Source organism: Uloborus diversus, chromosome 5 (genome assembly GCF_026930045.1).
Source record: "Uloborus diversus isolate 005 chromosome 5, Udiv.v.3.1, whole genome shotgun sequence".
NCBI classification, from domain to species: domain Eukaryota; kingdom Metazoa; phylum Arthropoda; class Arachnida; order Araneae; family Uloboridae; genus Uloborus; species Uloborus diversus.
The window spans coordinates 57247197-57359346 of record NC_072735.1 but is presented as its reverse complement, the minus strand read 5'-3'; the positions used below and the strand labels follow the sequence as shown (position 1 = coordinate 57359346).

Here is a 112150-nt window from a genome sequence, read left to right as displayed (position 1 = left end):
GCCTCAGTCCTAAGTATAGTTCCTATTTCCGAGGTTCCACTGTAATTGCATAAATACATTTTTAGAGAAAGGATTTTTGTGCTTGGCTCCAGAGACATGAGAATAAATAAATTTAAGGAGTCATGGAAAAGTTTTATTATTATTATTATTAAACCTTTACGTAAAAAAAATCTCACAAGTTAAAAACATATGTTCATGAAAGTTCATTTAGAAGTTCTGAGTCATGGTTATCATTACTATTATTTCTACTTTACACAGAATCTTATGAAAATCTTACGGCTCCATACGAAGAAATAATTTAGGTAACTGCACTGTAAAGGTTTTGTAAACTTTTTTATAGCATAACTATATCTAAAATTAGTGAGTTTCTAGTTTGTGATGAAAACAAGTTTCATTTTCTTTTCACTTTTAAGCACCAGTAAATAATCAAGCATTTTCAATTAATTCTAAAATTCAAGGTGATGTCAGTTTAATCCACAAACTCTGTGTGCAATACACGACGTGATGCCAAAGAAAACACTTCTTTTTTTTTTCTTGAAAATTTATGTATATGGATTGTATTTTGGTTAAAAATTGAATTTCGTGAAAATATGCATTGTGTAATGCAACAAGATTATCTCATTGAATATTCTCATTACTGAAGAACAGAACTGTTGAAAAGTAATTGTGAGATCTGAATTGTAATTGTATATATTTGTGAATATGAATAAACAGAACAAATTTGATTTTTGTAAATTTTTACTCGTCTATGCAGAAAGAAGTTGCAGTAAACTAAAATATAATGAATAATTTGCTAATCATTACAGGTTTTTCTTTTTTTAAATTAAAAAATGTTCCCAACTGCCAAATACTTTTGAAATTACAAGCGCTCTCTTGCTGTCTCGATATATTTGAAACTCTTCTAGAAAAACAGTAGCTAGAGCCATAACTATACCTTGATTGCTGATAAAAATTCTGGGGGATGTTTTAACTCACTATTTGTTTTGCGAAATACTCTTTAAGATTTTCTTTGAAAGGTTAATCGTAGTTAGTAAATCCAACCATGAAGTAAGATTAAATGAATCAATTATCCAACGATTTGATGCACAAAAGTAGCAAATTACTGCAGATACGTGTTTCGGTGTTAAAAGGAACACCTTTTTCAATGCTAAGAAGTGTGAGCTTTTGGATGAAAAGTCATCGAGGAAAGCAACGCGGTGGAACAAGAGACAGTATAAATACGATTTTTTCCCATATTTTGGTATTTATACTTTAATGTAAACACGTGTCTGCAGTAATTTGCAATTTTTGTGCATCAAAATGTCGGATAATAGATTCATTTAGTCTTTAAGCACAAAGATATTTATGTTACCATGAAATAGGATATTTTGAGTAAAATCACTCTCAACCATAGACTAATAATAAGAGTAGACCGAGCTATGACAACCCTTTGGTGCCCATAAACCAAACCATGTGACTAGTGGATATCCTAGCAACAGCGGCCGTTGATCGTCGCAGACGATCAACGCCTGCGAGAAATAAAATAAATAGAATTGATGGAACACGGAAGAATGATCTTTTAAGGAGTCCAATTTGTAAATTTGTTATTCTAAGTTGTAAATATTTTGTTAATATAGTGAGTTTTTCGTTTAGATAGTACTGTGCATTTTCTTTAGTCAATTTCAATAACTCTCTTAGCAATTAAAGATGCAAGCACCGAAAAGAATCGGCAAACGGTAAGATTTTTGCCTACAATTTCAATTTAAGATACCGATTAGTACATTTTTGCGTTAACGCAAAACGTTTACGCCATTCTGTTCACGCCAACGCTGACGTAGCAGTTCCAAATGAAATAAAAGTTACTGAAAACTGAGATCAAAAACTAATTACTAATGTCAAAATACTGCATAACTAAAAGAAAAACAGTTCAATCTCTGCACCTGGAAAAAAATCATAATGAAAACACATTACGTATTAAAATACATGTCGAGTGCAAACTATATATAATGTTGCCATCTAGCAACCATGCTGCCAAAGTTTTCGCCAAGCTTTCCACCAGTCACATGATGTATCCATGAACCAATTTTTTTCATCAGCAAGTCTGGGAAAGCTCGGTCTACTCTTATTATTAGTCTATGCTCTCAACTTATGGTTTTACCTTACAATGAGCTAAATTTCAGATCAAAACGATACGAACTAGTTTTTGAAAACTTCAAACTTTTTTCTAGGCTCTGCTACAAAAGGGCTGATTGATGGTACTATAAAAATCAAATTCTGCTACTCTATTTAACCAACTAATTGATTTCCACAGTTCTGTTGAATACATTAGCACTGAGCTCTGCAGGACTAGTGATATTAAAATTTAAAACCATAATACATAAAATGCGTACCACTCAAATTAGACAAATTTAAATTGAAAACTCGATTAGATGCAATCAGTGGTGTTCCCATAGGGTATACTCCATATACGCCGTATACTCTCAAACATTTTTTAGACATGCAGCGTCCACCCTCAAACTTCATAAATTTTCATATTATGACATACTATGTATACGATCACATATACAAATTGTACGTAATGGATGCAATTAAAAAGATGCATGTATGTTTATAAATTAATAAGTTAAATTGTATAAAACAAGGCCACAAAATCTACATCCCCATAAGTTGTTCACACGTAATAAGCCTACTTTTTTCTAATAATCCACGTCGTTTTAATTCTCTGGCCACCCTGTATTTCCCCCATCAAACAACAGGAAAGTCAAACGAAGCAGAAAAACTCCCCCACATCATAATGACCCCCCGGGGTAGTGTATAAACCCACCCAATTAAATGGATCCCCTACTCTTTTGTATTCCTCTAGGGGTTAAAAGCAGTCGCGTGGGCCCTTTTAATGGCGGACGGGCAACGTCAAAAGATGCGGAGGAGCGAGAGGGCTGGCGGATGCAACAGGTATTTTTCGGACATGGATGCACTTCGCTTCAAATGACATTAATTCTTTGTAAAATTTTCTGGTACCTACTAGAGCAGAAAGGGAAGTTAATGAATTATGAGTAGGGAATAACCATCTGCTTTTTCAATGCACGGTGTAGTGTGTAGTTCAGTTGCGGTAATGGAAATTGTAAGGTAAAAAGGGTTCGTGATCATCAGCATATGCCATTGTTTGTCACATCAGATTTTTTCTTTGAGCTAGAGTTTTAGAGCCAAAAATATTTCATGAATTGCAAAAACCAAAATGTGCTCAAATTTAAAAGGAATTTTTCATACATGCATTTCGCCGTTCAGCAAGCTCTTTTTTCACTGAATAAACTTAAAATAAACATAGCTCAAAATTTTGCTGCAATATTTCCTGATGAGATTATTATTTCTAATTTTCAATACATACTGCCGATGACTGAATTTATGAACTCTATACAGTTAGCTGTAGAGCGTTACGTTTTCCCAAAAAAATAGATACTACATTTATTTAGAATTCAACTAAAATTTTCAAAAATCATGCTGTATATCTACCTACTAGGACTATTAGTACTCAAACCTGACAAGAAGTCATGTCAGCCTAGTCGGAAACTAGGGGTCCTGGCCGTGAAGAGGGGGGGGGGGGACGACACTGACAAAAAGAAAAAAAGAAAGAAAGAAAAGAGAGGAGGGGAAGGGACTCCGAATAAGAAGAAACGTAAAGATAAAGTAAAATTTACTCTTTTGGTATTTATTCTTGTGGCACTTTTATAGAGTTAATTATTTTCTTGTTTGCAGTTTTGATTTCCCCCCCCTCCCTTTTTCTTCCTTTCTTCTTCTTCCTTTTTTTTTTTGCGGGGCGTTAGCCGGCGACAGAACTGACTAGGGGCCCGCATTGGCTCTCTACGACACTGCTAGTACTACCTCTTGCCTCAAAGCAGAGGAGATTTTCCCCTATCATTTGTACTGGTTATGTCCAAATTTTAATTTTAGCACCCCTTTGCTTCTCACTGCCTCGTATTACCTTCATTGTCTTGCAATGAAGTAGGAGAGTTTCACCTTAAAACTTCGCCACACGTACACAAAATTCGATTAAAAGTTGGCAGTTTTAAGAGCACTAAATTAAAGAAAAAAAGTCCTACATTTGCGAATACCAAAAAAGAAATCTAATTTTGTTTGTCACCTTCAGAATGGTGCATAAGTTTAAAATTGATTAAATAGAGTATATCAGAGTAATCTTCAGAGAGTATTTTTTCTTGGATATTTTCAACTACTTCAACTTGTTCTTATAGCATTTTAAAAGAGTAAATTTGGTATGTTGCCAAATGGTAACGCTACGCATTTAAGGGTTAAATGGCAGGATAACTTTAAACCTGGTTAATTGTTCATTTTCAATGGTTTTTATAATTCTTATTTTATCAGTTTGGGTAAATATACAACATTTTGGGAATTTTTCTTCACTTCCATCCCAATAGATTCGCTAACCTCTAAAAAATAAGTGGACAGTAAAAGCCACCGAAATTAAAACACCGAACCAAGTTACATCGGTTAACTGGATCAAATTTGTAGAATTTAATATATATATATATATATATATATATATATATATATTCACTGAAATAATAATTTTAAATTGTGATTCCAAGATCGAACAATAAATACTCCAAATATTCGCTTTTATTTTGATTAAATATAGAGCTCCTGCCCTGCATAGGTACTACAATAAATTGTAGTATATGCAACATGTCGTACTTGGAGCGTCAGTCCGACACCATTGCAGCTGAGCTACAGGGCCTCCGAGAGCCAAGGCAGGCCCCTTGTCAGTTTGACCTCCAGGCTCCCCTCCCTCATGAATCTTGAAAAATTTATGCTACTTCTATTCTAAGTCGGGTCCCCGCAAGGATCGGCCCTTAGTTTCCGACTAGGCTGACATGTCCTCTCGTTGGCTCTGAGCTAAAAGCGATAAAGTGTTTGCGAAAAACGATCCCATGCAGTTTTCTTATAAAGCATTGATTTTTTGCTCAAATAAAAGATAATTGCTTATTTAAGAATGTGTTTCGCTTATTATCCGGATTTTCGATTATCCGTATTGCCTATGGTCCGAATAGGTTGTACCGTACTTATTTCATACTTTCTTTTTATAATCAACTCGACTATCGGCATATGGAGAAGTGGGAATTTATTTGACTAATGACCCGCTCTCGAATCGGGAGGGAGGGGGTGAGTGCTTCCACGATGTGTCTAACGAGGTCAAATTTATGGAAAACCAACAAATCACACAATCCATCAAAGTGGTGCCAACTTTTCAATACACTATCAGGGTTTATAATCTCTATGAATTGCGGCTCCATCTGCTCTCTTCAAAGAATCCGCGGTATCCCTCAACGATTTTTTTTTCTCTTTTTTAATATGGGATCATATTATATCCCCATCCTTTTTCGGAACCGATTCAATTTATCATTGAATCATTAAGTAATCAGATTTTGGAAAAGAAAAACGCTTTGTTTCTTCACTATTTCAATGATTTTTCTTCTTATCGTTAGGAATTTTGTTTTCTGCTTCTCACATTACAGCAAATAAAATTCAAGCATTAATTTCCTTTCGAAACATTCACAATTAAATCAGTTATATATTTTAATTCCGTATTTTCGTCTCCTCTCATGCCAAAGTTCAAATTTGCAAAAGAATCAAGATATTAAAAAGAAAAAAAACATTTAAAAAAATAAATAAATAAATAAAATAAAAAATACAAAAAAAAAAAATACACACACAATAATTACAAAAACGACTTTTTTGTAAGAAGATCGGTAATGAATTAATAATTGTAGTGATTATATACAGGATGTATGAAAAATGCCGAGTTTATTTAGAGAAAATGTGGAATAAAATGATCGAATTCAATAAATCTGACGAACAATAATAAACTTTCAATCGTTAAGTAAAAATAATTTATTTGGGTGAATTGAGACCTATTTTTAACAAGAGATATATTTAAATCGTTACTTATAATTAGTATTTACAAACATTATGTTTTAAATTATTATTTTCTGATCAAAACATTCTCAGTTATGAGAGACTCTTCGATCTACTGCTTGTAAAACACAGCTAGTCACCTACGACAGGAAAAACACTGTTGTACGTGCTGAAGTATTTCTCCAAAAACAAAAGAAGAAAAAAAAACGGACAGTTATGGAAGAAATTTAATAAGAGTATAACAAAGGTTATCATCAATTATCTTTACTCAAGCATTAGTTATTGTTTGGTAACTAATTAGCTTGAAAATTAATTTACCTAAAACTATTTTCTATTCATTTTTTCTTTCTCTTTAACTTTTCATCTTGTTACTGTTTGGAAAAATAAAATTTGCTGAAAACATTAGTGCTGCATCTTAGGTGGAATATAATTTTGATGATGGAGATGTCATCACGAATTGTAAGCTTTCTTGTCTTAAAAGAAAAGAAATCCATTCTGGAACTTATGTTCGGGTATAAAGTTGAGGAATATTTGGCAGGAAAGTTTTTTTTTTTTTTTTTTTGAGGAGGGAGGGAGGAGCAACATGCTTGGGGTTAGTGAAAAAAGAAAGCGCCTACTAAATCGCCTATAAGATGTACAAGGACACTACTGCCGTGTGCAGGTAATGGGCAGTAACTGCAAATTTTTCTTTTTTTTTTTTTTTTTTTTTGTTTTTTGCATTTTTGTCATCTATTGTACGTTATCTTGATTGTACAATCTTGCTTATTTGGTTTCCGCTGGAAAAAAAGGCGCGAAAAAGAACCGTCTGATTCCAACATTTTCCTATTGTTAGTATTGAATCCACAATATATTTCTTCAAATATCTCGAAAACACATTTCTGCAGCTACTGCCGTTTACCTGCACACGGCAGACTACACTTCAGGATCCCCCATACCTACCATAACGGTTTAGTTCGATGGATGTGAAACTGAAAACATCTGATTTTTGACCCAGACTAGGGGCTAAGCAACCCGTGATCCAGCACCCTAGAGGTTTTGATTTGGAATGGGAACTTGGAGGACTTTGTGGTTACGGCAGGTTTATGATAGACAGGACGTGCATCAGTCACCATTAGCGTACACGGAGGATTTCTGACCGGCAGGCATCAAACCCGTGCCTCTACAATTAAGAGTCCAACGCCTTGCCGATCAAGCCACCATGGTCTCAATCTGTAAGTACAACTCTGCAGAGTTCACAAATTCATAAAATTTCAAAAAATAAACTTTTTAACGGAAAAAAAAAATGTTAAATTTCAGTTAATAGTGACTTGTACCAAATTTTCTGGGATATAATCCACAGGTAACATGCACATGTACTTTTTAAGTTAAGCTTACTTTTTGAAGTATTTCTCGGAGATGATATAAATTTTATGATAAAATTAATGTCGGCACATCTTGAAGACTGTTTTTGAATCTTTTAATCTACGTCGCAGACTACTAAAAAAATTCTACTGCTGTGCTCAATATAATTGATTTGTTCCATATTTTCTGGGATATAATCCACAGGTAACACGCACATGTACTTTTTTTATGTTTAGAATACTTTTTTTAAGTTTTTCTCGGAATCGAAATAAATTTTACGATAAAACTAATGTCGCCACATCTTGGAGACTGTTCTTGATTTTTTTAATTTACGTCGCAGAGTACTGAAAAAACTCTACTGATGGGCTCAATATAATTTGAATAAGTTCAAAAGAGGATTCAAAATGCTTAATTTCGGAAAGGAAATTTCAAATGCTGAATGAGGTAAAATAACCTCTTACTTCGGAGAACGCTTTTTATGTCTCATTAAAAAAAATATTCTCAATAAATAAATTTATGAAATTAAGCTATTTTTAGAAATAACGGTTGTCTTCAAAAAATAAACGTAAGAAAGAAGGGAGAACGGAAGTAATTTGAGAATCATCATAGGTAACGAAATAATTCGACGCTATTTCCTTCGCGATAAAATCAAGGGGTCAAGCAAAATTTCCCAATGTCATAAACAGGGCTGTGGAATCGGACTAATTTTGTTGTTAGCTAGTCGGAGTTAGAAGACTTTGAAATTCTGAGCCTAAATACACTACTAGGGCTGGGGAGTCGGATTGATTTTGGGGTAAAGGAGTCGGAGTCGAAGGTTCTAAAATTCCAGAGTCGGTTATTTTCTTTCCGACTCCGCAGCACCGGGTCATGAATTCCCTTCATTTACGTAATGGCCATTTCCGATTCGAACTTTGAAGACGGCCCCCCGTCTCATATTGCTATTGAGATAATGAAGAGGTAGGGGTGGTCGCCGGACCCCTTTGGGATGCGCTGGACCAGCGCTGGACGGAAGCTAACGAACCAATTTGAAGCTCTAAATTACTACATCGGGAGATCAAATCCTTCCGGCTCATTCCTCGGACCAAAAACATTGATCGGGATCACAATGATTAGCTTCATTCACGGAAGTTGCTGGAATTGTTGAAGCTTTTAATAAAAGCTTTTATTGCTGGCATTTGCTGGAGAGGGTTGAAATGATAATTTTATTGTGTTCGTTTGATTTATTTTTCAGTTTTATTTTACCGTACTGCAGTCGCAACATATTTAATCCTTAAGCTTCCTGAGCTTATATAAGCTTACTAGTGGTACCCGCACGGCTTTGCTCGTAATAGAAAAAATAAAAGGTCTTTTGGTTCGCCTGTATATTTACAAATAATGTATGGTGAATTTTCTCGCCAATTGGCTTGTACCCATGTTACGGTTCCACGTTATGATAATTTCGTAATTTACTCGTCCATCTTATGATATTTTTGTTCTTAAAATTGGAATAGAAAAAGAACCCCATAGAATTTTCAAAAAATCGCTTCGAGGTGCACACCCCCATGCTACAAACTAACTTTATGCCACATTTCATGAAAATCGGTCGAACAGTCTAGGCGCTCCAGAGATCCTCCGGACAGAGAGATTTTCAGCTTTATTATTAGTAAAGATAAAGATAAAGATTAAACAAAAACTAATTAGTAACATCTCTCAATAATATCAGTTTTGTAATAATGTTACCTGAAACCGCAGACGATATTTTTAAAATGAAGATAAGCCTCGTTTTAAAACATGAAATCAACTTAAAATGAAGAATTAGGGGGTGTTCTAATAATCTCACGAACATGCAGCTTTTTAAGGGTTTTAAAATGCTACAAAAATCGAACAAATATGACTTTATACTCGTAAATTTATGATTTTCCTTAAAATTTGAATAAAAATCTTGGAATACTTTTCTCTGAATGCAAGATACCCTATGATCTATTCTGCACCCCTGATAACGTGTATACAAAATTTCATGATGATTAGTTGAGTTGCTTAAAGTGTGAAAACGTTGCAAACAAAAACAAATAAACAAACTCACTTCACTTACGCATTTATAATATTAGTAAGGATATCATAATTGTTTTTTTACAGACACTATATAGAAGTATATTGGATCTAGTGAGAAGTATATTGGATCTAGTGAAGTGAAACTGGTATGTGGGGTGAAATGTATAGTTCCAGCAACTGAATACCAAGTCAAGAAAAAACACTTTCAGAAAATGTTAAAAGATTCTCCAATTAGTGTGAGAAAATGTTGCATGAGAGCACTTTTCTAGTCAACTAAATTGTATTATTTAATTCAGATGCATTGAACGTTTGAGCACACTTCAGAAGCATCAATAGGTATTGATGCACTGTCATTTTTCTTAGTGATAGAGGAGTCGAGGTGTGGGGAAAAAAAGATCAAGGAACATGATCATTTTTAAGAATTTCGAAAGAAATAAGAAACCAATTGTTTTGTAACTGTCCATTGTAATTGTTTTGTCCCATAAAAGGTATGCTTCAGTTGACATTTTTCAATAAGAATTAAATCACCCATGCATTTAGGGAACCAGCGACAAGTTGAAGAAACCAGAAAAGATTTTTGATTATCCTTCAGCACAAATCGTTGGGAATAAGCTGTAAATTTCAGAAGTTAGTTTACTTACACTACTATGCACAGTTACTTTATTGATTTTCGTAAAAGTGTCACTTATATTCACGAACATAGAGGAATTTCTTTCAAAATATCGATTTGGTTCGCACGTATTTGGCTCGTAACACGCAGAGTTTTCCATCAAACCTTAAGTAACTTTCAGAGAATTTGACATCATACAAACGAATAATTACAATTAAAACTTAAATTAAAAATATTAAAAATTTGATAAAATATTTAAGGCAGTTAGATATTCACTGCGCATGTGCGGAAGATAGCAATTTATAGCTTTTAAAATGTTTTAGCCAAATAGATTTGGCAACTTATAAAAAAAAATGTCTAGTAGAATATCCTAAAAATTTAGAAAGATATCGGCAATCGAATCAGATGTATTTTAATGATTTTCGGAAACGCAATGAATCCCCCATGAGGGAATGTTCATATACAATCCTTTTTTTTTTTTTTTTTTGAAATCACGATTCAACGATTACAGCGAAGAATGGCAATTTGCGAACGATCCCTGAAGATTCGTCGCATATCAGAGAATAATTAAAATACACTGCTCATTCGGTCGCCGATAACTTTTTACGTTTTTTTGATATTCAACTAGAATGTATAATAAATTATCAAATCTATTTGGTTATGAAATTTTTAACATTATAAATTTTTATATTTCGCTCAAGCGCTGTGAGAAATTACATCTTAAATTGTTCATATTTCTTCCAATTTTCAATATTTTATTAAAAAAAATAGTAAAATTATTCTTTTGTATGCTACCAAGGTTTTTAATCGTTTAGTAAGGTTTGACGACGGAAAGCTCTGCGTGTTATGAGCCAAAAACATGCGAACAAAAATGCATGGAATGGAACAAAGTTTTGGCAAATTAGTTTTCTGAGGCAATTGCTCCAGCGAAATGGAGTGGAGCAATCGTTTTTTTCTCGTAAAGCGTGACTCTTATATGTCACCAAATGTGCTAAGATTCACATAAAAATTGTGATGCGAGCTCTCAGTGGGAACAGCTGCTACTTAGTTTTTGGAGACGATCACTCCAGCGGATGTAGTGCAAACTTTTTTTTTTTCGTCGCATGTGGCCGCTGTCTCAAAAAGTAATGCGAGGATCGACACAAAAATTAGTACACACTAGTGCAGGTAGAACTCAAAGGGAGCAGTTGCTAATAAGATTTTGAGTCCAACTGTCCCTAAACTCTTTCGTTCACAGCATTCAATCATGATTAAATAAAAATATAAAAATAATCCTCTTCATTGGCGTTTAAATGAAATTAGCAAACGAAAACTTACACCTTACACTTAGGAGCGTAAAATATGTACCTCAGAGTTAGGACTTAAGTCACATCATGATAATTTTACTGTAGAGAGAGAAAAAAAAACTTTTTACTGGTTCATGCAAAGGATGGGATGCGCGCTCTTTTAACCCTGGTAAAAAATTGAGAAAGATTTCTTTTTCAAGAATTACGTTCAGATGGTTCTATGCGGAAAAAGGCTTCTACATACGATGCACTAATTAACGGAAAATCGCAATTACTTACAGTGCTGGCCAAAAAAAAAACGACGAAAAAGTTTTTTTTTGTACACTATTTGTACTAAAATACTATTTATTTTACTGTTAAAGTACATGGAATCTTATCTTCCCGAAGGCAAAACATATCGTGAATAAAATGCTCCTCGGTGCAAGGAGTCTTAAAATTTCTTTGAAAAGTAAGAAAAGGGAAAAAGATGTTCCCTTGAAAAGAAAAGGTGACAAGCCCTAGAAAAGAATAATGCAGGGATTTTCGTTCTGTAGCGTGAATTGCACGTTGTTCTCTTCGCAGTTTCAGCAGGGTTTCCATAACTTTTGGCGAGCTTTTTCATCGCCAGCGGTGTAGAATGTCAAACGACGTTCTCCAGTTACCAATCCCTGTTCGATTAGGACAAATTGCTCTAAAGGGGGATTACTGTATCCGCCCACGCTCGCAAATGAAGAGGAAGTTGTTGGTGGGGTATATTAGAGCGGATGAAGTTGTTTGTAGAGTGCTTTAAGCCCGCTTGGCCAGTTTAACAAAATAAATTTGCCTGAGGGTAATCAATTATTGACTTATAAGTTCAGAGAGAGAGAGAAAAGACATAAGTGAAAAGAAAAACAATGCGACATCGAAGATTGGTTTTTCAATGCGTATCAAAACTACTGGTTGCCTATCAGGAAGAGAAAGACAAAGTAATAGTATTTTAAAGAAAAGTCTGACTACACTATTTAAATAAACACGAAAATCAGCGGCATCCCGAGCTTAAATATGGGGGGGGGGGCGAATACTTAATATGCTGAATGGAACTCCAAATTTCATCAAATGATGATAATTTTGCAGAATGGAACTCCAAATTGCGCTGAATGATGAGAATTTTACCAAATGGAACTTCAAATTTTGCGAATTGTCAGACATTTTCCAAATAATACGGGAATTTTTCGGAGGTCACAATGACCTCTCGAAAACTCCCATTGGAGTGCCCCTGGTTATGGATACCAATACACAATCCCTGAGAAGAGCACGACTAGAATTATGGAGAAATAGGTGCATGGTGAAAAGATTTTTAGAAAAATTTCCTCTCTCCTTGTGAAACTTAAGAGTTTTTTTTTTTTGTCATTATTTAAACTCTACAATTAGGAAGAAAAAACATTCTCAGCACTATCCTGGAAAAGAAACATTTTAAATAGATACTGGAGAAGAATAACCGTTAATAATGCAGTACATATTAGATTATGCCTTTAAGAATGACTAGTTTAAGTTTGGACGCTAGTTAGGAAGTTACAGCAAATAATTCAAACATTTTTCTGCCATTATTTGTCAATTAAAGAAACTCCGGAATTTGAGGATTCGTCAGTTGGAAAAAACCCAGAATTACCGGGAAAATGTTCTCGTGAAAATTTTCACTCCTATACAGTGTTTGATCAAAATCGTTTATGTTAAGAGATCCCAATATCTCTCTCAGAACATTAACTTAAGGAATGAAATTAAATAAAACAAGGATTCCTTACAAGTTTAATACGTTTTAAACATGAGTCAAAGAAAACACCCAAACTGAGCAACGAGCACCAGAAAAAGACAATATTCCTTTTTTTATATTAACACAAGCAAAACATTTCCATATTTGGAGAAATTATCATTGAAATGGGCTTATATTGTACAGTTAGGGTGTGGTTCCCAAAAACACTCGGATTGCGTACATTAAAGCCAACTTTCGACCAGTATGGCGCAGCCAAAAACAAAATTCTAGAAGAGGTTTTCAGAATCAAAAATCATTCCTTTCTTTCGCATTTATTTATATGCAAAATTATTATATACATTTTTTTTCTTTTAGTTTCCATGGAATTTTCCATTCCTATTCATTTATAACACTCGCTTAAAAATAGTTAACAACTCGTATTGATATCACTACGACTGTAAACGAAGAAAGTACAGAAAAGCACAGTATATTTATCTTACACTTTTACTTTAATCTTATATTCATTTTTTGTTGTATTTTTTTTTTTTTTTTTTAAAGCGAGATCATCCCTCCTTAAATTCATTTATGTTTCTTTTGTTTTTTTTTAATGTCAAATATTAGTTAATAACGGTTTCAATCTTGCAATAAGAAGCGGGAGGGAGAATCAGGAAAAAGCGGTATGGTAGACTTCCTCTCTCCAGGCTTTCTTAAAAAGGATTTATGCAGTGCTAAAAGTGCTGAGTGACCATAATACCCTGCGCTTTATTGAGATCATTTTAGCTCTCTTATATACGTAGAGGTGCTCATCATGAAGTATTACTTGCAAATTAAGAACTGGAAAGTAATTTTTGACTGCTTCCCGATCACAAAAAGCAGTAAAACCTATCCCGTATGGAAAAGTTTTAATACTATTTTTTTCCTTGATTTGTACTGGGGTATGAATGTGTTCGAGTTCTGGGAGGAGTTTTAACCAGGGCTGCGGAGTCGGAAGAAAAATGGCTGACTCCGACTCCTGAATTTTGAAACGTCCGACTCCGTCTTATTTATTTATTTATTTTTTCGAATCCCCCTCCCACATGGGATGGGGGAAAACCCCTAAAACAGAGACTGAAATATTAACTCCTTTTTATGAAATTTTCATGTTGTACTTTATTGTAAACCTAAGATGTATACGACGTTAGAAGTTCAATTTGAAAACCAAATTATCCAGTAGTTGCTATTTCTAAAGTGAGATTACTTAATTTTTTAAAGAATTAAAAGGATTAATTTGCTTCCCTTTAATATTTAACAAATAGATGTTGATCAGAGATTTGTACGAATAGCTTTAACTATACCTACATTTCTTGGGTTCAATTTTAATTTTACTGGCAACTTTAGGATTAACTACAACTATTGAGTATTGTATCCAATAAATCATGTACAGTAGAACCTCAATTAACCGATGTTTCTGTTAACCGAGCCGATAATGAAGTCTAATTTTAAAAATAATTTTAATTTAACATTAAGTGAAGAGTTTTCAATATGAAAACAAGAATATTTTCTAGAAGTTTGCTTCTTTAAATGCATTTTTCAATATTTCACTTGGCATTGTAAAAAATAAAAAACTTTTATTTTTAAACTTACTGCAAGTTATTTTTCTATTTTAGTTTTTCAATTGTAAAATATAGCTTGTTACATGGTCATTTTTATTTTTTAAAAATATTCGATTGTATTTCAGTTAATACTTTTTAAAAATTTAAGATCCTTACAGATTTTTTATACGAATTCGCTTCTTGATTATCATAATGTGGAAACGCGGTGCAAAGACGCGCCAAAAAGCATCATTTGTGACGTCATCTAGACCACGCCTTGTTTGAAAAATCGAACATTTAAAAAAATTAATTAAAAAATAACTGTTGGGAAAAATGAAAGTATTTTCCGGGACCATGTCATTTTTTTTGCTTATTCTATCAATTTCAGTGACTAAAAGTACTACTTTTTACTGAAGGAAACAACCCCATTAGCTCGGATAATCGAGGTTCTACTGTACTGATTTTATACTGTACTTTTTAGTGATAACCAAGCTTTCTTAGATAAAGCTTAAATTAAAAAAAAAAAAAACATTTATATTTTATCGGATCTTTTGTTTTTGCGCTTTCGTACGAACACTTACTTGAATTTACCAAGTACCATCAGAAGTTTCCCGACTTGCTCAAGCGATATTCCTTTTACTATTTTATAACTTAGATCGAGGTAAGAAATATATTATTATTTTTACATGAAAGTGATCACTTAGAAAATGTTAGGCAACAAAAATGTTTGCTGACAGTTGCTATCAGTTAAATAAAGTTACAAAAATAAGCAAACTAGGAGACTGCGGCGTAGGTATAGCTGTTACAGAAAGTTCGATAATCAATCAAGCCAGCTGGTTGCCACAGTGACAGTTATTTTCTTATTAGTAGGCCTTTATACATGGAATTAAATTAAATGGTAGTCAGTTTTTTTTTTTTTTTTTAAATTGCAAGGAGAGACACTGAAAGTTAAAGAAAAAAAAAAAAGGAAACCTGGATTAGGAGTGGGCATATTTTGGACTATTTTACTTTAGACATCGGCATATTCTATTCATAGACTCCGACTCCTTGACCCCAAAATCAGTCCGACTCCGACTCCACAGTCCTGATTTTAATCCAAAAGTCCTTCCCGTGGCTGCGCCACTGCTTTCAACGGATAACACAGATTAAGGTTCTACCATTCACGGTTCAACTTATGGTGGTGAGGGGAAGGAAAAATTCTATAACACTTACATTATAACTAGACACATATAAATTGCCCAAAGATGAGATTTGCTCTTTTTTTTTAGAGAAAACTAACTACTAAAGCTTAAAATTCCCAAATGCACCCTTGCAATTTTTTTTATTAGTTATTATTCTTTATCCCCTTTTCTGGATAAGCGAACAGGGGAGCCCCGATGGAAGGTCACCGTGACCTTCCAAAAATTTCCTAATTCAGCAAAATTTGGGGTTTTATTTTGTAAAATTGTGATCATTTAGCGAAATTTGGAGTCTTATTAGGCTAAGTGAGAATTTCCACTTCCCCAAAAATTTAAGTTCTTGGCGCCCTGTACACTCAAACTCAAACCTGTTTTTGTGCAATTTAGCAATAATTTTTGTTGCGAAAACTAATTTTACAGCTACTCGTGGAGTTTTGAACGATTTGTTTTTAATGCGCTCCCTATCCATCGCACAAAAACAGGTTTGATTGTAGGGGAGACCGGGACAAGAGGTGACGAATGTCTTATTTTTTTCCGTTTTCTAACATCAGCAACTGGATACTACCGGCTCTCCTATCGGATGTTCTTTTCGCAATAGTATAGAAACACTGAAATCGCAATATTTGTAATAGTTCTGAAGCTCTGATTGTTTATGGCTGCCACGTTATAACTTTTATGCATGTGTAAATAAGCTCTGCTCCAGATAAGATATATCGTGTCTCTTTAGTATTTATGAGAAACTTAGTTTAAATACTACCTATTACCAAAAATGAATTTCAATTAATCGCCTTCATCAATGTCAATGAAGATGAATCATTTCAAACAGGCAACCCGGGGCACGATGACGGATAAAAACACGGGGCAAGATGACGAGCTCGTCAACAATCGTAAAACAATCCAGTTGCATCAACTTCAAAGGATGGTGTTATAAGCTGTCCTGCTGGTAAAGAGGAATATTGTGACCCTCCAACAGAAGAATGGATACAGTGCTGCAAATGCCAAGATTGGTGGCAAGAGGAATGTTCCAATTACGAAAATGACATTTTTATTTTTACATTACGTTAGCTGCACACTTCAATATTACGCTTAAATTTTTACATTACGCTTAATTTTGATACTTAGTAAGATGTAAAAACACAGTTATCATTTGGTAAACTGCGTAACATTTTCAAAAGATAAAATATGTTCAACTTTTTCAGAGTCCGTCATCTTGCCCCAGTACTAGGGCAAGATGACGATTTATTAAAGTTATGAAAAAATAAAAATTCCTTCATTTTTTTTTCACTTGAAAAATTAAATGGTAATATATTCAATGCTACAAAGAACTACTCCAACAGCTCATGCAAAGTTAATTTTACCATCCTTAAAAATAAATTAATAAACAACAAAAACTATTAACATTGTCATCTTGTCCCGGTCTCCCCTATACGAAATTCCAATACGATTTTTAAGTAAGCTACTACGGTTACGGTCAGTTCCAATTCTAACATTACAAAAAATAATTAGTTTTTAATTCTTAAAAATTATTTTTTAGTTTAAAGAAAAACTTTTTTAATGAAACTACAATTTGAAATTTCTCCTACTTGAAGATGAATTTGCAGTACTTTTAGATCATCTGTTTACGCAGAAAGATTGCTTTAACTTCAAGTGAAAATAATAACCAAGATACGTATTTTATAATTTCAATCGATGGGTGAGATAATCTTCAAAATAGTTTTCATTCAGTAACCGCGATAAACCGCCAAATAAAAACCCGAAGCAAATCCGTCAGCGAATTGAACAGCCAGAGAAAGGGAGCAGTACTTTCACGATCGCTTAAAAAAGGAAAATAATAATAACGAAAAAAAAAGGGAAAAAAAAATACTCCGAGTGAGAGAGGAGCGCTGGGCGCTAGCCGGCAGTGTTTCGGATTGTGTCTGGGAATCCGGGAACGTACAAAGCGAGGGTCCCGGACTGTTATTAAATCGTTCGTTCTCCGGTTTCGTAGGACCTGCAGTCATTATGAGATCGGGTTTCCCGGCCTAATCATTCCTGTTGCTCGAGCAGAGCTCAAGTTACATTCGACGGGGATTTGTTTTCAGCGGGGGCCGTATGCCAAGTTACTCAACACTTTTGAAAGGGATGCATACTTTGGTTTGTAACTGGTGAGGGGGGAAAAGGGTTGTGGAAAAGCCAGGAAGAGAAGTTTTATTATTCTTTAATGCTGTACTTATGAAAGAATTTGATAGCTGATATTTCTTAAGATTAGTAAAGCTACAGTATGTATTATTGTATTTTAAAACACGGTTTTAATTACTTTACTATTTTTTGTACTCAGGATTTTTTTACAAGTTTTGCACCACCCTAGAGTAATTATGATAAAACTAGAAAAAATATACCTGAGAGGTGCATCTAAACCCTGGATTAAAATTGCACTGAAAAGTAATGTTGTACAATGTAAGCAATAAAAAGTGATGCAAAGTTTTATTATTAATAATTTTTCCAATTTGATAAATACCGTAAAACCACGATTATCCAAAGTTCTTATATCCCAAACACTCTGTTAACCAAAATTCTTTTTTTTTTTAAATACAACTGACATATAAGAGACATTTAAAACTGCATTACTTTAAAGGGTAACAGGTGTAATCAGTGCTGGATCTTCGATTTTTCTGAGCGGGGCAAAAACTTAAGACTGCCACCCTTAACCATTTTTTCTCCAAGTCTTAATCTTGAGTATCAACGAAAAGCACAGAAATAAGATAAATTTGCTGCTCAAAGCAAGGGGCCCAGCCTGTTCCCATAACCAGCTTTCCTTGGCACTAGGTGTACATTATTAAAAGTGTGTGTGGGGGGAGGGCTTTAAACAAAATGTTTTGCAGAAGTAACGAAAGATGTAAAACTAAAATCAGTTCTCAAACATTTTTTTCAATTTTTATTCATTTAAGAATTTTTTATCACTTTCTTCAAATTTCAAATGATCATTCGAATTTTGATTTTTTTTTGCAACAAAAGGTGTTATTATTATTATTTATGGGAACATATTTGGATCAACTATAATATCATCCCTTCATAAAACTAAACCAGAAGTAATTACATTTTGCTTAAAATTTAAACTATTTCAATAAGTTAAATTAATTTGAAGTAAGGTAGAAAGCCTTTTAAAATTTGATGTGATTCAAGATCAAAGATGAAACAACAAGAAAAAGAGCACAACTTGGAAATTTGCGAAAAACAAATAAAAATTTATAACTTTATTTGACATCCATTTTGATGATACATAACAAGCTAAATTTATAAGTAAAGAAAAACTTAAAACTTTCAAAGAGACATAGGGAAGTCAAATGGTTCACAACTCTATTATTTACACAATGTGCGACCATAAACAGTATTGCACAGATGAAGCATCACATTGCAGAATAAATATACCAAATTTAAGTTATTACAATTGAAACATTGGAGAAAGAAGGGGACGGCTTTATTTTTGTGTTTTACAGTGAAATATATGAAAATTAATATAAACTTTCATTATGTACAAGAGCAAGACATCTTCAACTAAATTATAATTTTTTTTTTTAAAGGAGTGGTAACAGGATACATTTTAGGAGAAAGTGAAGAAAAAACTTGCCTATTTTTTTGTATTATTTTGAAACGTGTTTTTTAAATGACTCATATTGGGTTCTATTAAGATCAAAAATTATTTGTATTATAAAAAAAAAAATGTATTTGTGTTATTATATGTATTTGGAGCAAGAAAGGAACAGCTCCAATACATAATGAATAACTACACATAGGTATAAAATGTCATTAATATCAGATTCATAGGGGGAAATTCAAACATAGTAGTATAATGGCACCAGTCACAGACATGCTTAAGACATCGCTCTCAGGTTAACTCAATTTTCTGAGCTTTTTAATGTATTTAGACTCTTTAAACTATTTTTCTCTAATGCAACTACATATCATCTAACACTTGGCTGTTCTGGATCCTCTGAATTAGTTAATTTTATTTTTATATGCTCAATTTTGGAAAAAGGTCCGACCCCCAGAAACAGACACTGAAAAATCAGATGGAGATCAGACACCAATCTGATGATATACAGTAAAAGACAGGATGAGGAAACAGGGTTGGCAAAAACCCGGGTTTTTTTAAAAAAGCCCATGGACCCAGGGTTTTTTGGGTTTTTTTAAATAAAACCCAAAAAAACCCAACTAAAAGTGGGTTTTTTAAAAGAAATGTGGGGTTTTTTTGTATTTTTTAGTGAAAATGTAGGGTACTTGTAGCATATTGTAGCGTAAGTATATGGACAAAGCGCAAAAATTGTCTTCGGGTAAAAAAAGCTGGAAAACTAGTTAAAATTCAACGTTTTTTGAAGAAAAGTATGAAAGACGACGAAACCCAAGAATGGTGAAGTTTCAGATTTTTTAGTTTCCATGATTACCAACAGTTAAGGCAAAGCTACTTCTTGAGTAATAAAATCTATTGTTCGTTTTTAATTACATTTTTTTTTTTTTTGCAGTTTACTTTATTATATTTCATTTTGTTATGCAAAACTTCTGTAGAACCTCAAGTAGTTTAAATCCCTATTTACTGAATTCCAGCTTAATCAAGACATTTCTTTGAATTTTACGTTGCCTGTTTTTCTATTTCTGTATACAGAGTAACAAATATTAAACTTTTTTCGTAAGATAATGAAAATACTGTACATCCTATTCTGTTTTCCGTCCGTCCATTTGTAAAACCTGTTAATTTCTAAAAAATATACCTTGTTTAATCGAGATTTGTGACGTGTTGGTTTCCAGAAAATATTTCACACGAAAGCTTTTTGACTAGAGTAGTTTCCTATGTACAATCTACAAATATTGATAAAATCAGAGGTGACAGGACATAGTCAAGATAATTTGGGTTATTTATTTAACAAGTTAAAGAAAAAAGTTAAGTATATTTATTTAAAATGTACATTGTCTGTGGCGAAGAACAAATAAAATAGAAGTTTGAATTGTAAAAGTATTCAAATTAATTATTTTTTTTTAAAACTTCTTAGAACATTAAAAAAAACCCAAAAGTGGGTTAAATAATGGGTTTTTTTAAATGGGTTTTTTCAAAAAAACCCATTGGGTCCAATCCGGCCAACCCTGTGAGGAAAGGATGAGTACTAGACAAATTGATTTTTTCTCTTCAAAATGAGCAAAAGTTCTTTATTTTAACAACTAAAGACTTATTAAACTTAAATGAACATTGAACACCAGTAGACCTTGTGGTGGCTGTTCATAACCTTCCACCACTGACTTGTAAATAACAACTGGCTCATAAAATTTACTCTGATAATACTAGATGGTTGCACCCTTTTCATTGGCCACAGAAACATTTGTTTTAGATGCGCAAAAGGCTTATTATTTAAATCCAAACTTATGACTGTCTGTTATTGAACCCCAGCCTGTTACTGGTGACCTTACCTTAATTAATGTAAAGAGAAAATTCTCAAAAATGTTTGTAAAAACATCTTTTGTGATTCCTGAAAGTTTTCAAAAAGTTAAACTGTTCTACTGCTCCCCTTTTGCACCAAGGTCTTCAATTAAATCCAAACACACACTCATATATTTGTATAAATGTTTTCTTCAAAATGTGAACAAGAGATGGTAGGAGTGGTACTGAACAATACAAAATAATAACGATAAAAAAATGTACATGCTGCTTAAAACAGTACAGCAATATAACCATTAGTCAGATCAGCTTTGCTTAAAGAAGAAAATAATATGCAATGACATGTTTAGGGTAATGGTTTATGATATAATATGATACCATGCTCTTCTTTTTCCATTTTAAGAAATATTCTCACAGCATTCTTAGGAATTTTTTATATATTTTTAAAATAAAATTATTCATTATACTATGAAAAATTAGGTTGTAATTTTTTTTTCTGCGAGAAAAATGGAAAGATGGAAAATGAATAGTATACTTTAATAATAAAAAAATCACGGAAATGATTTGTTCATTACAAAGATGCTCTCTTTCCAATAAAAAACTTATACGGAAAGCAATACAATAGTGAAAAGTTAATTTGGATATTTTCAAATTTAAAATATTTTTTTCGTTTGTAATAAGATTGTAGACAAAACATTCTACATTAAATGATATGAACATTTTACTTTTTACCAAAAAATGTCTTTGAAAAAACACTAATTGATGTAACAGAACGTTATTCTTTTTCACTTGATGCATGAAAAGCAATCTGCTTTTGAAAGATGGAAATCCAGAATTTTTAAAGTAAAAAAAAAGTACCACTCCACATCCAAAAATATAGCAACACATATTTAACGAAAAAAAGGAAAAAATATAAATTAGCAGCTGTACTATTGAATGATAATACAAGTTACTTTCACAGCAAATTTAATGAATGAATAAATTAATATTGATAATATAAGCATGGATTGTACTAATTGCCACAAGAAGCATATTGGGAAGAAAAATAATTTCTTGCATGGTATGGATAAAAGATTTTAAAATTCATGACTAAAGTTTAAGTAGTAATTTGAAAAACCTAATCTTCATTATAACTACAGCTATCAAGCAAAATTTTAAAAATCATGGTTTCTCTTGTATACTGAAAATGTAGCAATTAGCAATATCATTAAGTACTGTCTCATATTCAAAATATAGGATTCCATATTAAAAATAGCAGCTATGACATTGAATGATAATACCAATGAGTTGCACAGTAAATTCCATAAATAAATAAATAAAAATAATAAAAGCATTGATCATACTAGTTGCTACAAGATGCCAAAAAACATTTCTAACATGCAACATATAAAATATTTTTGAGCTCCTAGTTAAAGTTTAAGTAATAATTTGATAAATCTTCGTTAGCACTACATTCACAAAGGAAATTTAAAAATAAATATGGTTTCTTTCAATATACTGAAAATGTAGCTATTGCAATGATATTATTAAGAACTGGTAGAAGATCATTTATTAATTAATAAATTAGGTTTAATTTTAATTGCAAAAAACAACACACATATTCCCAAAATAAAGGTTTCAAGATCATTCCTCACCTTCAGAACAAATCTATACTTCACTCATTCTCTTTGAACCATGGAGTCTTAACTTTACTTGTAAAGCTTAAAAGCATGTACATTTTTTTGACTTTGAAAAGAGGATGCCAATTTTTATGTATGTTATACAAGACACATCCAATTTTTAACATGTATTATAAAAATAAGAAATCATATCTTTTATGTACAGGGACAAACTGTAGGGAAAATTCGGCCATGGCATATTTTTTTTACAAAACAGGGGGGGGGGGGGAGGCTATATTTATAAAGTTATTTATCATTATTATATCACTTAAATATTTAAAAAAAAAAAGCAGTCCTCATTTTATTTAAGCGGAATGGGAAAGTACTCTACTTAATTATCCTTTAACAAAATTACATTTTGTTTTACAACGAATGCATTCCAGGCTATATAGAAAGATAAACACTTTTATTTTCATAACTTCTTCACTCGATTTTCCATAAATTAGTTATTTGTCTCCCTTAAAATGGTTATTTCTTTTTCTGCTCTTGATTCAATTGCTGCATCCAGTCACTTCAAAATTGTAGCTTATTTTCTTCGAGAGTCAAAATCAAAACAAAATATAAATAACGTTCTCATCACAGTAAGACCATATTGCACATCTTTCAATGAAAATATATTGAATAAAACTTAACGACATTACATCAGTACAAAAACATTCAAATGAAAGTGAAATATAATAAATAAATAAAAATTGAGCATTCAGATCCAACACAATTGTAAACACCTGATAAAATCACAAAGAATGAAATGTAAAAATATGACTTGAAAACACAAGTTCAGTTTTTCATAAAATTGATGTCTTCATTCCCCTATATTTATTTTTTTTATTTTAAAGAGAAGAAGAGTTTCATTACAGGAATTTCAAACTTTTTTTTTAAAGCAATTGTTTAAAAAATGAGAATTTTAATAATTGTTACTTTATGTAAAGATGAAAATAATTTTTTGTCTAGTGCAATGTCATGCCCGATAGTTGCATTTGTAACATGCTTAACTGCATATTTCAATATATCTCTAGTTTTTCATAACACATGGGCTGAAAATGTATATAATCTTCAAAAATGACATTAAAATTAAGCATTTAATATCCCACAAATTTAAAATTAGTGCCAAAAAGGTGCAAAACTCTTCCATTAAAAGAAAATTTTTCATGTCTAGAATAGCATACTAGAAGCTTTAAGAAATGGAAGAGCAATGCAAACAAAAATATACTGAATAAAGTGAATAAAATATGACAACGTATATAAAGTACAAATTGAGAATGAAAAAAGGTTAAAAAACAGGCATACTGTTTTGTACTTTTTGGAAAACTTGCAATAAATAAGTTAATTCCTCAAATAATTGTTACATTCTTTGTTTCGAAAATGAAAGACTTTTGGGGAAAAAAGAATAATAATTTACGCTTGTGGAATATCATCAAATACTTCATACCATACGTAATTCATAATTGAACCTCTTTTTTACAGAAGAAATTATGACACAAAATGTTTCAGGAATGGAAAGAAGTACAGCAGAACTGAGTTACAAAACATTTCTTTACATTTTACAAAGGAACTCACATTGAAGTAAATGCAAAAGCATAAACTTCACTTATTTCACATGCAAATCAACATTATTTGTTTTATAATAACTTACTAGCTGCATAAGGGTCAACAAAAAACGAAAATTAATTTTTGTTAAGCATACTCAGATAAATTCAAAAGCAAGTATCATCGTTGACGAGGTACTATTAATGCTAAATTTCTTAATTTTACTTTTCAACCCTTCTTGGGGAATTGTGCCTTGTTCGGGAGCTACATTGTATTTTCTGAAGTTCTACCATCAATAGTTCCATTTGGCGAGCATCTATTCAAGTATAAATAACTCTTTAGAAAACAGAAGTGAATAATAGCATATAATTTAAATAAGAGCACATAAAATGAATGAAATGGCTAAAAATTTGAGCAAGTAAGGTTGAGAATAATGAAAAGGAAGTAACAATAATGCATTATACATTTCAAACTGCTAACATTAAAAAAAAGAGTAGACTACCAATTAACAAGTTCAAATGGAACCAGGAGTAATCTGGTTAAGTACAAATTCAGTGAAAGCAGAGAATGACTTTTTTTAAAAATTCATCTGTTTGATAAAGATGCACTAATTACTATTGTATAAGGCAATTAAACAGCATGGTGGTTTCTATGGTTGAACTGGATACTAGTCAATCCAAATCTTCACTCACATTCTGAAACCTTTTTTTTAAATTGTGAAGAGAATATGATACCACAAAAAAGTATTTTCCCTCTTTTAGGTTCATTTTTTATTTTATAATTAAAATAAATTTTTTGAAAATTTTATTTTTCACTAACTTTATTTGTGGTTTTAGCACTCAAGTAAATTAGGGTCGGTTAAACTGGAGATCTGGTAAAACACAGCAGGGGTGATTGTAACTCCATGAAAAAATACCTGAACTTTTTTTTCCCCCAAGAAGAAAAAGTGTTTTGATGGGCATATAGATACACATTACGTGTATGTACACATCATATTATGTATATAAATAATTTAGATACATAGTTATTTGTTGGGACTAAAACTCGAAGTTTAGGACTTGATACGTCCATGTGCAGGATGGGAATTAAATTGCTTTAATTTTTCTCAGTTCTTAAAATTTTTCAAAGAATATTTTATTTTCCTCCTTTGTATCTGAATCCTTAACCATTAATTACATTCATTTACTAATTCACTAAAGCCTAATACACCAGCATTTTTTATTGATTTCCGGTTTCTTTTATGAGTATTTGTAGGAGAATGTTGCATTGCAATAATGCCTTCACACCATCATTAGCATATGTAAAGGGTTTGTTGCAAGAAACACAATTTTTTTACACTATATTTCCATCTTTTCATTGTAGGAAATCACTCTGTTTAACCATTCCCAATTAAACTTGTTCTTCTTTCCTGCATCGATGGAGTCAATATCTTCAGATTTATCCAGATACCTCATTTTTTAAATGAGAACATGCAAAGTTCAAATGAATAAATTTATAAAACAAAAAAAGTAGCGAAATGAAAAGTAAGAGTTAACTAGTAAAATTTAATTAAACGAACTAATTTATATTTATGAGGAGCATATTAATAACGATAAAGTATAATTAGAATTGGTTCAATAACAACAGAACGCACGCAGATCAAGATCATAAACCAGAATATAAAATAAGGAAAATATTTGCATACGTTCAATTCCTCCAACTGCCATAAAGAACAAAGACAGGAGTCGATGCTCTTATCACTTTTCTCTTCCTACCTTCCCCCAGTTTACAAAACATGACCGTAGCTTACGCTTTATATTTATACCAAATGTCTTCAATTTGAATTTTTTCGTTTCATTAAACATTGCCCTAAATTTTACTAAAGTGGGTTTTTCTGAAAATATAGAAGTTCCGGTATTTTCGAAGATGAAGATACCGGAATTCACGATGAAAATACCGGAAATCCGGTAAAATACCGGAACACAATCATCCCTGAACACAGGCTGATGAAGTGGGAGTTTACTGTATAAACATTTCATAAAAAAACATTCTAAAAACATCTAATTCAGTTTTAATCCCAACTAAAGCTGAATAAAATTACTCATTTTGTATCAGCTCATACTATTTTTTTTCGACTCAACTAATTTTTCTTTTTCTCTGCAAACATATTGATCAAAATTGATTATTCATGCAAATTTTATTATTAAAAAAAAATTGTTTTGTCTCAATTTGTTTTATACTTTTTACTATTTAGAAATTATGAGAAATTTGCAAAACCAAAAGCATATGAAAAAAATGTTATATAATCACCGACAAAGCATTTCTTTTTTTCCATGTGCAACATGATTTTTTTTTCACCAGGTGAATGTTATTGGGAAAAGTCATACACTTAATACTATACTCGTAAATTCAATGAACAATAACCTTAATAAATTTTATTTCCAGATGTATTATGGCTCAATATACTTCGTACACTTTAATTTTCAGAAAATAATTAATATGCATACCATTGCTGTCTGTTTCATTTGCTTGAGTGCCCTTACTGTAATCAAATCAGACCTTGACATTAATGCAACTTTTAGATTGAGAAATATACCTATTTTGGTGCAAACTGTAGCAATTTTAGCTGAAACAACTTCTTTTGGGAGCAGTATGATGCAAGGTTTTACAAAATGGCCCGATTTGGTAGGGCGCTTGCACCATTGTAATAATTTCACATTATCATATTATCTGTCTATAAAATTGAAGTGTTTTGCTCATATCATCATCGCTGACAAACAGTCACTTTAATCATTGGATAGTTTATTATTTCACATTAATGTATAAATGATCATTTTTTGTAGGATATCATTTTATTTGTTACACATGTGCAGTATATGCACTCAACTACCTATATACGTACCGTGTTCTCTTACTGCATCTTGATTGTGCCACAGTGAACCACCAGGTTTCCATATTTGCTTAACATCTGGTATACTACAAGTAGAGCATTTTCTATAGAACATATCCAAATTGAAAATAATAATAATAATAATAATAATAAAATAAAGCTTACACAGAAAGTATTATACACTCAAAAAAATTCAAAACAAAGTTATAACATGCATCAGTTTTTGAAATTGTCTAATTTGAAAAAGAGGTTGAATTTAATCAGAAAAGAAACAAGGCTTATTTTTCATACAGTAGAGGTTTATTATTATTTGTAAACATTTATTGCAGCAAAATAAAAGGCGGGCATAGAATTGGCATCGAGTTTTAATGATTCCCAATCCATATCACTATACACAACATAGCTACATTAAATTTTGATTCAAATAAATCACAAGACAAGCAAAATTAGAACTTGGGGGGGGGGGGGATAAGTCTTCACACACACACACATATACACACTCATGTTTGTGAAAATTGCGACACCAAGAAGGAACTATGCAAATGAACTAAAATTCACACGAAATGTATAGTAAGATGAGATATGCAAATCATTAGAATTACAGAGACGTCGCCGATGAGTAGACCAAGTTATGCTTCCTGAACTGCAGCGTAGACTCTGTATATGAAGGGCTGTAAAGATTTTTTGGAATCATTGTATGATTATCTGCTGATGGTACATGTTTCTCTAGCACTCAATATGCCTCGTCCAAAATGTAGAGCACCGTATGAACGTGTAACGAAGTTCGAATGGGGCCCTATGATCTGCATGCGTGAGGATGAACTTACGTATAGAGTAATCAGTGCTCGCACGTGACCTAATGCCTCAACTGTGATTCGAATAGGTAAAAGATAAACAGAGGACGATGAAATTCGCCAAAGGGCTCGCACCAGCCCATGCAACCGAACAACACCACAGGATTTCAGACACCTCACCCACCTAGCTGTGATGGATTTTATAGCGTCCTCTTGTATGCTAGCACAACATTGGAGTATGGCTACAGGTGTCACACTTGCTGCATCCATAGTTTGTCTATGTCTGCTGCTCCAGGGCCTGCATGCAAGGATTACCCTATACAGGATTCCCTTTACTCTCAACCATTGCCACTTCCGGCTTCAATGGGCCCACCAATACACCTAATGGCAAGCGAACTAGCAGCAGGTCATCTTCTGGGATGAGTTCAGATTTAATCTGCGCTATAACGATGGACGTGTATGCGTCAGACATTACACATGAGAACGTCACCTCCCAGGGTGTGTAATCCGACGCCATGCCGGCATAACGCCAGCCGTCATGGTCTGAAATGCCATTGAATATCAAGGACAGTCCCATCTAGTTCGAATTACGAGTAACCTCAATAACGAGCGTTACTTCAGGGACACTGTGACCCTGGAGGTATTACCGTTTCTTCAGAGCATTCCTGGTGCAATGTTTCAGCAGGACAATGCACGTCCACATGTTGCAAGTAACACGCAAGTGTTCTTCAGTGCACAACAGGTTACGCTACTTCCTTGACCTGCCCATTCTCTGGAAATGACGCCCATCAAGCATGTCTCGGATCACGTTGGTCGGAGACTCGCCCATGTGCCTTGTCCGGCAGTTGGTATGGATGAACTTTGACTTCAGATTGAAGCTATATGGGACACTATTCCCAATGGGGACCTTCAGCACCTCTATGATTCGATGCCAAAACGTGTACAGGCTGGTAGAGCTGCACGGGGTAACTACATTTGATAGTAATTTACGCGAGTTATTTTCACTTCATTGATCTGTAATTTTGATCGTTTGTTTGTAGCACTATGAATAATAGGTGCAGTAAATTTTATTCATTTCTAATGAGTCCTTCATGTTGTTGCAATTTTTACAAACATGAGTGTATATATATATATATATATATATATCACCACTAAAGGATTATTGTTGTGGTTGTTGTCTTGTACCAGCTAGGCTGGCAATTTAGGGTACACTACTTCACTTTTTTAACTGTACCATAATTTGGTGGGAAGTAAGATATATAATAATTAAGGTTATCAGGGGTTTTAGCATATAAACAGTTATCTTTATTTGGATCCAGCTCTAACTTGAATTTCACACTTAAAATTTGTTCAGCCATAATCATGTAAGAATTATTTTCACATACTGCTAAGCACAAATAATAGCCCTGACAATGCACAGTCTACTTATATATTCTTACATGATACTACTGCCATCAGGATATTTTAGAGGGTTGCGCTGTTTTCTCACAGCTTTTGTTAGCACTTAAGAAATATAAAAAAGTGTATTTACCCATCTGCTTGACCTAATGTTGATAAAATTGGAACAAATACTGCTGGTTGCCTTTCCTCTTTACGAGTTATGCCAACTAAAAAAGAAAACAAGCAAAAGTTGTAAAGAATATAGATCAATATAGGAAAAAAATTTGTTGGGAGAATTAAAAACTAAAACCGAATTACAGATACTGTAGAGACTTGAAAAGAAAAAATCTAACAATTCAAGAAGTTTTAACTATTTTTAAGGAAGCAGCTACTCACATAGCATGTCTAATAACATTTTGATCGTTAATAAGTTACTTTTTTTGTAAGTACATAAATTTAAAATAAATTTAGCTCAAAATAAATTGATGCAAATGATGAAAAACATTGACAACTTTTAAGTAACGTAAAACAATTTTTCTATCATTCTTAAAATCATAAATAAAATTCTGCCACTTATGCCATACCCCTTTGTTACATATACAACTACATTTTAAAAATCTATTAAAGGAAAAAATAGGAAAACATTTCACATAAAGACATTATTCCATCAATGATGAAATAATAACATAAATTAATTAACAGTTTCATATAAATTTATACACAAAATACATAACGTATGAGTTTAGGGAGTCATGTGCAAAAAGGCTGTTAAATTTCTGAATACAAAATAATTAAAGTATCTTGTGTGAGGTTCACCACAAATTTAACTAAACATTGTGGTGCACATATGACTGTAGACAGATACCACAAGAGATTACTATGCAGGAATGAAAATTTTAAAAGGAGGCAAAACCTGTCCAACTTTTCACTATTCTAGTTTGATGATATTATTTTCTTTCAATATTGTTTTCTTCCAAAAATTAAAAACTTAAAAAGAAAATTCAGGATACATTCGGTTTCAGAAAGGAATATCAGTGGATAAAGGCTTGCAAAAGAAAGTTGAATATTAAGATAAGACATATAACCATAGTAAAGGACCTGAAAGTTAAACTTAAAAATGTGGTAAATTTACCAGATTTTCAGCAAAGCACCATCCGCAATAGTGAGATCTTTGAAAATTCAGGTACACACTTACCCCAACTTATCTTAGTTTTCAAGAAATAAATAGATTTGAGCAGTTCTTAGCAATTTAAACACACACACACACACAAATCTGTTTATCAATAAAGAGTTTCTAAGGAGTTCATACGGACCTCAAACTCATGTTACACAAATGTATAGAAAAGGCAAATAATTCAGGCAACATTTATTGTTCTCAATCATTCTTTTTGTTTCATGTATCTTTTTACATTTATTGTATTTTTGGGTAATTCAATGAATCATAATTGGGGGTTCTATATGTTAAAATGCATATATTTTCCTTAAATTTCTGTTGTGAAATTTTTTTTATTCAAGTTTTATTAAATACTTTACCCTGAAATCAACCCCGACTTTTATCTAAAAATGTCTGCCATTTTCAAAATTTTTTAACAAAGCATTTTTGTTCCCGATTGGTCTACATTTCTTTTCACTGAAATGTTTCTGGTTGAGGAGTAATTTACTTTTGGTTTAGTTTGAATAATTTTGTTTTTTTCGTATTAGAGGCTAGGCGAAATCCTGTTAAAAAAGCAGAAGTAGATTGTTTTGTGTAAGCTGGATATTATTTTACAGTAGAACCTCTCTTAAGGGACACCTCTATTTAAGGGACATTTTTAATGGTCCCAGTCCCTTTGAATAGGGACCTCCATGTATTTGCTTCTAATTAAGGGACACTCTATTTAAGGGACAGTCACAGAGAAAAATTTACAAAAAATTATGTACAAGTGCATAAGAATGAATTTACTGGAATTCAAGTTTCACTTTTCCTCTAAAAATTAATGGTTTAACATGAACCTAATTAAAAAAAACAAGTATATATTGTAAAAGTCTTGCTGAAAGTTACATGAACGATTTGTCCATCAAGATATTTATTCAAGTAGGCTCAGTGCCAAAGGAGAGGGCGCAACTGCCTAGCTTTTTATATAATAAAACTAACTGTAATTCTCAATGTCTTGCATTGTAAATTACGTGACATGAAGCAAATTCATGCAATGAAATACTTCATAATAATTACTTTATGCTGCAAAATTTTGGAATTACCAAATTTTGACTTAATTATAATTAAAAAAAAAAAAACTTAAAAAAAAAAAAAATTAAGTGTGAATTTTATTTAGTTGCGTATGAAAAATGTATAATATTTAATCTTAACTTTTAATAGTCTTAAGTTCATTAAAAAAAGAAAATATACTGAGTTAACACATTGCATGCATAAACTGAAATACCTCCGAAGAAGGGACACCTCTATTTAAGGGACAAAATGTCTGGTCCCATTAGTGTCCCTTATTAAAAGGTTCTACTATATTTAGTAATTTCTCTTTTGCTGAAAATTGTTATTACAAAGAGATCAGGAAAGAAGCAGTGGAATTTTCCAGGTGATTATGAATATGAAGAATGAGATCCAGTAAAACTAAAACAATGAGAAATAAATATCTACAAAACAAATAATTTCTGAATGATTATTCATTACACTAGTTTTTAAAGATTACGTATACAGTCGAGTCCTGACTTACGCGAGGGATGCGTTCCAAGACCCTTCGCGTAACTTGAAATTTTGCGTTGTGGAGAAGGGTATGTGTAAAAACTTTTATAAACATACCCATACGATTTAAGACACTTGCAAACACCACATTAAACTGTTAAAAACCATTTCTTAACTATACATTACTGTTTCTTAAACAAAAAATTGAATTTTTATTTATTGTATTTTTAAAAAGAACCGTTTTATTTAACATAAACAAATGCTACGATGCACAAAATCAAGGATCAATGGGAAAAGAAGACATAAAATAAACCACTACGGTACGTACATTATGTAGTAAGAAAAACAAATGCACTATAGTTGTTGAAATTTTCTTTTTTCTTCTATCTTCACAAACTTTAAATGAAACAGCGCTCTTAGGTGTTATTATATTTCATTAACTTTCCCATATAGAATGAAAAATATAAATGGAAAATGAGGAGTAGTTATTTGTATAAGTACGGTGTGGGAACTTCCGCCCTCAGCGATGCCAAAGGGATGAAGGTCCATTCACGAAAAAACCGCGATTCCTTCGAAAAGTTTTCATGTTGCAGGTGAAGAATTCGCGTTAGGAATAAAATTCTTTACCGGGGAAAAAATTGCGTTATAGCCATTTCATGTAAGTCGGATCGCGTTGTAGCGGGAGTCGACTGTATATAAAAAGGCACAGTTAAAACAGGAGGCAAAATAAAATTTCTTTCCATTTTTGAACAATATTAGTTCTTTGCAAAACACATATGTTTAGTGCAATGGATATTCTATGTTATCATCATAAAAATAAATGTACGTGGAGCTGAAGGAAGCTCAGCTTCTTTAAAAATTTCACTAAGTCCCACTCCCACAAGTTCATGCAATGTGTATGAAACTTTATGCCAGCCTTACCAGCTAAGCTTTCAGCTGATCGATTCACTGAACCACTGCCATCAGAAGAAACGCTAAGTTTTGATCCCACCTATAAAACATCAATTAATTTCTTTAAAAACATTACACATCATGTCAATGAAAATGCTTAAATTTTTAAATAGGTGGAAATTTTATATTAAGTACAACTGGGGTTACCATACTCCAAAACGCTGAAACTTCCTTTCATTGCACCCAATTAACTTATTTAAGGCATGAAAATTTACATACTAAAGAAAAAGTTCAAAATATTTTCCATCTATAAAAAGTACAACTGAGGGTTGAAAAATATTGTATGGGCTCAAAGATTTGAGTCATATCAAATTTTCACAAGGATCAAGTTATTTAAACATTGATTCAAAATTTTACTTTTTACGCTATCAATATTAATATAATTACATACAAGGTTTGACAAAGAACTAATGTTGGGTTTCCCGGGACCACCCCCCTCCCCCCCAAAAAACCTTAGAAATTAGTTATTTCAAAAGTCATCTTGCATTGAATTTTCCTAAAAACTCTAGGGAAAAATTGTGTTCCATCTAAAATTTTTTCCTGGTGCCTGAGATTTTTTGTTGGTGTGTCCCTGATTATATATTTTTACTTACAAAGTAGCTGCAAAGGAAGAAAAATTACAATAGATTTAAGTATAATATGATTATACTTAAGGATTGTTGACAACTTATGTGTCACCCAAAATAAGTTTGCATGCCTCTTATAAGACATGTGCCATAGATTTGCAGTTACTACCACATACATACATATCTCCTCACTGTCATAATAAGAGTCCAAAACATATGATGATATTCAGTGGCATACCTAGCATAGGAGACACCCAAGGCAACAATCTGTGGTGTCGACAACCCCCCTCCCCACACACACAGACACACACAAAAAAAAAAGGTAATTAAAAATCTTTAATGTTTAAATGTGAAAAAATAAAAATTTTAAGTTCAATTAGGTATCAGCCCCCCGTCAGGGGGTGTATCCCAATGCAAGCACCCCCTCCCCCCCCCCTTGGTGATGCAACTGTGTTTGACAGAGTAAAGATAATTTTAAAAAAGGGGGAATTTTTCTGAATTTAAGTATTTATATTAGCAATGGGTGACACACGGGACGGACCGCCCTTTCCGCTCTCCACCATACCGACGCCACTGTAATATTACAACTGAGGTCTTGTTTTTAAGGTACTTTTCCATAATAGGAATATTATTGGCTTGTTGACATGTTCACTGTTCATCTTGGCAAAAATTAAAACACCCTCATCATCGCCATGCTTTCCCTTCCTTTTCCAATTTTATATTTTAATGGAATTTTCAATGGTCATTTATGGTTTGATACATTTATTTGGATGATCATTTTACATGTAAATGGAGCATTTAAAGTTGCTCAGGTAAATTATCTCATTAAGACTTTCCGTGTTATTTAATAGCCTGTTTTTAAGATAGCGGATTATTTTACTTTTAATGGTTTGATTTAATTATTTGTCAGATTATTTTTCATTTTAATGTAATTTTTAGTCGTGTTTCAAGTCTTGTTTTGTTAAAAAAAACTATTTAAAATGGCAAAATGTACAGTATCACAAAATAAGTACCGTATTTTCGGGATTAAGCGCCGCGGCGCATACAAGAAAAAAAGTTTCAAAAATGTGGATGCGGCGCATATAATGGGAGCGGCGGGTATAGTGTTTTTTTTTTTTTCCCCGATCAAGTTTTAAAAAAAATCCGAGTTTGCAAAAAAGTTGAACATTTTACCAATAGATGGCGCCACACTTTTCCCTTTCGTTTTGCGAAATGAGCGACAAGCAAAGCAAAGAGGGGTAGCCATGAGGGGAGGTGAGTCAGCGATTGCTGGTGTTGCACCATAGAGAGAAACGCTAAACCACGTGAGCGCTGAATGACGTGAGCGGCGAGGAAGCCTCATCGAAGCGAAGGGGGACGGAGGGTCAAGGAAAGGAGCTTGTTAGCAAGACTAGCAGGGGAGGGGGGTGGAACTTCCAGTTTTCTAAAGGGGAATCACCCCTTTCAACAAAGTGGGTTGCTCGGGGTGGTCAAGTGACCTACTAATTGAAAACTTGTTTCTCCGTCTCCCATCCCCAATTTTATTCACTCACATCGTCGCTTTTGCTGTCGTTCGTGCGTTCTTTTCTTTCTTAAAGTTTTTACATCGAGTTTCATCTGAAATGGCTCCTACTAAACGACTTAAGAGTTACACTGCAGCTTTCAAGTTGGAAGTTATCGCTAAGGCTGAAGCGATCGGAAATCGTCCTGCTGCCCGGGAATTCGGAATTGATGAAAGATGTGTTCGGCGTTGGAGGTCCGAAAAATCAACGATCGAAGCGATGCCGAAGACAAAACGTGCCCGACGAGGAAGATCAGCTCACTGGCCGGATTTAGAACGGGACCTGAAGAAGTGGGTAGTGGAGCAGAGAGCTAAAGGAATTTCCGTTTCGACTGTCCGGATTCGAATAGAAGCCAGGTGCATCGCTGCTAATTTGAATATTTCCAACTTCAAAGGCAACGCGAATTGGTGCTTCAGATTCATGAAGCGGAATCATTTGTCCGTCAGGCAGCGAACAACTGTGGGGCAGAGTCTTCCAGCTGATTGGATGGAGCAGAAAAAAAAGTTTTTAGACTACGTCGAGAAGCTGAAGAAAGAAAACAACTTTCAGCCTCATCAGCTTATCAACATGGACGAAGTCCCTTTGACTTTCGACTGCCCTCCCAACAGGACTGTCACATCTACCGGTGAGAAGAGCGTCGCCATTACAACCACGGGGCATGAAAAAACATCATTCACGTGTGTTTTGGCTTGCACGGCTAGCGGAGAGAAGCTGAAGCCTATGCTGATTTTTAAGCGGAAAACGGTCCCGAAGGAGTCTTTCCCGTCCACCGTTGTCATCCGCTGCAACGAGAAGGGGTGGATGAATGAGGCCCTGATGTCAGACTGGTTTAACGAAGTTTGGAGAAAAAGGAAAGGCGCTTTTTTCCAACCAAGTGGAATGTTGATTATGGACTCCATGGCGGCGCACAAGACCGACCCTGTGAAGGAAGCGGCGCGGCAATGTTTGGCGTCCCTGGCCATCATACCAGGTGGGCTTACAAAAAAGTTGCAGCCCTTGGATTTGGCCCCCAATCACAGTTTTAAGAGCCACATGCGTCAACAATGGGAGTCCTGGATGGTGAACGGACTGCACGAATACACGAAAGGCGGCAACCTGAAGAAAGCGTCGTTCGCGGAAGTGGCGAAGTGGGTAGCTGCAGCTTGGAATGCGGTAAAGCCGAGCACCATAATTTCCGGCTTCACCGAGGCGGAGATCATTCCCCGAGTCCCGGATGTTGCTGCGGAGGACGATGGCTCCGATGACGAGGAAAACAGCCCGGAGCTCGATGCAGACTTTCTAGGACTATTTGCGTCCGACAGCGAGGACAGCGATTTCGAAGGATTTTGAATCGCCGATCCATAGTGGATGCGACCCACTGAAAAAAGCGTGCTTATAGTGGCGCCGACCACTTAAAAAAACGTGGAGCGCCATGAGGAGAAGGGTCCGCGTCCCGCGCTCTGGATAACCAACCAATGTCTCCTCCCAAAGTACGAAAATTTTAATTATAGTAATAATAATATAGTTATGTTAATTATATTCTTTTAAATTTTATTTTCATTTTATTACAAGTTTCTGAACGTCTAAATTGCGCTTTTAAGTTGCGTTAAGTTGGATGCGGCGCTTATAGCGGGCGCGGCGCTTATAATGGGTGCGGCGCGTACATTAATTTTTTTTTTCCGGCGACGATAATTTTCGATGCGGCGCTTAATCCCGAAAATACGGTAATTTCCATGAGATTGTGACCAAATATGATGGCAGTGAATAAAATAAAAAATAATCTCCAATGCACCATGATGTACCTATAAGGGAAAAGTACCGAAAAAAAAATCACACCTGAACCCTTCCTCTTGGTACCTTCTTGATTGTTGCATGATCAACATTCTCACTTCTCTTAACAAGAATTCATTGGCGATCTCATAGGGTGTTATTTTTTTAGTTACGTCAACTTAAGCTGTATGAAATAGCAAGAAATAGTATATTCTAATTCCTTTGAATTTTAGCCAGCAGTGTGGCAGAAAGACATGTGACTTTTTAAAAAAATCTGAAAAAAGGGAAAATGATCTAAAAGGCTCCTTAAAAATACAGACATACTTTTTTATCATCACACCACGGACATGGCTAAATAAATACAAATGAAGACATAGGGTAATTCTATGTACAACTAAAGTAAATCTGCTTTAGACAAAATTTTAACAAATATTATGGCAATTTTTGTCATTTTTACTTTAGAATTAAGTTGTAAGATTAGTGGCACCATATGTGTATAATCAAAATAATTAATGCATAATTATTTCAAAAATGAGTTATAATATAAAAAAAAATCCAAAATAAACATAGTGTAGAAAAAAACTTAAATGACAACTTAGGGAAGTTACATTTAATGTTCATCGGCTCTGCTGCTCTAAAATGATTCTGATTAAAAGCAAAAACTATTTACATTTGTTTTTTTTAAAGGTGTTAAACAAAAACTAATTCTCTGTGTAAGTTGAAGTTTATAAAACACACATAACTTTTGTTAAAAATACAACTAAAAAACTGTCTCTTAATTAACTTAGTGTTAAATAATCAACATTTTCTTTACAAATATAAAATAAAAGGCTAAGAAGTAATTATTTTAAAGTAAAAACACACAAAATTTCAGCATTGAAATTTGTTACTAACACAATTCTTTTTTATATTTTCAAAAACCTATTTTTTAAAAGGATTTAACTGCTATGTAATGTAGGGAAATGTGGGGCAAAGTGAAATAGTGAAGATGGCTGAACTTTTTTAAAATGAACAAATCAGAAATTTGTTTCTAAAATTACAGTATATAGCGAAAGATTATTGTATAAAACTTGCATTGAAACAATATTTTTTACTTTTGGCAGCAAATTTTTGCCTTAAAAAAAGTGGAAATTTTTCACTTTTATTTTTTATGGGGCAAAGCAGGGATGTGCCAGCTGAAACCTACTTTTGGAGCAATCTCAGGCGCAGGAAAATAGTGACTTTGGAGCAGCTTGACTCAGGAAAATAGTGAACTTGGAACAGTTTGGCTCACCAAAAAGTTTGTTTTGTAGAAACTTGGAGCACGAAAATAGTGTAATTGGAGTGGTAAAAAGTATGTTTTGAAATAAGGAACAACAACACACAAACATTGTATATAACAGGGATATGCCAACCAAAATTCGCTTTTGGAGCAATCTTGGGAGCAGGGAAATGGTGAGTTCGGAGCAGCAAAACGGTGAATTTAGAGCAGTCTGGAGCAGTAAACTTGCAAATTTGCATCAATTTAGAGCAACTATGTACAGATGGGGGACAAAATAATATGAACACCTATGAAAAAGTATGCCATATTTCACACCTATAGTACAGCCACGCCACCTGCAATAGAAGTCTGCCACCTGGTGAGCGTGAAGAGGAACCTATCAGTGTCTCAACAGTAGTCACAAATGTTGCATGCTTGGTTCTAAATTTCTGTAATAAGTTGAGATGTCAGACCTTACAGAGTTCCAAAGAGGAATGATTGTTGGGGCACGTTTAAATGGAGCATCAGTTACGGAAACAGCAAAGGTTTTGGGGTGTGCAAGAGGTACGGTGTCAGAGGTTATGACAGCATACACGAAAGAAGGTGAGACGACATCTTCAAAGCACCACAGTGGCCGAAAGTCAAAGCTTGCTGATAGGGATGGAAGAGCTTTGACGCTCATAGTAGCCGAAAGCACAAGCAATCCTTATCTGAAATAACATCTGAAATGAACAGCCATCTCCAGGACCCCATTTCAACAAAAACTGTCAAAAGGGAACTTCATGCTGCGAACATTTATGGCAGAGTGGCAATTCGAAAACCCTTGGTGACAGCAACTAATGCTTTCAAGCGACGCCAATGGTGCAGAAGAATCATCATTTACCCTATTTCAGCCTACCCGGCACGTTTATGTCTGAAGAACGCCCTCAGAAGCCTTTAATCCTGAATGCCTCTTGCCTACTGTGAAGCATGGGGGTGGCTCAATTATGTTATGGGGTGCGATATCTTGGCGTGGTCTTGTGCCACTTGTTATTCTGCATGGGCGTGTCAAATCTAATCACTATCTGAGCATTCTAGAGGATCATGTCCATCCGTTTGTCCAGACTGCGTTCCCTGGAGAGCCACGCTCTTTCAAGACGACAACGCCCCCATACACACTGCCAGATGTGTCCAAGAATGGTTCGAAGAGCATGACAGTGAAGTTGAACATCTTGCCTGGCCCCCTTAGTCTCCGGACTTAAATATTATTGAACATTTATGGGGATATTTAGAGTCCAAACTTCGTTCACGATTTCCACCTCCATCCGGACTTTCGGAATTAGAGACCATTCTGCAGGAAGAATGGCTTAATATTCCTTTAAATGTTGTCCATGACCTTTATGCATCTATCCCCCGTCGCATTCAATCTGTTCTTCAATCAAAGGGTGTCCAACCCCCTATTAATAAAGATTTTTCCTTATTTCACAGGTGTTCATATTATTTTGTCCCCCATCTGTATATTTCACACACAGAAACACGTGTGACATGATAAAATAATAAAAAAGGAGATTAAGGATGCAAAAACACCATAACTACAACTAAAGGGTGTCTTTTTTAGAGGTATAGAACTTTAGATTCAAATAAAACACCGTTAAATGATATAAATCGCCATGAATTTGGCTTTATTCGAAAGATGATTCTTAACTGTTTTTATTTAAATGTGATTTCTGGTATATGGCCACTTCGGTTGGCTTGGGGAACCTCTAATCGGGAAGTCCAATTTTCTATCACTTTTTGCAGCAGTGGCAGCCGTATGTGAATGATATGTGGCGAATGTTCTTGTCCAAGGTGTCAATTGTCTGTGGCTTATCGGTGTAGACCTGAGACTTCACACAGCCCCACAAAAAATAGTCCAGCGTAGTTAAATCGCATGATCTCGCAGGTCAATTCACGGGTTCATTAGGCGAAATTATTCGTTCACCGAAAGTTTCTTTCAATAAATCAATTGTGACACGCGCTGCGCTGTGTGGCGTGTTGCCTGTCCTGTTGTCTATTCGTGAAGAAATGGTAAACCAAACAAAACACAAAACAAGCGACAACTATCAAGATGGCCCACAGATCAAACAATGTTCCCTACTTAAAGTTCTATACCTCTAAAAAAGCACTCTTTACAAATTGAAGCTCTCTTAGTTCCTTTTTTTTTGTCTAATATTTTTTACAAAAGACAAGTCCTGTCCTGCTCTACTTTTTTCTTACACTTCTTTTGATTTAAATTTAGTGCACACATTTACTTTGCTTAATACATCACTGCTTTAGTGCACATTTAAGTTATAGTGTTTTGATACCTTTTTTAAAAATTTGTTTGCTTTTATCTAACATATTCAAAGAGGCTTTTAAAAAAAGCATAAAAGAATGGTTGAATTTAAAACAAGTTACAAGTGAGTTTTAAAGAGCTATTAGGTACTTTTTTTTGTATGTTTAAGTTATTCACTTATATTTGACCTTATTATTATTATTTATTATTTTTTTCTTGGCATATAAGTTTATGTACTGAATTACTTGAATCTGAAGATCAAGCAAAGGCACCATTAAAACTTTTTATTTTTAACTGTTTGATATTTAATCACAAAATTAATTATGAAAGTACAATGAAAAAAAAAAGATTTAGAGAAATGTCACGGAAAAGGAATTTTTAAATGCAGGTGAAAAAAATATGAAAAATGTGGAAAAAAAAAAATAAATAAATAAATAAATAAAATAAATAAATAAAAAATTTAAGACACTAAGAATATGGGAAAAATGCCTGAATCCGAGAAACTTGAAATGTCCGCATATTCATTACCCCATAGCATTAGAATTCCCAGATTTTTGCTATCTTAAGTGTCTCTAACCAAAACTAAAGATCAATTTTCCGTCCTAAAATAGTAAGAAACCCAAGATTAAAAACTGGTGAGCAATTTTAATTTTTACAGATGGCATTCACTTAAATCAATTTGGACGCAGCTGGATTGACATTTTCGAGTGGGCGTGGCAAGAAGACAAATTTACAAGTCCTCACATACTGAAAACAAAAGATAACAAAGGTTGAAAATAATGATCAGTGCAAAATTTTTCTAGGCAAAAGAACAGAATCACATAAAAAATTAAAATGATCGAATTTTTCAAAAGCGGATGCAATCGGATTTTGAAATGCGCTAAAAATCGGAACTAAGCCAAAAAATAGTAGAAACAACTTCCAAATGCGAAACCTTGATGATATTCACCCAAAACTGCCAAATATGCTAAAGGAACTGCAACATTAAATGTAAAATTGCAGTTTTGGCACAAGTTTGTTCGATTTTTCAGCAGAAAAGTCCATTTGGCAATCTTTTGGAGCAGTTTGGCACAAGATCGGCAATTTGCGCAGTTTGGCATAATTGGCGCAGCTGGCACATTCCTGGGCAAAGTGAAAAATAAAATATTTTTCTAATAAAATTTTTCTATTCAATTACAAACGTATTTTTTGATCAAATAAATTAGTAAAAGTTGAATGACTAAATGAAAAGATATTGAAACAATGAATGGATATTTAACTAAACTAATTAATTAATATATGAAGAAAAATAAATGAGTGAGTAACAAGTGAATGAATGAATAAATGAGAAAATTACTAAATGAATTAATTAATAAATGAATACATAAGTGATTTAGTAAATGATTGAGTGAGTAAATGTCTTTAAAACTATTTCACTTTGCTCCATTCACTTTGTCCTGCATGTACTTGACTTATTGTGCAAGATATTTAAAATACAAGTAAGCTTAATATTAACTAAATAAGTACTGAACCGAATATTAGAATGTCTCAATTAATATTTAGAATGTTAATAACAAGAACTTTATTGCTTAATTATAACAAAAGTAATTTTCGACTTACAACAAAATATTACAATATGAGTATTTATTTTTGACAATTGCCTGTATTATCATACACTTTAATCTTCAGAATTATTTGTTTCCTGACTGAAATAGACTACATGTGTGAATACATAGTTAAATTATTACCAGAGAGGTGATGCTAAAAGCAGAGTCAAAATTCCATTATTTCACTTTGTCTCACATTCCGCTACTTTAAAACTATTTTTGTTATTGATAATTGGCTTTGAGCAAAATTGCTTTGAAAAAAATGTCAATAACCTTTTAAGTTCAGTTAAATTATAGATATATTTTTCATTCTTTTTTTTCAAACATCATAAATCTAAAAAATTTGGTTTATTCCTAGTTTACCATGAAAAATAAATAATCAGTGTACTCAGCCATTTAAAAAGTTCACTACTTACTTTTTTCAACTCTACATCATTTGGCCTGAAAGCTCTTAACCACTGAAACAAAGCTCTTTCACTGTAACAAGGAGTTATCCTTTCGAGGCCAATATTTTCATTCACAATTGGTTGGTTGGGTTGAGGTAAGCATATTAAATCAAAGTATGTTAACATGTCTTGGAAAACATCTGAGGATCTTTCACTTGCATTGACAGCATGATTTCTATAGGCACAACCCTAAAGGAAGAACAAAACTCACATCAAATCAGTCTCATAAAATATAATTTAGTAACACAGAGAAATATTTCGGACTTATTTCTAACAAAAGAAGTGCAGGAACTCTGTAATCTTCAGAATCTATTTTCATATATAAGAGTATACAGCCCAATTTCCCTGTCAGGTGTAAAAACTTCCATAAAATTAAAAAGAGCAGGCGTGTATGTACCAGTTAATGCAAGTACATTTAAAAAATGTAGGGTGGACAGAACAGTAAGAAGATGTTTTTAAAATCATGTGGATAAAATACATGTATTGAAAAATTTTGGTTACTGTAATCTTACAATACCCTACATTCTTTTTATATATTTGCTCAATTTAAATATATACTAATCAAAAATAAAATATTCTCAGAGCATGTTAGGTTTAAGATAATTTTATCATGTTTTTTGGACTGAAGTTATGTAAGTTGTTCATCTAAGAATAAATTGAAATAATCACACACAAAGAAAGACGAAATGATAACGAATGTAATTGATAATATACTACAGTCAAACCTTGTTATCTCGATACCCTTGATATCTCGAAAAAAAGGTTTTTCCCCTGCATTTTGCATAAAACTCTCAAATGTTTTCTATAGTTATCTTAAAATTAATTTTTCGGAACCCTTGTTATGTCGAAATTTTTGCCACAGAAGCAAGTTTTAACTGATGTTTTTCCATTGGAAAACTTTGTAGCAGAACCAGTCATGGAGATATCTGCATGTAACCCTTCACCCTTTTTTCCTGGAAACTATGAGAATAGAGGATTGGGGGAGTGCTGACGTCTTTTGTTTGTTTTCTCTAAAAGTCAGACTCTCTTATCCTCTCTTTTCTTCTGGTTTGGAGCTCGAGCTCACTTTGACAACAGTGGGGCGAGTTTTTATAGTTGACCCGGTTTCCAGCGAAAACGCGTTCTTCTTCAGTCTAATTTTTAACTGCTGCAAAATGGCTGGTGAAAAGTGTGTGTTATCAATTGAGGGTAAAATTAAAATTTTAAAGTTTATTGATGAAAACATGCTGATGAAGAAAATTGAAATTGCTGCTAATTTTAAATCCCTACCAGTTTCAAGAATAATGAAAAACCGCCAAACTAACTAAAAAAAAATTATGATCAAAAGAATTGTAAAAAAAAAAAATTAAAATTCGAAAATCTGTTTATCCCTGAATTATTAGTTTTTGTCGTTTATGCAATGTAATATATCTACAGGTCATTGTGAGAGTTACAATGACTTTTTTTTTCTTATTTATCTCTCATTTATCTTCTTTTTCTTATTTTTTATACTTATTTTTTTTCAAAACCTCTATATCTCAAATTTTTTTTCCTTCCCAAGAGATTTGAGATATCAAGGTTGTACTGTATTTAAGAAATGAAAATTGTTGTATATGTCCTGTGACTGTTATATCTCAAGAAGTAATGCGACATTTTAGATGGAATATGAAAACAAAAAGTGAATCTACACGGAAACAGGCGCTGATTCAATTTTGGCACTAATCCCTCTAAGAGGGCTGATTTTTGTCATCCTTTGCTTGAATAAAAATAGCTTATTCAATAAAATAACGTCAAATATAAATCATAGTAAAATGTTTTGCTCGAAAAAGCCTTTAAGCCGATTTAATTGTTCGCAAATGATACGAAAAATCTTCATGTTTTAAAATTTTTATCTGCTGCTATCTTTTATTAGTTGACAAATAAAATGTTTGTAATTAATTTGAGCGATGCTTTAAACACTGTTTTCAATTTTCGCTCTTTGAGTCTGCTTTGGCGAGATAATTCTATAATAGGGAAATTGGTGTGGTCTTCAAATTTTCCCATGAGAAATTTTATTTTGGTAACCCTGTTGTTTTACGGTCACCTTATGCAAAAAAGCAAAAAATCATTTTCTTACTCCTTGTTTGAATAAGCAAAGAAAAATTCCTCGGGCAGACACTGGTGTCAAATACATAGGCTGTTCAATAAGTAATAAGAATAATTTTACTGCAGCAAAACCACTTATCCGAATGTTAATTTCTGTGGCATGAAAAATGTCTATATTAACAAAAGTTACTTATAGTTGGCGCGTACAGACTTATGTTCCTGAGTATCAAGTGATTGAATTGAAGCCTGTTGGCGGGTGCCTACAAGACACAGCCAGTTGTCAAAATAGAAGCGTCATTGATAGAGATATGCGATTAAAGTTTGTTTTTGTCTGTAAAAATCAGCACTGAAGATCTTTGATATGATGCGTGAAGTTTTCGATGATGAAGCAATGTTTAGAGTCGGTACTTTTTGCGGGCATAAAGCTTTCAAGAAAGCAAAAAAAAATATGGAAGATATTGAATGTGAGGGACAAACTCCAACGTCCATCACAGAGACAATAATTAAACACTGCTGCTATTATCATCAAAGGGAATCGCAGAATTATTTTATATCAGTGATTTCTGGCTGTTTCCTCAACTTAAGAAAACATTACGAGGCAAACATTTTGAAAGTAACAAAGCATGTCTAAACTCTGCAGAGGTTTTGAAAAAGCTCTCACAAACGTAACGTCCACAAGTTTTTAACTAGTGGACAGATGGTTGGAATAAATACATTTAGCCCCGCAGAAGTTATTCTTTAAAAAGCTATGTAAATTTCGACAGTTAAAGTTGTTGTATTTTTCATAAATTAAGTCTTGCTACTTATTAAACAGCCCTCGTATTTAACAACCCATGAATTAAGATCACCAATTTCCCAATTATTGAAATCTTCCCGTTTTCGCAAATAGCAGAATTTTGTAGTAGAGATTACATGAGTGGATGAGTGGCTATAGATTAGATTCAAGGATTAAGAATACAGATATAGATGAAAGCTTTGTGATGGCCACAATATATTTTCTTTGATGCTAAAAGCATAACTTTTTATGACATACAGACTAAAAATAGATTAAAAAAAAAAAAAGATTTCAGAAACAAAACTAAATAAAAAAAAGTTCAAAACGGTAATTTTTGACTGAGCACCACTGCTCCTTGGGAAACCACAACACTTTGGTGCATCAAAATTTTGCCGTCACTTCAAATAATTAGAAACTTATTAGTTATGAAGCCTTTGAAATATTTTGCAGTGCTTCAGCAACTACACATGTTTTATGCAACTGTAATGCTGTTGTAATGCAACTACATATCTTTTACTTATTTTTGTCTGTTAATTTTGATTAATCATACTTTGCTTAGAGAAGGGCACCAAGGGAAAATCTTAAACTCCAAAAAGATGTGCTGACTCAAAAATTTTGCAAATTACTAGCTCAAACATTTTGAGCAAGAAAACAAACACGCTGTAATTGTTACAAGTGTTATTGGTCACACTAGATTAAAACAAAAGGAAAAAATATTATTTTGCAAAGCATTATGCTATGATTTTGTTAATAGATTTGAAAGAGTGGTAAGCTTGTAAACAGCACTTTGGGGAAGAGAAGTGATCAGGACTATCAGGAAATTTATCATTTATTTTAATCAATAAAACTTTAAAAATAAACAAACATACAAGGAATGAATAGAAAACTATGTATGATAGTAATTACCCCAAACTGTTTTAAGTAAAAATTCTTCCAGAATAAAAATACAAGAAAAAATATATTCTTAATTGCCACAAAAATTTTGAAAAAGTTTATCTACCTATTTCTAAAAATAAATCTTACTTTATCAAATACTTCTTAATTGCGGAAGGCAGGACATATAGCTATTCTCAACATTTTTGGTTAGGATTTGCTATTTTCAAACTTGCAAATTAATGAGCTCACTATAAAATTTCCTTTCTTGCTCTGTATAATGTATTATATTAACTTGATGCAAAACAGACTTGATGATAAATTTTCTTTTAAAATATTCCACAAAAGAGTATCACTAATAATATGCACAATACCAGGTTGAGTAAAAAGTTTTTTCGTATTTTCCCTGTCCTGGATTGGCAGGCCTGAATGTAACATATGCAAATTACAGTTCCTGCGCAACTGATCTAAAATGCTAGTGTAGATTTTTTTTTCAGTAAGTTACCACCCTATAGCCAAGGTTAAGTCAGAAATACATGAAATATACCCCCCCCCCAGCTCAGTCATTCCAGCCGAGGAATGCAGTTTCATGCTTATTAGCACTCATCAGCCCAGCATAGGAAGTGACTAAGCTGGAGGTGGAAAACCTCTTAAGGAAGCCAAGAGTGCCAAACTGGTAGCTAATAAAAAATTAGTGCTGACCAGACGAGTGACAGAACAAAACTGCAGTCCTCGGCTGGATTGACTGAGTTGGTGGTGTATTTCATGTATTTCTGCCTTAGCCCTGGCTATAGGGCAGTAACTTACTGAAAATACCATGCTTTGCCATCTTCGAGTTGAGCCAAACCATTGCTTTGGTCACTCATCTGGTCAGTGCTAATTTTTTATTAGCTACCAGTTTGTTTGGCATGCTTGGCTTCTTTAAGAGGTGTTCCACCTCCAGCTCACTCACTTCCTATGCCGGGCTGATGAGTGCTAATAAGCACGAAACTGCAGTCCTCCGCTGGAATGACTGAACTGGTGGTGTATTTCATGTATGGTAGAGCAGAGTTTGACCTTGATAATTCTTATCAGTTGCTGTGATTTCTTGTACCTGTGTAAATGTTGCAGTCTCTTGAAATGGCGGATGATAAGCTAGCAATTCGTGTTATTTTGCGTTTCCTCCAGAAAATAGGTTTTAACGCAAGGGCAACGGCAAAAGAAATTAATAATGTTGAGGGTCCAGGTTCTGTGAATGAGCACACTGCTCAAAATTGGTTTAAAGGTTTCAAGCAGAAGATAGGACCCTTGAAGAGAAACCAAGATCTGGATGGTCATCTGTTGTCGATAACGAAGTTTTGCTGGAAGCTATCCAACACTGGCCGAGTTCTAGTAACGGAGCCAGTGTTCGCGCTCAACTATCCGTAACTTGGGTCCCAAGGACCCATTAATGAAATAGATTTGGGTCCTTTGGCGGAAAAAATGAGTCCCTTAAATTTTAAACAGAAAATCTTAGCACATAATTGAATAATATACAACTATTTATACTTAGGGAAAAGAAACTATCCACATAGTTATTTGAAAAAGATATGAAATAAACTAAATCGGTTAATTTTGCTCTTTTTTTCTGTGATTATCATATGTTCAAATAATACACTTGCAAGATTTAGTTATTTGAGAAACTATTTAGTCAGTTACAATGAGGTAAACTCAAAATTTACTTTAAAGTTGGATTTTACCATGAAATAAAAAATAAATGCCTTTGATTGATCAAGCAGAAAGCACTCCCTTAACCTTTGCTTTCATGAACATTTTTCTAGGTGAAAAAAAGCAAACAGCCCCCCCCCCTCCATCAATTATCAATGGCAATTTAATAGAAATAGAAAAAAATCGCAAGCGAATTAACCCAACGCAAAAATCGTGATCGCAAAAACGAAACATTTTCTCACATGAGTATGAAAATTGCTCATTTGCAATCTTAAATTAGAAAATTTGACTTCATTTTGACTCTTTTAAAATATCTGTGTTGGCTTTGGTGCTACTTTAAAAATTTTGCCATTTTCAAAATGGCACGATCGATTAATACGTGACTTTTGCAAGTCCAAATAAAAATAGCCCCTCAGAAATAGGTGAATTACTAGAAAATGAACAAGGTTAAAGTGCTTTTGTATAAAATTCATATTCATAAGTAATTTAACAAGAAAAATGTTAAGTTCAGAACTTTGTGTTTTGCGCGATCGGGAAAATGTTCGCCATTTTTTTTTCACCCATCCTTTTATTGAGGACGCAAGATAATAATTTTCAAAAGTAATTCTGGTTAGGTGAATGCAAAATAGATAAGCTTTTACTACTCAGTTGTCCTTTATCAATCCTGAAGATTGCACTGAAACCACTCTCACTTTTGATCTTTATTGTTGTTTTCAGGAATTTCCCCAAGATAAAAGTTGAGGGAGAACTTATTCTTAGAATACAGTACAATGGGCTATTTATGAACTTGCAATATTTTGCTCCTTGAGCTCTGCCCAGGAGGTCACTGTAAGCTACAGTCTTATCACTAAAATTCTATTGACTGGTCAACAGTAGGGGTGTGTTTGAATAGCTGATAAAGAGATAGGGTCATTTTAATCCTTTTGTGTTGATTCTCCTGGTCATTGAAGCTTAAAAGCATTCACTAGATAGATCTTCAGCATTTTCCACAATTTTTTTTCTGGTTTTTATCTTTTGGGTGTTCTGGGTCCCTAGGACCCGAATTTTCGCGGAAGTTGCGTCCCTTTCCCGCGAATTTGCGTAAAAAACCCGCTATAGCGCATAAACGCGAACCCTGGGAGCATTATCAGCAGAACTTGGTCCCTCCCAAAGCACCATCAATTGACACCTCCATCAACTGGAGCATGTGAATAGGCGCTGTTGAGAAGTACTTTCGTAGGTGAAAATACGAAAAATCTTTTGACTCAATCTAGTAATATTTAAAACACATACTCAGATCCCCCAAAGTGCAGCCTTTACAGTTTAGTTAATTATTACTCACACTAAGCAGGAAAAGAGGATCGACAGGATCAAATTTAAAAGCTTTTACTCCACAGCAAGGAAAGGTTCCAGGTTTATGAACATTTTCAGTTTGCTCTGTTTGTGGGAAAATTATGTTATCTTTATGATAAGGACACCTTGTGAAATCAGAACATGCAAAGTTTGTACCACAAGTTATACAATGTAAACTATTTATCAGTCCCCATATTTGCCAGTAAATCTTTCTCCAGGAATGAAGATTTTGATACATGTCTTCTAAATGCCGATCAAGATTCCAAGTCATGTCCCTAAAATAAAACATCAAAAATTAATAATATTAAACCTAAGTTTGGTCAAATTTCTAACATTGAACAAAATACTTAGCTCTCTACATGGAAATTAAAAAAATAAATTAAATAAATAAAGACATAAATTATACAATGTAAATAAAGCAAGTTATTGAACTGAAATTGCAATAGGGACCCAACTTAACAAATTAACTTAAAAAATTGAGAAAGTATAATTTTCATGAATAAAAATTTCCTTCTGTCTGAAAAAAAAAAAAAAAAAACCCAGCATCCAGCCCTTGGCATTCATTTGAATTTTGACGACTTGAATTCAAATTATGTTTTTCAATCACAAAATACGATAGAACCCTACTTGTTGGATTTCTTGTTTCTACAAAGGGAATGGAATGGAAATGGAGAAGAAATTTGCCTTAATCATATTATGATTCGTGATTTTTCCAGATTAGGTAGTATGAGGCAGATCCATAAAAAAAAGAAATGGTAATTAGAATATGGTAAGAAGGAAATGGGTTATTACATATGGTCAATTTGCACCTGTACACTTATCACAAAAATTATATTTACAGTGTATACCTTTGTGGTATTTTTATTTCTTATCAAATCTATATGATGGGAATTAGTAATCTGAAATTTTTTATTTTGATGAAATTTTGCTTTTTAAGTTCTACATGGGTATTTTTCTTGAAAAAAAGAAAAAAATGATTCAACACACACAAAAAAAGTTTGTAAAATTAAAATCTGCTTGAGTTAAGCCTTGAATGAGCACAAACTGCAGAGGATTTGTAACTATGACAATGAAAATGAGTTTCTCTAAATAAAATATTACAAACAAAGATTTAGACTTCTTTTTGTCATGGTAATCTGGAAAATCAAAGGAACATCAAGTATGGTCAAGCAAAAATAATAAGCAATTCTTTGATTGCTTAACAAAATTTAAACGAAAACATAATCAACTCAAAAACATTTCTACAGGAATAAACACATTAATGATGGAACCTTTCACCATTTTGACCCCAAGTTTCATTTTCTGCATCTTTTTCAATCATTCACGATCTGATTTTTGCTTACATTTTTTTTGAGGGTTATTCTGAAATTAAGAGAGGTTTGAGGAGAGAAAAGAAAAGAAAAGAAAAAAATAGTAATATTGCATGAAAGCAACATTTCAATTTGTGATGCTCAGTGGCCCACACAAGCAGAGGGTCCATGGAGTTCGGACCCCTCCCATCCCCCATGAGTTGTTTTGGTTGACTATAACCCTATGTATTAGCACGTAAAATAATTCCAAGCAAAGCTAACAATAATTTCAGATTTAATAAATGAAAAAATAAAATTTCCCCCTTTCTTCCCCTGCAAAATTGAACTGTACATAAACATAAATTGTTACATAATGATGAATTTGCTTTGCTGATTTTATTTTTAATAATGAGAAAAGTAAATGAATTCATTATTGTGCATTCTGGTAGTTTAATAAATATTTGTTATTACTAAATCCTTATATATTATTTCTGTAGCCTGTTTTTTGTTCCTACGCAAGATCTTAATCAATTCTTGATCAATTTCTTTGATGTACATCTCATTTTAAAGCTTATCGTGCAGGCTAATGACAAAAAACAGACCCACGGTCTAAAAATTGTTTTTTCTGTCAGAAAAACCTGTTTTAAAGCACCGGACTGAGGTTTTCGGTTAAATTTATAAGTTTAACTTGAGCTGTGACCGACAGAGCATTTGAATGGTAGCCAGCAGAACGAGTGTTCAGGCCCGGCCCAGACAATCTGCATGAAAAAATTCGACAAATATCACGCGTTACATGAATACATAAAAACAATAAATAATACAAGTGAGGTAATAAAATGAATGAGATGGATACGCTCCTTGCTGTTACAAAAACTTGATGCAACTCGAGCTATATCGATTCTTAAATGTAGATTTTTTTTTTTTTTTTTACAGCTTTGGCTCCGGTCAGAAAGCTAGAGCATAATGTAAGCGAAAATATAAGTATCAGGTTAAGATTTCAGACTACAATGAAATAGTTTTTTTGTTCAGAAAAAATAAATAAATCATACACTGAAATGTGGATTCTTCTAATGACAGTTTTTGACCCTTTGTACAAATAGAAAAATTTCTACCACAAATTGAAATTACACTTTTCATTTATTTAAACTATGAATATTTATTAGAATACGAAGTAAAACATTAAAATTACTAACAACTTGATGGGTAAAATATCTTTTTTTCTTCTTCTTTCGGCAAAAAACAAATAGATAGTCACATTTTTACTACATTTGAAAAGCTACGCTTAAAAAACAAACTTAGTTCATCTGATTTTGTATTTTAATCGTTCGGTTAAATGATGACCATGTGCTGCCATCTAAGCCATAACCGTTTAAGCAGCCTGCGATAACAAATTGTATAAATTTTAAAAAATAAAAACACTTCTCTTCAATACCTTATCTTATATATTATTTCTGTGGATTATTTTTCTGTCGGTATGCAAGATCTCTTATTTCTTGAAGAAATCCCCCCCCCCCCCCATTTTAAAGCTTATCGGGCCGACTAATGATGAAAAATTAATTACGGTCTAAAAATCAATTTTTCGGAAACGCCCCTTGCTGAAGTAAAACCTTGATGCAGTCGGTCTTTCTTAAGCAGATTTTTTTAAAAACAAAATTTCAATACAATTTTCCAATTTTTTGCGTCAGTTTCGGCGAAAAAAATTACAATTCACCTGTTTTCTTTTTTTAAATAAAGCTTAAAAGCACTGGACTTAGTTGTTCGGTTGAATTGATAAGTTTTTTCAGTAGAGCGCTCGGCTATAAATTAGCTGAACTTTAGGCCCGCCTGGGCTGTCCGACATTATAGCTAATTTAGATTAATATTACATATTACATGTACTCATAACATATAACAGATAACACATGTAGTGGAATAAAATAAATATGACGGGAATGCTACTTGGCGTTTCAACTCCTTTATATGCAGGATACAGTTATTATGCAGACAACTTGACTATTAATCGAAAGATGTTCTATTTTTTTAAAGCTTTGACTCCTTCTCACCACTAAGTATAATGTAAGCATAAAAAAGTATGAGATTTAAAAATTCAGTTCTCAAGGGAATCCTTTTTGAGCAGAAAAACTTTTTCATTGTATGCTGAAATGTATATTTTTCTCATAGCAGCATTCGACCTTTAGTATAAATGAAAAAATACTACGCCAAATTAAAATTACGAGTTTCACTCAGTAAACCTTTAACTATTTATTCAAATACGGTGTAAACATTAAAATTATTATCAACTTCATTAGTCAGAAATCATTTTCTACTCTTCTGCTTTCGGGGGGGGGGGGGGGGATGCATTTTGTCTAAGTTCGAAAAATTACACTTAAAAAATGGACTCAGTTTAACTGGTTTTGGTTTTGAATTTTAAAAGTTTGATTAAAAGAAAGATTTTTGCTGGCATTCAAGCCATAAAGGTTAAAGCAGCCTGCTATGTGAAATTGTATCAATTTTCAAAAATAAAAACACTTATTTTCAATCTAATTTATTATTTCTCTAGAATGTTTATTTCATGTTTGAATGAATGTTTGTTTGCTACACGAGATCTTCCTCATTCCTTAATCAAATTCCATGTTTTGCGAATAATTTTACAGCTTATCATGCTGGCTAATGACAAAACATAGACGCATGGTCATTTTTTTTCTCAAAAAGCTTTTTTTTACTGTTTTTTATTACATATTGCTTCAATGAATAGCATTTGAAAACAAAGGCACAACTGCTCGGTTGGTTGGAGGGTCGTGCTGTTAATCAGAATGGCGCCAATTCAAATCCCCACCAATAAATATCTCCGTAAAGTTTTTTTTTTCCGTCAGATGCTCACATAATCAGGACTGTATTTTCCACAACCCGTTTCTTCACCTGCACAATTACTCTTTTTCACGAGTCACTCAGTCATTTTTTTAATGATATTTATGTTTGCATAGAAAATATGTACAACCAAAAGGTGAGCGATGATCAAATTATCACAACGTTAGATTTAACGATTTTTTGTTGCTGCTGTCTTCAAATTACATGCCTTCTTTTTTGCGTTTACTTTTTTCCGTTTACTATAATTTGTTAACTTTTTAGATTCATCTTCATAATGTTCTTTCTTTGAAATTTTTAAAGAGCGCATGGGTCGACTAGTTAATTTCATTAACTAATGCTAAGTAATTATTTAATGATTCTGAAAAATTATTTAATTCCAACAGCAAACCAAGATTACAATTCTTAAAAAAAAAAGAAAAAATAAATAAATAAATAAACTTCTTACCTTTTGTGAGTGTATACAAGTTCACCTCTTGGACCAATGCTAGCCCTAGAACATAAAATATTAAGAACTTTTGTAATATATGGAAAAATGTAAAAATGTACACATTTCTTTATATATATATATATATATATATATATATATATATATATATATATATATATATATATATATATATATATATATAAAAGAACATTTCCAAACATTGCTCTTTAAAAACATACTAACATCATTAAAAATGCAAATAGCAATAAGAATTGCAGACATGAGCTTCAAGGTTACAAGGATCTCCTTTTGAATTCCAGTGGATAAACAAATATTTGATTTAAGTCACTTTTGCTTACACACTTTTTACTTTCTAGTAACTAAGTAAAAGTATTAACGAAAAAATTCATGAAAACTGTGATTTAGTTGATTTTTTTGTGTGACATTTTTTGTGTGATCAAGTTTTGAAATGTGGGATATGTCCCCATGGAATTTTACAAGATCTTCGACGTTGTTAGAGGACAAGGTGCTTAGGGGATCTTTCCCAGAAATTTTTACGGAATTGAAGCCCTAAAATTAAAATTTGAGACACTCTCTAATGAACTAAGGGAGTAACATTTTGAAAACGTTTTCTTATTTTCAGACAAATTAAAAAAGGAAAAAAGAAGGGGGGGGGGGGGGAGTGCCACTGAAAGTTCTTATAAAATGACTCAAGTAAGGCTTAGGAATACTATTTTGACTTCCACATAGTGTGATTGCATAGAAATAAATTAAAGTATAACTTGGATTTAACAATTTCCTCAATTTAATGATGCATTTCACTGTTCCAGATTTGGCTGCATTGAATGTGTATGCTCCTCGATTTTACAGCATCTTCGATTTAAGGATACATTTTCCAGTCTCTTGACAATCGTTAAATTGAGGTTACACCAGTGGCGGATCCAAGGGGGGAGGCTAAGGGGGCTATAGCCCCTCCTTGAGGTCTGAACTTACACTAGATAAAATCAAAATTTCAGAGACTTTTAATACTGCAATACATTTGTGAATTTAAATATGCATTACGTTTAAATATAACTACTACATATAGTGGCATATTATTAGAAAGGGGGGGGGGGCTAGGAGACTGTAGCCCCTCCCATTCTCCCATTTGGTCAAAACTTAAAACAGATTGAAATGTGATCTGCAATGGAATGGAAAGGATTGGAGGAAATAGTTTTGTTCTTCAATCGTTTATTTTTTCTTATAAATCTGAAAGTTATAACTTTCAAACTAACCAGCCATATATATTTAACTTCGTACCCAGGTTAAGGGGCTATATTCCCCTCTCCTCCATGAGGTCAGAAATAACTCTAAACAAAATCGAAATTTCAAAGATTTCAAATACTTCAAAAACTTTTCCGAATTTAAATATGCATTATATTTAAATAAATATATGCACTGTGGCGTATCAATGGTGAGTTGGAGGGAGGGTTGGGGGGGGGAGGGTAAAAGAGCTCTAGCTCCTTTTCCCATTCGGTCAAAACGTACAACACAGTACAGTGTGATTTGCAATAGCATGGAAAGGCTTGGAGGAAATATCTTCATCCTGATGTTATCAAGGTTTTTTAATCTGAAGTTATCAGTTTCAATTCACAGTTATATATTTTACTTCGTTTTCAGGCTAACGGGGCTTTAGCCCCCTCCGAATGCGGTCAGAACTTGCACCGGATAAAACCGAATTTTCGGAGATTTTAAATATTGCAATACTTTTGCAAAGAGAGCCTAAAGCTGTTTTTAGGCCTCTAATCACAGAAAATTTTGTTGAGTTAGCCCTGCTTCCCCCTAATGTCATCAAACATTAATTAAAACTGCATTTTTAGTACACTATTTTCGAATATTTCTGGAGAACATGTTCTAGCTTTTTTTTTTCCAATTTACATAATATTCACCCATGGAATGAAATTTTATTTTGGCTACTACTACTAGGCTTCAAACTACTTCAGGAGTAAAACTGCTCTTATGTATATTTATCGTCGCCTAAGTGAACTTTAAAATATGCTTTTAGTATGGAGAAGAGCTCCTGAACAATACCATAAAAAAACTTAATATTGCTTTTCTAGCTTTAATGTAGAAATTTTGAAGGGACAGTCCTCAAATACTGCCTAAAAGGCTAGGCTACTGGAAAGGCCTAAAAAAAGATTCATTTTCAGGCCTTCAAGCTTGAAACATTTCCTTTGGATACAACCCATTCCATCAAAATGTAAATTAAAATTGTGTTTTCAGAACTTCATTATCAAAACATTTCAGAAGACAGCCCCCGAACCCCAACACTTCTTTTAGCATCGTCCAAAACTTCTATTTCGAAAAAGTTCTAGAGAAGATCTCCGAACACTTACTCTTTTCCTAATATTACTATAAAATATAGAATAAATTGCGTCTTTGAAAATTCAATTTCTAAATTTAGCCGAAGAGGATACCTAAATTCTTCTCAACACGCTTAACGTCTTTAAACAGAACCAAAAATTGTTCTTCTAAGACTTCAACTTTTATAAATTTCTGGAGGGTCCCCTTGAGCACCTCCTCCCTAGTATCAGCACAGATAGCTTTAAATTTCGTTTTAGAAACTTCCTCAGGAGAATCCCCGAACCTTTTTTCTTCACATACAACATAAAATTACTTCTTGAAAGAGATTTCGGGAGGAAAGGAGGCCGATAGAGTCAAGAGGAGAGGCACGGGGTCCTCTTTCCTCTAACTTTCCAAAACCTAAACACAGTCCGTGAACTTTTTCCATTTCCCAAACGAAATGCCACCAAGGACAGCGTTTTGAAGAATTTTTTTGTTAAAATATTTTCATAGAGACCCTTCAAAAATTCCCATATTCTAAACTTAACCAATCATTGACTAAAATTGCGTTTTTCAGACTTCACTGACGAAACTTTTCCAGAGAGGGTCTCCGAATGCTCTTCATTTCCTAAATGTCACCAGTTATAGCCTGAATTGGAATGTTTAATTTAGAAAGATTTCCAGAGGAGAGCCGCCTAGTAACGTAGATTCACCAGAAGTTGCGTAAATCTCCTTCTTTAAGATTCCAATTTTGAAAAGAATTCCTCTCCTAACGTCCCAAAGATAGTCTATAATCATGATTTCGCCGAGTTCTACAGGAAAAAACTTTCAGAGAGAGCCCCTGGACCAGGCCCGGATCTACAAGTTTTGGGACTCCCTGCAACAAAATTTCTAGGGCCCCTTCCCAGAGGTCAGTAGTGTATATTTGCAATGTTAATAAGTCTTAAGGCTAGTTTTTTCTTTTTTTTAAAAATTTTCTTCATTCAATTTCTTAGGCCAGTGGGCCACTTAAGGACATGTCCTCTCCCCCCCCCTGCATCGCAGGGTCTTGGGTGTGTAGATCCGGGCCTGGACCATCACAGATAGCATAAAATTGCGTTTTTAACCTTTTATTTGTGCACATTTCTGGAAAGAGCATTTGATTCCGTAATATCGTTAAAGAAAGTTTGAAATTGACTATAGTAAGGGAAAATACTCGGGAGAAACCTCAACCCCATCTCACCTAACTTAACCACCAAAATATTCCAAAAATTGTGTTTATGACATCAATTTTTCAAACTTCTACGGGAGGGTCCTGATTTCTTCAAGCATTTGCTTCATTTTACTATCTTTCTCTAGCAAAAACTGGGGTATAATGTTTATACCCTAGTTTTTATCTTCGTTTTTTTTTTTTTTGATAGGGAGCCATACCATGTTTGCGCACCTCTTTCTGTTATGCGAGTGTATTTTTACCTACCAATGTGATAATCTAATCAGCTTTATAAGTATATAGCATTCAATTCATTTTAAACAAAAAAGTCAGTCAGTCATAACTGCAAAAGCAATAATAAGATAAGAAATTGTACTAATTAAAACACTTGAACTTTGAAATGTTTTAATAGCAGAAAGCATACTTCTTAGACTTGCAACTGATATGACCTTGCAATTTTGTAGCAAATACTTGTTCACATAAATTACACTTCATCAATTTAGCCACAATACGTTGATTCTGAAGTTTTGCATCCGGCTTCAGTAACTTTTCAAGCAATATCTTATACAGTTTTCTAAAAAAAAACAAACAAAATGCAGCATTACACAATTATGTTTAACTGATAACGGGAATACATTTTATATGATGCAATACATTTGTTTTGATCAATGCATTTATCCATACATTTTAATGTGATAAATTTTAAATATTCTAACAGCATGAAGCTTTATCATACTGGAAATTAGTAAACTGAAAAATTATGAGCATTTGAAAAAAAAAAAAAAAAAAAATCTGCATCCAGCCTCTAACACACAACATCCAGCATCCAACACACAACATCCAGCATCCAACACACAACATCCAGCATCCAACACACAACATCCAGCATCCAGCACACAACATCCAGCATCCAACACACAACATCCAGTATCCAAAACACAACATCTAGCGTCCAGCACCTGGCATTAATTTGCATTTTGACCTTTTAAATTCAAATTATGTTTTTGCAATCTGAAATTGCAACAGTAACCAACATGCCAGGTTTTTTGTTTCGACAAATGGCTTCTATCGCAATCATAATTGCGAAAAAACATAATTTGAATTCCAAACGTTAAAATTCAAATGAATGCCGGAGCTGGATGCTGTTTTAGTCTAAAGAGGATTGTGTAATGTCGAGAAGGTCAGGTATGAACAAAATTGATTCCAGGGGACATGGATGCCACCCACAGGCCTAGATCTATAAATTTGCAACAAAACCTGTAGTGGCCAGCAGTGTATATTTATAATGTTAATGTCTTAGTGCTAGTTTTTTCAATTTCTTGGGAAGTTGGGCCCCTTAAGGACAAGCTCTCTCCCCCTGCGGCCGGTCTGCGGGTATACAAATCTGGGCTTGATGGCACTGCCCTAGGACGTTCTTGCAGAGACCCAGGGCTCAAAAGTCACCCGGAATGTCAACTTCAATCAAGCAATTAGCAGTTTGTGATTGTTCAAAAATATTACTTAAAAAGATACAAATACAAAAGTGACGACCAGCAATAGGCAACTAGGTCCAGCTAGGCTGGCATTAGTTAATTTACAAACCCCAATGAAGATCAATGGCCCTCTTAAAACTATCTACTCCCTGACTCATTACCACCTCTTCCGGTAAGCTGTTCCAAGGTTCCACTACCTTGCTAAAATAATAATTTTTCCTAATATTCATGTTAGATTGAAATTTAAATAGCTTAAAACAATGACCCCTTGTCCAGTTTTTAGTGCTTAACTTAAGCCCCGTAACATCTTTCATTTTAATAAATTTAAACAACTGAATCGTGTCCCTTCGGTCTCTTCTTTGCTCAAGACTGTACATTTTTAGTATTCTAAGCCTGGAATCGTAATCTAAGTGAGAAAGACCATTTATTAGCCTTGTAGCCTGGCTTTGAATCCTTTCCAATACATTAATATTTTTCTTAAGATAAGGAGACCAAAACTGAACAGCATACTCCAAATGAGGTCTTACCAAACTTCAGGACCAGATTTGGAAGTGTGGAGGCCCCGGGCAACGAAGGAGTGGAGGCCCCTAATCAGGGTTCGAAAAGATCATATTTTCGAAAATATCCAATACTTTGATATATATCTGAATATTTTGATATATATGTATATATCCAATATTTTTGACCCATGAAAGTTAGGATATTTTGTAAAAATTTTACTGTGGGGGCCCCTTTGTTGTGCAGGCCCCGGGCCAATAGCCCCGCCTGCCCTCCCCTAAATCCGGCCCTGCCAAACTTCTATATAAGGGCAGAAGAACTTCTTTAGATTTGTTTGAAATAGATCTATTGATAAACCCAAGTATCTTATTGGTTTTGTTACTAGCTATGCTGCACTGTTGACTAAACTTTAAATCCTTACTTATTAAGCCGTCCAGCTCAGTAACTTTTTCTGCCTGACTAATGATTGAACCTTGCAAATAATAATTTGTACACTTATTTCCATGCCCTAAATGTAGCACTTGACATTTCCCAACATTAACAGGCATACCCCATTTATCAACCCACTCGGTAATATGATCTAGATCCTCTTGCAGTTGATTTGCTTGTTTTTAATTTTCTACAATCCCCATAACTTTGATATCATCAGCAAAACAATTCATGTTCCCAGAAATATTTTTATGAACATTGTTCATAAAAAAAATGAACAAAACAGGCCCTAACACTGATCACTGAGGAACCCCGCTTAAAACCTCACTTCATTTAGAATAATTTCCCCTTACAACTACCTTTAGTTTCCTTTCGGTCAGCCAGTTTTTGATGAAAATTGGTCAAATGAAAATTCCCCCCCCCCTATTCCTATATCAGCTAATTTGCTAAGTAGAGCAACATACGGTACCTTATAGAAAGCTTTCTGAAAATCAATTTAAACAAGATCTACAGGTTTCTTATTATCTAAAGCCATGGTAACTTTGTCATAGAAATATAATAAATTAGTTGCACAAGATTTACCTTTCCTGAAACCGTACTGAAAACCAGGCAATAGATTTTTAGTCTCTAAAAAATTTACTATCTTAATTTTATCAATGTTTCAAAAATTTTGCAAACCACCGAAGTTAGACTCACAGGTCTATAATTTCCTACACTCCCTTTAGACCCTTTCTTGAAGAGCGGTGTAATGTTAGCCAACTTCCAATCCTCTGGTACTGTCCCCGAGTTATAAGAAGCATTGAAAATATTTCCAATTACATGTGCTAATTCCTCTGCACATTCTACTAAAATTTTTGGATAAATATTATCTGATCCCAGAGCCTTAGTCTCTTTAATTTTTTTTAAATAAAGTAAATCGACATCCCTGGAAAATACAAAGTCCTCAAACTGTACTACTGCTTGTGTCTTGCTGGTGTAGCAAATATCTAGAAAAATAAAACTTAAATTTGCAATAAAAAATTAGCACAGTTGAAGGTTGATTGAACAAATTATATAGATTTTGTATGAACATTTTGTGTGAACATTACACTACGGTAGCTTTCTAACCTTTAGTTAAACTACTTAATTTTAAATATGGCAAACAAACCCATTAATTTAATCGTAACAGGCAAAATTCTTATAGAATGTACATAGAATGAGAATTGGGAAGTTGCAACTAGTTGAATTTTGGTGATTTGATGAGTGAATTCTATCAAGAGCTTGAGAAACACAATTTTTTGAAGTATATTTTAAAAACATGCTTCAAAAATTGAGCATTTCAAAAATAAGATGTGGCTTGAAATAACATTTCCATAGCATAATACTAGTGTTACAATTCAAATCAAAGTTTAAATCCGGTAATTCCCCCCGCCCCCCTAAACTTCTGATTTTATTTTGATTTATAGCAAATTAGAAAAGACAAAACGGAAACTAGACGCCAAAATCTTTTATAAAATAAATGTTTAAGGTTTCAGTTTTGGATGATTTTAGTAATAAAAGTAAGTTATCAACAAGTCAAATGCCAGAAGCAGAGAATGTGTAGAGTTATAATAGCAGTTTAGGCGAAAATAATTAACACATCTTTTAAGGTAGTCCATAGCTCAGTCAAAGTTATAATAAATTCATTTAGTCTTCATTTATATTTTAATTAATTTAAATTGTTAAAATAAGTTTTAGTTACAATATATCACCAACGATTACTTACATTGAGCAAAGAATGAATTATGGCCTACAGGAATTAAATATTATTACAGAAATTTTTCCATAGAAATAGTAAATTGTAGCACGTTGCTAAGTAAAACGTTGTGGGCAACAAGAATACTTACAGAATTAATTAAAAATTAACACCTCCCTTAGAGGGGGGGGGGGGGGAGTACAGACTACCATTTTAGGGGGGTGCATGGAAAAATACCCACCTCCCATGGATGAACCTACGGTTTTGGGTACGAAAACTTTCTGAAACTGCTTGGGGGCCAATAAAATGCACCAAATCAGCTAATAAGGTACTTAGTAAAGCATAAAGTTACTAATCAATTTCATCAGCAATAAAAGGAAATAATATTTCAAATATTTACTTTAAAAAATGATAAATGAATTGAAAAGATTGCTGAAATCATTTGCAATTCCTTCATAAATTGTATGAACACAATATGGATGGATTCAATAATCTGTTTATTTCTGCTAAACAATGTTGGATATTTCCCGTTATTCCTCGGCACAAAGGTATTTATTTATTAATATTGTTGATAGTTTGGGGGAGGGAGGGGGGTCATGACCCCCCCCCCCTAAGCCACTAACCTCCCTTGCATTTAGCCTGCAAGAGACAGAACTTTAAAATTAAAACTCGATTTCAAAAATTTTAGGACACAATTTTGATAAAATTTTAGGACATTTTTAGGACATATATACTACATACCAGTAGGATAAATGTATGTCCAATTGCTTCTTTACTTGCCATGGTGTTGTTGAAAAATATCCTTAATTAATAGGAGGGACTAAAAGTAGGGTGCAAGTCAAAAATTTATAACTTTATTATATAATTTGATACTTTTTGATCTCTCAGAAACTTCAAAAATCTCCTTGTAAATTACAGATAAATCATTTAAAGATGAAAATGAATAATTTTTTTATGGCAAGTAAAACTAAGAAAACCTCTGCCTTCGAAATTTTATCTTGTAGGGAATTTGGAACAAAAACTTTGGACTGCTTCATCATAACTAATTTGTTTTTAGTGGAAGACAAAGAACACGGAATTTTAAATACAGCTTGATTTTTCAAGTTACTTGTCAACCTCTTATGTCTCGCCGCATCAGCATGAGACCATACTTGAGAAAATCCTTGATTATAAATGTTGGAAAAATAATGTACCAACAGAACAAAATGCTTTAAATTCATCCTTTTCTGCATGGCACCATGTGCTGATTTTGCAACTGTGTCTGATTTTTCCAACCACAACGAAGAGAATTTTGTTTTCTGTGGCATTTTAATTAACAAGTTACTATTCACAATTTTAAAGCAAAAAGTTGGTGACTAAATTATGTGTGCAAGAAATAATCCAACTTCACTGAACAGAAACACAAAGCAAACTGACTCTTTGTACTGAAAAAACAAGCTGATGCTCAAACTTCAACACAAGATAAGCACTATAAAAATAAATGTTACTTCCCATTTGGGGACAACTGATTTGAATTTTGCTCAGCAGGGCAAGGAGGTCCTGCCTCCTAATTAAATTTTGAGCAGCATAGGTTTTTTTCTCTTTCTTTTAGAAAAATATTCTTAGGGTCTACAAAGTTTATTATGTCCTAAAGTATAGGTATATCATGATGAAAAGTTTCATTTTTAGGTTGAATTCTATTTGTCTGTGCAAGTAGGGAATACAATATGAAAATTTTAGGAATTTTAAGACAAAACTTAAAATTTTAGGAATTTTAGGACAAAATATGAAATTTAAGGAACTTTAGGATTTTTAGGACAAGTCTTACCCCTGAATAAACCTTTAAAGAGAACTTGAAGATTTACAATCATTTTCATAAAAATAATTTTGAATGTTTTAAACAAGTTTGTAGTATGATTTCTAAATTCTAGAAAGCAAATAAAGCATTAGTATTATCTTTACTGATAAAAAAGCTGAAAGTCTCTCTGTCTGGATATCTGTCCGGATCTCTGACTGTCAAGATCTCTGTGACGCACATAACGCCTAGACTGTTCGGCCGATTTTCATGAAATTTGGCACAGAATTAGTTTGAAGCATGGGGGTGTGTACCTCGAAGTGATTTTTCGAAAATTTGATTTTGTTCTTTTTCTATTCCAATTTTAAGAACATTTTCCCAAGCAAAATTATCATAAGATGGACGAGTAAATTACCAAGTTATCATAACGTCGAACCGTAACAAGGGCAAGCCAATTGGCGAGAAATTCATAATACTTTATTTGTAAATATACAGGCGAACCAAAAGACCTTTTAATTATCTACTACGGGCAAAGCCGTGCGGGTACCACTAGTTTTAAAATATGATGGCAATTGCTTAAGTCTTTCACTATATAATGTGAATTTTTTAAATTAATTTAGGGGCGTTAGTGTGCAATTTTTTTTTATGTACACTTAAACTAGTTAAAACAACAAAGAACTTACTCCTTTATTTTGCCTGAAGGATCCTTGAGAGATTCCACTTCCCTATGGTTAAACAATAAAGCCAGCCTATAATTAGAACAAAATATCTAATTAAATCTGCAGCTTAGTAAGAAAGAAATAATGGAAAACAAAAATGATATGTTCTTACCTGGTTAAGAGTTCATCATTTAAGGCATTAATCGGACAATTATTTTCAATGACACTATTCATGTGTCGATGACAATAATTTAAACATTCTTCAACCAGTGCTGACATTTGTAAAAAATCCGCTGACACAAGCAAATGAATTGCATATTTTGGATCTGAAAGGAAACATTAAATATATACATATTGAACGTCTTTGAAATAATAAAATAAAACCTATAATTACAAGCATTACATGTAATTTAATATTCTTACAGAAGATAATCTTTAGTTCAAAACACATAAGTGAATTTCTCCAAAACGACATGATTGGAATGAGGTCATTTCAAGGATAGTAAGTTTTTGATTGGGAGGAAAAACATCAGGTTTTAAAACATTGTACATTATTTTTGAATTTTATTAATATGTGATTGCACTTTTTAAAGAGCTTTTGAATGATTATAATCTTTCAGTCACAACTTATCACTCTTTCATTTTGACTCTGTAACTGGTTTATGGTGATATTCTTAAATCATTTCTTAATACTAATTAAAAAGAAAAAAAAGATACAGTGAAATCCCGTTAAAACGAATATCATTACAACAAAATATTCCTTTCAACAAAAGAAAATTTCAGTCCCGATTTGATTCCATTACATTGCTTGTATTTTATTAGATGTCAGCCAGTTACCAAGCTGTTCTAACCAGGGACGTAACTAGGTCATTTTCGAGCAGGGGCAAGACTTTGTTTCGGCGCCCCCTGCCCCCCGTAAAAAAATAAATGTTTAAAAATTATTGTTTTAAAAATATAAATTTAAATTAGGCAGTGATAAAGGAGGCTGCATATGTTGATAAGCCTATAAATGCGACTTTTACGTACTTATAAGTTTCTATACAGTTTTATCACTGTATTGCATTTTTTAAAATTTCGATAGGGGGTAAAAATCATTTAATATTTCATTTATTACTAGTGGTGCACACCCCCATGCTACAAACTAACTTTGTACAAATTTTATGAAAATCGGCCGAACGGTCTAGGCGTTATGCGCGTCACAGACATCCAGACAGAGAGATTTTCCCCTTTATTATTAGTAAAGATTTTACATAGGAAGTTTTTCAAGGAAAAATATTTTGTATTTCCGCAAGAGAGTAATTAAGAATTTGTAGCATTATATTTTTTTTTACCAGGTGGCTCTGCCCCCTGCTCGTTGATGCTTACCAACCCCCGAAGATTTTTTCGCAACCTTATTTGATTCGCGAAGATTTAAATCGTCTGTCAGAAAGAATCAGATTGAAAAACAAGTTACGAGTTCCGTTTCGAACAAATTGAAAATTCCACTCTCCCTCCCATAGAAAATAGAATTTAAGTGAAGAGCTTATTTTTAGAACACAATCCCACTCCCAACCGAAAATATAAAAATAATTTGATAGAAATATGCATAACCGAGATAATATTTAAAAGAAAAAATCGCTTTGAAGAGCATTTTCCCACGTTCCAAATTAACTTGTACCAACTTGAACAGCAATAGCTGCTGAAGGGATTCCCGAGCATTGCAAAACGGCCGTTTTTCATGCTTGAAAAACTGCTTTTAAGTTCGTGTTCTCTAGTGTAATATGTTTTGCTCTTTAGCTCCAGACCAAGCTTAGGGCTTTTCGCTGAAATAGAACCCTTATCCCTGCTGTTCTAACTTATTGATAAAATTGGTTCAAGCTTTTTTTGATGAAGAAAAAAATCTTGTTGGAAAAACATGAAATATCAAGGGATGTGAGAAATCTTTTATCCCTTTAATAGGCAATGCATGTGAAATTTTAGCTTAAAAAATTTAGAAAAAAATAATAATAATAATAATTCGAAATTTAAAATATAAAATCCCCAGGTGCAAATCCATGGGATTCGAAATAATTTTGTACAAAATTTCAAGACTGTAGGTGCTCTGAGGTCTCGTGGAAAAGGAGAGAACCCGCAAGCACGCCACCAGACATCCTTTCGCAATTTTTTTGACGTTACTTTCTTTTTTAAATATATCGTGATACCATTTTGAAATTACTACTTCAAATGAAAACAATAAAATAGAAATGTTTTCAATTATTTATTTTTTTAAGTATTTTTATTATACTACTATGAAGAAATTCGTAAGAAAAATAACAGTATTCAACAATAGCTCGAAAAACATTACCTTGATAATTTTATATGCAACACATTTTAAATTGTCGCAATCTGTATGATTTAATATTAATTATTACAAGAGCTAATTTTTATAAAGGACGCACGTTTCCGACCTCTGGTATATAGTATACATCTGAAAAACATTTAATAGAAAAACAGATACCCAATGTGCTTGATATAAAAACTCCTTCGACTTGTCTTTTATTAGCAGCGAAAAACGATGCTTTGCAACAAAATTACATAGAATTGATACTCGCAAATACTTTATCATTTTCGTTCAGCTGCAGTAGTGTCAGACTGACACTCCAAATACGTCACGTTGTTTATAAGATGACTATAATTTATTGCACATCCTATGCAGGAGTTGTGTATTTAATCAAAATAAAGAGAAAATATTTGGTACATTTATAGTTTTGTTCTTACTATAATTAATTTAGAATTATCATTTTAGTGAATATAATTTTTAACTCTACAATTTGATCTGGTTAAGCCGGAGATCTGGATTACTGGAAATTGTATATACTGCTTATCTAGAGATAAACGAGGTTCTACTGTAAATATAAATATGCATCAAAAGTACCAAAACAAAATGGAAGTTGTGTAAAAGATAGTTGATTTCTAACACATTAATTGAAGTAGATGCTTTAAGCATATTTAAAATATTGTGTGGGTGGCAAAAATATATCGAAACTAAGTCTAAAATTTCTCATTTTAGCTCAATTTATCTCTTTCTAAAACAAAAGGAGAAGCCTCTCGCACTTTAAATTGAATCTCCGCTGTTTTGTATTGGTATGTACTTCCCATAGTTAGCTTTGCTCCTCTATTCCTCCTCCGAAAGGGAGGTTCCTAAAATAAGATATAACAAGTACTAGTCACGGTAAGAAAATACTTTAATGCCTCCTCACCCTCCGCCCTCCTCACTCTCTTACCGTCTATTTTTACCACTCTTTATCCTCATTAAACTACGCAAGCTTTCTGCCTGCGCCCGCACTGAGCGGTTTTTTTTTCTTTACTTTTAATAATTTGCTCTTTTTTTTTACAAAAATAAGTTTGAGCATTAACTTAGTCAGTTTAGCGCCCCTAAAATCTGGCGCCCGGGGCACGAGCCCCGTCTGCCCCCCTCTAGTTATGTCCCTGGTTCTAACTGTAACAACTGTAATTCTTTACTGTAGCAATATTTTCTGACTCAAATGCCATAAAAGGTTATTCATAGTTCTTTGATCCTGATTTAAATTTAACAAAAATTCCTTTTACTTTTAGAAAAATTTCTTATTGAATCAGTATTACTTTTCACGTTCTTGTCAGTCAGTTACTATATTTTAAACAATTTTTCTAAAATCATTCAATACGTACCAAGTACTTGGTACTCAGCCTACTCAGCCAATTTGCTGAGTACTTGGTACTCGGCCAAATTTTGATTAGATACACGGCCAGTACCGAGTAGTTGTAAAAAATTGAATATTGTTCAAGACAGGTTTTACAAATAATAAAAAAAAAGTGCAAGCACGTATATACTGCAATCTTTAACAATACAAATTTAAATTTTGAGAATAATAAAGTTTGTTATGCTTCAATGAGGTAAATCTTAATTTTAATGTCTCCAAAGTGAGTAAAACGTATTCATTAAAAATGGGGCAAAAAGGTAAGTATAGGAAATATGAAATTTTTATATTATTAAATGGGTTTTTGCTACAAACAAAAATTATTTATAAGAAAAAAAAATTGCTTAAAAAATAAAAGTAAGTAAAACAATGTTAAAAGCACAAGTGTGCAAGAACATTGCAGACATGTATTTTGGCGTTACAAGGAATGCCTTTTTTAATGCACAAAATGTGAGCTTATGGATTTAAAGACATCCGACAGAAGTCTGATTTTTTTGTCGAATGTCATTATTAATTAGCTCACATTTTAGGGACTGAAAAAGACGTTTCCTTGTAACGCAGAAACATGTATCTTCAGTGTTCCTGCATATGTGTGCTATTAACAGTTTTTTTTTTTTTTTTTTTTTTTGCATTTGAAAATTATTTAAGTTTGGCGGAGTAGAACTATAATAGATTGATATAATTTGTTTTAATTCCAACTTGATTATTCATACCTTTTATTTGTTTATTATTAATTTTAAAAATAACTTTTTGTAAATTTTTTGACACATACAAAATCTTTTAAATAATGCATAATTAAATTTCAGATGGATTTTTTTTAAAACTATTATCTGGACATGGAGGTCTAACTACTATTTTAATAAGTTCAAAACTCATTACATGTGTGTCGGTGGTTCTTCTTAAAAGGTAATTGGTACTCGACCAAAGTGCTACTCGGTACGTCTCTATATTTTGGAAATTCAATTATACAATGAAATTCAGCTTTAAAAGTACAATAAATAAGGAGAAAATATATTTTTTAAAATATATATTTTGAGCATTATGTTTCAAAATACTTATTTTTTTGCTCTGTGAATGTCAGTCAGTTACCCGTGGAATTGCCCACACACAAAACTGCCTGAAATTGTAACATAAGTAGAGTGGATATCAAATTAATTAAAAATTGTCAACACTGGTTTTGAACAAGCTAAAAACTGACATAAGCAGAAATTTGGAAAAAAAAAAAAAATAAATAAATAAAATGAAGATTACATATAGAGATTCATCATTAGCACTAATTAAACACATCATTATAAGAGCTTTCTAAAAATAAAATTTAATAAAGGGGGAAATGGAAAGAATTAAATCGAAACTAAAATACATTAACTTGAAAATGATAATCCAAATAATAAATAAAAATAGAAATAATGAAAACCAACCAGGCAAAGCTTACCAAATTTGAATTTCTTGCTACCAACTTGTGAATCAGCAGTTATATAATCCATTATTTTGCGAAATACAACAATATCGCAATGAACAGAAATTGTCAATTCTCCTTCTGGCTCGGCATCTAAACAATCTTTAAAGTAAGGCATTTTATTTATGAGGATATCATAAGGACAGGAAAAAGTTTCTTCTAAGTTTTTGCAGTCATCAATCACACGTATGCTTATTTCCCTTCTGGAAAAAAAAAAGGATAAAGTTAGTAGTCATAAAATGTAGAAGAGGTAGCTAAAAATCACAAGTACATTCACTAATCATAGACAATACATTTCAAGATTTTATAATATAAAGAGTTTTTTGAAATTTTCAATGATAAAAATCCCTTTTTTAGTCTACTTTCCCAGTAAAAGTCAGAGAAAGAAGGCTTAATGCATTTTAAAAATATCGCGAAAAACAAAAAAAAGTCAAAAATAAATAAAATAATTAAATAAATATCGAAAATTTAAAACTTGGAAAGTAGGGTATTGAGATGGGGGAAAATGTCTGTCGGTCTGTCTGTCTGTCCCCCCCTAATAACTTTTGAATGAATAGTCCGATTCGAACAAATTTTTTTTTTCGAAAGATCTCGGTGAGGACACCTCATTCCCACATTTCACTTTTTCATTTGAATTGTTTTTTGTTCAATTTTGAATAGTTCAAAAAAACTTTAGCGCAAACGGGGAAATTCAAGGCAATTCCGAACTGTGAGATGAATTTGCTTCAAACAAACTTTGTAGGAAAAAACTTTTGATGAAAAACTTGTGTATAAAATATCTTTTTGATTTGAACAATTTTCCGTTCAATTTTGAACAGTTCAAATCCCTTAACATTAGCGCCTACGGGGAAACTGAAAGTCAATGTAGATTCTGTACTTGAAGGCGGATTTACTTCAAACAAATTTTGTTGGAAATAGCTCTTGACACCTACTCCAGACTCCAATAATTTAGGGGCACCTGACTCCGACTCCTGTGCCCGATAATTAATCGGACTCCGACTCCCCGACTTCGACTCTGATTTCTTAGCTTTGGCAAAAATTTATGCACGGAGGGCAGATGACTGACTTCTATTCTCCGACTTCGCAGCTATGGTTTTAACTGTGAAATAATTATTGTTGATGTGACTTGTTTTTATTTTCACGCTAAAGTTTTAATTTAGGTATTCAGTTTTCGGCGAATAAACTCGAAGTCATTCATGTTTCTACATAAAGATATGCGCAGACAATTTTTTTTTTTTTTTGACAATGAAAATTTTTTCTTTAAGTTGACATTTTATTGTTTTATTTATTTTGGTAATTGCATTAATTCATTAAAAAAATTATTTTTGGCAACAGGGGAAAAAGAAACAATTTTTTTTGGTATGATGTATTTATTTTAATAAACTTATTAATTTTAATTATTTTTTCGTTTTGAAAGCTGTTAAAGAATTGTTTTAATGGAAAAAGTGTATAAGTTGCTTTATTTAAAAGGTGCTGCTATTTTTTTTAAAGATCATACAGTTTGTCAAACAATTAAAGCGTAAAAAAGAAGTTTTAAAGCAGGTTTTAAATGATAATATGTTGTAATATAGGGTTGTTTGGTTTAAACCCCTTTGGTTTAAACCACGGTTTAAAACAAATGGTTAAAAAAAACATGGTTTTTTTGAAAAAAGAAATAGTTTTCTCCCAAATGTTTCCATAAATATTACATACAGTAAAACCTGTAAAGTTGACCACCTTTGTAAGTTGACCACCTGTCTATGTTGACCGCTTTTGTCAGGAACGGAATTAGTCTTATCTTATATAATGAAGGAAAACCTCTGTAACTTGATCACCTCTCTATCTTGACCACCTGTCTATCTTGACCACTAATGAACACCAAGTTTGGATTGGAGTATTGTAAAAAACCCTTTGTAAGTTGACCACTTGGTTTATTTTTTAAAATTTTATTTAGCAAAATATTTTTTTATTATTATTTTTTTTAAAGCTTTCCAAGAGTATTTCTGATGCCAGACCAGCATTTTACCAACTAAATGAAACAGCAGCGTAACTAAACCTCCTTTTGAGTTTAACCACATGGGAAAACTACTAAGAACCCTTTTATTCTCCAAACTTGTTTTTCTTCTATTGTTAAGCGAAAAATTTGTAATTTTTGATTAGCTATAAATTTTTAGGAACTATTAATATAAAATGAGTAACTTTTCATAAACAATAAGGCTTTTTTTTTTTTGATCAGATTACTGAAATTTTAAATTTGTACGACACATTATACGTCATTCTGAGAAAATAATCTCTAAAAATATTTGAATAACATCTTAAATTATTGTTTCAAAGTAATGCTAAAAAATTAAAGTGAGTTAAACAGAAAGAGTAGGTGTCAATTGCAAGAATTACAAAAGGTGTCAAGGTGCAAGAATTCCAAAAAAAAAAAAAAAAATCATTACCCCCCTTTATAAGTTGACCACCTGTCTAAGTTGACCACCAAAGTACTGCACTGCAAGTGGTCAACTTACACAGGTTTCACTGTATGATTGGAAGATGTAAAATCCAATTAATCCAAAGTAATGCAAAGCTTTAGAGATAAATTACTTATTAATAAATTTGCAAACTCCTTTTTTTTTCAATGTAACATAAATTTGCTCAATAGTTTTTCGTCTTTCTTAAATTTGGGCAACTTTTCTTATTAGGTACATAAAAATTATTAATTTTTCTAAAATTAGATAGAGAAAATACCAAAGTAGTTGATTATCTATCTATTCATTTATTTTTCTTTCATTTCTCTTTTACATTTTAAAATAGCGCAAAAAGCATATTTCGGCCATTACTTCATTTTACTACCTAATTTGCTTCATTAGTTAAGATTTATAGAGATAAATCATGTATCATTTAAGCAATCTGTGGTGCATATAAATTTAAACTCTGCAGAATATTTAAACAACAAGAAAAAATAAATTCATACACTTTTTGACATTCACGATAGGCAATGCAGTCAAAAAAAAAAATGTATAAAGTTTTGAAAACAGAAAATATCTGTGTAACTCTGCTCGTATAACAAATTTAGTGCCAAGTTTTCACCTTTTAAAGAACATTTTTAATCCAGATATAATATAAGGATGACACATGAATGGTAGAAGAATATATAAACATTCATTTTGAACAGAAAAAGTCTTGATCATTCAGATGCAGTGGTTGGAAGTAGCGCGCTACAAGTAGCGACGCTACTGTAGTAGCTACATTTTTTAGTAGTTTGTAGTGTAGCGCACTACTTTTTAAAAAAAGTAGTGCAGTGAGTAGTTAACTACAAAAAAAATAGTAGTTTGTAGCGATTTCTGGAAACTACTTTTAAATAAACTGAAAAAAAAAAATCAAGGTTCAAACGAATTTAACTGGCATAAATTTTACACAAGGTACATCATCAGATGCAATGAGAAATAAGACTCATAAAAATACCAGCTGACCTCAGGCATTTCATTTTGACGCCATACGTTCTATCTGTTTGACGTCATTAGTTTGTCATCGTAATTTTCATATTTCACCAATATTTATATGGAAAAAAGCACTTATTTTCGCGAAAATGAAGATAATGGTGATTTCGCAAGTTGAAAATTTTGTGAATTTTATATGAACAGACCGAAGATTGTAAAATAAAAATATTTTAGCGAGGCTTAAATTTTCGATAGTATTCACCTAGTAAAGAGAAGCTACTAAAAATGTTATAGAAAAGGAAAAAAATGAACTGTTCTGGAGGACTTACAATAAATACCAGCATTACAGTGTATGAGAGTATGATAACGGGCATTTTTCATAGTGTCTTCTGATGAGCTAATTTATCAATCGTTTTTTGTTCAAACCTCTTACGGTGTGTGTATTAGGGTGCCCCCCCCCAAAAAAAAAAATTGAAAGTTGATTTTTCAAGTCGCACACTCTTATATTTTATCCTTTTACGTCAAAAAAAAAAAAAAAAATCATATAATTTGAACAACGGCAACAAGTGCCAATTATGTCTGAAAGTGAGAACCAGCACTTGTAATGCTAGGCAAAATTAAAATAAAATGTTTTTTTAGAAACTAAAAATTTATGTTGATAAAACATTGCTCCTATACCCCACATATGCACCTCAAAAACATGTATTTAAATTAAAAGCCATTTAGATATCCCACACGTGGCCTAACATTTATAATTTTCATAAAAAAATTAAGTTTTTGATACACATTTTCAGAAAAGTAAGATTTTACGAAATTATCAAGCTGAAAAAAAAAAAAAAAGAAAAAAATACAGTAAAATAGAAATGTGGGTAATTAGCGTTAAATAGAAATTTTTGTTTTCCTGCAATTTTTCAGTCTCCCACATAGTACTCAAAGATATGGATTTTTTCCAGGTTGAGTTAAAATTTTCATTTAAAATACTATATTATGTATTTATTATTCGTTTGTAATTGTTGATTTGTAAATGTGTTTGCCAGTAATTTTTGAACTTGATATTCTATTTAAATTTATATGTATTTTTTTAAAAGATAACTGACAAAAAAATCATTTTTTAAAATAAAATTATAAATTTTAGGTCAAGTGTGGCATATCTAAATGTTTTTTAATTTGAATAAATGTTCTTTTGGTACATGTGGGGTGTTGGGTACAGGGAAAACGTTTTATCAACAGAAATTTCAAGTTTCTAAAAAAATTTTTTTTCCTTTTTTTCGATTTGGCCTAGCATACAAGTACTGTTTTACACTTTCAGGTGCAAGTCGGCACGGATTGCCATTGTGCAAATTATATGCAACTTTTTTTCACGATTGTTTTGACACAAGAGGAAAAATACAAGAAGGTATGCGACTTGAAATATTGACTTTCATTTTTTGAGGGACAACCTATTGTGTATGCTTTTTATTTACTTATTTTTTAGAAAGTAGCGAAGTAGCGACTACATTTCAAAAGTAGTTTGTAGTTGCTACATTTTGAAAAAAGTAGTTGTAGTTGTAGTTAACTACATTTGTAACAAAGTAGTTGTAGTTGTAGATCACTACAAAAAAAATGTAGTTTTTCCAACCACTGTTCAGATGTGTTAAAAGACGAGTTTCATTAAATTGAATTTGGATTGTAAAAAATTAGAAATACATTTAGGATTGGAAAAAGGCTTCAGAATTTGTCTTCTTATTTGATACTTTTAACTGAAATTTTTATTCTTTTTTTTTTTTAAAGAAATTGTACTTCTAAATGCATTAAATCATGAGAAGTCTAGAATGAAAAACATAATGATTTTCTTAAAGCCTATTTGAGGTAGTGAGGAAGCAAAGGGATATAAGTGACAAAATTAAAAATTTGGAGAAAACCAGTACAAGTAGAAGGGGAACCTCTCCTCTGTCATAGGGCAAAAATGATAGTGATGGTACGTGCTGGTAATCTGATAACTGCTGCTGTGCAGCATGATTTAGAAAAAAAAAATTCAATGAAAGCCTACATAGGACATAATCTTTAACCGCATTTTACTCAAAACTTGAAAATGTTCTCTTACATCCCTTTGCTTCTCACTGCCTTATTTATCCTATTTGTATAAGTACACTCAATGTACATTACTTTAATTATTACATTATCTGTAACTTTTTCTTAAACTTTAGTAAAAAAAAAAATGTATTGGTCGTTTGATTATTAAAATTGTGTAATGTACGTCAGACTTGTGATCTTCATTTGTAGATACTGCAAAATACTTTCTATGCTTAGAATACTTGATTTTAATTCCACTTTTACTGATATACAAATACAAATACAAATGTGACGACCAGCAACAGGCTCTGGGCCCAGCTAGGCTGGTCCTAGTCAATTAATTAGTCCCCAATGAAGATCAATGGCCCTCTTAAAGCTATCCACTCCCTTGCTCATTACCGCCTCTTCCGGTAAGCTATTCCAAGTGCCCACGACCCGGCTAAAGTAATAGTTTTTCCTGATTTCCAAGTTAGCCTGAGATTTAAATAGCTTAAAACAATGACCCCTTGTCCTGCTTTCCCCGCAAAAATTTAATCCATTTACATCTTTCATTTTGATAAATTTAAATAACTGAATCATGTCCCCTCTGACTCTCCTTTGCTCCAGGCTATACATGTTAAGCCTATTAAGTCTGGTATCATAATCTAAATCTGAGAGTCCCTTTACTAATTTAGTTACCCTTCTTTGAACCCTTTCCAATACAACAATATCTTTCTTCAGATAAGGCGACCAAAACTGAACAGCATACTCCAAATGAGGTCTTACTAAACTCCTATATAAAGGCAGAAGAACTTTCTTAGATTTGTTTGAAATAGATCTATTGATGAACCCAAGCATTTTGTTGGCTTTGTTACTAGCAATACTGCACTGTTGACTAAACTTGAAGTCCTGATTTATAAAGACACCCAGATCCATAACATTTTCTGCCTGATTTATGACTGAACCCTGTAAACGATATCTCATACGCTTATTTCCATGACCTAAGTGTAGCACTTGACATTTCCCTACATTAACTGCCATACTCCATTTATCTGCCCACTTAGTAATGTGATCTAAATCCTCTTGCAGCTGTTTTACTTGTTCTTCATTTTCGACAATCCCCATAACTTTTACATCGTCAGCAAAACAATTCATGCTTCCAGAAATATTTTCATTGATGTCATTCATAAATATAATAAACAAAAGAGGCCCTAAAACTGATCCCTGAGGAACCCCACTTAAAACATCACTCCAATTAGAATGATTTCCTCTCACAACTACTCTTTGCTTCCTACCAGTAAGCCAATTTCTAACCCAAAGTAAAGTTTTTCCTCCTATTCCAATGTCAGCTAACTTGCTGAGAAGAGCAACATGCGGTACCTTGTCAAAAGCTTTTTGAAAATCAATGTAAACAACATCCACACATTTTTTGTTATCTAAAGCTGAGGTAACCTTGTCGTAGAAATGCAATAAATTAGTAGTACAGGATTTACCTTTCCTGAAACCATACTGCAAACTAGTCAACACACTATTAGTCTCTAAGAACATCATGATCTTAATTTTGATCAAAGTTTCGAAAATCTTACAAATCACTGAAGTCAAACTTACAGGTCTATAATTCCCAGCAATACCTTTAGACCCCTTCTTGAAGAGTAGCGTTATGTTAGCCAGCTTCCAGTCCTCTGGCACCGTCCCCGAGTTATAAGAAGCATTGAAAATATTCAAAATAACATCCACTAATTCCTCTGCACATTCAACTAAAATTTTTGGATAGATATTATCTGGTCCCGGAGCTTTAGTTGCTTTAATCTTTTTCAAATGAAATAAAACCTCCTCCCTGGAAAATACAAAATCCTCAAGCTGTATAATAGCTTGTGTCTTGTTAGTGTCAACTGTTGAGATACAGTTATCGTTAAACACACTGGAAAAAAAGTTATTTAGAACATTTGCAAGATCCCTATCGTTTTGGATTAAATTTCCATACTCATCAACCAAAGGCCCAATTTGACTGTTTCGAGCTTTCCCAGAATTAGCGTAAGCAAAAAACCTCTTAGGGTTCCCATCAATGTCATCTGCCAGCCTTTGCTCCAATTCCCTTTTCTGAATCCGTACCAAATACTTAAAATTTCGCCTTGCCTTACCATACTGGAGCCTCTCCGCACTCTGACCAGTTTCTTTAAACTTACGAAAAGTGGCTTGCTTATAATTAAGAGCTTCTTTAGTCTCCCTGGAGAACCACATGGGCCAAATTTTGGTACTAACACCTTTTCTCCTAAATGGGACATAGTCCCCAACGGTTTTAGCAAGTTTATCCTTAAATTCCGTCCACTGCTGATCTATGTCGTTATTTTCCAACCCTGACGAAAAAACCTCTTTCAAACTCTGCCTAAGTGCAACAAAATTGGTGTTTCTGAAATTGGGCACAAACCTAAAATTATCATCTTTGCACACTTCAAATTTAACCCGGAACGTAATGCTGTTATGATCACTATCTCCAATATGCTCCCCTACACTCAACCCCTGAACAAAACTACCTATATCACAAAAAACTAGATCCAAAATGGCCTCCTCTCGAGTTCCCTGAGTTACAACTTGATCTAAGAAACAGTCACCAATTACTTTTAAAAATTCCTCTTCTTTGCCATTACCAGGATAAAAATTATTCCAATCAATACCTGGAAAATTGAAATCCCCCGTTATGATAACGGATCCCTTACTGGACATGTCACTAATAATACGGTACATCTGTTCATCTTGTCCCTGGTTTGAATTAGGTGGCCTATAAATGTTTCCAAAGCGTAGCTTTTTGCCCTTACTGCTCATCAACTCCAGCCAAACCATATCAATATCAGTAGGCTTATCATTTATGACCAATTCATTGCATATAAAATTGTCTCTAACATAAAATAAAACCCCACCACCTCTTTTACCTACTCTATCCTGTCTGAACAAATTATACCCAGCAATATGTAATAACTCTGCATCAGATTCGGTAGCCCATGTCTCTGTAATTCCAATAACATCCAACTTCTCATCCATAACTATGCTTTTCAATTCATCCATCTTGTTCCTAATACTGCGAGCATTGGTATAGAAAACTTTAAGCATGCCTAAGTTGCTTTTATTTAACACCCTGAAATTTCCTAAATTACAATTGTTAACATTACTACTCTTGTTCGTCACTTTATTTCCTTTAATAGCAATACCCAAAAAAATTTCATTCTCTCGATACCTGATGCTTGAACCATGCCCCCCATTCCAACTTAGTTTTTTGACTCCGAATCCCTTAAAATTAATCCACTAACCATTTTGACCCCTGTAGAGCTCAGATGCAGGCCATCCCTAGCAATCCAATCCCGTTTACAATGACTCCATACATCAATGAACCTGATACTGCGCTTTTCGCAAATTGACTTCAGTAGCAAGTTCATACACCTCGCACGTTGATTTAGCCAGCTCCTATGCACTCCATACCTGGGAAGCAAACCAACCACTTGGACATTCGTCGAAAAGCTGGTTGCTTTATCCAACAGGGATTCCCATTCCCTAGAAAACTCCTCATTTTTACTGTGGCCTACATCATTTGTTCCCACCCACAAAGTAACCATATCCTCCTTATTCAATACTCCTTTCTTTTCAGCAACCATATTAATGTCTTTTACCCGAGCCCCTGGTAAACAACACCTAGCCACATTACGCTTTACTCTCCCAACTGTGTTACCCACCTCCCTTACCATAGAGTCCCCCAAAATTACACCCTTAGTTTCCCAATCTAACTCCTCATTTGAAACTTCCCCCTGAATCTCTGCAACATTTATACCCTCTACAACTGGCCTACACCCTAATGCTAACTGGGCTTCCAAAACTAGCATCTTAAGTCTTAAGTCTGAGAGTTCAGCACATTTAGTGCAAATATAATCCTCCTCAAAAACAGACTCATTTCCCCCCTTATACAGGCAGAACATATGATATAAATCACAAGAGATCCACCTGTCCCCTTTCCCACTCTTTACCTCTTTCATATTGCATATAACACCCATTTCTACTCAGTGAATATGTTCCAAAAGGCAAAACAGAAAGATAAAAATGCAAAAAAAATACAGAATAAATACTAAAAACAGCAGTAAATAAACAGTTGCTACACCCAATAAAGCACACAAGATCAAAAACCAGGAGACCACCACATGTTAGGCTTAGCTCCAAAAAATGCAAAAACACTTCAAGAATACAATAAAAGCAAAAATGAGCCCCCAAGACACAATAAAACTAAATTACATGATAAAGTGAAGTAAAAAAACCTAAAACTAGACAGTAATAATGAAAAATTATAGTAAAAAAACACTTATCAAATTAGCAGCAATAACACTCCCTGCATCACAGGCGCCCTCTAGTGGCCAAAACTGGCTATATTTATCTTAGAAAGCTATAATAATGAAAAAATTGATTCACAAGATTTTATTCTTGGTTATTGATAGGACTCGACCGATGCATCGGCGCCGATGGTTCAACAATTTAGCCATCGGCATCGGCATCGGCGGCCGATGCTAACTTACAGGAAACATCGGCCCATCGGCCTTAAAAACATCGAAAAGCCGATGGAGTTGGCCAATGTTTTAGAAAAAAAAAAGATCTTTGCTGTTTTACTTTTTAATGCAAAGTGAAGGGAGTTATTGTTTTCATATAAAATTGTTTACTTAAACTTCAGTATGAATTTCTATTTTAGTCACCCCTGAAAGAGTTTTTATACTGCATTCAGATACCAAACAAGTTAATTATTGCGTTGTTTCTTGCGGCTGGATGTACGTATGTATCTCTTATAAGTCATAACTAAAAAATGGTAAGCTGTAGAAGGTTGAAATTTTGCATGCGGGGTGTGCGTACGTTCCAGTTGTGCACTTCCCTTTTTGTTTTCGATCGGGTGTTCTAAAAAACCTATTTACTCATTTTTTTGTGGCTATTATTTCAATACAAAACTATTATAGCGTCTCAGACTGACGACCATTTGGTGATACACTCTATAACAAAAAAAATCGACGTACCAAGAAGGATTGATCCGATTGAGACGAAAATTGGTGGATAAGAAAACAATGCACAGAATAGTAAATGATTAAATTCTTAGAACAATTGAATAATTATGTCAGAGTTACAGTAATAAGTTCAATAAGGTATTGACCCGCCTCTAGCCTAGATACAAGCTGAAGCACGACGTGGGAAACACCGATAAAGCTCCCGGAGGTTGTCCTGCGGTATTTCCGGCCAAATTCGTTCCAATTGTCGGACGAGGTTATCAACATTCCTTGCCAGATGCAATCGCCATCCCATCATATCCCAGACATGCTCGATGGGAGAGAGATCTAACGACCTGGCAAGCCACGAAAGAGTTTGACAGGGTTGCAGACAGTTCGTAGCAACATATGCCGTATGTTATCTGGCATTGTCCTGCTGAAAACCAGCCGAGGGTACTGCAAAAGGAACGGCAACAAAACAGGTGTTATGATGTCGTCGACATATCACTGTGCAGTAAGTGTACCTCTAATTACTACCAAAGGGGTCCAGTTATCAAAGGAAATGGCACCCCAGACCATAATGCCTTGTTGAGGGATAGTGTGGGGTACAAAAGTGAAACCAGGATCCCTCCTCTGCCCTGGGTGTCTCCAAACACGTCTTCGATGATCGTCATGACACAATTGGAAGCGGGACTCGTCGCTAAAGACTATACATCCCCAGTCGACATCATTCCAACCTGATCGAGGCAGTGTGTAGGCGTCAGTGGCAGGTGGCGTAACGGTCGGCGCGAGATTGGAATTCGTTGTTCCAACCGTCTGTAAATGGTCATGATGGACACTAGTGTATGGATTGAACGTCTGATGGTTCATAACTATGAAGAAAGCGCTGTGACAGCTGATCGGACAATCACTCTGTCATTTTTTTTTTTTTTTGCCATCGGCCAACGGCATCGGCTATCGGCCATCGGCCATTTGGAGGAAAACAATCGGCAATCGGCCATCGGCCATCTTTGAACAATCGGCCAACAATCGGCATCGGCCCATCGGCCAAAAAATGCCATCGGTCGAGCCCTAGTTATTGATAATTATGTCTTAACTCGAACAGCAAATTATTTCTTTGATTATTTATTTGTGCCAAGGTCTATTTATTAAATTTATGGTACTTTTTTAGTAGTTGAAGATTTTCAAACAAAAGTTCTCCTATAGAAAGGGCTACTCATGAGGGAATGAAATAGCAAGATTTTACTTTTAATTATTTAATTCATCATCAAGTAATTAAGTACCAATGTAAATATTTAACATTCATTAACAGTTCAATCATTAAATATTCATGAATTTCCTAAACTAAAATTGTAATTCTTACAATTAGAGTTTAAACCAAATAAACCCAGTTTAAACCAAAAACATCTGGATTAGACCAAAAAAACGTTTTTTCCCCCAAAAAACCAGGTTTTTTTCCAAGCCTGTTGTAAAATAAACAAATAAATACAATAATTAAAGAACCTTAATAAACTTGCTTGTATGCAAAAAAAAAAAAAAAAAAAAAAAAAATCAAGAAAACTAAAAATAATTTTATTTTAAATACTTACCTTCCAGTTTCATTTATGGTAGAATCAGCACTAGTAGAAGGAATAGCAACATCAGTATGCTTGCCTGAAAGAATAAAAATATTCTGGAAAAAACATTCCAATGAGAAACAGCGGTTTGGGAAAAATCAGCTGTTAATGGAGATGGTATCTTAATAGAGGCTGTTTTAAATTAGTCATTAATATTGTTAAACAAGTACTTTAGGTGCAATAGAAGCAAATAATTTAATATATTTTGAGATAATAATCATAATTTTTTTTTCAGAAAACAAAAAAACAAAACACAGTTGGATGTATGTTTTGTATTTTCAGATTTTCTAAACTAATTTAGATTTTCGAAATTCAATGTGAAAATGGCTACTTTTTTCATCAACCACACAATTTTCAAAGTACAGAAAAACGCTAAATGCCTTGATAAAGCTAGGACAGGGAAAGAATTGTAAAATGCTCAACATAAATGTCATGTTCTCATATACCTGGATTGAGGATTTTTAAGAGAAGTGCAAATGTGATTGCGTATGGGTTCCCCAGAGGTATAGTTTTTACCAGGGGCGGCAAATAGGGGGATCGAGAGGGGGCGGTTGCACCCCCCAATTTTTTTGAGAGGAATGATAAAAATGAGCAAATTTAATTTATGTAAATCGCAAATCAATGTTCAAACCAGACACGAGCAAGTGTTTTCCGTTTCTTAAATTATTAGAAATTCATCAAGCTTTTACCGGCCTTTTCAGAACAGGAAAAAACTGATGAGGAATCATGGTTGATTCTAACTAAAGACTTAATTTCGTCATATAGGCTAAATAGGTCGTTCTTGTGTGCTCTGTGTAACGATGGTTATGAGAGGCCTGTGCAGTGGTGTGGCTGCATGATTTTCACAGAAAAATGCCTTGGTATTTTACATTCATTGTTACACTCATGTTTTAAGTGTGTCTATTTAATGAGTGTTAATCACTTTCTTCTGCTAGAAACGCATTTCAGCTGCTCAATACATAGTATGCTTTCATAGATACTCTTTAGAAATATATATTATTTTTGAAAAAAAAAAAAAAAAAATCTCACATCAACAAATATCTTTTCTGGAGGCTCTTTAACTATACAATCTGCCCCCCCCCCCTCCCTATCATGATTACTAGCTGTTAGCCAATGTGTGTTTTGTTCCATACTGAGTTAATTCATGTTTAAGAAATTCGACCCCCCAAATGAAAAACTGAAATGCTGCCCCTGGTTTTTACTATAACGCAAACTAACGTAATAAAAGCCCACACACTGCTTTTATGATATATTCAGTTTCAATAGTAAAGTCATAAAAGTTTTTTTTTTTTATTTATAAAGATGTGGTCGTTTTGAGAGGAAAGGCATCTGGAGGCTGCTTGCTTAATGGAGCAAGCAGCCTATGCTTAATAGAGGGCAAGTTAGCATTCAATTAATACAAAAAATTACATTCTATTAAAATTTGGTCATTTGAAGAGGTAATTGTTAACGTTGTTGGACACTGAGATTTAACTGAATGTAGATTGTGTAATTACCTACAGTACTGTTGTATGTGCTGATATATGCATTAAAATCTGAAAAAAATAACTTGTTAGATAGGGCCCTGAAGATAGCTAGGTTTAACATGCACTATTACCATTAGCAAACATGGGCAGGGACGTGGCGAGGGGGTGCGCGTGGGGTGTGACCCCCTCCCCCCAGATTTTTTTGACAGTCGGCATTTTCAACAGATCAGTCGGCAAAAATGTATAAATGGTATATTTTATTCTGTAATCGACTACTTTTGAAACCAGGGTTGGGTTTTGGACTGTCCGAAACTGGTTTTGGACAGGACAGGTGGTTTTTACCGTCCAAAACTGTCTAAAACTGTCCAAAAGTGTCCGAAACTGTCTTAAACTGTCCAAAACTAAAGGGGTGTAATATAATCAATTTGTTTTGATGCAATATTCATAATACATAGATATAGATATTAATGGAGTTTAATTAATGAGTATTCAATAATATTTTTAACCAAATGTTCATTTAAAAAATATTTTACTTAAAGAAATGCCAGTAACTAGTACATAAAAACTTCCTTATGTAACAGTTAGTAGAATTATGAAAAGAAATACACAACACTACCAAGACAACTAATTTCAGTTCCATTTATTTATAACTCAAAGGAATGCTATTAAATGTGCAATAAATATTGAGGTGAAAAAAAAAAGTTTAATTTTTTTTAATGGTTTTTGCAAATAATTTTTATGTAATGTTTTAATAAAAATTACATTGTTAATCATAGATTAAAGAACAAGAAATTGATGATTAAACATTTAATTATAAAACTCTTGTGCTATTCTTTTTTTAGTTCATATTTTTAATATAATACATTCTGTAACTACAAAAATTTGTAATTTATTGCATTTAAGTCAATTATTGAACTATATTTTGAACACTTTCTTTTGCACATATGCATAAATGTGGAAAAATTTGGTTAATGAAGAAATAACTCTTGCATACAAAGTGAAATTTTTATTGAAGAATTTAATTTCTACATAACTAGATTAAATTCAGCTGCATAAATAAGTTATATATTTATACTTGAATATCCACATTGAATAAATGTATTAAATAGTCCAAAAAATAGTTTTGACACATTTTGTTCTGTTTTAGATATTTTCTCACAAAATATAGTTTCTCAAAAAATAGTTTTGGACACTTTCGGACACAAGGGTTTTGAACAGGATGGTTAAAACCTTGCCAACCCTGCTTTCATTTGCACACATGCATAAACATAGGGAAATTTGGTTACTATTACCAAAAAAATAAAAAATAACATAGACTCATGCATACAAATTGAAATTGTAATCAAGAATTCAACTTCTATGTAACTAGATTAAAATCAGCTGCACAAATAAGTTGAATGTTCTTATTGAATAAATGTTCAATCTAAAGCATTACTTTAATACATTTTATTCTGTTTTTAATGTTTTTTCACGAAATACAATTTTTCTAAAAGCATAGTTTTGGACACTTTTAGACAGTTTTGGACACAAGGGTTTTGGACAGGACGGTAAAAACCAGGGTTTTTACCGTGGTTTTTACCGTAGTGTCCAAAACCTCGCCAACCCTGTTTGAAACAAAAAAAAAAATGCGGAGTTATAAAATGAAAATAAAATATACCAGGGCTACAAAGTTTGAGGGAAAGTGATCGACTCTGAGAGTTTTAGAGCCTTCGAATCCGACAATTTTATGCCAACATCAGTCCGACTTCAACTTCGCAAGCACTTTCAGAGTTGCTAACAAAGAGGGAAAATGACCAACTCTGATTCTTGAAAGTTTAAGCCTTCGACTTCCAACTCTGACACCTTTACCCCAAAATCAGCCTGACTCTGCAGCCCTGAACTGAAATATATCACTCGGCATAAAGTACGATTTCGCTCAAGTCGGCATTTGTGCAAAGTAGGCAGAGCCAAGTGCGGATCCATGGGAGAGGAACTAGGGGAAAGTCCCCCCCCCCCTCAAATCCCAAGTGTATCTAAAAATTTTCAGAACAAAATACAGCACAATTCTTTCATTTTTCAAAACTTGAACTTCAAGAAAGGCGCCAGGAAAAGCCATTAGAGAATTGCAAAAGCAGATTCAAATAGGAAAACTGTGGGAATGTTCCCCCCCCCCTCCCCCTCCAAAAAAAAAAAAAAAAAACCAAGCGCACCTAAAACAGTTCAAAAAACAGGAGTACAGAAATTTTTTTCTGTTTTTTAGAACATGAAACATGAACTAAGGCATCGGGAAAAGCAATTAGACAACAGCAGAAGCAGATCCATGGAGGGGAACTGAGGGAATGCCCTCAAATCCCATATATACCTAAAAATTTTTACAACAGAGCGCAAGAAAATTCTTCTATTTTATAGAACTTGAACTTGAAGAAAAGCTCCAGGAAAAGCGATTAGAGAATAGCAGAAGCGAACCCATGGAGGGAGAACTGCAGGAATGTTCCCCCCCCCCCAACATATCATGTGTACCTAAAAGGTTTTAGAATAGAAAGCAGGAAGATATTGTTTTATAGAACTAGAACTTGAAAATAGGCTCCAGGAAAAACGATCAGACAATAGTCAAGGTGGATCCGTTGGGGAAGTGAGGGAATGTTCCCCTCCCCCTAAAATTTCATGTGTACCTGAACATTTTCACACCAGAGTACAGCAAAATTCTTGTTTTATAGAACTTGAACTTGAAGAAAAGCGCAAGGAAAAGCGAAGAGAGAATTGCAAAAGCGGATCCAAGGAGGGGAACTGGGGAATGTTCTCTTTTCCCCTCAAAAAAAAAAAAAAAAACAAGTGATCCTAAAACTGTTCAGAAAACAACGTACACAAATTTTTTTACTGTTTTTTAGAACTTGACGAAAGGCTCCAGGAAAAGCGATTAGACAATAGCAGTAGCGGATCCATGGAGGGGAACTGGAGGAATGTTCCCCTCCCCCCAAAATTTCATGAGTACCTAAAATCTTTTAGAACAGAATGCAGGAAAATTTTTCTGTTTTATAGAAATTGAACTTCAAGAAAGGCACGGTATAAAGCGAGGAGAGAATTGAAAAGTGAATCCAAAGAGGGGAACTAGGAAATGTCCTTTTCCAAAACACAAAATCCCAAGTAAACCAAAAACAGTTCAGAGAACAGGGTAAGGTAAAACCACCAGTAGTTGAAACCTTAAAGATTATTTTTTTCTCTTTGTCAACATAGCTTGGAGGAAATTCATCCTAGGAGAAACTTTTAATAAGTGATAACTGTACCAATTAGTCCCCTATTATAATGCAACAAAATTAGATTAATAAAACGCATGAACATTTATTTTAATAAAAAAAGACATTGGGATGGAGTTGAAACTAAACTAAAACGAGAACATCTAATTGTTGACACACTTTGTTTTCAGTAGTTGATATATGCTTTGATACAGAAAAACAAAAATTGCTTAACAAACGAATTCATACCTACTTGTGTGAATAGAGGAATCCCACTGCTGGATCTAGGCAGCAGCAAGCGAATACGCTTGGCTTACCATTTGTACATAGTCGATACCCTTTGCTCCCTCCCCCTAGTTGCCTAGTAGCAACCTCTAGGAGGATGTAAATTTAAACTATTTCTGTTGCTTTTTCGTTGAACCTCGATATAAAATTTCAACAAAGGTGGGTGAAGGGTGGCAGGATTTAGGTTTTGCTCTGGTTCTGAAAAATTGAAGATTCAGCCATGTAGGAATGTAAAGACAGTTATAGAAAAATATAAAAATTAAATGCTTCCACCATAGGTTATAAGACTATGAGAAGCACATAAAAATTCGAGTTCGGGGACTGAGTAAATATTTTTCATCATACTAAAAGGTTCATTGATATGGCACAATACAGCTTCATAATTGTAATTCAATTTATCCACTTTTGGGCCATTTCCAGTCTCGTGAATTTTCGTACTTGCCTTTTGCATCTGTTTTCCAGTAATCTTTCAAAATTTTAATTGTTCTCAACTGCTTGAAAATAATTAAATGAGTCTTTGAAATTTTTTGAAAAGTGCTTCAATTTTATTTCTTATTAAGTAAATAAAATATGAATTGTACGAATCGGCAAGATGCTACTTTATAAATACATGTTTACTAAATGTGTACACCTTTCCTTTTAAAGCTTAATTTACTATTAATAATTTTATAATTAATTTAGGGCAGTGTAGTCGGTGGTTTGGAGGCATGATCAAAAACTTAACTACACTGAAAGTAGATCTGAGCAAGTGACAATGCGTTATCTTTTCTTTTCCCTCGGTCTTCCTCTCCGTCAGTTAATGGGGCATTCCAAGGTATTTTTGACATTTATGTAAAGTCCAAAACGTGACCTTTTTCGCCATAACTTTTTAGTTTACTGTTTGATTAGCATATTATTTTATTTTAATTTTTTCCTACCAACACACCAGCTCAAATTAAAATAATTTGCAAATCAAACGGTAAATTAAAAAGTTATGGCAAAAAAAGGTCACGTTACGGATTCTACATAATTTTAAAAATACCTTGGAATGCCCCTAATGTCAACAATATGTCGAGCCAAAAACAATTTTTATTTTGAACCATCTTAAGTTGTTACATGGTGTTTCACTTAAAAAAAAAAAAAACTCCCATTTTTTCCCTGACAATTTTTTTTAAGTTCAAAACACCCTTTTTTTGTCCTTAAGGGTGCTTTTCACTGGGAGTCCGAAAGCTTCAGATCCAATGCTAACGTACGGGGAAAGTTGAATGTTATTTTACAAATTTCCTTTGAAGTTTTTGGATCAATTTTTTTTCTGAGTATTTTTCAAGCCTATGTCTGTGTATTTTAGTTTTTACTTTTTTGATACGTCCATTCTTCGATTTTTTAAAATTCGAGAAAAAATGAATTTCTTTGAAAACGAGGTACTGTTGGACCTTTCGCTCTGTAAAAAAGCTGCAAATCGTGCTATCGAAATTTTAAGAACGCCCCAACACGCAATATTTCCAGCTCTCTTTTGAGACTAAGTTTGAAATGATGCGACCATTTCTAAAAAATATCGGGGTTCCAACCATCTGAAATATTTTTGAAAAAGCTCAATTTCTCTACTAAGCCACGCCTCCCACCGATCTGTCCTTTCTTGAGGGGAAAAACCGGGTGAGGTGTATAAGATTTACAATCATTAGCGCAAACGACCGTTTCCATTTACTACTCCCCTCTTTTCCGGAGGCATTTTTCAATGAAGGAATGAATGAGTGCTTTTGAAAGTGAATCCACATGCTTGGAAACATCTTCACGATTTGATTTGTGTTTAGAAGGGATATAGTTTTTAAAGACTCCTTCTGAGATAATTCTTGTGAATTCTAGTGCTAAATGACCTCCTGAATCCAAATATGACCACCTTTATCCATTCACACGTCCCGCTTTTTTGGAAATGTCGCCCGCAATTTTTTTCAGTTTTTGACAGTTTCATAGCAATTATTTTTATTTGGAGGGGAAGGGATCGTTATATTATACATTAATACTTTTCTGAGGGGCTAGAGAGGTGCTAAGTTTGTACGTAAGAACATATGGAGGAAATTGGTTAACTCATGGGCAGGGGTGGCATTTCAGCGTTTCATTTGGGGGGTTGAATTTCTTACATATGAAATACCTCAGTATGGAACAAAACACATATTGGCTAACAGCAAGTAATCATCATATGGGGGGGGGATTGCATAGTTAAAGAGCCCCCAGAAAAGATATTTGCTCATGTGAGATATTTTTTTCTAAAAGTATTTTTGAAGAGTATCTATGAAAGTATATTTTGCATTGAGCAGCTGTAATGTGTTTCAAGCGGAAGAAAGTGATGAATAGACACATTTAAAATATGAGCGTAACAATTAATTTAAAATACCGAGACATTTTCTAGTGAAAATCATGCAGCCACTGCACGAGCCTCTCATAACCATCGTTATACAGAGCACACAAGAACGAGATATTCAGCCTTTTTGAGGAAATTACGTCTTTGGTTAAAATGAACCATGATTCTTTTTCAGTTTTTTCTGTTCTGAAAAGGCCAGTAAAGGCTTGATGAATTTCTAACTATTTAAAAAATGGCAAATTCTTGTTCATGTCTGGAATTGTGTCGAGTTTCATCAACCATTACGAAGAACCAGCAGCATTGTTTTTCTTAACCATTGATTTGCGATTTATGTAATTTGAATTTGCTCTTTTTTTATCATTCCTCTAAAAAAATTTGGGGGTGCAACCGCTCCCTCTCGACCCCCCTATTTGCCGCCCCTGCTCATGGGGGGTATTACCACTTATTATATTTTTAAAATCATCAAAACCCATCCTTTTTTCTAGGGGTTTGTTTTACAATTTTTTCCCTTATATTTTGGCATGAAACCAGAGTATAGGACTCACACCTATAAACCCTATATCCGAAAAAAAAAATTTTCACATTGTAAATTAAAAAAAAAAGGAAGTATCGCATTTTGCATAAAGTTGCATCACAGACCTTCAGTTAAGAACCTTTCTGTGTTACTCAAATTAATTCACAGATATAATTAAGATTAAAATGATCTTAAGTATGCTTATAATATAGCATTAATGAATATTTCTATTTCTGGGGATGCACTACCCCCATTACTTTTCACTACATCAAGAAGGCATAAACAAGGAGCTGGTGCATCCAAAGAAAGATAAATATGTATATTAATGCTACTTTATAAGCAAATTTAAGGATGCTTTTCACTGAAAGTCTGAAAGTCTACGGATCCAATGTTAACCTGCGGGGAAAGTTGGATGAAGGTTTTACAAATTCCTTTGAAGTTTTCATGTAAATTTTTTTCCGAGTATTTTTCAAGCCTCTAACTGTGTCATGTACTTTTTGCTTTTTTGAAATATCCATTCTTTGATTGTTTAAAATTCAAGAAAAAATGGATTTCGTTGAAAAAGGTGGTAGATACTGTTTGACATTTTGCTCCGTAAAAAATCTGGCAAAATATTTCCAGCACTCTTTTGAGACTTTGTTCGAAATAATGCGACCATTTCTAAAAAAAAAAAACCCGGGGCTCCAAAACTGTATCCCAGATACTTACTAGATATCTGGAATCTATTTTTGTCTATATTATACTATGTTACTACAAATGTAAACGCATAAAATGCTTTCCACAGCTCAACAAACATTTTTGAAAATAATTTCTCGAGCAAAACTCGTAAAAAATTCTTTACAAGGTGTGTACACATTGATCATGTAATTCATAATACAGTGAAATCCAGTAACAATGAACTTCAAAATCGGGACTGAAAACTTATTTGGTTGAAACGGGTATTTCGTTATACTAATATATACGTTGTAACAGGATTTCACTGAATTTTTCTTTTGAAAACTATCTAAGGAGAAAAATGATACATACCTGCATTTCTTTAAAGCATGAATGAGTATAAAAAAAATTGTTTTAAAGCAGGGGCGAGTTCCCAGGGTCGTGACCCCAAATGGAGTCGTGTAGCGTTTCTTATTCGGTCGAAACATTATTCCTACCACAGTATAGTTGGGGGTGGATCGAATCTAACATAGCAGTTTTGTAATGTAGGATCTAACGTAGCTTTCACAATGCTGCCAGGTTAGGTCCACACTTAGCGATACTTTACAGGTATGTAGGCTACGGGATCACAGGTCCTTTACTTGGTCAAAAAAGGGTCGCAACGTGCAAAAGATTTGGAACCACTGATTTAAATTTACAGATAATTAGAGAACTGATGGGGGAAGGGGGAGAACACTGACATTTTGTTTTTAACTGGATGAATACACAATGTTCTAAGAATCTTTCGGTAGTCGTGTTACACTGGAATTTTCATAAGCTCAGACGATGAGACTTTATGTCTGACGTCTAAAACATTTCCCTGAAACCTAAGGTTTTTCAATTTTAGCCGATCTTTATCAATATATATTTGTGTGTATGCACTGTGCAGTTGCGCCTGTTCATAGTGAAGTCTAAGGAACCGAATAACAATTTCGTTTATAGCCTCAATTTCGCTATAAAAAGGTAAACAACAAGAAGGGAACTGAACCATAAATACAATATATACAGCTTGAATATCAGTACGAAAAACCAAATTTCTAGTTGAATTTTAATTCAAAGTGTCAAAGGTCAAAGTTTTTTAATATCCTGGATAAAAAAAAAACAAATACATAGCCACCAGTTTTCAATCAAGCAATGCATTTTCTACACTTATAATTTAGATCTTTTACTTGTGCTTTTAAAACGTTGTTTTTGACTTTTATGTATTTCTTGCACAAAGCTCATGCTTTTTAAAGTGCATATTTTATTTACAATTTACGCATTTAAAAATTGAAGATATTTTGGAACACCCGATTTAAAATTGTGTTAAAGCTTCATTGAAACATTATCATTACTTAATATTATTCATAAATAGGGGAAAAAATTCAAAAAAAAAAAAAAAAAAAATTAATACCAAACAGAAAAGAAAGAAACATTTAGCATCCAGCCCATAGCCTTCATTTGAATTTTGACGTCTTGAATTTAAATTATGTTTTTCTTAATCACGAATTGTGGTAGAACCCTACTCGTTGGGTTTCTTATTTCTACAAATGGTTCCTATCCTAATCATATTTGTAAAAGTCATGATTTGAATACAAGACGTCTACATTCAAATGAATTCCAGGGGCTGGATGCTGGACGTTGTTGACTGAATGCTGTTTTTGTCTGAAAAGTATTGTGTAAAATCGAGAGGGTTGGGAATAAGTAAAGTCGATGGCGGGGGTCATGAAGGTCCGCCCAGGAGGAGGGACATGCTCGCGAAGACACGTGGAACAGACGAGTTTGCACTAAAAGCATAGAAAAATAAAGTCGAAAGAACATCAACTACGAACAAGTGAAAACAATAACCAACTGTGGTCGCTCAAAAAAAGAATATATTTGGTCTTGGTCAAGCAATAATAAAGTATTCAAGGGCGAATGATTGGTATTAGTCTCACGCAACTTTGCGCACATCTCTCAACTTTTGTTGATTTTAATTGTTAACATTTATTAATATAGAAAGTACACTATTTTAATGTACAAACCTGCAAATTAAATTACACTTGTTCCGGGGTTACTAAGAACATCTTTATCAATAGAGATAGATACATGTGTTTCTGTCTTTTACATCATTCAAAAAGTTTTTATTGGGCCTGACAGATTTCTCTTCCACGTTCTAGAGTTATTTGAGTTACCTAATTTTTGCTAACAGTTTAAAAATTTTCCGGGAAGTCAAGAAGAGATCAAAAAAAAGAAAAATTAGAAAAATTAGAGCAATAAATGTTAGTACACTCAACGATTTATAAATTCTGCTTCATGAATACTTATATACAAAAAGAGAAAAATTAAATTGAAATATTTTTTTAATTTAAAGGATAGTATACTAATGTGGGTGATTTGCAAATGTCGGATTATATTTTCAATTCTGATATTTTTTTCTGAATATAAATTACGTATGTAAGACATTGTTCACGTTCTTACGAGCAAACAATTGACGTAAGTAGGGAATATTCCATGTAATTGTTACGATTGTTTGATTGATTGCAATAATTTGCATCAATGAAAGCTTGATTGAGTGCAGCTATCAAGTATAGGACTTCGTTTGCACGAAGCTCTCAACATTGTGTGGTAATAAAGAGGTTTCATTTAATTTCGAAATGCGAGCATGAATGAATTTTCTGAAAATTGTGCTTTTGACCGTTGCTTTTCTCACCATAGTATCCGCAGAAAGGAAAGCATTTCTGATTATTGTTATTGCTATTATTACTATTTTGAATTGCAGAAAGCAATGCATAACTAATGTAACCAAAAATTGAAAACCATTAGAAAAAAAAAAAAAGACCTGAGAAGAAAAAAAAAATCAAAAAAGGTTTAAAAAGTTATTTTATTCCTCTTAACATTTTGCATTTGAATAAGTCGAACAGAGCCTGATCATTCTGACATTGGACATGGGGCACAATTCTATTTCAGGTTCCCCTTAGGGCCCGACAAAGGTTTTGGAGAACACTGGGTATGAAATTCATTTTGTGCCCCACCCCTCCTATTCCTGCTTATTCTACGTAATGAAGCTATAAAATATTTCGATACTTGCATATTAGCACAGCCATGCAAAATTTGGTGGTACCTCATATCAAAATATAGTACTATATATTTAAAAAGTAGAAGTGATATAGTGTACAATAATTATTAAAGATGTAGTTGCACTTTGCCCGTTGCAGTAAACCGTAAATATTAAAGTTATCTCTGATATAACTTTTAATAATAAATACAGACTAAACTTGGAGTGGTTTTAGGATTTGCACAGAGATCAAGATTTTAAGGGGAATTTTTATCGACAAATAAGAGATTTTTTTCCTTGCTTAGCATTTGCAAAAATATCAATGACATCATTGTACTCCAGATTCTGAGGGAAATTATTATTTATTTTTAATTAACATGATAAATAAAGGGGATTTTGGGTCCCCCTGAAATCTAAGAGGAGGGGCCTGTGCCCCGCATGCCCCTGCGGTAATCAGGCTCTGAAGTCGAAGTACATTGTTCCAAGTGTACTGCAAGTAAACTGCAGCTTGTGTTTTTAATTTAAGTACATTATTGCAAGTAATTCCCTGTTGCTCGTGTAATTCCACCCACGAAATGTATTTTCAAATGTTCTCAAACATCATATAACTGCGTGCTTCGAAAATACACTTCAATAAAAGACTTACCAACTACTTATTATTATAGCCTGTTGCACTTTTCGTCTGATGCGTAAAATATTATTATTATTAATATTATTTTTGAAAAAGAATTTCAATTTTAAGAAGTATATTAATCATTTAGTCTTGTGTATGCTGCTCTAGTCACCATGCTGATTATCTTTGTTTTTGCGGGATGATTTGTTTACTGATAGTAAACAAATGCAGCCCTGCGCATGATGAATCACCGGAAAAATATAAATAAATATCTAAAATATTAATTGATTAATTAACACAAATGCCAGTTCAGCGTTGCATATCCTCCATCGAATTGCAGAAGTATTTCTTTTTCAGCCATATATATATATATATATATATATATATATATATATATATATACTAAAAATAGCGGGATCCTCTCCCCCCCTCTTTGAAATGTAACCATATCCTAATCAGAAATTGTTTTCTGATTACGCTATTTCTGCCGTCCTCCCAATAATTAAAAATAAAATCAGCATTGTTCCACCTCTTTGACTGTAAATACCCGATAACCGATATGTAATCATCCCTCCTCACCCCTCACCCTTTTTTTCCGGGACTACACCACAGTTTTACACTAAGTTTATACCTCTTATGTTTTTTTTTATATATATAATCATATCCTAAAGCAAAAAATTGCATTCGTTAATTAAACTTCAGACAAGAAACAAATTAGCTTTATGAATGAAATAAGATTCGTACGTGGTAATTGAGAGCATCGTTTAAAAAAAATAATAAGACAATCGTTTTTCCTGTTCATTTTATGATAAATTTTCATTTCATTCATCAATTTTTCATGAATATAAAATCTGGGAACGCATATCAAAAAAAAACAAAAAAACTTTGTTTCAAAAATTACTGCAGACCCTTTGGTACTGACTTTATTTTCTGTTCTGTTCAACCGTCGCGTCGGTACTGTTCAAGTGGGGTTTTGGCCGCCAGCTAATTTCTTTGATTGCTCTTCATGACGGGGGTCATTTAGGGGATCCTTTCCCTCCAGAACAATGACAGCTGTGACAGGTCACGTGTTCCTGCCTTACATCGATTACCGTCCACTCCATTGGCCGTTGAAGTGTCAATCACTTGATTCAGGTTCACTCCCGTCGTTCAAGGAAGAAAGTCATTTACACCCTAACTTCAATGTTTTCCCTCACTGAAGAGCAGCCTTAAAATGCAGAAATATACATATACTACATATATATATATATATATATATATATATATATATATATATATATATATATATATATATATATATATATATTCAATATTTTTTCCGGGAGAGAAAACTCTTTACCACCTAAATTGCGGATATTCTGTAATAAAGAAGGTCCCTGCATCACTCTCCTGTTGCCCTTCCTTTTCCAAGATCAATATAAAAAAAGGCAGCGGGAGAATTAAAAGGAAGGAAAATAATAAAACAAAACTACATGGCTTGATGTATCAAAGGGAAGAGACACTTAGTGAGAGATGAAACGTTAAAATGGCCTGTTTTGCCACTGACATAACAAGTTGTCTAGACTACAAAAAGAGGCCTGCCCATACCTAAAATAGCTTAGGGGCTTGTTGTCTAAATCCGCCACTGTATTTATGTATATATATGTATGTATGTATATTTATATATATATACACACACATACATATATACTAAAACAAAATAAAAGAAAATTAGAAAAGAATAAAATAAAATAAAATGGAGTAAACCACAAGCCCAATGTTGTGCAAAGCAGCCAAACAAACAGCCAGGTAAATATTACAAAATGCAAACAATAAATTACAACATTGGGATTTACAAAATTAAACAAATAAGAATACTAAAATTAATAATAAGACTAAGTTGATGAAGCCAGAACTCCTCAGCAGTGGAACTCTTCATCATAAGGTCAACAGACCCAAAATTTTAAACTAAAAACTAAAGCAAGGATACGTGAAATACACCGCCAGCTCAGTCATTTCCAGCCGAGGACTGCAGTTTCATGCTTATTAGCACTCATCAGCCCGGCATAGGAAAGTGACCGAGTTGGAGATGAAAAACCTCTTAAGGAAGCCAACAGTCAGCGAAACAAATTGGTAGCTAATATAGAATTAGCAGACGAGACGTGTGACCGAAGCAATGGTTCGGTTCAACTCGAAGATTGAACGCGAGGCAAGGAATGGGCAGTAATTTACTGAATAAAGCAAGGATGTCCAGTTCCGAAAAAGCTAGCATTAAGGAATACATAGGGCGCACCGTATAGGTCGCGCATAGGAACGCACCGTATAAGAAAAATAAACAGATTTCTTGGAACTAGGACTTAAAAATATACACTGGGGTTTCGTCTCGACTATTAGAAGCCAATGGCTATCAAGGGCTATTATTGCACTCCCCCCCCCCCCAAAAAAAAATAAGAGGCTCGACACGTCCCTGAACATGGGGGATCTTAGACCAGTTGACATTGCATCCTTGAACGTTCGGTTGCGAGTACATTTCCTTGCCCAACTGAACTAGACATTAAAACTTTGAAATATGAGAATAAGAGCTAAGATAAAACAGGCACACAATTAAAAAAGTTCAAAGAAACCTTGCTTCCTTTCCACTTACAACAAACTTTCATTTGTCAAGATATTTTTATAAAACAACCTTTGATGATAACATTAAACTGGTGCCTGATGTAATTGAAAATAATCAGATCAATAATCATAATGTAGGCCCACATAACATTTAGTAACTTGACTACTGATAATTTGAAAGAAATGGCCCAACAAGTAAAATATTAAAAAATAAACACCTGATTTGGAGGAAGATTCAGAGCTTCGATGACTGGTACTTCGAGCACTGGTTGGTTTCCCACTTTTCTTTGGGTTACGAGGAGAATGTTTTGACACTTTTTTGTGAGGAACATTAGAAGAGGAAGACATTCTCTCACATCAATGGAATGAACTTATCTAAAATAATGAAATATTTATTCATCAGATTAAAGGAACCAAATTTTATGTTTGCCTTTAAACAGAGTAAAGTAAAATGATAACTTTTGAATTTTAAAATAAAACATAAATGGTTTTTAACTTTCAAACATTAGTATTGCTGTTTGAGTGTAGCAAATATCTGAAATGAAGCAATTAGTAAAAAATGGCACAAGAAGTTTGAACGAAAGTTACAGCATATGTAGTCTTAAACAAAGCAGAAAAATAAAGGATTAAAAATACATCGTTGTCGATGCCCATTTCGTCAAATACAGAAAATCTATCAAACATTCAAAATTGGACGATAGAGGAAAGAACATTATGCTGGCTATGCTACAAGGAAGATTTTACCCACTTGCAATGTAGAACCGCCGGAAATCATAAACACGACAGTACGTTCGTTTTATACACTATATTTAATAGCATAATTATAATAACTACGTAAATTAACCTTTTTTGACACCATATTATTTTTTTCCCACAACCTTTCAAAACTCTTCATCCGTTTGTTTACATGTCGAGAGGCAGCAACGGCCTTGAAGGCATGCATTAATCAGAACGCCTTCAACTGTGCTGCCATCTGCAGGAATTTCAAGAAAATATACAGAAAGTTAATTTTTTGCAGTCGCTTGTAAAATCAAAATTTCTAAGAAATTAGAATATCAGTTTGCACAACTGATATTCACTTCATTTTATAAATATTAGTGAAATTAAAGTGCTACACTTTCAGACAGCAATGAATTTTAATACCCAATGACAGGGAACAATGTCTCCTGTTTTTTCTACCCTGCAACTATAAAAGAAGAGGAAGGCTGAATTTCTTCTCAGAAATGGGGTTACTAAATTTCCTTTCAGTAATGAAAAATTAAAAAAAAAGCGAACCGTCACAGTCTCAATAAAATTGAAATAGTATTAATGAGTGTACAATTGCAAAAATCTGCCCAAAAGTATTTTTTCTGCAAAATTTTGAAGAAATCTTTGAACATTCTAAAAACATGAACATCCACGATTTTGCAGATAATTTACCTACAGATGAAGGCCACAGAAATGTACGTTTCAAAATATTTTTTAACGGTAAAAAAGTTCAATGAAAAAATTAATTGATAAATAATATAATCATGATGTCTTTATTAGATGCCGCCGATATATTTACATTTCTGTTATTTGTTTAATTACCTTTAAAAATATCATCATAAAAATCCTTAATAAAAGAAAAGAAAAATGTCTGGACCGCCAACACGGCCTTAAAAATCGGGATGGACGGCCTGTTGGTTTTAACCTCCTTTCCAATTAAAAATTCCCTTTTATTTTCTATGAAATCATAACATGAGCAGAGTACAAAACTGACTTATTACGTCAATTCTCCTTTCTTTAAGCACGCGAGTCGATCAACACTATAATCTTTGATTGCTCGTTCATTTTGAACTTAAGAGAATGATTAAGATATGAGGATGATCAAGAGATGAGGATCCAAGATGAACTTGGATATTCCCTCAAGGGTCGTGCCCCTCCAAAATGGAGAGACAAAACCCTTACTTTTCAAAGTGAGGCGCCGTTTTCCTTCCCGTACGAGCCGAATAAATAAAGGTTGTTTCTATGAGGGGGTTTTGGAGGTCTTTGAAAAAATTAATTATAATAAAGTTAACGGAAAAATATCATTTTTCAGAAATTAACTTAAGAATGTTACTGTAATAGAGGAAAAGGTGTAAATATGGACACCCTTTTTTGTTTTTGATTTAAAATTACTTCCATTTCAAAAAATTTCAGATTTTTGTCTTTCATTAATAACTATAACAAGTGCCCTTAATGCGAGAGGGCAAAACAGTTATTAGTATTAATGATTTCATTTTAACAAGAAGTTCCGTCTAGAACTAGACGAGCCTACTTTCCCGTATACCCATACTACTTTCTAGTACCTGATCAATATTCTCAAAAATAGCTTAAAATCGCAAATTTTTTCAAACATATTTTTTTTAAATATTTTAAGCTGATTTCTAGGAATAAAATATTCCTTACTTTTCTTCAAAAAAACGAACAAATAAAATAGCAGCACCTTTTAAACAATGCAGCTAATACACTTCTTTCCATTAAAAAATTTTTTTAACAGCTTTCAAAACGAAAAAATAATAATAATAAGTTCATTAAAATAAATACATCATATAAAAAAATCGTTTCTTTTTCCCCTGTTGCCAAAAATAATTTTTTAATCGAATTAATGCACTTACCAAAATAAAAAAAAAACAATAAAATGTCAACTTAAAGAAATAATTTTCATTGTCAAAAAAAAAAAAAAAAAAAATCGTCTGCGCATATTTTTCGAGTTTATTCACCGAAAACTAAATACCTAAATTAAAAATTTAGCGTGAAAATAAAAACAAATCATATCAACAATAATTATTTCACAGTTAAAACCAGAGCAGCGGAGTCGGAGTCGGAGTCAATCTCATTTTGGGATAAAAGAGTCGGAGTCGAATATCCAAGAATCGGAGTCAGTCATTTGTCCTACGTGTATAAATGTTTGCCAAAGCTATGAAGTCAGAGTCGAAGTCGGGGAGTCGGAGTCCGATTAATTGTCGGGAACAGGAGTCAGAGTCGGTGTCAGGTGCCCCTAAATTCTCGGAGTCGGAGTCGGGAGTAAAGAGCTATTTCCAACAAAGTTTGTTTGAAGTAAATCCGCCTTTAAGTTCGGAATTTATATTGACTTTCAGTTTCCCCTTAGGCGCTAATGTTAAGAGATTTGAACTGTTCAAAATTGAACGAAAACTTGTTCAAATCAAAAAGATATTTTCGATACATGTTTTTTATCAAAAGTTTTTCCCTACAAAGTTTGTTTGAAGCCACTTCGCTTCTAAGTTCAAGATTTATTTTTGATTTGAATTTCCCCGTAGGAGCTAATGTTAAGTTTTTTTGAACTGTTCAAAATTGAACAAAAAATTGTTTCAATCAAAAAATGAATTATGGGAATGAGATGTCCTCGCCGCGATCTTTCTAACAAAAAAAAAAATTGTTCGAATCGGACTATTCATTCAAAAGTTATTAGGGGGGGGGGGGGACAGACAGACAGACCGACAGACATTTTTCCCCATCTTAATACCCTACTTTCCAATTTTTAATTTTTCAATATTTATCTAACTATTTTATTTATTTTTGACTTTTTTTTGTTTTTCGGGATATTTTTAAGATGTATTAAGCCTTCTTTCATGCTTTTTTCTTCTTTCTCTGATTTTTACTGGGAAAGTAGGCTAAAAACGGCTTCAAAAGAAGCATCAGAAAAAATGGGATGTAAATGTTGGCACCCATAAAAAAAAGTCACCAAAAATAGTTTGGAAACAGGATAAAACTATACAAAGTGGTAGAGAATTTATTAATTGCAGGGAAAAAAATATTTACAGAAATTGCAAACTCTCTTTCAGCCCCGACAGAATCTAAAGAGCTCCCGCATTTGACAAATTACACGTAACACATTTCCCCCACATCTCTTCCCGAGTGTCTTCAGAGAACTTTCCATTATGAAAGATGCATGCTGCATAGTAAGAGAAATAATTTTTATATTTAAAAAAAGACGTGGTACACTGTTATGGGTACCCTTTTAAATGGAGGCCCATATTTACACTAATTACACCTAAAAAAGATGACTGCTATCGCATGCAACGCAAAAGCGTGCGTGACTAAAGGTGTGCGTCAAAAAGTAGCTGAAGATCTCCGCTTTCCGGACATCACTGTGAAATTGTTTTTTTAACTAAGCAGAAGAACATGAAAAGAAAACGATTTCCCATACCTATTAAAAGTTTGCAGTCTAGAAAAGCACCAATTTTCACAACAACTCACGCTGCATCACACTACTTGAAATAATCTTCCCAACTGCTCTCGGTTATCTTATGTTTATGAATGGCACCACCTACAGTCCTCGTCGCCAATCTTCAGTACCTCCAATAGCCACTAGGGAGGGGTGCCTATATTTACACCTGTGCCCGTTTTTACACCTTTTCCCCTATTGTTATTATTATTGTTGTTATTATCATTATATTTTCGACCTATAACAGGCACACAGGCAGCGTTATGCTCCAACCTTTACCGAACTTTAAAATTATTTTACAGTATACGAGAGAAACGTTATAAAGAACGGAAATTCGATCAAACATGGACACTTAGGGATATTAACTTGTTATTACGCATGAACAAAGTATGGTATTTAAATTTTCATAATTTTATAACCAGGTGTATTAGGCAACTTCAAAAAAAAAAAAAAAAAAATCCGTTTGGTTATCGTAAAAATTTAAAAAAATATCGCCAATCTAATAAGCTTCATTTTAAATATTCTCGGACAGGTGATGAATCGCAAGGGATTATTTACGAATCAGTAATGCTTGCTCGCAATCCGTCAGTGTTGCTTTGCTGCGATTCGTGATACAAACAGATTATTTACGAAATTAGTTGGTATGAATGTTCATATTTCATCAAATTTTCAATATTTTTATTTCAAATTTCAGTGTAACGTTTCTTTTGTATACTGTCAAGTTTCTTGAAAGTTCGGGTCAGAACTCTGTTTGTCAAGAGCAAACAACTTGCAGAGAAAGCTGATGCTTTTGAAAGAAATTCTTAATTTCGTAAATATTAGTGATACATTTACCGAAATGAGAATCCATATGATAGTTATAAATAGCAACTAAAACTAATTTGAAAATAGTGACTATTCCGTGCTTTTTATGTAAACAGGATGATCAAAAACATTTTTGCTTCTTCAGTTTTTGGTAGGTCATCTAAAAGCATGGGCGATTTAATTTTTACTGGAAAGTTGTGAGCTCAGCTCAAGCACCCACTTTTTGTGACGAAAGTTACAGAACAATTGGTAAGGTATTTCTCTAGAAATTCCAAAAAATGTACATTTTTGGAAGTATCCGGATACTTTTAACTCTTATACTTATTTTATTTTCGGGCTTTCAAAGAAGCTTCTACCGCATTCCTAAACATATATATTCTGTTTTTTTTTTTTTTTTTTTCAATATGTAATTGTTAATTAAACCAACTTTTTTTAGATTGGGAGGGTCATTGACACTATTCATAGAGAAAATGTATCTGGAACTATTGAATCTGAACACTGGAAGGAAAGGAGTTCGGTGAAAGCAGATGACTCATCAGGCGGACCACCAGCCTGAAACGATTTTCTATCAACAGATAAAAACTATCCGAATTTTTAAGTGGTGACAAGGAATGGACAACCGCGACGCTATCGAGTTAAATTTGACGCTTGATTTCCCACTGACATCTCAGCCCACCCAATCACTTCCTTCAGCTTTGCGCCGCCCCGAAATGGGACACCAAGGACAAGGCACACCACCTGAGTTACACACTCATTCATTGTCTTCTTCCGTTCACAATCTTTTATTTTATTTTATTTTTTTAGTTCATTCATTAAAATAAGCAATACGATGAAGAAGAAATCTCACAACATTCTGAGCTTGAGCAGTTACGTTTAGTTTTCATTCTACAAGGTTTTCTGTCTGGTTACTTCTGGTTTTGCAGTTGCTTTGCAGGCAAATCTGATTTTAAAATCAGGGGAATCCCTTTACAACGAATACCAATGCAACGAAATATCCGTTTCAACGAAATGAATTTGCAGTCTCGATTTAATTTTCATTACAGTGCTTGAAATCCATTGCAACGAAATTCCCGTAACAGCAAACAGAATTTGCGGTCTCTTGAAATTCGTTGTAACGGGGTTTCACTCTAAATGTACAATGGAATTAACTTATAATTTTATGTGGTTTTTATTTTAATGCTTTTCCATGCATCCACATGCTTTTTTTTTTTCCCATTCGTAAAAGCATGTTGTGGAATTTGTATAGTAACTTTTTTTTTATTTTTTACCCACTTTGTGGATAGTCATGCTTCATAGGCTGTACTAGGTTTAATTAATTTGATAGGTGCATTTATAAAAAATTCGCGATTGGTGAATTGCGAATGGCGATCTAACTTCTGACACGAAAAAAAAAAAAGAAGAAAGAAGTATAATTACACTAAATGGCTTTGTATCTTTCAGTTAGAATGAAATAAGGGTATATTTGCAGTGCTATGAATTTATCGCAAATAAAAACTATCAATTTTCAAATTCGTCGCATTTGGACATTGTATGACATCGCTAGTATTTGCCGCCATATTTGTTCAAAGCTACTCGGAAGCTACTTGTTAGGGGAGGGCAAATATTTTTTCGTCTTTTTAAATTAACTTAAAATAACACATTGATTCTTCAATGGGGTTGCATAAGAGGCTATTAGCCTATTGCAGACCCCCCCTCTCCCCCAAAAAAGCACGTAGGATAAAAAAAAAAGAAATAATTTATACAAGGATTGTATATTCCAAAACCCTCCTTCATAAGAAGCAAAATTAGCTGTTATTTTACAACACAAACGAATGCAATATCATTACAATGTTAACTCGTGCAATCGCACTATTACCTGATAATAAATGAGGCAAGATGGAAAGAGAAAATGAGAAATATTATTTTAAGCAGAAGTAACAAATCACTGGAAATAAAAAGAAACTCCGTGATGACCTATTTACCCTCTAAGTAATGAAGCATTTTAGTCTGCTAATGAGGTCTCGTATTTTCAAGGGAATACTGATAAATGTGTCTAGTGGCCGAGAGTGATAGACCGGGGGTTTAATGAATTTCCCAAGCGAAAAGAATGACCGGTCGATTGTAATTATTTTAATAACACGTGAGCAAGAATTAAATCTAAAAAATAAATTAATAAATAAATAAAAAAATCGATTATGCTTTTCGAAAGATTATTTTACAACTTTTTAATCGTTGTCCGCACCCAAGTAATAGTTAAAATTTAGAATGAAAAAAAAAAAGGCTTCAATGAACTATTTGTATCAAAAATGAAATCGTTTTCAGCTGTTTCTTTTGAGGCAAAAATAAAACCCTTTATATAAATATATTTGTTCAAGTTTTATTAAATAATTTGTCACAAAGATATCCGTTCTTTTTTCGTTTCAAGTGTTCATATTTGCTGTGTTTCAGCTTCGCTATTCAAGAAAAAATCACCAAATATTGTGGTCTGTAAATGAGACGCCCTTCTCACAGTGTCGTGAGACGTTCTTTGGAATGCGGTTTTAACTAAGGCTAATTTTAGGGATAGGGCTTGCACTTGTATTACCACGAAAATCATACTAGAGCCTAGAGCTTATTTTTGATTAAGTCGTATTTTCGGAAAAGCACGGTAGATCTTTGTTTCCAAATATCAGCAATTTTCTCAAATTTTTCAATGCTAAAAAAAAAAAAAAAAAAAAAAATCCTTAGTGTTAGTGTTTTTTCAACAAAAAAGATCGATTTCTCTCGTAGGAACCAATAAATTCTTTTTGAATACATAAAAGTTTTCTTAAAATGCTAGAAAAATTGGAAACTGTTTCTACATTTGAACGAAGGAACTGCCTGTTTGGTGATATTTTGATGGTTGAAATTTTTATCCTAACAGCGTACATTGTTGAACACTTTTTCGCTTCTTCATTCTCCTAAAATTAGTCTTACCAGTAAAAGAGTTAAGTTACCGTATCCAGTTCAGTCTTGCCAAAATAAAGCATTTCCATGCATTGCAAACATTGCCAAAAAATATTATCAAATTATAAATAACTTTGAAATTTTGGTGCTTCAACAATGAAATAATGCCGTCATGCATGCTATGGCACGAGTTTCATTTCTAATAACGCCAGAGCGTTACTCGATCAATGGTTTTCGCTATTATATACATGAGGATTAAAACTATAAAATCGATTTTGGTACAAGTCATACGTCATTAGCTTCTTCCGATAAAATTTGCTCGAAGCTAAAGAGAAACTTGAAATCCCATAGAGATGGCGACTCGTGCCTTGGAAAAGTGAGGGGGCCAGATCATGGGTGTACTCGCTTCCTCCCCCTCTCTCCCAGTCCCCCGGTTTTTGAGAAAAAAATGACTTTTTTTTAAAAAACTGTATATTTTTAGTATTTAAACTTTCTTAAAATTATTATTTGTGTTAACTAAATAAAATTAAATTCTTTTTAAACACAGGACAATCTACAAAATACTTAAACTACAAAGTAAATCACGAAAGATATTAAAAACCGATTTAACGTTTTTCACAATTATGGTAGTAAAAATTTACCCGTACGTTAAAAATGTTGGTGCTAATTGAAAGAACGAAGTTTTCTGCCTTTGATATTTATTTGAAACTTCCAACTTATATACAGTAGGAGCTATAATCTTGTTAAGTAAATTTTAAATGCAATTCTAAGCCTTTATACGCGTGGATACGATTGGTAGCGATTTCATAGTCGGAAGATAAGGAGAAAAAGCTCGATTTGAAATTTTTACCTGCTGTCAGTTCATATTTGTTAACAAATGTGTAATCTGACCCGCGAAATTCATATTAATATGAGGTCGGCTCTCTGGGACATGTTTTGTTTTTTAATTTTTAATTAATATTAGTTTTTGTTATTGATTTGGGGTTTCTGTTATTCTTCATTTTTGTTTTTCTCGGTATCCTTCAAAAAAAAAAAAAAAAGAAAAAAAGTTAGACTAAATTCCCTATTTACTGTATGCAAAGGTGTTCCTGGCTCTGTATTTCGTCGGTTGGAGTAAGTTCGGTGGAATGGGTCAGCGCTGCATTTATGCTGAAATAAAATGCGAAAAATTATTTCTAGCCTGTTCAGTAGTAGCTTTACACTCTTGCTCCTGTATCCTACATCTACCGAGTAAGCTAGAAATATTTTTTCACATTCCATCTAAGCATTAATGCAGCGCTATTTTTACCGCAGTTGACACTTTTTGAAGAAACTGCTATCATTCTGACGGGAATACCTTCCGTAACAAATTTTACTCTTGGATGAATGAATTGGGGAATTTTTCCCCCCTTGAGATCCGTATCCGTGGATCTTGCCACTAATGATCCGTATCCGTATCCGGATCCGCGGATCTACTTTTTTAACGATCCACACACTTATCTCTCTACTTATCTACTTATCGATCTATCTATCTACCTACCTATTCTATCTCTATATTTATCTACCAATATATCTATTACCTCTTATTTTTTATATATCTATCTCTATATCTTCCTCTTATTAATCTACCTATCTATATATAAACATACATACATATCTACCTATCTATTCTTTCTCTTTGTATATATATTTATATTTCTCCATCTCTCTATCTACCTGTCTATCAAGAGAGATAAAGATATAGAAAGATAGATGTAGGTAAGTAGGTTAATATACAGATAGAGAGATAGATAAATAAAAGATAAAACTCAGTAAAAAGTGCATTGTTTACAAAGACAAAAATAAAGAAATTAAAAAATATATAATGAAATACATAAATAAATAAGCATATAAAGCTATCAGCATTACAAAAAAGTACAAAAATGAAAATATCTCAAAGAAACTTCAAATTTCTTTTTAAATCAAAAGAAAGTTTGCCATTGTTCATTCACTGGGTTTCCGCAAATTTTTCGTACCTAGTGACTGAACACCCCTCTACCTGAAAATCTAGGCATTCTGCATTGACTGAAACAATTTAAATCCATAGCCTAAACATGTATACTTAATTTTTCTTTCGTAGAGTTAAAAAATAAAATTTATCGATAAAAATAATATGTATCAAAATAATTGCTACCACGAAACCAGCCTTATTATTTTGAAAGAGAGAAAGAACGATTCACGGCAATAAAAATTTCAAATTTTTTCCAGGAAAAAAAATACGTATTCAAAGTAACCAATCAGGTGTTAGATAGCTTAGAATAGCAATAAAGAACGCTTTTGCATTGAATTTATTCAGAAAAAAATTTTTTTTTGGAAGCTTATTTTTTTTGAAAAAAATGACGCACTGTTCATTCACTGGGTGGTGTTCACTCACTGGTCGGTCTACCCTAAGCTGTGTTAAAAGTTACTTTAGTTGATTGAAGGAGAGAAATGAAGTGTCAAGGGATGTGGCGCCAATACCGGACACATACTCTACGAACTCTTGAGTAGTTGTAAAATTTTCAAAATCTTCTTTCTTAACTGTTGTCTTTCAAATACTAGATTTTTTTTTTTTTTTTATAAACGAATTTACTCTGTCTTCATTAGCGCAGCCAAAAATACCTTCTGGAGGGTTTTTTTTTTTTTTTTTTGATCAAGAATACCTTCTGGGTCTTTTTTTGATTAAGAATTCCTTCTGGAAAGGGTTTTTGATTTAAAAAAGCCTTTTGGAGGGAATTTTTTGATCAAAAATACCTTCTGGAGGGTTTTTTGTTTTAATGAAAAATACCTTCTGGAGGGTTTTTTTTTTTTTGATGAAAAATGCCTTCTGGACAAGGTTTTTTGATTAAAAATACTTTCTGGGGAGTTTTTTTTTTTTTTTTTGATGAAAAATACCTTCTGAAGGTTTTTTTTTTTTTTGAATGAAACAGCCCTTTCATATGCATAAAATACTGTATTAGAGTTTGCCTTTATGTTAAACCAATGGCTCTGGGGAGTGTTTTCACCCCCCCCCCTCGCTTCGTCCCTGTCAGTCTTGAACATACAGAACAGTTTTGTCTGGTCCTTGAAGGGATAAGTTCATAACCTAAATAAACCACCTTTCATCAGGGAAAAAAGTGAAAAGTTAAAGGAGCGCAAGGTGGTTAATAACTCATAAAACTACTGCAAGCCTATAAAATCAATGAGGTCTACTACTTTACTGTCTCTTATTACAAAATGTTTAAGAGAGAAAAATCCAACTTTATTTTACTAATTTTTTGTATTTCTGAGGATGAAACCATTCCATTCTGGATTCTGACCATTTGTGTAGTTTTTAGTTATTGTTTTAGGGGTTTCGGGGGGGGGGGGGGGGGGTCGCCGAAATATTTTGTGTCTAAAAATTTGAGAACCCCTGACTCAACTTAAATCATTAACCATGAATAATTAATCGTCTGCAATTTTACTCATATTAGAGAGTTGAATTTCTAAATGTTAAATATTTAAATCTCTAATATTTTAAAACTAAAAGCTAATAAACTAAGATGTTGAATTCGTGTAGTAAACTTAAATGATTTTTTAGAGCTGCATATTTGCACATATTTATGTCTTGTAATATAGGTTTTAAAATCGTTATAATGATTCCAACTATTATTTCATACATGTTCGACGATTTACAAAAAATATGCACTACGCAATATCCTCAACCGAAGGTTTGTGTCCAACACTACGCAGATGCTAATTCCAGGATTACGACACTACCAGATTAGGTTGCTCCAATTCCAGAAAACAAAATTTCTGTTTTTTACTTGGCTATACTGTATTCTTCAAAATTAAGTTTTAGAACTTTAAAGATATATAATTATACATGAATATGTCCCAAAATTACAAAACATTTGCACTATCATAATCATATATTTTATATTAATAGCAATTCACATCCGAAATTACTCTTTCATTCCCATTTTTTATACAACGAAATTTTTTTCAAAACAAAATATTTTACCTGGAATAAATCGATCGATCATAAAGACAGAAGGGTTTAACAAAAAAAAAAAAAGAAAGAAAGAAAAAGGAACCAGCCAATGATAGAACTTACGAAATCGTTCGAAATATGAATCCCCGTGATGTATATTAAATTCGCCGGAAGCAGAAACAAGACAGCCTTATTTTGTCATCAACACTAAAACCGATTTTTAATTTTCCTTTCCCATTGCACAGGGTGAAGAAAAAGAGAACAAATGTAATGCATAAACTGACTTTTTAACACTTTTGATTTATCAAATGTGCGAAAAGTATCCGCACCATCTGGCTGCAGAGATTTTATTAAGATAGAGAAACGAATGATGATAAGTACAGACGTCAAATGGACAGATGGCACACGAGATAAAAATTTCTACAACGTCTTCGATCTTAAATATATTTTTTTTCCTCTTCAATATCCTTCATGTCTTGGATTGTTTTAGTTCGCTTTCTTCTCACCATAGGTACAGCATATGGTTTTATGACATGTTATTCTTTCAGCAATTCTTTTCTTACTGTTTAATAGTTTAAAACTTTGAGCACAATTTCCGGGTACATATATTAGGTCGGGACTTGTAAAATCAAATTTCACTATATTGAGAGAACTGACACATCCAAGATTTTGGTTCCTAATAGCGAACTTGTGGTGTCACTAATATGCGAACCTAACCACATGGAACGAAACTGGAAATTAAGCTTAAAATGTTTTGCTTGATTGATGTGTGATTATTGCAGTTTGCAAAAGAAGTTCCGTTCAGAACTAAACGATCCTACTTAACTGTATCGACTTCCTAGTAACTGATTAATTTTCTCTTAATTTGTTAGGGGTCTGCAAATTCTGTCAAACCTGCCTTCCTTTTTAAAATTTTGAGCTGATTTTTAAAAACAGAATTTGTCCGTCTCATCTGCAAAAATATACACGTAAAAAATAAATGAAAGAACTAATGTAGTACAAGCAACTTTAAAAAATGCAGTTATTATATTTTCTTCCATAACAAAACACTTGAAACGTAAAGAAAAGAAAGAAAAAATATAAAAATTAAAAAAATACATTTTGTATATAAAAAAAAATCGTTTGTAGGTCTCTCTTTCTTCTGTAAAAACAAAGCGCGTCGGATTTTATTTTCCCCGTTGCTAAATATTACAATAAACACATATATTTTAGAAAATAAATAAATAATTCATTAAAAGTCCTCTTGAATAAATAATTTTCAGCAGAAATAAAATCGTTTGCACAGCTCTTTCTTCCTGTTAAAAAATAAAACACTCCGGATATAATATTATATTCCGTTGCAAAAAATAAATTAATAATTTAAAATTTTTACATGAAAATAAAAACAAATCACATCAACAACCATTATTACGTAGTAAAAATCAGGGCTGCAGAGTTAAAATCCGTGTCGTAGAGTTGGGGTTGAACTGATTTGTGAGATAATAAAGTCGGAGCCGGAGCTGGGAATCAAAAGCTTTAAAATTCCAAGAGTCTGAGTTTGTCATTTTCCTTCCGAGGCTGCATTTCTACCATGGCTGTGGCAGGATCGTCGTGAATCTAAGACAGAAGGGGAAAAAATCTTGTGGGCCTGGTCCTCGCAAAACAGAGATGGAACTGTACGTTTCGTTGAGCGGCGTTTCCATAAAGTTTCGTTGTTCTACGAATAATTTCCCCAGTTTCAAGATAAGTAAGTGTTGTTCTTGTAAAATATATGTTCCTAAAATTAAAAAAAAGCTTTGACGTGTTATTTTGAATAGAAAACCTGCATTTTTTCGCCCACTTTAACGTTTCGAATTGCGATTTTTTAATTATGTTAATATTTGCCAGAGTCATGTTTGTCTACCAAAAAAAGAATAATAATAATAGCGTTCCCGAGCGGATTCACGAAAAGGCATGATTGGTCTTCATCCCCCCCCCCCAATGAATTCGATGAGACTTTATTAGGCGTATAAATAATTTTTCATCTCTCAATAATGTAACTAGATTTTTTTTTCTTACTTGATAAGTTAATATCAAAAAACGTTACTCTGCAGCACTAGACTTCACAATCGTGCACTTATGTTTCGTTCTTCCCATAGACTAATAATAAGAGTAGACCGAGCTTTCCCAGACTTGATGATGAAAAAATTGGTTCATGGATACATCATGTGACTAGTGAAAGGCTTGGCGAAAACTTTGGCAGCATGGTTGCTAGATGGCAACATTATCTGTAGTTTGGCACTCGACATGTATTTTAAGACGTAGTTTGTTTTCATTATAATTTTTTTTCCAGGTGCAGAGATTGAACTGTTTTTCTGTGATTGTTCAAAAGTATATTTAAAAAAGCAGAAACGCATTTTAAAAGATGTTCCATCATAGGACAGTAGAAGCTTTCACATTCTTCATTCATTTTGTCTAATTCTGAAAGTTTTTGTATAGCTTCACTTTTTAAAACACCTTTCATATTTGGCAAAAACAATAATTATAACTCTTACTTAATAATTTTAACTCTTAAAAAAACTGAAACATTTTATGTAAAATTGAAAAAGTTTTCTCAATTTCTGGATTGGGATAGGTTAATTGCCTCCCGCTAATGTCAAGCAGATAATTTTTTGTCGTTTCTTCTGCCCATCAAACTGAGGCTAAAAATTTAACGTAAGAGTGACAATGCAAGCGATTTTTAATTTTATATACGGCATATCCAGGAATGTAAATGTAAAAGAGTATATTATTTTCCTCCCTTTGGTGCAGTTACAAAAATCAACATCGATCTTTAATAAATAAATCAATATTCAGTTTGATATTATAAATTGCAATATACTGACAAATACTTTGAACGTAAGTAAGTTGCTCGCAATTTTGAAAATAGTAGTTTTGCAAAATTACATTTCATTCATACATTTTAGAAGATTTTTATTTACTTCCTATGGAGACGTATTCTGATATAAACGCTGCAAGATTAATCAAGTCAGTTTTTAAATACGAATACATCATTTACGATTTCATTAAAGCATAAAATTAGTGAATTAGCGTATCTTCATACGTTAAAAATAAAAAGCGGAGGATCTAAAAATATATAAAACATTTAAAAGAATTCAGTCTATATCAGTTTATCATGCTCTAATCATTTTGTTTTAAAGTTTTTTTTTTAACTAAGGCAAAGAAAAAAGAGCGAAAAAAACTAAACGTATATTAAAAAATTACAAAGCATAATGAACGCTTACGGCATTAAAAAAATCAACTGGAATATGTGATAATTTTTGCAAAGTTTGGCCGATATGCAAATTAAAGAACACAAGACACCCACATGGTGCTATATGGGACGAAAGAAATTTCCCATCGCTTATTAGCGCTAGTTAAGATGGCGTTTAACTGGTTTGGCCCAGACACACAACATTTCCCCCCCCCCTTCTCTCTAAGATTTTGCGGCGGTCCAGGCTGTTGAGACCGGGTTGGAGTTGGACTGATTTAGGGGTACAGGGAGTCGACGGCCCTAAAATTCTAGGACATAGGTGCACGCTGGCTACAATTTTGAAATTGTATTAGGAAACTAGTTAAAATGCATTTTACGAAAGAAAATCACAATTGGTATGTGCTACAGATAAGCGTACAGTTGCAAATTAAAAAAATCAATCACTTACACCAAATTAGAAAATTATGAAAAATCATCAAAGCTTACCTATGGTCATCTTTGGTTCAACTATCTTGTATAAATTTTAAATTTCAAGTTATTACAGTGAGATGAAACGGACAGAGCCTATTTACTGGAAACAGCGATGCTCAACTAGCGAGACATAGGTTGCATGTGTCCGCTCAAGTTTTTCAATAAAAATGGTAACATTGATTTGGAATTGCTCATTTACGCTTTCAAATGCAAAATTCAGCCACAGATTCTGAGCTGTACTTTTGTCTGACCTGAAAATAAATATTTTCTTGAAAGCATGCTCCCTCGTCTAAAACAGCCGAGAAGAGCATCCGCAGGGGGTGATATCTGTCACGTTTGTAATAAGGATTTGGCTGAAGATGGCAACCGAAGATAGTTTTCATTTGCCCCACAATGATTGATAATCATCGCCCCTATTTTGCGCTGTAATTAAGTGCACAACCCCCAAGAGTGCTAATTGAACGGGTGCTTGGTTACCATGTCTGCTTTCATTACACGGGATTTTAAAGTAGTACATGTAAGTGTAAGATTTTGACAGGAGAGGAATAATATACGATTCGAATGCCTCATTAGACACTTCAAAATTAATAATTCATTCAACAAAATTCAATGCAGATGCTGGTTGTTAGAAATCTCCTGTATCAGCAGTGCTAGATTCAATCCAAGCTGTTAATGCATCCTCCTTGTACAGACCGGAGATAGGGGCACCCCGATGGGAGGTCACGGGTGTAACTGTGACCTCCCAAAAATTTCCTTATTCGGCAAATTTTGTCTGACGTTTCGGCAAAATTATAAACATTCGCCCAGATTTGGAGTTCTATTCGGCAAAATAATCAGCATTCGGCGAAATTCGGAGTTCTAATCGGCAAAATTATCAACATCCGGCGAAATTTAGAGATCCATTCTGCAAATTGAGAATTTCCGCCCTCCCAAGAATTTAAGTTCGGCGCGCCCCTGACCGGAGTGGAATACAGTGGTCGCCGCTTATATGAATCACGTCTGTTCTAAATGGTTTTGATTCC

The 112150-nt window shown here is 33.3% G+C and overlaps 1 protein-coding gene across 1 annotated transcript; it reads right to left on the bottom strand.

The window, feature by feature from the left end:
* Nucleotides 1-24442: 24442 nt before the first annotated feature.
* Nucleotides 24443-96471, bottom strand: LOC129222938 (SANT and BTB domain regulator of class switch recombination-like). Its single transcript, XM_054857498.1, has 16 exons — nucleotides 96349-96471; nucleotides 95817-95975; nucleotides 88458-88480; nucleotides 87427-87439; nucleotides 85799-85827; nucleotides 68791-69017; nucleotides 63836-63989; nucleotides 63688-63753; nucleotides 57542-57691; nucleotides 53625-53669; nucleotides 49033-49318; nucleotides 42284-42502; nucleotides 32863-32932; nucleotides 29416-29491; nucleotides 27103-27176; nucleotides 24443-24537 (listed from the first exon to the last, which is right to left on the bottom strand). The coding sequence occupies exons 2-16, from the start codon at nucleotides 95946-95948 to the stop codon at nucleotides 24443-24445; spliced, it is 1659 nt and encodes a 552-aa protein (XP_054713473.1). The 5' UTR covers nucleotides 95949-95975; nucleotides 96349-96471.
* Between the last annotated feature and the right edge of the window lie 15679 nt (nucleotides 96472-112150).

Excerpts from the sequence above, each read along its gene's own strand:
- LOC129222938 (XM_054857498.1), bottom strand. The coding sequence starts at position 95,948 with ATGTCTTCCTCTTCTAATGTTCCTCACAAAAAAGTGTCAAAACATTCT. Across the intron at positions 57,692-63,687 it reads CCTTCAGGCAAAATAAAGGA|AAAACTGTATAAGATATTGC; the intron begins GTAAGTTCTTTG and ends GTTTTTTTTTAG. Across the intron at positions 24,538-27,102 it reads AGATGCAGTAAGAGAACACG|ATGCTCGCCAAATGGAACTA; the intron begins GTACGTATATAG and ends ATACTTGAATAG.